The sequence below is a fragment of the Neovison vison genome, chromosome 3 (assembly GCF_020171115.1).
Source record: "Neovison vison isolate M4711 chromosome 3, ASM_NN_V1, whole genome shotgun sequence".
NCBI lineage: Eukaryota > Metazoa > Chordata > Mammalia > Carnivora > Mustelidae > Neogale > Neogale vison.
Genome location: NC_058093.1, coordinates 226,110,214 through 226,237,862, shown reverse-complemented (window position 1 = coordinate 226,237,862; position 127,649 = coordinate 226,110,214). Strand labels below are relative to the sequence as shown.

Here is a 127,649-nt window from a genome sequence, read left to right as displayed (position 1 = left end):
ACAGTCTTCTCAGCGGTAAGACATACAAAGAATTACAAACAAGATAATGTAATAGATAAAGCAGCTGTCAAATGAGGGGTCCAGACTTGAGAGGAAGAGAGCTATCACTTCTCACTCAAATGATGGGGAAGATTTCCTCATAAAGATTTCATGATGGTATTGGAACTTAAGCGCCTTGAACAACAGGTGTATTTAGACAGCAGCTGTCACCATCTGAGAATCATCAATTTTGGTTTCGAGGGGGATTTCCCTATTGGCCAGGATATGTGCCTGGTGTCCCCTGAATGAAACGGAGCATATTTCCTCTAGAAACATCGGGTGCTTTTTAAAAAATTTTTTTAAATTTTATTTGGCGGGCAGGGGGTGGGGAGTGCGCAGTAGAAGGACAGAGAACCTCAGGCTCCAAGCCCTGCGTGGAGCCCAGCATGGGACTCCGTGTCATGCCCCTGAGATCACGACCTGAGCCGAAATCAAGTCGGACACTAAACTGCGCCAGCCGGGTGCCCCCTAGAAACACTGCTTTATGTTTATTTAAACTACAGTTCAGTGGTAGGCTGTGTTCTGGGAGGCGGGTCGGTAGGTAGGTGGATAGAGGTAGGGAGAAAGGAAGAGGGAGAAAGAAACTATAAATGTACAAAGCTATAAGCCGCGGGGACCTGAGGTGGGCCTCCGTATGCGCCACCGATGGGAAGGGCTGTCCTGCTGTTCCAAACAGCCAGTTTACAGAGGAGACTGCGGTGCCACCTGTTTGCACGGAAGAAACCGTAACAGGGAAAGTTTCTGAGCAGAGGAGCAATATCAACGTCTTATTTTAGGAAAGTAGTCTGGTGCAAGCATCCACCGGAGTGGATTTCCGCTGCTGAACTTTCAAGGAGGTCACTGCTGAAGCCAGGTGTGAGGGTAACAGCAGGAGGGGACAGATGCAAAGGACAATATGCAAACCACATCCACTGGAGAAAGCAGTATTGCAAAAACACAGTCACAGAATTTACCTGGCAACTGGGTTCATTTGCGAATACAAAAAATACTCACACGCCTGCTGGGTACCAGGCACTGAAGACCTAACGTGAGCCAGACAAGGCCCATCCTCGTGGAGCTTAGAGCTTACAGTACAGTAGGGAAGGACAAGTCATTCCTTCACATTTGAGGGTTTCCCGTGTACCAGGTGGTGACAGATGGGAAGCATTAGCAGTAAATAAAAATTTTTAATCTCTACTTTCACAGAGCTGACATTCTGGCTGAGAACAGATATCGGGGCAGCTGGGTGGCTCAGTCGGTTAAACATCCGACTCTTCACCTTGGCTCAGGTCTTAATCTCAGGGTCATGAGTTCAAGGCCTGAGCTGGGCTCCATGCTTGGCATGGAGCCTACTTTAAAAATATGTGTCTAAAGAAAAGGAAAGAGTAGGGACAGCAGCATGCAGACGTTCACCGGAACGGACAGTGACAGCAGAGCGGGGTGTGCTCCCTGTTCAAGAATTTGGGCAGTGAATGAAAAGTGAAACTGGTGGTGAAGAGAACAGGGGAGCCAAGTAAAGTATTTTTCAGGATCATACAAGTGGAGGCTGAATAGCTGGTGAGGAGTAGGGTCAGGTAGTAAGGGTTGAACATGAGCTAAGGGCACTTTTTTTAAAAAAGATATATTAATTTAGAGAAAAAGTGTGGGGGGGGGGCAGGGAGAGAGGGCCAGAAAATCCCCAGCAGACTCCCTGCTGAGCAAGGAGCCCAATGTGGGACTCGAACCCGCCACCCTAAGATCATGACCTGAACCAAAATCAGGAGGTGAAAGTTTAACTGACTGAGTCACCCAGGCGCCCTTTTAGAGCTCAACTGGCAAAGGGTCGGGAAGTGTGGTATCACCAGTGGGGAGGCTGGGAGGGTCGAGGAGAGGGGACCTTGAGCCTGAGGCCTATGACAGCCAGCAGTGCCTCTAGGGGAGCAGTAGGAGAAAGAAGGTGGGCGCAGCAGGGGCCTGGAGCGAGCTGTGAAATCCAGCTCTCAGACTGGTGAGCAGTAGAATCAAGTTGCTGACACAGGCAGTGAGAGAGGCAGACATGCTGCGATCATTTAAGTAGGAAGAAGTAGGTGGCAAAGCAGAATTGAGAACGGGCAGGGGAACTGAACGCCAGGGACTTTGAATGAGGAGTCAGGATGGGACACCTCTAACACACTGGTCCAAGAGGGAGGGAATAAAGAAAGTTTTGATGGAACTGCAAACTGGCCTTGATCCCACCCCTGCATGCCTGGTGCCGTTCTGGGAGACTTGACAACCGCTTTTCCTCAGGTAGAATTGAGTGAGCATTAAGTTCCCTGCTTGCAGGGACCATCCTGGTGTTCTCTGGACAGGGCAGGCACTGGTGTCTCTGTTACATTCAAGTGAAGCCACACGGAGAACTGGCGAAATAGAAGGAACATCAGAAATAATGCAGTTGAACTCTCTCAAGTTTGCATTCCGTGGGGTGTGGGCCGAGTTTGGGGCCTGTCACCAGAACACAGGGTCAAACCCCCGCCCCCCAACCAGTCACTTCGGTAGGATTTCTCTCCCCTCTTTTAGATTAGATCTGTGGTTTTCCAAGTGTGGCCTGGGAAGCCCAGGGCTCCCCAAGACCCTTTCAAAGATCTGCAACGTGAAAACAGTTTTGTAATACTAAGATGTTACTTGCCTTTTCCACACTCGCCTGCTCACAAGTGTATAGTGAGGTTTCCAGAGAGACTACTTGACAGAACACAACAGATTGACTGCAGAAGCAGACGTGAAAATCCAGACATTAAAGAGACATAAAAAATGCCAAAGAATGCTGCTTTCCTCACTAAAATGGCTTTCATTTTGGAAAACTGAGTTCTTTTTTTTTTTTTTAAGATTTTATTTATTTATTTGATAGAGAGAGATTACAAGTAGGCAGAGAGGCAGGCAGAGAGAGAGAGAGGAGGAAGCAGGCTCCCTGCTGAGCAGAAAGCCCGATGCGGGACTCGATCCCAGGACCCTGAGATCATGACCTGAGCCGAAAGCAGCGGCTTAACCCACTGAGCCACCCAGGCGCCCCAGGAAAACTGAGTTCTATTTCCTATGGTTACTTATGGCAACATGTAATGGGCTTATTATTATTATTATTATTTTTAAAGATTTTATTTATTTATTTGACAGACAGAGATCACAAGTAGGCAGAGAGGCAGGCAGAGAGAGAGGAGGAAGCAGGCTCCCTGCCGAGCAGAGAGCCCGATGCGGGACTCGATCCCGGGACCCCGAGATCATGACCTGAGCTGAAGGCAGCGGCTTAACCCACTGAGCCACCCAGGCGCCCCTGGCTTATTATTTTTAAAAGAGCACAGCTTATACAAGTTGACCAGTTTTGATGTCTACAGTAGTATCAGTAAGAGATGTAGAAGCAAGAGGTCTTTGGGGTCCTCAATAATTTTTCAAAGTGTAAAAGGGTCCTGAGGCCAATATTTGAGAAATGCTAGATCAGATACTGCTGCACCTGGCCTCCCACCTCCCATGAGGTAAGAGTACGAATGGTAAGGAGCTAACATGGCTTCCGCCCGGCTGATGCCATCTTGACCAGAGAAACTGGTCTCAGAGAAGGTGGCGGAGCATATTCCATGTGGGGGGGACAGACAGGAGAGTCACACAGAAACCCCACTGAAGGGGTAATCCTCGGACCGGTTTTTCCAGTTTCCTGAGCTCCATCAGTACCCACACCACCCTTCCAGCCAGCCAGGCTGCGGGGGACCCTCCTGACCCAACCGGAGGACAGCTAGGAAAGTCCAGTGGAATGCCTGGGCTCCGTGTCTTAGGAAAAGTGAAACCCAGTCACTCCACAGAACCGCATGCCAACAACTGGGCTAGTTTCTCTTGTTGAATTCATCTTCCCAAATTGTTATGGAATGGCCCTTGGGCCTGGTGACCAGGGGATCAAGAAAGCGAGACTTTTCCCAGTTCCACAAGCCAACTGGCTACAAGAACTTACAGATGCTCCTTTCCATCTGTATCTCCACTTCTGTCCTCTTAAAACAAGGACCAGCCCCTTCGGGCCTCACCAGTACCACTCAGACAAGAATGGCAAAGGGTTTTCCTGCCTGGGCACAGGAAGCCCCAGCCCAGTGGGGACACTTCTCACGCCATGTCATGGGTCCAAACATAGTAATCATCACTTCTCAGGAAGAATTTGATTTTAAGTTCAGAGCTTTTTACACTTCAGACCCCCAAAAGTTAACCAGGCATCTGCAGATTCTGGGCCCAGCAGGAAGACCTCAGGACTTGGGACACACTGTCGTGCTCACGGTCCCTGTGGCTCAGGCCCTTCCCGTTGACATGGCTTGTTTTAATGCTCATTGTCCACCAAGCAAGCAGCTCCTGGGTGCCTGGCCTCATGCCCCATCCTGTCCCTCTACAGGTAAAGACACATGGGCTCCGGGGAAGGAACATGCTTGAGTCATCTGGCTTGACATCAAGCAGTGAAGTTAAGGTTCCAGCCTGCCCACCCCCGTCCAGCCGGCTCCCCAGCAGTGCATGGCCCAGAGCGAAAGCACCATCTGCATTTCCTTAAAAGCCTCTCAGGACCTAGATCTTTCAGTGTGGCTTTTCCTGTTTCTCCCTATTGTTCTAATCTAGAAAGGCTTGAAGCAATTTACAACACGTCCATACAGACTCCTACTTAGAAAAAGCTGCTCTCAGTAAAAGGAGGACGTGAAATCCCTGGCAACAGAAGACTCAGTCCCGCAGGCCCCTTGCCCGGGCTCCTAAGCCGGCATCACAGCAGGGAGCCAAAGGGAACTTCCTTGGAGGCTTCGTTCCTAGAAGGGACGTGAAGCATGTCACCTGCCCCCACAATTTAAAATACTCTTGTTGCACAGAATTCCAGAGGCTCCCAGAGTTAGGTGAAGAAGGGGTGAGAGGCTCGGTTTTGTTTTCCCTGGGTTAACTAGGGGCATATTTTGTCACTGCCTTTCAGACGCATGCAGAGCACAGCAGTCTCCGCCCTGGAGCGTCACTGGGAGTCACTGTCTTTTTAAAGTGTCCTGTGAATGGGGTGAGGTACCGATCAGCCTGCGTAGCATCCGTGTGTAACCCCAGCCAGTCCCCCAGAGCTGCTCAGACACCCACGCAGTGTGCTGCACAAGGACATGAAAGGTCTGGAGGCACCGGCTGTGAAGAACGGAAAATGCCTGGGCCTAACTAGCCAGCACGGAAGAGCAAAGCCAAGGGTATGTGCTCTGGGGACAGACTGCCATTGATGAGCCGTATGACCCCAGGCGAATGACTACACACTCTCCCAAATTCCCTCCTCTGGAAAACAGTAACCACTGAGAACCTACTTCACAGGCGGAAAGGATGAAAGAAGAAAATGCCAAATGTCATCGGTTATAATCACTATTGGAACTTTGAAAACAAGAGCGTCTCAGAGCTCCGTCCCAAATCCTTCATTTGACAGATGAACACATTGGCCTGAAGAGGACGGACGGCCTGCCCCAGGGGAAGCGGCTCCGCCGATCACTGGGGCAAAAGGCTTTGCTTTGCTTCTCCGCTGCGGAGCACGACTTCCTCTGGGGCATCCACACAGGGCTGCTGTTTCTGGGACTGCCGACAGGGTCCTCCGTGCCTGCTCCGCTGTCAGGCCTGTGACAGCCCTTCGAGGCTCACTTTCCAAGAGCCCACACCCCCCTGCGGACTGAAGGAATGCACTTCAACGTGCTCCGGGAGCCTCTGAGTCATCTCTACGAACCAGCCTCCATCCATCCGTCCTGGACGAAGAGCTCTCAGCCTCCTCCAGTTTCTGGAACTAGGACCTGGTGTTTTTCCTTTGGATCTTGCTTCCTGAGTGTCTTCCACCTCTCAGTACATCAGGTTTCCCTCCCAACTTCACACAGGGGGCTGAATGCCAGAGACAGACAGAAGCATCTGTTCTAAGATCCCGGAGGAAACACTGAAGACCGCACCTCAGAGCTCACCGCGCTTTCCCAGCCCACGGCCCCTCACACAGAAACTTCATCTGCCGCCCCATGGCTGAGTGGCAGAGGTGACCGCATGTGCAGACAGCTTGCTGGACATCTGCCCCAGGCAGCTGAGAGGCTGCTGATGACCATCTGAATCCCAGCAGCAGGGAACAGTTACCATGGCTACCGAAAGCTGTACCCATTGGCGGCTGTGGCTCTGGGGACTGACCCAGCTGACCTCTCCCGCTCCCCTGCAGCCCTGGGAGTCTACGGTTACACTGAGCAAGCTGAGCCCGTGCCTGCTACAAGAAAATAGGAAGTCCTATTTTCGGTTCGGGCATAGACAGCAAGGATTTCATCAGAAGTATCTCAGAGGTCACCTTGTCTTACTCATTCGAAGTGCTGAGTCACGGGGCTACTTTCTACCTCTGCTGCATTAAAATGCCGTGCCTTGATTGTTTTGGTAGATTTTAGACCCTCCACAAGATGAGTTCGCTACCACCACATTTAATCTTCCTTCCTTTTACAGCTCTGGCCAGTGATTTCAGTAGAGCTTTATTCCGTATTGTGATCACGGAAACAGCCCAGAAAAACTTAAACTTGCGTCACTGGGCCCAGAGGGGTGTGCTCCATCAGACAGGACATGTGGATCACGAGCCTTCTAAGAACCAGGAGGAAGGAAGTCATTCGTAAAGGAGGCAGATGCTGAGCTGCAGCTTTGCTTTTTGTCTTGCAAGTACTCTGACTCCAGGAATGTGGTTCATCCTTCCGCCACAGAGGGGACGGGCTTCTCTTTAAAACCAGCCTGCCAGGGTGCCTGGGTGGCTCAGTTGGTTGGACGACTGCTTTCGGCTCAGGTCATGATCCTGGAGTCCCGGGATCGAGTCCCACATCGGACTCCCAGCTCCATGGGGAGTCTGCTTCTCCCTCTGACCTTCTCCTTGCTCATGCTCTCTCTCACTGTCTCTCTCTCAAATAAATAAATAAAATCTTTAAAAATAAATAAATAAATAAAATAAAACCAGCCTGCCAGAAGCTGCCCACCTTTCCGAGTTAGGACAGAGCCGGCAAGTGGCTAATTTGACCCCTGCATTTTCCATACTCGGGGAGATCACAGGCCTGGCTGCGCACCTCCCGAGACCCGATCTCTGGAGAGAGAAGCGTGCAGGACCTGCCAGAGTGGGAGAAACGCCCAGAAGCCAGAGCGCTGCCGATGCTCGTGAGAAAGGCTGCAAGCCTTGCCTGACTCCTGATGCACGAAGCTTTCTGTTAGACAGCTGCTTGGGGATCTTTTTTTTTTTTAAATATTTTATTTATTTATTTGACAGAGAGAGATCACAAGTAGGCAGAGAGGCAGGCAGAGAGAGGGAGGGAAGCAGGCTCCCTGCTGAGCAGAGAGCCCGATGCGGGACTCGATCCCAGGACCCTGAGATCATGACCTGAGCCGAAGGCAGCGGCTTAACCCACTGAGCCACCCAGGTGCCCCTGCTTGGGGATTTTTTAAAAATCTGCTTATATCAAGATTAAATCAAAGCCTTTATTAAACATTCCTCCTTCAAACAACCCGCATTTGAGCCAGTACCCCTCCCCGACTTATGAACTTGCGAGGGCGCTGTGTCCCATTCCCCCGACAGGTTGCACAACACTGCAAAGCCACGCCAAGACGCAGAACCCCAGGCCAACCTCCACGGGCCGTGTCCCACTCAGGATCTAGGCAGAGGCTGGTAGCACGGGCTCCCGAAGCAGAGCTCAAGCGCAGGGGGAGAGGAACCGGAGGTCTGGCCCCACCTGTTCCAGACCCAGCCGTGCTCAGCTGGATGGTCCGCTCGTGGCTGTCACCTGGTGAGGCTCACACATGTGCTTTTTCGTCTCTTCTCCAAAGAAAAAGGTGAGAGATGGAGGAGGCAATTTTCAGTTGTGTATGGGTTTGATTTAAGGCTTTGGCTGTGGTCTTTTGAAATATTAAAATACTTTCTGGGAACGCCATCTCCTAAGCTCCCCATCGGAACAAACATATTTTCAAAAATGAAAACATTGAACAAAGAGGTGGAGCCCGGCCCGGGGTGTGGGCGGATCAGGTCAGGATGGTGTCGTCCACCTGCTCTGTGGAGTCAGCCTGGCTCGCCAGCTTCTTCAGGGACCGGCGGTTGCACTCATTCAGCACCTCCAAGCTGGCCACGTCCAGGATCTTGGAGAGGGCCTGTGGGGAGGATGGAAAGGAGGAGACGTCAGAAAACTGGACTGCAGTTTTCTCCAAGCCAATGCAAAAACAGTGTTAACCTCAGAACTAGATGTGGCGGAATCTGACAAAATAAAGGGAGTCCGACAGATCCCTGAAGTCATGTGCTGAGTAGGGGTGGGGCGGGGCAGGGAGGGTTTCTGGGGCTGGGGGCCATGTGACACTCTATGTCACAGGGAGCCGCTTGTTCGGTGGAGCATGCGACTCTTGATCTTGGGGTTGTGAGTTCAAGCCCCATGTCAGGTGTAGAGATTACATAAAAAATTAAAAATTAAAAAAAAAAAAGGTGCCTAGGGGTAGAGGAATGTGTGAGGGGGGCTCTGGGCTTCACCAGGCAGCCCCCTGGGATTGGCTTCATAGTTTGGGTGCCATGTGACACTCTATTTGGAGAAAGGGCTCTGTTGCCAAAAGAAATCTGAACGCCACAGGAACAGAGGACTGCTTTTAGGCACCAGACCAGTCACCTGACCACAATCTGCCCCTCACACTCAGCATATGGAGTAGCAAAGCAGAGCCTGATCCTCGGGAATGTCGCCCAGAAGGAGAGTCGCCCGCTGAGCGTCAGCCGCAGGTGCCCACCTGGAACAGCTCTTCGCCCTGCCGCATCTTCAGGAGGTTGACGATCGCCTGGTCGCTGTAGGCCCTCACGACGGTGTTTTTATCCTTGGTGTTGTCCAGAAGAGACTTCAGGATGGGTTTGATGGCCTGGGGGTCTAGGGGAGGCAGCGGGTCCTTGTTTGCCCACCAGATCATCTTCTCGGCCACCAGCCTGATGTCACTGGACGGGTTCTGCAGACACTGTGAAGAGGACCAAGCGCTTTTAGTCAGGCACATCCAGTCTGTTTCTCAAGGAAGCCCCTATTTCTACCCTGACACTCCCTCTTCATCTGGAAACTGACCCCAGTGCTCCCTAATGAGGTCTGCCTTCCCCCTCGTGGGTGGGTGACAGACAGGCTGTGACATCTCTGCCCCTCACGTTGTCTCGTGCCCCTCTCCCTTTTGGTCACTACTCCTGGCCCACATGGGCTTTCACTTCCTCAGACATACCTGCTCCTTCCTACCCTGGGGCCTCCACACTGGCTGGTCCCACTGCCTGGGACATGCCTGCCCCTGGTCCTTGCATGGATGGCTCCTTCTCCTCAGGTGTCTGCCCTCAAAGGTCTCTGCTGACAACCCTCCCTAAATTAGGGCCCTCCCCATCCCCACAGGCTTTCTGTGCATCTCAACTCCGCAGATCTTATCTGCCCCATGCAACTCCACGCCTGGAGGGTTTGGCCCAGCCGGGCACATGGAGGATCCTAAGTCAATACTGAGGAAGAGCCGTGTGCAAGGTGAGGCCATCACACAGGCTCAATCTAATGGGGGACCTGAGAACTTGCAGCGGGGCTCCCGGCTCTGCAAGAACCTCATCACTCAATCAAGGGCCACACACCAGCAGCATCGACATCACCCGAGAGCTGGTTACAAAGGGAGAGCCTCACACTTGGCCCCACCTCTTCGAATATAAATTCTGGTTCTGACTTGGCTGTACATTCATGTTTGAGAAGCATGCTTTAGGACATGGGTGGCAAGGGCCCACTGTCCGGCTCTTGGGTTTTCCTAATTGGAGCCCTGCAGCCACCATGATAACCATGCTAAGAGCCATGCCAGCAAAAAGGAAGCAGGGAAGAAAAGATCTACTAAGATTTGAACCCAGGTCCATCCCAAAGTTTACTAAATCCAGATGCCTAGGGGCATCTGGGTGCCTCAGTCATTAAGTGTCTGCCTTTGGCTGGGATCATGGTCCCAGGGTCCTGGGATCGTGCCCTACATCGTGCTGTTTGCTTAATGGGAAGCCTGCTTCTCCCTCTGTCTGCTGCTCCCCCTGCTTGTGTTTTCTCTCTGTCAAATAAATAAATAAATAAGATCGTTAAAAAAAAGAAAAAAGAATTAAAAAAACTAAATCCAGATGCCTAGAAAAAAAAAACGCCTAAGAGAGTGGTTCTTAAAGGTCTTATGTGCAGAATACATACCTGCCAACACTTCAATAAAGAATACAATTTTAAGAATGGCAAACGATGTCAATAAACACTCCACCAAGTGAATGCAGGGCTGGCTAATAAGCACATAAAAATTTTCTATAGGAGCATCTGGGTGGCTCAGTCAGTTAAGCCTCCCACTCTTGGTTTCAGCTTAGGTGATGATCTCAGGTTCATGAGATCGAGCCCCACATCAGACTCTGCACTCAGTGTGGAGTTGGCTTGAGATTCTCTCCTTCCCCCTTTGCCCCTCCCCTCACATACATACTCTCTCTAAAAATAAATGAAATCTAAAAAAAAAAAATTTGTTCTACATCATTACCCATAGACAAATGCAAATTAAATCATGATGTGACACCACAGCACATGTCTGAGAAAGGACAAAATTAAAACAAAGAAATGTTTTTAAAAATATATAAAAATAGTGGTTCTTAACTTGATTTGGGGTCACAGGTCTACCTGAGAATCTGACAGGAAGTCAGGCACTCTTCCAGAGAAAAAAGCACACAGAACCCCTCTGTGTTCCATTCCCACGGGTTCAGAGATCTCCCAGACAGAGCCAGCCTGACAGCATATACTTCCAGGGTTCTCTGGTCATGGGTCCTTCTTACAGGCTGCCCCCACGCACCTTAATGAACAGGCTGGACAGCTTGGCGGGCAACTGTCCTCCTCCTGTCTCGATGTGATGCTTCATCAGGAAGCCCATGCCCCGAACCCCACTCACCGCAATGGGGATCTGTGGCGAGAGGAGAGAGGTGGCTGGGGTGGCATCCTGCCCTTTCCTCAGAACAGAAGGGACAGGCTCTGCCCCATCCCCAGGAATCTCCAGGACCCCGGCCCCTCACACAAGCATCCCTCCCGCCGCCCCACATACAACTTCACACCCAAGACTCTTTGACAGCTCTCTTGCAGACAGGCTGCTCTGGCTAGGAGGCAGACAAAGCCTGTATCACAGCTTTCCAGGAGTGGGGTTCAGAGACTTCCTGACCTAGAAGGAACCTCGGGATGCTCCCACCCAAACTCCTCATTGTTTACAGGTGATGGAACTAAGGCCCAAGATCAAGTGGTGGCCCAAGGGTACTGAAAGTTACTGACGAAGGCAAAATTCAAACCCAGGCCTCGCACCGTCCAGTCTGGGGTTGAGCCATCCCCCCAACCCCACCCCCCCGGTACATCAACAAGGCTACAGCAGTGGAATTTAGACGAGAGGAGGAGGAGGATGGGTCTGGTTGCCCCTAAGCCTTACCCTGTCTGCCATGGCATTGCTGAGGATCATGTCCTGAACTTCACCGCTATACCTGCCCGCACAGAGTCTGCCGGGAGCCACATTCACAGCCACAGACAGCGCCAGGCTCCGCCCGTGCCGAACCATCCAGTCAATGCCGGACACGTCCGCTGAGTGGAAGGACACAACTGGATCAACCTGCACTTTACAGTGTGCCCCTACCACCCGTGAAGCCCCCAGGCCTCCCCCACCTGGGCCTGGAGGAAATCCCAGCCCACACTGCACCCGGCCTCCCTGCCCAATGTGGCAAGTTAAGGAGAGGTCTCTCTCAAGCTGCTTCGGACTCGCGGCTGTGTTCTCTGAGCAGAGACACAAGGCGTTACAGCACCACTGGAAACTCCATTTTGCTTCAAGAGCTCAATTCCCCAGGAGAGGCTAGCTGCCAGAAGGCCCTTCAGGGGCAGGGGTGGGCTAGGGTGGAGACAGGCCCTGCAGGAGGTCCCCGGTGCAGAGGAGACCTACCCAGCAAGCACTGCTGAAGAACAGCGTTGAGCTCCTCTTCAGTCAGAAAGGCACACAGCTCACCCAGGCAGCCGGCCGAGGAGATGCGCGTATTGTCCTGACGGGGCACAGAAGCGAGTGAAAGGCAGCGTCAGCCGCACCACCAGCTCCCAGGTCAGTGGGGCCAGCCACTCTGCCCAGGATGGAGGGCAGGGGAGGTGGCAGAACAAGGCGACTTGGGAGCTCTAAATCCCATCCTCACTCCAGGCACTCGCGCTCCTGCCGCCAGGGCGGGACCGCCACTCATGGCAGCCCCCACTGGGTGTGGAGTGAACCGCCACACGCCCAGCACTCCGCTCAATTTTAGAAAACTCCAGTGTGTGTGCATATGGTAACCACCAGCATAATAGCAATAATAACCGTGTTTACGTAGCACCTTTCTTCTTAGAAAGTCGGCATGTTTTCCATGTGTTCTCTCAAGTAGTCTCAACAGCCCTGGGAGGCAGGGAGGGGCCCAGAGGGGGCGGCAGGCCCAGAGACCCTGTCTGAGCTCCTTTCCCCACAGCACTCCTCCCCTGCCAACCCTGTATGTCCTCTTGTGTCCAGAGCGACACCCTGCTACCTCTCTACTATGCTGGTGCCCTAGAGCCACCTCAATTATTTGGGTTTGTTCTAGGAAGTCAGAATGAAGTCACTAATCAACCCAAGGAAGATAAGTGAAAGCCAAGCATTTTCTGTCAAAATGAGAGCCAGATGCGGCCTGCTCCTTGCTGCTCCCTAGCCAGCAACCTACGAGAGAGTGAGGGAGCGGATTTTCAGTTATGTGCTATGTTATTAATAAGCACCAACCTGATGTGCCTCCCCCAAAATCAACCAACCAGCCAATCAGGGCTAAGGGCCTGCTGAGAGGCCAATGCCAGGTTGGCACCCTGGGTGGCCCCCGCTGATCCAGGGGCAGCTCTGAGAAGCGGGAGAATGGTATGACCACAGTTTGGGCCTCTGAGCTCCAAGCAGAAGCCCAGGTGCCAAGCAAGACTAAAGCTGGCTCTCTCTGACGCCCACTCTCTCCAACAGGATCTATTTTAAGCTCCACTGTGGTGAAATGCAAATTGGCCTAAATACTAACTTTTGCTTACACTGGGCATGGCCCTGTAAAAATCCTGACAGACTGTGACCAAAGGAAGGCACAGTCTCCCATCTGCACCCCGAGAGAAGGCGGGGGCTCTAGTCAGAGAGCAGCAGCTGGGGATAGGGCCAGACTTCCAGAGCAGTGGTACGCCCAGCGCCGACAAGGGCACACAATGAAAACGTGTGAACCAAAGGCCTCACTCCAGAGATTAGCCTCACAAATGTAAATCAGGCTGCACAGCAGAGGGCCCACCACTGCCAGGTCAAAGAAGAAAGAGAAAATTCTTACCCACAGACCCAACCCGCTACTGGACCTGCCTCAGCGCTGGGCAGCAAATGAGTACTTAACATACGCTTTCAGACTGGGGAAGGGAGGGCTATGCGGATGGAACGAGACAGCACAGAAGTCAGAGGGCTTGGATTCTGGCTCTGGCCCCACCCCTCACTAGGGTGTGGCCCCAGGTGAGTCTCGCCCTCTCCGACAGGGCTAACACCTCCCAGCCTGTCCTGGACCCTAAAAGCCAAATTCCTTAAGGGCCGTAACCATACCTGCTTTACCTCTGCGTGAAGACCCTTTGTCTCAGCCAGTATTCCCTGAACCAATAAATGAACCTCTTCATTTGACACATGGGGAAACGAGGGGCAAAGATGGAAAGCAGCTTACTGAAGATTAGGCAGCAAGTTAATGAGAGGTCCTGCCTTTCCTTGCTGTGAAAAGCTTACCTTCCTTATCTGTGAATCAGAGCCGACACCACCCGCCCCATCTCCTTCACAACTGAATACTTGGGAAACCATACAGAGTGATGGGCACGCTGGGAATGATTATTACCACTGAGCAATTGGCAGCTATACCTAATTCTTCTAACACAAACCAGAGACGCCAACCAAAGCCAAGAGAAGGGGAACCAGCTGAGCCCACCAGCCCCGCCGCCCACCAGCAGCCGTACCTCATCGTGTCCCAGCATGCTCAGCAGGAGCGAGACAATGTTCTTCCGAATGGCCACATCCACTTTGGCCCCTGCTCCCTGAATCACAAACCTCAGGGCCTGCAGCATGGTGTCCCTACAGAACCAATGCACCCAACTTAATCCCTGGCTCTCCTTCACCACTGCTCCCACCCACACACGCCCAGTCCGGCCCCGGGAGGCTTTGACAGCTGCCGGGCCTCCTCATGGCCAAGCACTGCCCCAGCGGCCCCTCACCTGACACCCGGGTCTTCCATGACACGGATTCCATTCAGCAGCTCAGTGAAGAGGGGGTCGACCTTGATGTGGATGGAGATGAGCTTCCCCAGTGCGTCAGCAGCCTTCAGGCGCACCCCCCGGTTGGAGTCCTGTAGGGCTTTGGTAAACGTGGTCTGCAGCTGGGGCAGGAAGGGCTTCAGGGCAATCCCAACCTGTTTGAGAGACCCACGCAAGAAGCAGAGCTGCGCTGGAGGCCAAGGCCACCACGCGCTACAGGCACAAAGCAATCATAGACCACCATGGGTGGAAACAGCTCCCGCAAGCAGGCTGGGAACAGACGTTCCAAAAGACAGGAGAGCCAGCACGAACAGGTTCTGCTCAGTCCCATTTTCAGCATCTTTCACTGAACTGGGAGGAAGAGGAAGAGGACCACCAGCACAGCTCCCACCTCCTCCAAGGGAGCCACTGGTTGGCTTAAAGGGAGAGTAGTCCACATGGACAAGTGACCTGAAATCTCCACCTGCGAATACATGAGAGAGTGGGGCCGGGGCGCCTGGGCAGCTCAGTCGGTTAAGTGACTGGTTTCAGATCAGGTTGTGATCTCATGGGTCATGAGACTGAGCCCTGCATCAGGCTCTGCACCTGGCACGGAGTCTGCTTGGAACTCTCTCCCTCTAACCCTCGCCCCATCTCTCTTTAAAATAAACAAATCTTAAAAAATAAAAGAGGGGCACCCGAGTGGCTCACTCCATTAAGTGTCTACCTTCGGCTCAGGTCATGATCTCGGGGTCCTGGAATTGAGCCCTGCATCAGGCTCCCCGCTCAGGGAGGAATCTGCTTGTCCCTCTCCCTTTGCCCCTCCCCCTGCTCATGCTCTCTCTCACTTGCTCTCTCTCAAATAAATAAATAATCTTAAAAAAAAAAAAAAAAAAAAAAAGGAAAGAAGGAGCAGGACAGGATGATGGCTGTCCTATTCCAGTGCTAAGACGGGGCAATGAACTACATATAGAAGGGAAGGGCAGGTGCCGTTTTCTGAGCAGTCGATACACGGGCCGAGCACTGACATGGAGCCCTCAGGACAATCTTATGAAACAAATGATCTCAGAAAGTCACCCCTCCCAAGACTGAAGATTTTCTTACTGTTAAACGGGAAAATCAAAGCAGCTGTTTGGAGGTGTGCAAATACTGGGGTTGTGGGCTGTGGGCTGCTGGGAGGCACACTATGGAGTGAAGCCAGTAAATCAGAGGTAGGAACCATCTGGCCATGGACGACATCGACTCATGACCTGAGGGACAAAGTCTGTGAGGAAAGGGCTCCATTTGTACACAGAGTTATAAAACACAACACAAGAGAACAGCACAGGGGTGCCTGGGTGGCTCAGTTGGTTAAGCATCCGATGGTGATTTCGACTCAGGTCATGGGATCTAGCCCTGCACCAAGGCTCCGTAATGACCACGGAGCCTGCTTGAGATTCCCTCTGCCCCTCCCCCTGCTTATGAGTGTGCTCTCTCTCTTAAATAAATAAAATCTTTAAAAAAAAAAAAAAAAAGCACAGAACACAGGTGAAAATGATACTTAATTTTTTAAAAAAGACCCATCTTCTATAGAGTAAGGCTGATGCTCACAATGTCATGTTTTTTTGTGTGTTTTTTTTTTTTAAGATTTTATTTATTTATTTGACAGAGAGAAATCACAAGTAGGCAGAGAGGCAGGCAGAGAGAGAGGGAAGCAGGCTCCCTGCTGAGCAGAGAGCCCGATGCGGGACTCGATCCCAGGACCCTGAGATCATGACCTGAGCCGAAGGCAGCGGCTTAACCCACTGAGCCACCCAGGCGCCCCACAATGTCATGTTTTATCTGGAAAGTTGCTCCCCACACCTTCCCCTCAAAAGGGGTGGGGGGAGAGAAAACTACAAATTTTAAGCTTGCTTTTGTTTCCAAACCTCAAGTAAGAATTAAAAAAAAAAATTCCGGGGCACCTGGGTGGCTCACTGGGTTAATCCTCTGCCTTCGGCTCAGGTCATGGTCTTAGGGTCCTGGGGTCGAGCCCTGCATCAGGCTCTCTGCTTAGCAGAGAGCCTGCTTCCCCCCCACACCCCGGCTCTGCCTGCCTCCTCTCTGCCTACTTGTGATCTCCCTGTCAAATAAATAAATAAAATCTTTAAAATTATAGAAATAAAAATAAATTTTTTTTAAAAATCCATTTTTATAACAACAAATCTTGGCTCTGTTTCTAATTTTTTTTTACATCTAAAGGGCTTAATAATTGCCCCATGAACTATCAGAAACGGTTAATATGCTGGCTCTTTGCTTCTTATAATTTTGCCAGAGACTGAAGTTATTCCAGCTGTGCCGAACTTCCCTCTCGTTCCTCATCAGACCCTCCGCATCCCTCTTTACCAGGCAGCAACAGAGAACGGATATTTAAACAATGTGTAATCGTATTTACGCAGCCCTGGATTTCTTCCTTTGAACCAACAGTTCTTCAAAAAACAGCAAGGAGCACTAGTGCACAGCACTCAAAAGCTGCCAGGCAGCGAGCCCAGTGGCTCGTCCTCTAGGCCCCACACTACGCGGCACTGCTCGTAGCAGGCAGTGGCAGCACTCCCAGATCACAGGTAAGGAGACAGGTGAGGAGGTTCCTGGACTTTCCCAGGGTCATTCCGGCCAAGCAACTACCAAGTGGTGGACGTGGAATTGACCAGTGTGTACAGTTAGTCTAGTACCCAGCGTCTCAACTCCCTCTGCCACCCTGTTCCTCCATCATGAGCTGTCACCTTGCAGCCACAAGACACCAACTGGCAGACAGATCTGTTCTCTAAGACCCAAAGGGACTGAGAGATGAACTCATCAGTGGCTCACCTTGGCCAGCAAGAGGCTGAGTGTCTCGAGCAGGGCTGCCTTCACGTTCCAGCTGAACCGGTCCCCCAGGATGCGGATCAGAGGCCCAGTGATGCTGACCACGGAGGGCCTCAGGGCGTCAGCTGAGGTCAGGCGGATCACCAAACCTAAAGCTTTAGCTGCTTCCTCTTTCTGTTCCGGGCTGCCGGTCAGGACGCCCTCCCGCAACACTGGAAGGATGGAGGTTACCCCCTGACAAGAGAAGTGCATGCAAGAGTCAAATCTCAAAGTCACTGGGCTCAGGTGTCTCCTGTGCAAAGCATGGCCCTCCTGTCAGCCATCCTCTCTGCGACTCCACGAGAGACTTGGTTCAGGTGCCACAGTCCCAGCATGAGAGGGGCTTGGGGAAAGGCCCTGACTAGGGAATGATGAGAAGAGCAGAGCTCTGGCACACACAGGTACATGTGCTGTCACCTCTGTGACTCACGTGCTCTGACTAAGGTGACCTCCCCAGTTTAAACTGAAGGCGGCACGGATGCCGTCCTCCTACGGCCACCATGGGGAAGAAACACGCTTCTGGGAAGGAGTCGAATAGCACCCAGCATCTAGGGTGCAGGCAGAGGAAGGCCACATGCCTGCAGCCCCCCGCACGGGGCCTTGGCTCACCTTCTTCGGGAGGCAGAAGCCTGGCACATGCTCCCCTTTGCTCTCGTTCCCTATGAGGCGGATTTCTTTGTGCAGTTCTTCAATTAGTGCCAGCTGGTTGCCAGCATCGAGTTTCTGTGGGAAGGCAGGAAAGAGCAGAGAGGATGTCAGGGCTCTAAGTACAGCCCTCCCAAGACAGCTTCAGAATTACACCGCAGGGCGAGGGGCGTGGGTGGGAGTGTAAGGAAGTCTGGCCACGCATGGCCAACGCTGCGGCTGCCTAACAGGTACGTCGTGGGCTATTTTAAGGGTCTAGTCTTCCAGGCAGCTGGACTGGTCTATACTCAAAAGCCGGCTCTGCAGTCTGCAGCCCCCTCACCTTGGTGATGGCATTCAGGGCATCCCAGCTCTCCTCCAGAACCACCGGACTGGAGTCGTTGAAGAGGCGGATCAGGCCGGAGACCAGGCTCCGCAGGTGGCTGGTGTAGTCAGCCTTCGAGCGCGAACAGTAAATGTTGAGGATGATGGCAGCAGCCTGCCTCATGCCCACCTCAGGGCTTCGGGTGGCTTCCAGCAGATCCTCAATGATGATCCGGTGCCCAGTGTCATCCTCTACGGAGAGGATCACGGCCTGACAGTTGGCCATCTCCTGAAACCACAGGGGACGCCCAGGCTGAGCACAGCTCCTCTGGGGCAGGCCAGGATGGCTGGAAGAAGGCTGCCAGGGGTCAATGTGCCGCTCACCAGCTGCTCGTCTGGAGTCCCGAGCTTCTCCTTCAGGGCCAACATGACCGCCGGGAGGATCACTCCAAGGTGACGGGTCAAGGCATCGCCAGCCACAGATGAAAGGAAAGCCAGCACGCGAGTGTTGACAGGTGGAGTCGTCAGCTGCGGAACGATGAACGTCAGTTCAGTGACCACTGCACCAGGCTCCGGGAGATCCTATCGCTGCTGTTCCAAGCACAGTGTCTGCTCTGGGGCCCCCTGCTCCCACCACCAGCCTCCCCCAGCTTCCGAGCACGGAAAGGTCTCCAGAGCAGGCTGAGGAATGATCACGTGGCTGAGGTTCCTGGGCCAGAGGGGCCTGGCCACAGGCGGGATTTACCTTGGGCACGAGGTAAGGGAGCACCACACGACTCTTGATGGCCATAACCTGCTTCAGACCATCCAGGGCAAATTCTGACACTTCCTCATCATCCTGCAGGAGGGCATCGGGGGCAACGCTGAGCAGCTGGCTCCCGGCCCCACCTCAGCTGTCTAGACCAACCACCGCCAACCTGCTTCACCACTTTCCTCCCTCCCCTCCGAGTGCACCCACACTTACTGACTGTCGGAGAAGCACAGAGCCAAATCTGAGCCTGCCGCACCCACTCCCTCGGGGGCCCATACTGCGGCTGCTTTGGCAGAATGAGCCCCCCGCGTTTTGCTTCCACTAAGACAGTAAAAGCCCAACTGGTAGGTGCGTGGCAGATCCACTCACCAGCTGCTTCAGTAAAAACGGGAGAATGTCCTCCAGAGCCTGGTGGCCAATGGTGGAGTGCAGCTGTTCAAAGGTCTTGGCTGCGGCCTCTCTGACCTCCTCCAGCGGGTCACACAGAGCCTTCCTCGCCGTGGGTACGAGGGACTCGGAGAAGTACAGCACCTGCAACAGCACCCGCGCCGTGTATCTGAGGCAGCAGAAGCAGCGAAGGGGCGGAAGCCAGCAAAGTGGGGGGATGGACGAGGACCCCCGGCCCAGCCAGGCCACCACCAACCCCCTTGGCTTGACTTTTAACTTAGCGACTCTGTGAAAATGAGCAAGTATCAAACAGCAGAAAGGATATGCAGCCTACAAATGAGGAGCCTGATTTTTTAGGTGAGTTCTCCAGATACTCTCCATCTACCACAGGAGCTCCTTCCCACGGCAAGGCTCTGCACGGCGTGACGCCTCTCCCCCAATTCCCTCCGCTCATCCTCTTGGAAATCTCCAAGTGTTTCATGACTCAAAACATTCACTCCTCGGTGACATCTTAGGGGTTACCTCGGGCTAATGACAGCTCTGCTCCCTTTGGAACTAGTCCTCCCCCTGCCCACCAGAGGCAAAGCCCACTACGAATCAGGACCACTGGCAGCAAAGTCTCAGCCTTTGGGGGGACTCAGTAACTATTAAGTGAGTCACAGCTCTAGTTGGGGACTTTTGTATTTTTTGCCAAAAGCAAACGTAAACCCCCAAATGTAATACTTATACTGAGAACACACTGATACGGGGAAGTCGCCAGGAACTCAGAGGAGGATGCTCACTCAGGCTAAGCAACTGGCCATGTGCTCACAATTTTGACCAGTCAGCCACTTCCCGGCTTTTATGCCAACTGAGAGCCCTACGCCAGCTCCATCATTTCCCAGGGGTGTTCCAAGGATCACCTTCAGAAAGTAAGTTCAGGGCAAGGATTGCCAGCCCCCTGAACGTGGCTGCTGTGGGACAGTATCACTGCTGGAAATGACGCACTTCTGCCCACTGGGTACTTACACTCATCAGCTCCACTCCTCATAAGAGTGCGGGCAGCCTTCCCGCTCCTACAGCCCCAGCACAGGCGTGTGTGCACAGGATCCCTTCCTTGCCAAGGACACTATACATTTTAATTGAACTTTAGCAGTGACACAAAAGGGATTAATCAGGAGTGGCCTCAGGAGCAGTGAGAAAAAGATCATCTCCAATTTCCACAGGCCATGCAAGGCCTCCACATTGCTTCTTTCTTAGCCTGGGAAACCGACAAGGAAACTCCAGTCCAGCCCTGCTGCCAGCAACACCCTCCAGAGTGAGGCCTGCAGCATGTCCCCGAGGATGAAGGATGAAGTGTCCCTAGCTTCTCCCCTAATCTGCCCCCAGCCCTGCACGTCAGGTCACTTCTGGGGCCCTTAGAAAACACTCACAGCATCCCGGCTGGTGGACTTCATGATCTCGCTCAGCCCAATGCACACGCCCTGCCTCTCGTCGCTCTTCTGAGACCTCAGGCCTTCCTCCAGGATGGGGATGATCTCGGGCAGGATTTTCTCTCCTAACTTCCGGACGAGGTCGCCCAATGTCCTTGCTGCAATCTGTCAGCAGAGATCAAACCGGGACATCAATGCTGGGCAAACCCCAGGGTACCTGGAAGGCAGCTCCAGAGTGAGGGTCCTGGAACCTCCTGCACTTGTTCCAAGTCACTGACTGAACTTCTCCAAATGCTCTTAGCCCTTAAGAGCCGCCCAGGGGCTTGTAAAACACACAAAAATACAATTACTTCTTTGTGTCATATACACCTAGGCAATCTAAAGCAAGAGCTAGCATCTTATATATGAACAGGAAACTCAGCATAGGATGCCTGGACAGGAGCCAGTTTCCCTGAATTGATAACCAGAGCCTAGAAGTTACTTAACCGGGCACTGTTGCCCAAGGGGAGCTGAACTGGGCACAAATGCTTTTAAGGAAAAAAACCCACCTTCCCTGAGGCCTCATGCAAACCCTTCTTTAGAGCCAAATATGCAGTTTGCTTGCCAGGGATGGGAATTGGGAGTGGGCCAAAGGGGGCTGGCAGAAGCAATCATGAGTCCGGGCTGGGCCCGTCATCCCAACCATGGAACCGCCTGGCCTTCCAGACCCAGCAGCCCCCGCCCAGCCTCTACTGCTGGCTTCATCCTGCCCATGCATCTAAAGTCCTCTTTCCCTAGTGTGGAATAGGCTTTCATCACTACCTCGCCCCGTTAGTGCTGACCCATCTTCTGACCTCAATCATCATTTCTTCTGAGCAGCTTCCCCTGCCCCTCACAACTGGTCAAAGGCCCATTACCTGCATCTGTGGGGTCCATGCAGCATTTAGTACAGCTGTGTGATGGATGATCTGATAAACACCCATCTCCTCTACCAGAATGTAGCTCACGAGGATGAGGGTAAGGCTGCCTTTCCTCCCCATTATATCCCCAGTTTTAGGCCCTACTTAGCACATAGTAGATGCTTAATAAATCTTTGTTGTGGGAAAATTAATAAAAGAAAAGCTCCTTTAGAATGGAGTCAGAAGGGGTGTCAAGGTGGTGCAGTCTGTTAGGCATCTGACTCTTGGGTTTTGGTTCAGGTGCTGACCTCAGGGTCGTGAGATGGAGCCCCCAGCTGGCTCCGCACTGAGTGCAAAGTCTGCTAAAGTTTCTCTCTCCCTCTCCTTCACACACCCCCATGCGCTTGTGTGTGCGCACTCTCTCTCAAATAAATAAATAAAACTTAACCAAAAAAAAAAAAAAAAAAAAACCACAAAAAACAAAAAACAAACATATATACAGGAGGCCGGACAGGGCACTCCCACACCCTACCACTCTTCATCAACTGCAGACTCAAGAGGAAAAGATGAACCATGCAGACGGAACAAGAAGAAACATATTTTACTGGCCCAGCAGGATGAAGATAGATTTTCTCCTGCCAGCAAAGTCCAGCCAATGACAGACAATCACAACTCAGTCACTGAACAGCCACTATACTTCAAACTCCCAGGTACCTCCAACAGACTTTTTGTTTACAACAGCCCTCCTGAAGGCCCCTTTCCCTCTATAAAAGAATGTTCCACTCCATGGGACGCCTGGGTGGCTCAGTTGGTTAAGCAGCTGCCTTCGGCTCAGGTCATGATCCCAGCGTCCTGGGATGGAGTCCCACATCGGGCTCCTTGCTCAGCAGGGAGCCTGCTTCTCCCTCTGCCTCTGCCTGCCATTCTGTCTGCCTGTGCTCACTCTCTATCCCTCTCTCTCTCTCTGACAAATAAATAAATAAAATTAAAAAAAAAGAATGTTCCACTCCTTTGTTCCCCGCAGTTGCCTATAGTTTTGTCATGGCTTACGTGTCCCAGCCTGCAATTTTCTGCTATTCCTGAATAAATCCACCTTGCAGGCAAAATATCTGACTGTTTTCTTTCTAAGGATAACCACTGAATGACTATGTAAATAAATAAATATTCTTCTCTTAGACAGGGGGCCCTACGCATCCCAGCCTCTGATGCTGGGTCAGAAGCAAGGTTCAGAAACTTACGGTTCTCTTATCTGCACACGTGCTGGCCAAGAAACCCAGCAGCAGCCCAAAGAGAGTGGGCAGGATCTCACGCAAGGTGCGGGGGGTATTAGAGACCACAATCTTCCAGACATGCAAAGATGCCTGCCGCACAACCAGCTGGGTGTCTGAGCGGCCCATGTACAGCCCTGCCAACACTCGGTTCCGCCGGTCTACGCCCAGGGCAGTGATGATAGCCTGCAGCAGGGAAAGAAGGGAGAACAGGGGGTGGTGAAGCCTCCACAGCACGAGTGCCGGGGCACATGCCTCCCAGCAGCAAGGATGGGAAACCAACTCAAGGCATGTACCTTATTGGACTGCGCAGTTCCAAAGTTATCATCTTCGGAGGCAGTTTCTGTGGTCATCTTCCCAGTGACCCCGGAGATGTGGAACAGGAGATCCCCAAGCAGCTGAACAGAGCTGAACCTGAGGAGGATGCCAAAAACAGAGTCGCAAAGCCTGGGGCGGTCTCGGGGCCCAAGCGAGCACTGGGCACGAAAGACGCTGGAAGAAGTGTACCCGAGATATTCATGGTGGTTATTGTGGAATGAGTAAAGGTACAGGTGATCTTCATTTCCTCACACTGCCCCCCATTACCTTGTTCTCAAGTTTTCTATTAATGAACATGTATTATTTTAGTAATGGGAAAAATCAGCATTTAAAAAAAACCATATATGAACATTTCTATAAGTGAGGAAGAAGGAGAGAACGGAAAGAGGCATTAACAGGGAACCAAGACTGCTGACCATCAAAACTGGACACATAAAGAGAGGCGTAGAAGGACAAAATTTATTTCTCTTCAAGTGATTTCAGGTTTCTTATTTTTTTAACGACTGCAAAAATCAAAGTTCTATTCAAAGCAAAGATTCAAAAAACACAGAAAAACACAAAGAAAGTGAGTGTAAACAATCAGCCCAACTCCCAAGACCAAGGCAGCCTCCCTGATACTCTGGTGACACTCTGCACACACGGCCATCAACAGGCACACAAGCACTCCCACCCGATGTGGGAAGCCGGCCGGCATCATTCTGTCAGCCCCGGGTGAGGCATTTTCCGTGTCAGCTAATGTAGTCCCCTTGCGCCATTTTCTGTAATGGCTGAATAAAACCTCACCATAGGGACAGGCTGGCTTTTTTAAAAATCAATTTCCGATTTTTTGAATGATGACACACACTGCAACAAATATCCTCGACATGTCTTTTTAAGCGCTTGACCAAATTTGTCCTTGGAATCAATGCCCAGAAGTCGAATTTCCAGATTAAAAAGCATTCATATTTAAAATTCTAATATAAACTGAAGGACTACATACAGCAAACTTTTCAAGAGAATCAGGACAGACACTGCTACGTAAAGGTTAAGAGCATTGAGAGACTTCTTGGCCGCATTCTACTTCTCATTTCTCAGAATTCCCCAAACTCAAAGCCACTGGGTCTTTCCACCCAAGTTCTCACCTTATTCTCCAGAGATCATCAAAGAGGCCTTGCTCCAGCTGGGGCAGCAGCAGGGCGATGGCCGTCTCGGCATACATGGAGATGACCCGCTGGCCCGCACGCAGGGCAGTGTCACGCACAAACTCGTTCTCATCAGCGAGAGCCTGCGCACAGAGGCTGGGTCACCCAGGGCTGCTGGCCCCAAGGCACCAGACCCAAAGGAAATGGGATCCCCTAAACAGCAGGATGAGGATTCTTGCCACCCAGTCCCCGCTGGCAGAGAGCCCTGCCTCCAAAGACAGCACGTGCATCCTCCCCTCCACTCCCTAATGCTACCCTCAACCTGGTCTCTGGTACTTACTTTGAGGACACAGGGGATGATGGGCCCCACATAAGGAGTGAACTTGTCCCCGAAGGTGATGGGCAGGTAGTTGAACATCATAATATAGCCGTCTCGGACGTGGGGTGCAATGTCCACTTTGCTGGCTGTAGCCACGATTTCTGGCATCAGCTTCTCCAATTTCTCCACCCCCAAGCCAGCCATGACCTCGGCCAACCCTGCAACAAAAGGACAGAATGAACCCCCTGGATCAGAGGGCCCCTAGACAGCATTCCTGGTCTGGCCCCTGGGCCTGCCGGGTCCTCACCTTGTGCAGCCCCCGAGCGATCCACGGAGCTCTGCTCATAGGTCAGTGTCTCCATCAGCCACGGCAGCAAGTCCTCAAAGCACGACTCCCCCATGCCCTTCACCATGGCCCCTAGAGCCTTTGCAGACACTGTTCGCACCTGTCAGGGAACCGAGAGCCAGGATGGGAGGAGTGGCAGCATCTCAAAACTAGGTGCTCATGCGGGAGCAGGGAGAGGACCCTAGGGTCTCCTTCCCTCTCCTGGACAGACGCAAAAGCATCTTACAAGGAATTCTCAGGAACCAATCTTCTGAGGCATGTACTAAAATAATGAGTTCCTGCCCCCTTTCTCCTCCCAGGCTCACCTCAGGTACAGGGTCCAGAAGAGAGGCTTTCAGGCCAGGCGTCACGCTTGGCAGGTAAGGAGCCAAGTCCTGCAACAACACAAAAGGTGACTTGGGTGGAGACCCAGCTCCTGCTTCCTCCCGACTGGTTCTGCCATGGACCCTGACCTCACCATTCTGCTGACAAGGAGAGCTCAGCAGGGCTGCTCACAGAGCCAGCAGGGAAGGGCACCTGGCCAGGAACCCCCATGACTGGCTCCCTGGAGACCGCAGGTGACTGCTGGGAAACCTACAAGGGCCTGGAGGCCCACCCTCAACAGGTCGAAAGAACCCCCAGCTAGAGTTCAATGCTCTTCCTCCTCTTGACCTTGTCCTAGGACCAAGGCCTATCCAGCCTCTGGAATCTAGGAAATTATTTCTGGTTATTTCCTTTCAGAACAATGTTATCATCTTCCCATTCTTCCCTCTACAAGGCTTATTATGTCTCTTGGGATAGCATTCGGCTTTAAGACACAGTTTTAAATATAGAAAAAGCCTTATGTTCACTGCAACATCATTTAAAATAGCAGAAAACCTTGGACAGTACAGGACCGATAACAGGATTATATAAGTTATGGTATATAAACTTGTTGAAATATGAAAGAACTATTAAACATCAGTTTTGTGAACAGCTCACTGTAACTTAAAAATAAGCTGATGTTCAGGAACATAATTTCATAAATGCAAAAAAAACATTAGCGATAATTAACTGTTTTAATGTTGGAGGACAGTGGGTAAGATTAGCTGTTCCACCAATTGTCCCATTTCCTAAATTCTCGAGGATCGACATGGTTTGCCTGCTCTATCTTTTACGCCCAGAGCTTCAGCAAGCAAAGCATGGCTGTAGGAGACCATGAGCTCGCACATGCAAGCCCCGGGGAGTACGTAAACAAATCAAGTAAATCTCCCAAACGAGGCTAATTTCCTCTAATTTGTAGGCTTACAGAAGCAAATGCTTGTGACAAGAGAACTACAAGCAGTCAAAACAGCAGCCACATTGCCAAGACAGGGCAAGGCGGAGCCTTTCCTCCCCTCAGTCTGTGAGGGGGCCCAGGCAGGGCCTCATCAAGGGGCTGAGCTAATAGGAACTTGAACCACTGTGCTCTGCCAGATGCCCAGAAAGCCTAGATCTCTACCCTCCACCCCAAACTGGTCTTCTTCCCCTAAACATAAGCAGGGATCAAAAGCCCACAGCCATCCTGTGTCTACTGTGCGCAGGACTCTATGCCCTAAACCAGGATCTACTGGTCTGTCCTACACCAGCCCCAGGTGGGCTGCTACCTTCTGGTCTGTCAGGGAGTACATGTTGCCAATAATCTGGGCTGCCATCTTCCGCGTGTCCGTGGAACGGTCCTGGAAGGCTCTCTGAACAATGGGCATGATGAGGGCCAGGGATGGAGCATCAATGAAGTGGACAAACTTGGTATCCAGCAGGGTCTGCAAGCACTTCTGGGTCTTCCTGGAGGGGTCCGTCAGGGCATCCAGCAGGACTGGGGCAATGGCTGCATGTCCAAACAAGAAAAAGGCTAGTTCACACGAGTCTCAGGCATGGCAAAGCCTCTGGGTCCCCTTAGAACTACCAAGGGACACAAGAAAAGGGGGGTCCAGGGAGACTTTCCTCGGAGCCCACAAGTCACCGGCTATGGAAACCAGCTGCTTGCGAAGAGCAATCGTTGCTCCACAAGGAAGAAGGTGGCAGCCATCACCCCTCTGCACGGCACAGCCTGACCTGGCAGGACAACAGGGGGCGACCTTCCATGGGCACTGAGGGGCAGCCGCAGGGCTGAGCATCCATGGAAGCACTGCTTGGGCCCTGTCTGCCTCCTTATTGAAGTGATAGCCCAGGGTGGTTTTGCAAAACAACTGCCGTGAGACACCAAAGGCCACTGAGCCGGTGATGAGGCACACCATGCTGCGAGCAGTTCAGGCCCGACAGAGCAAGCTGTCCACGTCAGCTCCTTCAGCCCAGCAAGAGGACTGCCAAGAGAAACACCTGGCTTCTCTCTTCCACAAGCCCAGGGAGTTCAGCCACTCGAAAGATCCATGCTGCTCAACAATTTAAAATCAAAACAAAAAGCAAACAAAAAAAAAACCCTAATAACCCAAGTAAAAAAATGGGACAGAAGATTTTGACAGTTCTCCAAAGAAGATGTGCAAATGGCCAATAAGCCCATGAAAAGACTTTAAACATCATTAGTCATTAGGAAATGCAAACCGAAACGACAAGGAGATGCCACTTCACACCCACGGGAGGGGCTGTAACCAAAAAGACAGACAGTAACAGTGTCAGCAGCGGGAACTCTCACACTGCTGCTGGGAATGCCAAATGACCCAGCCACTTTGGCAAACAGTCTAGCAGTGCCTCAGAAAGACAGTTACCATACCATGACCCAGCAATTTCCTTTCCCAGGGATCTAACCAGGACACCTGAACACGCCTACAAAGAAAACCACCTTGTACACAAATGTGCATAGTAGCATTATTCTGAACAGCCAGTATGCAGGAACAGCCCAAACATTCATCAACAGATGACCTGGTAAACAAAATGTAGTCTAGCCATATGATGGATTATTGGGCCATAAAAACAAACAGAGCACACTGACCCATGCTACAGTATGAACCTTGAGAGCATGAAGCTAGCCACAAATGATCCCTCCCCAACAGGCAAGCCCAAAGAAACAGAAGCAGAGTAGTGGCTGTCAAGGCCCAAAAGTAGGGAAGGGAATGAAGAGTGAATGCTAACAGGTCGGGGGGGCAGGGGGGAGGAAAATGTCCTGGAACTAGACAGTGATGTTTAAGTAATTTTGTGAATATACAAAAAATAGCCCAAAAAACAAAAAATACTGAACTCTATAAATTTTTAAGTGATTTTAACATTATGCAAATCAAATCTCAATTGAAAAAAAAAAGAAAAAAGACCCACCCACACTGGATTCCCAAAAACAAAAGCACTTCCCTTCATCTGATAGAGACTGAGAATGCTCCCAGCCCTAGGAATCCCCAGGGCTGCTAGACACTGTGAAAAACAATAAAACCCAAGGATAACTGCTCTCCCCTTGAAAAACAAAAATGCACAAATAAGAAACATTGTTTTCTGAATGAAAAAAGTCTGGTAACACCCTGGCTGAACAACACTGAACAAGTACCTATGTTCCACAACAAAGCTTAACACTTAACAACTGACATGTTGGGTGGCGTGGCTGCTTGGTTTTGTTTCTAGGAATCAACCTCCTGCCATCACTCCATCAAGAACCACACTAAAGAGCACAATCAAGGGGGATAACCCTTCCCTAAGCTTTCCCTCTATCGCGTCCTCTGGAAGGAGACAGAATAATAGGAAGTTCCCAAAGAATGTATGACGCTGATGTGGGCCAGAGTGTGTCATTCAATTCTGTTGACCTTGGGGCTCTCTCAGAGTCAGGCTGCTTCTGACTCAGTTTCCCTCTCTCTGCAGTCAATGAGGACTGCTCAAACCAGTGGCAAAACTGATTGCTTCCAAACTACTTCCCGCTAATTATCCTAGAAAAAGCGCTTTCCAGAATTTAGAGATTATTTCAACGTGAATATATCTGTCCTCAGAGGGCAAAAGTCTTTGTTCCATGCACGTTCCCCGCAGTGTCCAGGGATAGGAGGAGGAGCCCGGGCCAGGGCCCTCATGGGAGAAGTGTACCCAGGATCTCCGGATTCCTGATGACGGAGCCGATCTGCCTCAGCGCCTGCTGTCCAGCCTTCTGCACTTTGACGTGGGAGTCAGTGAGCACCTCCGTAAGCTTTGGCACGATGTTGGGCAGGCAGGATGACAGCTGCTTGGGAGCACAGTATGCCATTGCCCCGAGCAGCTCCACCGACCCTGCAGACAGCAAACACGGGCCCAGCATGGAGTCACTGAGCACAGGCTGGGGAGCCACTCGTGCCGGCTGCCCGGGCAAGGGACAACCAGCCTGCCCCTCTGCAGACTGTGCTAAAGTGGTCCCCAGGAAGAGGATGGGGGTGGGGGGGCTCTAGCAGAGTAAGAACAGTACTCCTGAGGCCTGCTGAGCCATGGCATTCTGGGGGTGATGCAAGGTGGTGTGGGGAAAACAGGCAAGACCAGGATGGGGGAAGACCTGGTTGAGCCCTGGCAGTGACCCAAGGCCAATTCATTGGATTTCTCTGCCCTAGTTTCTTTATCCGTATATGAAGAAACTCGTATCTGTGATTTCCCAAACCGCAGGGTGGAACCTGAAGGACTGAGGGGGACGGAGGTCCTTCGAGGGCCCCAGGTCTTGACTCTGCTCAAACAGAACAGCTCTGCTTGAATCTGTTTTGCATATTAGGATGCCAGAGAATATTTTATTTTTAAAAAAGGGCTTAATGGGAGGGGAAAAAAGTTTTAAAGTCATAGAAGTTGCCACAAACTAACTTTAAAGCTCTGGGGCTTCCTCACTGAGGGCTATGGCTCCCGCCAGAGGCCTGTTCTTTGCACGAAAACACACAAATGACTGAAGGACTGAGCTGCCTGATGGCTCCGAAGGACTTGTCCTTGTCCGTGGGCTGGGAAGCACACACACGGGACAAGATCCCTGGATGGTTCCTGGATCCCTGCAAGAACCTCCTTCAGAAAAGGAGGCTGGGACAGACACCGAAGGGCGCAGTCTTACCAGCTTTGGTCCTCCAGGATTCCTCCTCCAGGGCAGCCAGCAAGGAGGGGAGCACCAGCTTCACCCCGTGAGCACTCAGGTTGCTCATCACAGCCTTGGCACAATCATCTGCAGCCTCAAGGGAGGAGAAAAGGTGTTCAGGGGCCTCCTTGTCCAAGCAAGGATCAAGGCCTGATGCTAGTCCTAAAGTTCTTCCTAGTGACCAACACTTACTAGAGGTCTCCTGTGTCAGACCCTGTGCCAGGGCCTACAGACACAGCTGAGGAGAGCTTCTCCTCTCAGAGAGTTGCAAATGCTTTACTGGGAATCAGAGGAGTCCGTCCCAGTACCCAGTGTCAAGGTACAGGCAGGGGGGTTCCAGCAGGGGATCCTTCAACCCCTTCAGCCCCGGGAGCCGAGATGCACAGCCAGGGGCAGCCTCAGCCGGCGGCAAGCCCACGTGCAGCCTCAGGACTTACCTCACGCACATACTGGTTCCCATCCCCAAAGCACAGCAGCAGATGGGGCAGCACGTGAACCACATACGGCTCGAAGAGCTTCCCCAGCATGGTGCAGAGCATCTCGAAGGCAAAGAGGGCTCCTGGGGGAGAAGGCGGGACAGCTGGGAAGACTGTACCCTGGAGGCTGCCACAGGATCACCTCCCTGGCATCGCCTCAGCCTCTGGAAACACTCAAGGCCATTGTGGGACTACGGTGGCTGCCCATGAGGGAGCAGCACCCTCTACCTCCCTGACAGCGTAGATATGGCTGAGCAGAAAGGAGGAGAGAACAAGGCAGTGTCTGTCACTTCCAGGCACTAACAGCTAAGTGAGGCCAATTCTCTCTCAGCTGACAGTCTCTACACTGAGTGAGAAATGAGAAAGAGCAGGCCACACCAGCAAGGACAGGATGGGATGCGTTACCCAATCTGCTCCCTCCACCGCACACACACAAACACCCGGCCTTCATCGGGGAAGGAAAGGCCTGATTCCTTCCTCTGGAAGCTCTGAGGACCGACTTCCCACCCCAGGTAGCCCCAAGTCCAGACACTCACCCTCTCGCCGGCGGAAGTTCTTCTTGTCCTGGATGGCGTCGGTCAGCGCAGCCATCATCTCCTGCTGCTTTAGCGAGAGGATGCCCAGGCCCTTCACCAGGCCTGCCAGCCCGTAGGCGGCCCCTTTGCGCTCTGCGTACTTGTCTGACTCCAGCAGCTGCTGCATCAGCCTCTGGATCATCCCCCCCGCGTCCTCTTTGATGGCTGGTACAAGAGGTGGCAAGCAGCTGGCCACGGATTCCTGGACCTGCAGGAGAGGCCTGCCTTGTCAGTGCCATGGCTCACCCACTGCCGGTTCCTGGGGGCTTGCCACAGCCATCCGCAGCACCTCACCGCCAGATGTCCCCCAGCCCCATCCCAGCCATGGCCTGTCAGATCGCACAGGGCATCAGATAAGCAAACAGTGTTACATGTCCTTGGATGACACAGGCTCTGTCAGGGTGCACACTGCATCTGTGAGGACTGGTCAGGTGAGAGAAGCGCCAGGAAGACCCACTCACATAGAAAGATCTAGAGAGAAGTGCCCAAGTAGGTGTGCCTGGGTGGCTCAGTGGGTTAAGCCTCTGCCTTCAGCTCAGGTCATGATCTCAGGGTCCTGGGATCGAGGCCTGCATCGGGCTCTCTGCTCAGTGGGGAGCCTGCTTCCCTCCCTTTCTCTCTCTGCCTGCCTCTCTGCCTACTTGTGATCTCTGTCAAATAAATAAATAAAATATTTAAAAAGAAAAAAAAATGGCCCCAGTACCTCAGTTTTCTAACCTGTCAGAGGCACAGGGAATTCAGCTTTGCCTTACAGAGCCAGGCCCAAACCGAGTAGCTCTGCCTTCTAGTCACAGCTCATGAAGACTAATGAGAGAGTACCGCAACAGCTTTCAAAATTTGATCAGTTTTGTAAACCTGCATTTGACATATTCTAGGTGATCCAAAATGCAAGTCACTTTGGGAGGGGAGAAGGGTGAAGTATGTATGTTTTTCCAAAAAGAAAACAACAATCAGGGACGCCTGGGTGGCTCAGTTGGTTAAGCAGCTGCCTTCGGCTCAGGTCATGATCCCAGGGTCCTGGGATCGAGTCCCACATCGGGCTCCTTGCTCAGCGGGGAGCCTGCTTCTCCCTCTGCCTCTGCCTGCCTCTTTGTCTGCCTGTGCTCGTTCACTCTCTCTCCCTCTGTCTCTGGCAAATAAATAAATAAAATCTTTAAAAAAAAAAAAAAAAAGAAAACAACAATCATTACACCATGGCTTGGAGACTGCAGTAAACGGAGTGTGTAAGGAATGCAAAGAGGATCAGGGGAAACTCAACAGAGGGAGCCATCTTTTTTTTTTTTTTTTTAAATCTTGATATCCCCAGTGCTGGGCTTATACTAAGTTACAAAAAGGCTATTAGTAAATGAGTAGAAAAAATGAAAATATCTAGAAAATCTATTGGAACAAAGTAACTCCCTTTCAAGGTACTCTTCACTACAAACCAGGCCAGCCCGAGAGGATGACTCCTTGCAGAGAAAGTAGGACCCTGATTCCCAGCTTGGCCCTAGCACCCCGCTGCACACCTGCAGTGCGTCCCAAACCCCGAGCTGGCTTGTAGGCCCTTGGCCAGGAGGCAGGTACCTGTTGGGAGGGGGTCGAGAGGGCGGCGATGAGCTTGGCAACAATGGGTTTCACTTTGGGGTCGCTCTTGTCCAGGTGCTTGGCCAGAGAGCCCATGAGGACCACCACACTCTGCCGCACGGCATCATAGCTGGCATCGTTGGGCGCGTTCTTCAGGAACTCCTCGAACACCGGCAGCAGCGAGTTGACATTCTCCTGGAAAGCCAAGCCCACCCAGAGCCTCACGTCAACCCTGCAGTCTGCGTCTGGACATGACCATCTTCTGCCCTGAGGACTGAGCTCGAGCCTGGCTTCAGGACCACATCCTGACAAGGCAGCCAGCAAAGCCAGCGGGTTGCCCAGTTTTCTGGCAGGAATGCAGCAAACTCAAAAGAATTTAACACCATTTGGGGGTCCTTTTGGCTCAAAAAAAAGAGAAATGAAATTTTCCATGGGTGCCAGAACCCTGCCAGATCTCCTGGCGCTCAGCCTCCCTATGTCACACGACTCAGCCCTGCCTCCTGCCCTGGCCCAGCCCGCCCCCCGCCCCCCACACTGGCTGAGACGGCTCACCTTCCCGTGGGCGTTGAGCGTCGCGAGAGCTGCATCTAACATACACTTCCGGACATCTGGGTTTCGGTCGTTGAGAGCATCAGGGACAAAAAACTGGAAGAGGGGCTTCACCTGAGAGCTGTCCAAACACTGGGAGAGCTTGTTCAGGGCCAAAGCCAAGCCACACCTGGGAAGAAGGGGGAGCGTGTCAGGGTCAAGGGCTGGTCGGGGGCCTCCTCTGCGGCTGGACTCTATCATGGCATGCCACAAGGGAAAGGAAATTGCAGCAGCTCCCTCTGGGGTGCAGAGCACAGCATGGAGCCCACTGCCTGGTGCTTACCCGGCAGTCTACACAATAGTCTCAACAACCCATTTCTCAAATGGAGACCTGCCATCTGCCCAGAGTTTACTTCCTACGGGGTGACCCTGGCCAGGGACCAGCTCTGCTTCTGTTTCCCCACGTGACTGCAATGCCTACCCTTCTACCTCCAGAGCAGGCTACAGGAGGGAAGGGGTAAAAGAATCAAATGTGAAGGTGTTTGGAAGTAAATCTACTCTAACGTGATTCTATCCTTTTCAGCTACAGAACAGTAAAAAGGTCCCCAGGGGCCTCTGAGGAAACAGAGGCTGGGAGGAAAGGAGACACCTGCCCCAAAGTCACCCAGCTAGCCCAGAAGGAGCCAACACTTGAACTCAGGTCTTTCCGACTCAGAGGGAGGTCTTTCCCTTTCCCTCCACTGTATCATGACTCCACGCTACCTCCTCTCGGCACCCAGCCCAGCCAACCTGCAGTATCTCAAAAGGTCTGAGTGGAACAAGACTGGGGCAGCCGTTATACCTGGCCTCCCACTGATCTGGAGGAGATTCGGAGATGACTCGTCCCAAGGCATCCAGCACTGGGGGTGGCCGCTGCAACAGAGAAGCTGATAAACGCGCTGCAGTGGCAAAGGCACCCCAAGCAGGGTGAGCCAGCCAGCCAACTGGGAGGTGGGATATCAGTCACAACCACCTTGGGCCACAGTGAGCTCCAAGACTCTTGTCTGGAGCAAGTCTGAGGCCGAGCGGAGTCCAACCCAGCCTCCCCTGGCCCGGCCCACAGCGGGGTGCACAGGCCACTCACATAGAGCTTCTCCTGGTAGATCTCCATGAGTCTGCCCATAACCTCTGCCGCCTGCCGCTGGTACCGAGCCACAGCTTGGGAGAGGGCTTCGGCCCCAGCCTGCCTCACAGCTGCCTCGTGATAGATGACATCGTCGATTAGCAAGGAGCAGAGGTCTGGCTGCAGATCTAGCCCCATCATCGACCAGAGCCTGTAGCAGACCAAAGGCAGGGACTAGCTGGACAAGGGTCTACAGCAACTGCCCCGCCAAACCCGAGGACCCAGCCCTACTCTTGCTGTAGGCTGAGTACTCTGGGTCCAGTTTTTTCATAAGGGGAGAGGCAAGAGAGTAGGGAAGAAAAAAAAAGAAAAAAAAAAAAACCCTCAAAACAAAACAAAAAAAAGCAAAAAACAATCTTCTGGGGGTTCTCACCTCTCAGCCAGCTTCCGGATCTCCTCCTCCTTGTCAAACTTGACCACCCAGAGCCTCCGCAGAAGGTTCAGGCCATTCTTCTCGTCGGTATCAGGCGCTGGCAATACCATGTGGAGTTCCATCAGCCCCTGAGAGGGGGTGGGATGGGACTGAGTAAGGCTTGAGTTTTCGCAAGAGCTTCTTTTTTTTTTTTTTTTTTAAAGATTTTATTTATTTATCAGAGAGAGAGGGGGGGAGAGAGAGAGCACAGGCAGACAGAATGGCAGGCAGAGGCAGAGGGAGAAGCAGGCTCCCCACTGAGCAAGGAGCCCGATGCGGGACTTGATCCCAGGACGCTGGGATCATGACCTGAGCCGAAGGCAGCTGCTTAACCAACTGAGCCACCCAGGGGTCCCTTCGCAAGAGCTTCTAACCGGCCTCTGCACCTCCCTCTAAGGCTGCACGTTCAAAGACCTAGCCACCAGCTGCATGCGGGGCTTCAGAGTTAAATCAATTAAATTGAACTCTAGGGGGCGCCTGGTTGGCTCAGTGGGTTAAGCCTCTGCCTTCGGCGCAGGTCATGGGATGGAGCCCCGCCCGCATAGGGCTCTCTGCTCGGCGGCGAGCCTGCTTCCCCTTCTCTCTCTGCCTACTTGTGATTTTTCGGTCAAATAAATAAATAAAAATCTTTTAATAAATAAATAAATTGAACTCTAGGTTCCTCAGTCACACCAGCCACATTTTAAGCGCTGGCCAGCCACACACGTTGGCTGGTAGCTCTCACACTGGACAGCACAGATATAAAATGCTCCCATCACTGCACAAAGCACCACTGGATAGCACCACCAGTGCTAGGAAGAGCCTCACGTTAGCTCAACTTGTTAGCTGCTCTGGCTCTTCGCACAGCTTTTCCTTTGGGAGATGATGGGCAAATGGGAGTGGAATCCTTTTTAACGTAAAATTTAAAACTTAACTCTCAATGGGCAGGACAAAACTTTAGAAAAGCGACATTCCCTTTGTCTGTCCTGGAGAATTTGCCACACTGCCACTGCTTCCCATATTTTGCCAAGAGCCACTGAAAACTGTCACAGATTGGTAACAAGGGGCTATAGACCGACATTCAGGAAGCCCTGTCTCAGACTCCAAGGGGATCCTTTAATTTTTGGTCCAAAAGCACTAAGAAAAGCCAAGTACAAGGTGATGGGTTGAAAAAACAAACTTACCTTCTGAATTTTATCTATCTATACAAGTACCAAGAGATCCACCTGGGTGGCTCAGCCAGTTAGCAGCTGACTCTTAATTTCAGCCCAGGTCATCATCTCAGGGTTGTGAGACTGAGCACCGCATCCCGCTCTATGCTGAGCATGGAGCCTGCTTACGATTCTCTCTCCCCCTCTCCCTCTGCCCCCCCACTCTCTCATTCTGTTTCTCTAAAATACATACATACATACATATATGCACATATATATGTATATATATGTATATTTATATATCTATAAATCAGGTGAAGGCTTCTAAAGTAAAGACAAAAAGCTAGTGACACACTGTGACAACTGATTTGTTGTTTCCCTTCCTAGAATGATCCTGACCCGCCCCGTGACTTCTTCTCTTTGTCTCCAGGACACACAGGTGCTGATGAGGTATCTCCCATCATCATTTGATGGGATCATTTAAAAGAATGTCCCTCATGCAGTTCAAACACTTGCACTGAGGGACAAGGAATACCACAGTGGCCCCGCAGGGAGTGGGCACCTACCCGGAGTGCAGTGTCCCGCACGCTGGCACAAGGGGACTGCAAGGCACAGAGCAGCACATCCACCTCCTCCTGCTCTGCAAAGGCACAGCCATCCTCGCCACTGCTGCTGGCACACAGGGTGGTCAGGGTGTCTGACGCCAGAACCTAAAGAGGATTTTGATGTGCTGGGCTCAGTTCAGCAGACTACTTACTTCTGTGGAGTCAGAGACAGTGGGCCGGGCCATGGTCTGAGGAGCCCAGAGAGGGATCTGAACTGACAATGCCCATCCTAAAGCCCTAGTGGGGAACCCCTGCTCCAGCCTAGGCCAGTGGCAGGCCCCAGGCAGAACCCCTCACTAGCTGAGAATGTTTGGGCTGGCTTTCTTAAAAGCAGCCCTTTAGCCCAAATCCAAATGAAGGCTGAGAAAGAGACCTAGGACTTGACCGCAAGCGCAGGGACCTGAACTCAGGGTCACAAACTGAGGTCTAGCAATAGCCAGCTAAAAACCAGATCACCTGTAGGCGGGGAGAGCCTGTCCCGATCACCCAAGTCAGAAGGCGCAGCATGGCCACTCGAGGCAGCAGCTCCGGGCCATTCTAAGAGAGAACAGCAGGTAAGTCAGGGTGAGGCTCTGGGGAAGGTCTATAACCGGGCCTGGCAGCACAAGCAGCAGCATCCTCTCACCCTCAGGGAAACCCTGTCAGGTTTACCACTAACTCCATGGGAGCCAACCCTCGTCAGCCAACATCCTCTGAGACTCCAAACAGATCATTCTGAAACATACTTGAGATTCACAGAACGTGAAATGCAGATGACCCCCTAAACAGAGGGATACTTAACTTCATAAAAGTAGAAGAGAAACAGATAAAAAAAGGGGATACCAGTCTTTTACCCATCGTTGGCAAAGTTAATGACGATTTGAGGCTGTGTTGGGTATGGGGGGATGGGAACTCCTGGTGAGGCTATAAGTCAGAACGTGCTGCGTGACCTAGTAACTCCACTCCCGAGAACGTGTCTCATGTGGGTGCACAGGGGGCCAGGGCACACCACAGTGCTGCTCACACGGGGAGAAGTTGGAAACAACCTTAAAATATCTATCGACAGGTAAAGAGTTAAGTGAAACATGGTACCCCCACAGCAGAGAACCCTACACAGCCCGTGAAGCCACTGGCATGGAGACCAGAGTACATGATCATATGAAAGAAGCAGGGCAATCTGTTTTGGCCTTACTGTGTGGGGCGATTATTTTTTTTGTTTGTTTGTCTCTGTGTTCTTAGAATTTTTAAACATATGCATGCATTAATCTGTCACACTTTCAGAACATAATCTGTTAAGAAGGAAACCCTTCAGTGAATAAGGTCCAATCTCACAATCACAAGCAAGTCAGAGGCAAAGTGATCAGCGTAAATCTTCTGACTTAGGAAAAAAACTTCACACAATAAATTGCTACAAAATCCTTCCATTTCTCCAGGTCAGAAACTCTCAGAAGCCCTGTAAGCTTCTTTGAGGCCGTGAGTGCTGCACTACGGAGCACACTTGGCCGCTGTTACACATTCATGTGCACACTCTATGACCCCACCAGCACTGCTGATGGGCCAGCATGGAGAGCCGCTGCCTCCCTGACCCCTCTCAAGCCAAGGGTAGAACTGAGCAATCCTGCCAACCTCGTCCACACGTCCAGGGGGGTTGCTGGGAGAGGCCCTCAGCTGGGAATGGACGGTGAGGATCTGAAGAATCTGGGCCATGCGCTCCTCCTCCTCTTCGCTGTGGTGGGGCATCTCAGTCAGCACCATCTTCAGAAACGGGAAGACTAAGGAGAAGGCTGGTGCAGACAGGGGCGCAGCATCTGTGACAGCAAAAAGCGGACACAATCTTGCAGACATCTATAGAGCTGCTGCCTCGGTTTCCATCCTCAAAGTGTGTGGGGTGGAGGTCAAGGACGATGGAGGCCTTTTCTGACGCCCAGAAGCACTGAATAGGATGACAGCTGGTAGCCCAATTCTGAATCCTGCTCCAACTCCAAACACTGCCCAGTTCCAGGAAGAGAGCGTTAAAACACACAAGCAGCTTATAGTTATGGGAAGCAAACTCCCAATGGAGGTCACAGAGACTCACAGAATACCAGGACTCAGAAATTCTCCATCTGGTCCAACCCCCCACTTTTCAGAGGAGGAAACAAAGGCCAGGAACAGAAGTGACCTGCCCAAGGCCACAGCCTCAGGAAGCCCTGCGTGGGGGGCACTGAGGCTCAAGCGCCTGCCGCACCTGCCGCACCTGCTGCACCAGCACATACGGCCCAGTGCCGACTGCCCTTCCCTGCCCTGTTCCTTACCTGGCTCACCCTTGCCCACTCTGCTGGTGATGGTGTGGCTGTGCAGCAGGGTCACCGCCCTCTTCACTGCCACGGACAGCTCTTCCTGGCACCATGACTTATCCAGGGCACACTCTGGCTTCAGCAGGCGTAGAGTCACGTGGCTCACCAAAGTGCCTGTGTCCAAGAGAAGGAACCCAAAGAGGATGACCAATACAGAGACATGGGATATGCCCAGGCACAAACCAGGGACCCCAGGCACAGATGCCTCACGCTCTTACTTAAAAGTAATCAATGCTGCTATGCCAAAATGTCCTCAACCTAATTTCTCATTTCATCTTCGCAACAGCACTGGTGGGGGGGAAGAATGCAGATAGGCAGGCAGGAGCTGTCCTTCTGACACTAAGTCACATGTGAGCTACCCAGGGTTGTTCAGCCAAGGGTAAAGCTCTGAAGCTCCCACATAATAAGCCCAGCCAGCCAATAAGTTTCAGCAGGCTCCAAAGGTGCCAATTTTCCACTCAGAACAGTTCCCAGATTCTAGCCTCACCCACAGGAACATCCCCTGTAAGCTAGAAAGTCTGTTTAACTCCCAACAGTGAAGTTACCATAATGTCCAGCCACCCTACCTGGTCTTCATAGCTCCACAGCTAACAAAAAGCTAAGGGTCACAGAGACCCCTTATCAGGGACATGGGGCTGCTCAGGAGCTCTGGGCTGCATGTCCTGACCACGTGGCACCAAACCAACCCCATTACCACTGAATTTCTGACTTCTTAGTTTTAAAACTGCTACAGAAAGACCACACTGATCAGTGGCTAAAACTTCGTACTCAAGAGTGAAGGCACAGCAGACATAAGGGGAGAGAGGAGGCGGCTCTATGTCCGTACTGAGGGTATGCAGCTTGGGCTTCCAAGGCTGCTTCCATATGGAAACAGAAGTCAGAGGCCCAGACCACCACACACCTCCCCATAAGCGCCCGGGAGCACCCCCGCCCCCCTCCCAACCTGCTCTGGGCCATGCCCGCAGCCAGCAAACAAGAACTAACCCAAAGCCTTGAGCCTCGGGGGCATGACGCAGGCAGCCAAGGACAGGAAAGGGTTCTTGATCCTGGGAGCGGCCAGGGGAGATTTCAGCAAGGGCAGGAAAGAGTCGACCAAAACAGGGATATACTGGGTCAGGCCAGAGGGGTTCTTGGCCAGGATGGTGTCCAGCAGGCCCAGCGCCGCCTCCAGTTCACCGTCCAGCTGCAAGCAGAGTTGGCCCAGGAGGCAGGTCAGCAGGGCCTGCTCCAGACAGCGAGGAGCGGGTTTGGCCTGTGGGGAAAACAGCCACTCACCTCCTGCAGCCGTCTCCGGATCTGCGCTTCCTTGTCCAGCTGGGCCTGCAGCATCTCCTTCTGCTTACTTGTCAGCTGTACCTCCTCTTTTATGCCTTTCTTCTTCTTTATCTCCTAAAATCAATGAGCAAATCGATTCCATTTCCAGGAAATGCACCTCCCTCCCTGCCACAGAGCAGGGAGAGACCAGTCCCACAGTCAGCACCATGCCAGCTCTAGTCTGTGACCTGGGCCCCCAAACCCACCATGTGGCCTCCCCAGCCTCCCACAGAGTCCACAGCCACCTGGTTTCCAGAGGATGGAGACAGCAGTGGAGAAGTAATTTCTTACTGGATTCTCTATTGACAAAGGCAAGAAGAGCCTTTTATATGTTAGAAAAACAAAAGTCCCTCAGTGTGCTGGAAAGGGTATTCTAATCATGCGGCTTCAGAATCTAAACCTTTGCCTCCCTCCTACAGACGCTCTCCCCCAGTATAAACTGCAGCCTGGAAAAGGCCAAGAAATCATTCTTTCATTCAACAAGCATTTACTGAGCACCTCCATTGGTAGGGGAACCCGGGACTGGTGGAAGGGTCAGAAGAGTGTGCACAGGCCTCAGGATGACCCCAGGGAACAGTATACACGAAGTCAGGAAAGTCACCAGGCTGAGGCCACCAGGCTTAGCAGCCACCCCACATGTGTCTCTTCCAGCACTCACCTCCTTGAGCTCCAGCTCGATGATCTGCTCCTTGAAGGAATAAGCTTTGTTCTCTCGCTTCATGTTAGCCTTCTTTATGCTGTCCTGTTGCGCACTGAAACATCAAAGTGGGTGATCAGCCAGCTTCAAAACAGCCAATAGGTCCTCCAGCCTCCCGCCAGTCGTGAAACTCCAGCTAGCCTTGAAGCTGCATGCCCCAGCAGTGTGCGGGCTACATGACACTGGGATACTCCTGTATCCCAGGCCTAAGCATGTGCCTGGAACAGAGCAGTACTTGTTCAACGAATGGATAAGCGATTTCATTTATTCCTTGAAACATTCACTCCTTAACCCTATAACAGAGGCCTCTCCCTCTTACAGGTAACAAAATCAAGGCGTGGGACAACTGAGCCCACGAGTGGGGACTCACCTCTGGATAATGGATTTGTCATACAGCTCCCCAGCAGGGGTCTGCATGATGGCAAACTCCTCCCGCGTCACCTGGCGCAGCGCAGGGTTCTGCACAGAGGCAGTGATGGTGCTGATGAGCTGCGGGAGGACCTGGTCCGGGGACAGGATGGACAGGGAGCCCATGGCATTCATGGAAGACTGTCAGACAAACACAAAGATGGTCAAGGTGTGCCAAGGCTGGCACTGCAGAGGGGTCCTGCCATGCCTAAATGTCCCCGGCTCTTTTTCTTGACCGTGCCTCCTCTTCTCTCTGAGCACTGCCCACCAGAGTAGACAGCCGCAGTGTGAGCCTGCCTTCTCGGCAAGCATTTCCCACTTGGTCTGGTACCAGTACCCTGACTGGGTGTCACATTCCCCCTCTACTCTTAGTGTCCATGGCATAGGTCGAGCTACTCCTACCTCTTCCAGAGGTGGGCATGTGACCTAGCTCAAAAAGACAGGGCCAGGACACCCAGGGCAGTGAGACCCTATGCCAGTTGAAATGACTAGAAAACACAAACTTTCCACTGGAGCTGATGGGGGATGAGCTGTACATCGGGAAGTGTATCAGCTGCCCCTCTAGGAGAGAAGGGGAGACTGCTGGAGAATGAAGCCACACCTCATGGACAGCAGAGATGAGTCAGACGGGAGAGACAGAGAGATGGAGGGCAAGAGAGCTGCCACCTACAGTGTCCTCAAGGTAACAACTAAGTCCCCATACCGAGCATCACAGTGACCAACCATACCGTGACTCAGAAGCAGGAGGATCCCTCTCATGCTTAAACCACTTTGCATTTTCTGTCACTTGCAACCCAAGGGGTCCAAGGCCACACTTCACCACACCTGCATCTATTTCACTGAAGCGTCTGACGCTCTGACCTGGAGCCAGAATTAGTCCACATGCCAATCACCTGGTTCAGGGGACTCTGCGTGGTGATCCTAGGGATGATCTGATCCAGGTGCCTGGTGATGAAGGCTTCCAGGTCAATCTTCATCCTGGCAAGAAGCGTCGGCCAGAGTCCAGCCTGCACTGCCACTGTAGGAAAGGGGAACAATTTGAGGCCTTCTGCCCGCCTGCCCTTATCCTGCCCCTCCTGTAACCGCCCCCGGCACAGACCTAAGGATGGGTGGTGCGAGATGATCAGCATCTCCTGGGCCAGCTGTTCGGTGTTAGTGATGTCACCCTCCAGTCCTGGCACCCCAGAGATCACACAAAGAGCCTCCTGCAGGACCCTCGGCGGGACGTATGCCTTGCCTGCCTCAGTCACCTCACCAGCGTCCGTCACCAGAGCCTCCAAGGGTAGCACCTACAAGGGAACAACTCATGAGCCCCCACTGCTCTGAGCCCTGGGCCAGCCTGGCACATAAGAGACAAAAGCAGCAAGGACACAGCAGCCTTTCACACATGTTGCTCTCTGGAGCTCCTGCTAGACTGAAGACTGATGCCCAGCTCCCAGAACAGGACCTGCAGGCTGGGAGATGTGCCTGGAAGGAGGAAGCACAAGTGACTTTGTAACTAAGATGCCCATGGTGGGAAAGGCAGCCACAGAAACTGGGCCAGAAGACCTAGGCAGAGACCACAAGTCTGTCACTGGCCCATATCCCTCAAGGGGGATTGCGGGGGAGGGAGGGAGGGAAAGAGGGCACAAAGAGCACTGAGAAGGGACCAGGTCTTTGGGGTCACTTCTGCCAACCACTGGCTGGAGACCCATGGCCAAGTCAGTTCAGCTCCAGAGCCCTGGACAACTCAAATAAAGTAAAGGTATTTAGCCTGTCTACCTTTTAATAGCAGTATGAAAAAAAGCAAAAGAGGGAATGGGTAGCAAATGCTCTAAAAATTATAAAGTGCTTTAAAAACAGAGTGTTTCTCCATTACTCAAGAATAAAACTACATGTCATGATACATGAGAAGAAAGAAAAGCGTCTCTGAAAAGAATTACGAATTACAAGAAACAAAGGTGTTATCAGAGCTCAAGAGCAGGGCAGAAGATTCTGGCGATACATAGTGTCTGAGAAAAACCCAGGAAGAGACCAGCCAAACTCCCTCAGCATAACCCGGAGGACCGAGCACATCAGCAAGCCCCAGTTCTGACCTCTGATGCCCTCACCTTGTGGGAACTGAGGACAGCCTTCAGCTCCTCCAGGAGCCCGAATGCCAGCTTAAAGCCCCCAAGAGAGGACAGCAGCTTCCGGACCGTGTGCTGGGCCTGCCGGCGCACGCGCCAGGTGCGGCTCAGGAGCACTGCCACCAGCGCCCGGTGGTACTGCCTGCAAGCACAGGGACACAGCACCGTGGTGGGGGTGGGCGCAGAGCTCTCCGCAGCCAGCCCCCCAACAGTGCACGCACCACCGATTCTCAAGCTCCCGCCACAGTTTGCCTCCCCCCTTGACCCAATGGGGAAAGGTAAACAAGCTTCACGTACTGAACTTTGTTGCCTGTGAGTCTGTGCGGATGGTCAAGGAAAAGCCTCTCTGTCAGATGCAACACGGTACACAGGGCTGGGAGGGGAGACAAACAGAAGTGTTTTTAAAATACAGAACACATGGGGGTCCCTGGGTGGCTCAGTGGGTTAAGCCTCTGCCTTTGGCTCAGGTCATGATCTCAGGGTCCTGGGATCGAGCCCCGCATCGGGCTCTCTGCTCAGTAGGGAGCCTGCTTCCTCCTCTCTCTCTGCCTACATGTAATGTCTGTCTGTCAAATAAATAAATGAAATATTTAAAAAAAAAAAAAAGGGGAATCTTTAAAATACAGAACACATGCACAGTGCCTGGCTGGCTCAGTCTGTTAAGCATCTGGCTCTTGGTTTTGGCTCAACTCATGATCTCAGGGTCATGAGATCGAGCCCTGCGTTGGGCTCTGCACTTAGCAGCGAGTCTGCCTGAGATTCTCTCTCTCTCTCTCCCTTTGCTCCTCCCCACCATGCACACGTGTGCGTGCTCTCTCAGATAATAAAATCTTCAAAAAGATATATAGAACACATCCAGAAAGAACTGGAAAGCCTGGAAAATGAACACTAAAATGTAAATGTGACTATCATTAATCAATGTGAAAGTACAGCTCATCTGAAGTCCTGTTTTTGCTGACAATGCACACATGTATTTTAGACTAATGAAAAATATATGCTTTATTCTACTTCATTAAAAATTACTGTGCAGGGCACCTGGGTGGCTCAGTGGGTTAAGCTTCTGCATTCGGCTCAGGTCATGATCTCAGGGTCCTGGGATCAAGGCCCGCATCGGGCTCTCTGCTCGGCAGGGAGCCTGCTTCCTCCTCTCTCTCTCTCTGCCTGCCTCTCTGCCTACTTGTGATCTCTCTCTGTCAAATAAATAAATAAAATCTGAAAAAAAAATTTACTGTGCAGTTCTAAAAAAAAAATAAACAGATAAAGACACAGGCATACTGGAGTAGAATGACTGCCAAGTCTATACAGCACAATGCATACAGCAGACATGCTATCGTTTGTGTAAAAAAGGTAAAGAACCAATCTAGAAAGGTATCTCCTGGTATAAACATAAAATACCAAGGATACAGAGAAGCTAATACAACTGATTGTATTTGATCTCTAGCCAGAGATCAAAGCAGGGGTATGACTATTAAATAGGCCCTCTTGGATCTTTTATTTTTGAATTATGTAATTGTATTTCCTATATAAGAACTGACTTTTTTTTTTTTTTTTAACATCAGGAAGTGACTAACAGTTTTAGCTCATTAATAGGATGTTGTGATTTATGAGTCAAAAGACTTTTCAAATCACCGATTAGCAGCAGACACCCCTAAGGCAACCTAGAATTTTAAACATACACTTAAAGATCAACTGTTCCTTCTCTCCCGGGAGAAAAACCAGTAGTTTTGTGTCTCCTGGTGGGGGAGTACTGCGAGCCACACTCCACCAGAGCTTCTCAGCTGTCTTGTAATACAAGAAAACCTCCAAGACAGCACCAATTACCCAATCAGCTATAATTACACCTAATATCACAGCCCCGCAACCATTAGTGCTCTGTCTCCACAAATCAACCCACTCCCCCATTCCTCAGCCTTCCATGGCCCACAGAGGTGCATTCATTCCCACAGCAGCCAACGGCACTGCGGCTGACCCCAGCACTGTGACTGAGGTTTTTGCCTGTCAAGACAACAAGCAGTCAGGGGCGGGTCCTCTCTGAAGACCCACTAAAGACACTGAGGCCCAACCTCAAGTTTAAGTAAGTTCAACTAAGTAACTCACCATCCTCTGAAGCCATGAGCAGGAATTTCTCAGAAGTGAAAATCTGCTTCTTTTCATCTACAATCAGCTGCCAGAAACCACTCAGTTTGGCCTCTGCAAGAAACCAAAGGTCACTCCACGACATAGCTCAGTCTGTCTGCCATGGCTGGTCCCCTCCTGCCTGAAGCTGCTGGGGCTGTTCTGCACTGACAGACCCTCTTCTACAGCAGGGCTGGGTCACTCCTAGGCTCACTGTCTCTCCCTCCATGTTCTGAGAACCAACCAGCCCTTTCGGTATCACTGCCTCTGTGAAAACCTTCAGTGGTTCTCTGCTGCCTACAGGAGCGCAGGCAAGCATTTTCCACCTGGAATTCCCACCTACTCCAGGTGCCAGGCTGAAATACTTGACATTCACACACGGTGCCTCCCCTGATTCAGGCTGGTTTGAACTCACACTGGGCTGTTGAAATCCTTCCAGTTGGTGAAATCTTTCTTAACCTTCAGGGCCCTAGTCCAAATGCTCCCTCCTTCATGAACCTTTCCTGATAGCCAAACACCTCAACTAAAAGTAATCCCTCCTTCAAAACTGCCTGAAAGCCACATTTTTGTCTTCAACTACAGATGTCTTTTTTCATCTCCTCTCTCCCACTACAGTGAAGCAGCTGAAAATGTGTGGAAGCATGGTCACGTTCATCTCTACCTCCCTGCCAAGGCACCCAATGAAATATGAGAAGAGCTGAACTCCACTTCTAACCACAAGAATAAGTTCACGTACATCTGCAGGCAGAGTGGGACTAAAGCAAGCATGGAATACAGAGAAAGCACTTTAGGCTGCCCCAATCTGGAATCTTTTCCAAGGGTTGTTCAGTATGTAATATGGCATTTACACAGTATGCTACCTGGTGTGTTTGGTCAATTACACACTGACTATTTCTGGACATGGCAAACTGTCCAGGGAAGGGAACTCAGTGGCTAGAAGACTGGCTGTGGGGGAGCTTTTCAAGTCACACTCTAGAAATGTATAACCAATTAAAAAATACCCCACTATACTAAACCCAGGTCAGTCTGGGCATTATATACAAACCCCCATCCCAGAGTACTAGAACAAGAGGGCAAAGGAGAGTGACAGGAGTCCCCTGACTATACTCCCACATGCCACTGTGACCCTAAGACTCATCCCTGCAGATGACAAGGATCCCTGTGGCTGACCCATTGTGGTAGTGACCAAGCTGGTCCTGTGAAATCCTCAACATCAAGTCACTCCTCCTGGGGACCCTCGATGAGGCCTCATCTGCTACCATGGGGAATTAGTCTAGACCCTTACCAGCCTGCGAGTCAGCCACAGATAGCTTTGAGAGCAGCAAGGCTGCAGCGACCCCTTCGGTGACTGTGGGGACCTGAGTGCTTTGGGAGGCTGCTTTCTCCACCGTCTGGATAAGCAAAGGCAGCAAGTCCAGGGCCTGCAATAGTGTATCACCTGTGGAGAGAGGACCAGCACCTTTTAACACATTCCGTCAAGCACGACAAGATTACTCGTGAAGAACACTGTCCACTCGGGTCCGAACTGGCTGACTAAAATGCTACAGTCACCTTGTCAGACGCTGTGAGGTAGGGGAACTAAAACCAAACTCTACAATCATAATGTTAACAGACAGCAGGATCCTCATAAATCCAATAGTCTAGCTATTCATTTGCTCGGTAAGGAAAACAGACCAAGAGAGATTAAATAAGATGCCCCGGACACTGAGCTGATTCGGGGAGAGCCAGGGCCACTGCAAACCCACCAATTTCTTTCTGGGGCTCTTCCCCGATATCATACAAGCTCCCAACTCAATTCCAAAACCAGAACCAATACGCTGACCTATGAATTAAACCCACTAAATAAATAAAGTGGAAATCTGTTAAAATTATAGCTAAATCAATGTTGTTGTTGTTTTTTAAGGTTTTATTTATTTATTTGACAGACAGAGATCACAAGTAGGCAGAGAGGCAGAGAAAGAGAGAGAGAGAGGAGGAAGCAGGCTCCCTGCTGAGCAGAGAGCCTGATGCGGGGCTCGATCCCGGGACCCCGAGATCATGACCTGAGCCAAAGGCAGCGGCTTAACCCACTCAGCCACCCAGGTGCCCCTAAATCAATGTTTTCTTAACTACTAAACATTTCATTTGGAAGACATCATGGATTTGAATTAAAAAAAAATGTTTAAAGGTTTATTTTCTATTATGTATTTTAAAAGCACCAAGTAGAAACAGCTCAAGCTGAAGAAACTAGTTCAAACCAAGTCTCTGCTATCTAGAACTCAATCTAAAATCAAGACTGAGGGATGCCTGTGTGGCTTAGTCAGTTAAGTGTCTGCCTTAAGCTCAGGTCATGATCCCAGGGTCCTGGGATTGAGTCCCACATCAGGCTCCCTAGTCAATGGGGAGTCTGCTTCTCTCTCTGCCTGCCACTCCCACTCCTTGTACTCTCTCTCTCTCACAAATAAAATCTTTTTAAAATAATAAATCAATAGGGCGCCTGGGTGGCTCAGTGGGTTAAGCCGCTGCCTTCGGCTCAGGTCATGATCTCAGGGTCCTGGGATCAAGTCCCGCATCAGGCTCTCTGCTCAGCAGGGAGCCTGCTTCCTCCTCTCTCTCTCTGCCTGCCTCTCTGCCTACTTATGATCTCTCTCTGTCAAATAAATAAATAAAATCTTTAAAAATAATAATAATAATAATAATAAATCAATAGGGCGCCTGGGTGGCTCAGTGGGTTAAGCCGCTGCCTTCGGCTCAGGTCATGATCTCAGGGTCCTGGGATCGAGTCCCGCATCGGGCTCTCTGCTCAGCGGGGAGCCTACTTCCTCCTCTCTCTCTCTGCCTGCCTCTCTGCCTACTTGTGATCTCTCTCTGTCAAATAAATAAATAAAATTAAAAATAATAATAATAATAATAAATCAATAAATCAATAAAATCAAGATTGACTGCGGTGCCTGGGTGGCTCAGTGGGTTGGGACCTCTGCCTTCGGCTGGGGTCGTGATCCCAGGGTCCTGGGATTGAGCCCCACATTGGGCTCTCTGTTCAGTCGGGAGCCTGCTTCCCTTCCTTTCTCTCTGCCTGCCTCTCTGCCTACTTGTGATCTCTGTCAAATAAATAAATAAAATCTTTAAAAAAAGAAAAAATCAAGATTGATCAATGCAGCAGAACTGCAAACTGACAGAGGAGTATGGGCACTCCTCCACGCAATCAGAGAAGGGACACCCTTCCATGCAATCAGCAGCTCTGGAATCTCCTAGATGTTTCTTTAAACACAGTTCATCAGGAGCACCTGGGTGGCTTAGTTGTTAAGTGTCTGCCTTCAGCTCAGGTCATGATCCCAAGGTCTTGGGATCGAGTCCCACATCGGGCTCCCTGCTTGGTGGGAAGCCTGCTTCTCCTTCTCCCACTCCCCTTGTTTGTGTTCCCCTCTCGCTGTGTTTCTCTCTGTCAAATAAATAAATACAATCTTTTTTAAAAATAAAAATAAATAAAAAATTCACACAGTTCATCAGAACTGTACACTTTTTTTAAAGGAAATACCAGCCAATCTCAGAGGTGGTGATTTTTACTGTGGAGATCTAGTTCCTATGCAGACTGGAACATTTCCTCTAGCTTTACTTAGGAAAGAGATGGATACCCACGCCTAAGATTTGTCAGCACCACAGAAAAGGCAGTGATTGGTTTTTAGTAAGTCCAACAAAACGTTTCTATGAAGCTGGAGTTTTTGAATCAGGCCTCTCACGATCACTTCCACATGACTTCAGATAATACAGTGACAGGTTCTAGACCCAGGGCCTCTCTGAATAAAGCTTCATAACTTGGAGATCTGATAAAGGGGAGAAGCCAAAATCTGTTGTGAAGACTGGGCACTAATTCGAGGCTTTGTGGATGACTAAGCCCGATGCTCCCAGAGGCTTAAAAAGAAGTGATGCCGAGTAAGCTGGACAGCAAGGGAAAGCCGGGGACGGTGAGGATGCCCAGAAGACTCAGTCACCCCTGCAGGAGAGGCATCTCACCTCGGAAGCAGGCCAACATGCACTGCAGATAGGCATGCCTCACTGCAGAGGTGGAAGTCTTAAGGCTGAAGGCTTTCTTGAACCATTCGGTGAGCTTCTTGGGCACTTCTGTGGTGAACCGGTTACACCAGAGAGCCAAGACAGAGACCGCATGCACCAAGGTGCCTTCGTGAACTAGGACAAGAAGCAGAAGTCCGGTCAGTTCAGTGTCTTAGGCCCACGTCCAACCGCCAGCAGCAGCACCCCAAAGCAAGTAGGAGCACAAGGGGGAGGAAGCAGTAATGCTTTAGGGGAGGTCTGCCTTGAGAAGGCGTTCATGGCAGCTGTGAAAGTGAAAACCAGAATCAGCTCAAGTCCAGACTGCTTCCTCCCCATGCTGTAGTTACCTTCTTGCTGGAGGAACGGGATGAACAGCTCAGCCACGGTCCCATTCAGGACTTGACTAGAAGGCCCAGACACCACGTGATGACTGACACTCCCGATCCCTGGAAGGCAGGGGATTTCCTGCTCAGCATAAAACCACAAACACGAGATTCTTCTTGCCGCTGCCCACTTCCCTAGCAGCCAAGTCTCTCCTCTGGCCATCACTGCCCTTCCCTCAATCCCCCCCTACAGATGATCTCTCCTTCCACAGAAGCCAGGCCTCCCGCTAGACTCAAACAAGTCCCGCTGGCCCCACAGGCAGGCAGCAGAGTCCTGGAAGCCAGGCTGGGATGTCCAGGACTGTCAGAGGAGTCAAGATCCAATAGAGGACCTGCCTTACCCAACCAGTTACATTACACCTCATCTACTATTACGCTTACCACTACCCCAGGAGAGATTCTGTACCTGAGAGGACGCTAATTTTCTGGGCTATGATAGTCAGTTTTCCCTCAGAGCCTGAGAGGAGAGAAAGCAAAGATTCAAAATTCACATCTGTCACATTTCCCCAGAGGGTGAATGTGGTCATGTGTGTGACACCAAGATATAGTTTCTGATTCCTGAAGCAGCCTTTGTTTGTGAAGCTGCCTTTAAAATAACATTCACTAGATTTTTTTTTTTCCTGACTAAAACAGTAGTATGTTCTCACAGAAAACTTGAGAAACAAAAAGTATGAAGGAAAACATTTAGGGATGCCTGGGTGGCTCAGTTGGTTAAGCATTTGCCTTTGGTTCAGGTCATGATCCCAGGGTCCTGGGATCGAGTCCCACATCAGGCTCTTTACTCATTGGGGAGTTTACTTCTCTCTCTGCCTGCCACTCCCCCTGCTTGTGTGCTCTCTCTCTGACAAATAAATAAATAAAATCTTTAGAAATAAATAAAGTGAAACTCATGTTTATAAAGAAAATAAAAACATTTTAAAATCACCCATGTGTCCACTACCCAAAGACATTATGAACATTTTGATGTGTTTCCCTCTAGTTTTTCCCTTTATGCATACAATAATGTCTACACTTAAAAAAAAAAACAAAACTGAGATTACCCCCATCTACCACACAGCCTTGACACAAGCAGACTCAGGAGATGCACTTCCCCAGCAGGTCCCAGCACCCACACCTCAGCCATCCCCCCACCCCCACCCCCCAGCCAGGAAGCCTTGCTCACCGCCAAGGATCGCGAACAGGTGCCTGGTCAAGGCTTCTGTCGCCGCAGAGTCGCTGCACTGGCGGGCCAGGTTCTGCAGCGCCAGTACAGCTTCGTCCATCAGGCGGGGACTGTTGGACTTGAGCTGACCTGGACACAGACAGCCGCAACTCAGAAGCCACCGAGAGCCGAGCCATCTGGGACTTCAGCTCAGTCTTTTCCACATTCCCAACTCTCCCACCCCAGCGAGGTACTCTCCTAAAGGAGCTCAAGAAACTATGCAAATGTAGTTTCTTTTTTAAACTGAGCTGTCCCCTGCCCTTTCTCCTAAAGCAACTGGGAAAATGGCAACCGAAACCCAAGGTGCCATCCTAGGGGTCAGAGAGGGGTCATGATACTCACTGGCCAGTCCTTTCACGATGTCCAGGGCATATTGGCTGAGATCAAGAGTCACCGATGCCAGCAGACTGGAGATAGCTAAGGGGGACAGAAAGTACGCAGCAAGTCTGTTTCGGGTATAAATGCCCATTTCTGCTGTACACCCCAGCCAATGCCGTCAGACCTGCTGTCCAGCTGCAAAGAACCCTGACCACTCTTCATCTTCATACGGTCCCAAGAGCAGTCACTCCTTTGTCGCTACTTTCAAGTGCCACCAAGTTCATACTGTCTAGAGCAGAGGTACCTTTTTTTTCCCCCTAAAGATTTTATTTATTTGACAGAGACACAGTGAAAGAGGGAACACAAGCAGGGGGAGCGGGACAGGGAGAAGCAGGCTTCCCGCTAAGCGGGAGCCTGACGCGGGGCTTGATCCCAGGACCCTGGGATCATGACCTGAGCCGAAGGCAGGCACTTAATGACTGAGCCACGCAGGTGCCCCTAGAACAGAGGTTTCTAACCTGAATGGTTTTCCAAAAGGTTCTCAGACCTCTAAAATTGTTCGCAATATTCTAAGCAGATATACTTTCGTGCATCCTGTTAGCAAAAGGCCCATGACTTTCAACATATTTTCAAAAGGGTCCCTGATCTCTCTCTCAAGGTCCCAACAAGGTAAACAGGGAATATACACTTCACTCCACCCCCACCGCTTCTGCTGCCAAGGATCAGAAACGCAGCATACCATGAAACCCACCCCCCTCCCACCATCCTGTCTGGTGGTGACCTACTTTCAATAACATTCTCTGGACTCCTAAGTAAGGACTTCTGTATGGTGGGCAGTATCAGATCCTTAAATTCCGCGTGGGACATGTACCGGAGCAGAGGGGCACAGTTATCCTAGAAAGAGAAAGGGGTCAGACACCCAGACCTCGTGGGAACAGACGAAGAATAAAGAACAGCGTGGAATCAGAATTTAAACTGGATTTAGCGCGTCCAACTAAGGTCCACTTCTCACTCACCAACAGATACTTCTGAGGCTTCACTTTGCTCATCAGTATGTTCTTCATATAAAAATCCAGCAGGGCACTCTGGAGAATACAAAGCCTGTTTAGACCAACATTCTGAGTATGTCACCACTGACCTAAAAGATCCCTTTTGTGGGAGATTACAAACAATTTGTAACTGTAACAATTACAAATCAGTAAAAAACGAAATCTAATACATACATACGTACATAAACAAATAAAATACAAATCAGCCCAAATTTCAGTGTCACGCAGTTTGCCCACTGATCACGACACTCATTATTTTAAAACCTTCAACAGCTTTCCAGAGCTACTGGGATTCAGTCCAAAGTCCTTGGCCGGGCTGCCAAGCTGCCTGCTAGCCTATGCTGCCTCTCACACCTCTCCAGCCCCCCTCGCCTCCCCGCCTGGTTTCTCGTGGGCTGCTTTCTCTGCCCAAAATACCCCTCTTCACCTCCTGACCTTGCTAATACCTGCTCACCCTTGAAGTTCCTTCATCAGAGCTGTGTCCCCTGGTCCGTGGCTTCGGTCAGGTCCCCTGCTACAGGGTATTACCACTTCCTGCCCTTCTCCTTTGCAGTTCTTATCACAGACAGAATTAGATGCCTCTCTGCCTGATGGCAGACTCCTCAGACTCAGTTCCCCGAGGGCAGGAATCCCTGGCTCACTGCTGTAACCCAAACAGCTGGCACGGTGCCTGGCACATGGCAGCCGCTCAGCTGTGGGAATAAATCACTGCACCCACAGGCAAATTACCATCCCAACGACTGCCAGGATTCTCCCCAAGCCAGAGTTGGAGGGAAAACTTTCCAGCTCCTCCAACTTCATTAATAATGGAAAAAGGCCAGGCCCCCTTATGAGAAAATCAACGAGCGTCAGATGCAGCCAGAGCTGAGGCGCCCAGGGCAAAAGGAAACCCCTCCCCCTCGCCTCCAGCAAGTCCACCTGCCTTGTGCTGGTTGACCACGTCCAGCTCCTTGTGGGTCGTGCAGAACTGCACCAGCAGCCCCAGCATGCCTGCGTAGTTCTGGTTGGGTTCGAGGCTGAGAATGGCTGACAAGTACTGTTCCACCAGTCCGGGGTTCTGAAGAGGAAGGCACGAAGCTGGCGTGTCACACAACCATGGGGTGGGGGAGCACAAAGGCTGCGATGTCCACCACCCCCTCTGCCCCCGGGCACCTCTTTCCACAGCTTGCTGAGCTTCTTCACAGCGCCATCCACGGCGTGCCTGTGGGAGCCACCCAGCACCTCCAGCAGGAGCAGGCACTGCACCTCCACCTGTCAGGGCGTGAAACGTGAGTGGAGGCGCCGTGGCCCTCACAGCCGGCCCAAGACCTGCATCGGCCCACTCAAGTCTGTCCAGATCCTCCTCCCTCCACCGCCGACACGTGGCCCCGTCCCAGCATTACATCTGTTCGCTCCAGCATTTCATTAATAAATATATGCTGAGCACCTATGAGTCAGACGGAGAAAACACATGGAGAAGGGGACATACGTGGGCCCTGCTTTCATGCACCTCATAGTTCAGAGGGAGAAAAAGATACTACAAGACAAACATAGAGATGAATATGTAATTCCAGTGAAGTAAGGGCTATTGCAGGAAAAAGATAAGCATCCTATCTCATACCTGCCTTGACTTTCCCTTCATTCATTCCACAAACACCTGCTGAAAACTGACTAAATGGCAGGCACCACACTGGGCACTTTAGTCATGAAAGTCAAGACTGATCGGATGATCCCGGCCTGTGTGGAGCTCCCCATCCAACCCAGAGAGAAACACATCATAGATGCTCAACTGAAAAATCTCAGAGACTTTATACACCACAAACACCCATGGCTACTGGGGAACAGTGCAAATGGCCACCCTAAGAAAAAGGGGATGCTTATCAAGAAGTCTGCTGCACTCCATCTGCACGTGTACAAAATGACAGGTGAACATTTTTTTTTTACAGTAAAAGATTGCGAACAACATATGGCCATCAACAGGGGCCTAGTTATATATACTACAGGACATCCACTCATGATCAGTAAACAGTCATCAAGAATGAGAAACTCTTGGGCGCCTGGGTGGCTCAGTTGGTTGGGCAACTGCCTTTGGCTAAGGTCATGATCCTGGAATCTCAGGATGGAGTCCCGCATCAGGCTCCCTGCTCAGCAGGGAGTCTGCTTCTCCCGCTGACCTCTTTCCTCTCATGCGCTCTCTCTTAAATAAATAAATAAAATCTTAAAAAAAAGAAAAAAAAAAGGAATGAGAAACTCTTTTTTGCACTACTCTGGAACAAATTCTAAATCTGGTTAAAGAAAAAAAAGGGGGGCAACCTGGGTGGCTCGGTCGGTTAAGCAGCCGACTCCTGACTCAGGCTCTGGTTATGATCTCAGGGTTGAGATCAAGTCCTGCATCAGGCTCTGCGCTTAGTGTAGAGTCTGCTTGTCCCTCTCCCGTCCCCTCTGCTCATTCCCAATAGCGCTATCTCTAAAATAAATAAATCTTCATTTAGAAAAGAAAAAGGAAGCAAGGTGAAAGAAAAAAGTACTTTCAATACACTAGTGTTTATGTAAGAAACCCTGTTCAGTCGTATATACAGAGCATTTACCTATCCATATAAGGAATCAGTAACAGAGGAACCAGACGGCTAGAGAGGGAAACAGGTATAGCATTCTGTGCTTATTGAAACCACATTCAAAACTACACTGCTGTTCTCTCTTCCTAGAATGTTCTAACCCCTGATCTGGACACAGTTTGTTCATATCCTTCAGCCCTCTGCTCAAACGATGCCTCCTCTGAGGCCTCCTCCCACAATCACCCTGTACTGAACTCTCTCCATCTTCCTACCTGCCTTTCTGCTATGTGACCTTCATCTCACCACTTATTAGCAGACCTGTGTGTCGTCTACCTTCACCACCAGAGTGTAAGCTCCAGTGGCGCCTGGGTGCCATAGTTGGTTAAGGACCCAACTCATGGTTCGACCTCGGTCATCATCTCAGGGTCTTGAGATCAAGCCTCACAATGGGCTCCACGCTCATCACAGAGTTGACTTGTCCCTCTCCCTCCCCCTCTACTCCTCCCTGTGTACATGCATTCTCTCTCTCTCAAATACATACATCTTTAAAAATAAAATTTCTTGGGCGCCTAGCTGGCTCATTTTGTTAAGTGACTGCCTTCAGCTCATTTCATGATCCTGGAGTCCCAGGATCAAGTCCTGCATCAGGTTCCCTGCTCAGCAGGGATTCTGCTTCTCCTTCTGACCCTCCCCTTCTTGTGCTCTCTCTCTCTTTCTCACTCTCTCAAATAAATAAATCTTTTTTTCCTTAAAAAAAGAGGTGTAAGCTCCAAGAGGGCAGTGTGCCCTTTCTTGTTCCCAGCTTTTGGCCCAGCTCCTAGAACAGTGCCCAGCACGTAGAGACCCTCAACAGATACTTGAGCAACTGAATGCATTCTGACGCACATGTACAGTTGACATTGGCAACAAGTAAAAACCCAGATTCAAGACACAGGAAAAACAAGCACGGTCTCACGCTCCTAGAAACACATCAAGATGTGGGACCACCCCTGCCACTCACTAACCCAGAAGCACACTTACCTAGGGTCACTGGAGATAAGCCAATGAGGGAGCCATGATAAAGCATCTTATAACGAGGCCTAGGTAGCAATGAAACCCATAATCTAAAGGGAGTTCAGTTCCGCTATCCATTACCTGCCAGGTTTCAGTGTTCTTATCCTTCAGTTAATCACTTATGGCCGCTCCATGGTCACCCCTAGTGGCGTGTTGGAGAAGCTCCCAGGAATGGGAACATCACTGTGTCTTACTAGCAGGCTGCTTCGCCAGAGGAGCTACAGTTTTCTAGCGCCACTCCTCACTTAGCTGCCCAGCCCTCTGTACGTTTCCACAGCCCTCTCACACCCCATCCTGAGCCCCGCTTCACAACAACTCGTGGAGCGGGGTGGGGTAGGTGGCACTTCTTCCCATTTTGCAGAAACGGGCAACAGGCTCAGAAGATACTACATGGCCAAATATCATGGCCAAGAACCAGAGCCATACCTCCAGCTCCTTTTCAACGAATCATAAGACCATTCCTCTTGTTCTCCACTAAGCATACCTAGATATTCAAATGAACCTCCCAATCTGGCCTTTTGGGCTATCTCTGGTGAGCAGACATGTTGAAAGGCAAGCTAGGGAATGTGGAAGAAGCCAGCACAGAATGGGAGGAGGGAATTAAAGGATGGAAACAAAAACGCAAGAATTCCATTCCATCAGCCAGTTCAACAATGAAATCCAAACATAGGGGAAGGAATGATTAGCCAGGAAAAAAAACCAAAATGATTTACATTATTGCATTTTCTGATTTACTTTCTCTCTCTCTGTTTTCTCCGCCCTGGCCTGGTAAGTCTTCCACATATGCCATGAAGGCAGGAACTGTCTTTCTCTGGCTCATCAGTGTACTCCCAGAGCCTAGCACCATGCCTGACAGAGAAGCTCCAACATATGTGATATGCAGATGAATGGCATTAGGCTGCCCTCATGACCATTCATCAAAATCACGTGTCAGGACAATTCAAAGCGCTCGGCGACCCAGCACCAAGAAGAGCACTTTCCGGAGAAGGTGCTTAAACACGTCCCAACTCTGTGCAGAGAGGTGACCTTCACTGCTCCAAAGACCCAGGGAACCTACCAGTTTGTTCCAGATGTCTCCTTGCCGCTTGGCTCTCGAGGGAAACACAATGCGCACCAGTAAGCAGGTCCAGGACAGGGCCAGCAAGGCAGCAGAGCCGCTACTCTTACTGCAGAGGGAGGGGTGAGGAGGCAAAGGGTAAGTGCAGAGAAGTAGCCTCCATCTTCAGGACAAATGCTCAATGCAAGACCCTGCCTGGTATATAGGACCCACGTTTGACCCACGACTGGGCAGAACCAGAAACTGGTTCCTCATAGATCATCTGTAACCACTCAGGACAAGAAATGCAGGCCTTGTCAGCCAAATTCCCTCCTCTTAGCACTCACAACTAAAGAAGCGCAAAAAAAAGATTTCCCAGCCAAAAAAAAAAAAAAAAGGTTTCCCCTATTTAGTGTCCACTGGCCATTTGCTTCCACTGGTTTCCCAACCCTGTTCCTCAGGAAAGTGGTTTGTCCACTGCACCTGACATCCTGGCTCCTCCCTTCACTGCAGCAGGCAGACTGCTGGCGCCACTCAGAGTTTCAGAGAGGAAAGCGAGACATGCTCACACCTGCTCAGTGCAGGTCATCTACAACAGCTTCTGCAAACAGGACTCCAGCAAGCCCCGGTAGGCCATACCTTTCTCTCTTACCTGGGGACACCAGCTTTGGAGCCAATGCCTGAAGACTGCAGAGAGTGCAGAAGGTTCTTAGCAGTGGCTTCTGGCTGGGCCTCAGCCAACTGTTGAATGGCTGCCTGCAGGGCCCTGCGGGAAGCTGCATCTCTACGGGTTGGAATGAAGGGGAAAGGTGATCACTGGGGGTAGGGACAATACAGCTTAGGCCAAGCGCTCATCTTTCTCTGGAAAACTGGATTATACTACATTCCAATGGTTCACAGATGATGGGATTAGGAAATAACTAGAGAAATCTCCTTCCTCCTAGGGTTCTAGAAGCAGCGAGTAAGGGTAAATGAGCCATCAAGGCTGTGAGGGCAACACTGGCATTTATGGAACACTAACTACGGGCCTCAAACTAGGCCAAGTCCTTCCACCCACAGGACTGTTGACAGTGTACAGACTCATGAAGTGGCAGGCACTGTTCTGGGAGCTCTACACTTACTAACCACCACCTAAGCGGCAGATAATAGCACCATCCCCATTCTGCAGATAGGGAAAACAGAGGCACAGGGAGATTAAGTAACTTGGCCAGGATCCAACAGCTGGGATGGGACACAGCTCCAAAGCCTGGGCTCTAACCGCTCTCCTGTACCACCTCTCTTGCAAAGGGGCTGCAGGCACAGGGCCTTCCACTGGGACTCACCTATATCGGTGCAGCGTCAAGCAGAATAATCTGCAGAGCCCTTTCACTGCTCCCTCTGGCAGATCTGAAACCAAACGTCATGCAGAGATTAGTCAATAAAAACTACTTCGTGAGCACCTGCTTGAGCCAGGACTCTGCCAGACATGATCTGTACCATGGGACACTTCCTGCAGGTTAGAGGTGGAATTCCCTGGAGGAAAAACCCACAGAAAAATCGGACTCCAGGAAAACAGCTGGTACAGAAAGGTTCTCCGGTGGATATGTGTTAAATGAACAAAAGTAAGACGATGCGGTGGCCTCAAAGTCTAACACGCTGGCAAGTGCTGCTTCTGGGGCGCTGGGGCAATTCTGCTTCTTAGGCCTGGGTGCTGGTTCCACAGGTGTGTCTAGTTTGTGGACATTAAGTGGGCTGTTTGCCTAAGGTACGTGAACTCTTTATGTTTCTTCTAAAAAATGGTTGTTTTATAATTTTTTTTTTTTTAAGATTTTGTTTATTTATTTGACAGACAGAGATCTCAAGTAGGCAGAGAGGCAGGCAGAGACAAAGAGAGGGGGAAGCAGGCTCCCAGCTGAGGAGAGCCCGATGTGGCGCTCGACCCCCAGGACCCTGGGATCATGACCCGAGCCGAAGGCAGAGGCTTCAACCCACTGAGCCACCCAGGCGCCCCTAAAAAATGGTTTTTAAAAAGAGGACAAAATTGGGACACCTGGGTGGCTCAGTCAGTTAAGTGTCTGTCTTTGGCTGAGGTCATGATCTCAGGCTCCCGGGGTTGAGTCCCGTGTTGGGCTCCTTGCTCAGGGAGGAGCTTACTTCTCCCTCTGTCTGCCGTTCCCACTGTCTGTGCTCTCTTGTTCTCTAATAAGTAAATAACATCTTTTTAAAAATAAATAAATAATAAAAACAGGACAAAATTAATGTACTCTGAGGGATCAGAGAAGGGCAGAGCACCTCTAACTGGAGTGGCTTCCGAAGGTTCTAAGGACACACAGCTTGGCCTAACAGATCCGTAGGCCATGGAAAAGTACAGAGAGAGATGTACAGTGTGCTGTTAACCACAGGAGCACAAGCGCAGGTGTGGGAATGCATAATGCCCCACAGGACGCATGAGGAGGACTTAATTAGCACTCGCAAGGTGCCAGGCCCTGCCCTAAGCACTGACACATGGTTCCTCATTTAATCCCTGTAAGGTGGGTATGTGACTCGGGCCACTTTCAGATGAAGAAACATAACCCCAAGAAACTGAGCAGGCCAGTCGCGTGAAAGAGGCTGTTAACAACAGGGGTCAGTAATGGCAAACCAAGCTGTGGCCGGCTCTGCCTGCCGGACTGAAGGACACAGATGAAAGGGAGAGGCTGTGATGGGGGAACGTAAGCTGCAAAGTAGAGCAGACTCCCACGGGAGGCGCTGAGAGCCAAGGGCTCGCACAGCACCTCCCACCTCAGGTACCCCAATGGTGGGGACAAATGAACGAGGGGCAGGAACCTCGTCCCTCCAGGGCCCTGAACACTATACTGGTCCCCTGGACTGGGGGCTATTTCAGTGACCAAGGAAGAGTGACTGGGGCCAGCAAACAGGTTGTGGCTGAGAGTTAACATACACTGGGTACTCAGCAGAAGCAGGCACAGTGTTAGGCACTGTCCAAACATATTCTCATTTACTCTTCACACTAACCCTCTGAAGGAGACACTATTGCTGTCTCCACGTTCAAAGCAAAGAGACAGGCTCAGACAAGTTAAGTAACTTGAACCAGTTAACACAGCCTGAACGTGGCAGGGCGATGGCCAGAACACAGAGCCTGTCTGACCCAAGTCGAGCCCTTCATCAGTGACACCTACACTAGAGGCTGATGACTAGAAAGAGAAGGCACAGTAAACACTCCATCAGTGAGCCTCAGGGTTCAAGTACATGAAGGCAGGACTGAGGAGGGCCTCGAGGGAACTCAGAGCCTCAGAGGCAACTCAGGGCCTCATGGGCTGGCCCATACTGACCATCTGTATCCAGGGCTAGGCAGCTTTGAGAAAGTCTTCAGCTCCCAACCCACCAGAAAATACCTCTCCCCACCTTTGCTTACCTCACTTGGTTATCTACAACCCTAACAAAGGAGAGGCCAGAATGATTATTGCTACCCAGTTCCTTAGACTCAGAAAATTAGAAAATCGAGAATTTTTAAGATTTTATTGATTTTATTTATTTACTTGAGAGAGACAGAAAGAGCACAGAAGGAGAGGGAGAAACAGACTCTCTGCTGAGGAGGGAGCCTGATGTGGGACTCGATCCCAGAACCCTGGGATCATGATCTGAGCCAAAGGCAGATACCTAACCGACTAAGCCACCTAGGAGCCCCAAGAACTAAAGATTTCATGCGAGTAGTTAACTTCCCACCACCAACTTGCCCATCAAAGATGACTACACGTCTTACAAATATTATTCACCCTGAGTGGCAGAACTTCAGGGTGGCTAAAGAGAAAAGTCACTCTGAAAAGGTCTTGAGTAGTTCATAAACTTCACACACATGTTAAACGCCTTCCTCCATAAAATGGGAAAGTGCAGTATTCAGCAGTTCCGTCGCAGGAGAGCCACCCCCTGTGGCTCGGAAGGTGCGTACAGATAGTACTTGGTCACACGGCAGCCTTTTCTAACTACAACCCTGTTATGAAAAGTGACCAGAGAGACTTCTGAAGCTGCCATAAAACTCATGCACTGAAGCGTTAACACAGAGAATCTCTTAGAAGCTGACAAACAGGAACGGACGGAATTTACATGCAACGTTAAAAGGCTTGGGTATGTAACCAGGCGGTGGTGGATCAGAAGCAGCAAATGAGCACTTGGGTGAAGCAGGCTTTTACTCACAGGAAGTGAAAGCTGAGGGGCAGGGAGACCCAACTCTACACAGCCATGATTCTCAGACTCCAGCAAACGCAGCAATCACCTAGAGGGCTTGCTGAAACCCAGATACTGGGCTGCAGCCCCATGGTTTCTGAATTGGGAGTTTCTGGGATGGAGCTGAGAATCTATATCACAAACACGTTCTGACATGATGCTGATGCTGCTGGCCCAGGGACCACACTTTGAGAACCAATGCTATTCAGTAAAAACATACCAAAAGATAACTCAAAAGCTAATTAGGATTTATTGGATGAAAGCAAACTAGTCCAAGGGGCATCTGGGTGGCTCAATTAGTTAAGCATCTGCCCTCGGCTCAGGTCACGATCCCAGGATCCTGGGATCCAGCCCTGTGCTGGGTTTCCAGCTCAGCAGGGGAGTCTGCTTCTCTCTCTCTCTGCCCCTACTCGTGTGCTCTCTTCTTTCGCTCTCCCTTTCTCTCTCTCAAATAAATAAAACCTTAAAAAAAGAAAAACAAAGCAAACTAGTCCTTTTTTCCCCCCCAGTTCCAATATAGTTAATATACAATGTTATATGAAGGCAAATGAGTCTTACACACCCCAATGGGTTGCAGGGACAGCCCTCAGTGCGGTACAGAATCAGGATAACTACACGTGCTCAATATTTCTCAAAATGTGTTCCCCAGATCCTAAACAGAAGGTTAAAGGAAAACACTGGATTTGAAGCTTAATCAAGTTAGAACCTTAGAAAGTTAGAACTAAAGAAAGCTTCATAAAGTTAGAACACCTTCCTGGAATATGCTGTGAATCTCCCAGAGGGAAGTAGAAAGTATGACATCTTCCAAACTTAATTTGACCTTGGAATCTTCACTGGTCAAATCACCTATTACCATCTTGCTGAATTCCATCGAACAAACTGGGAAAAATGGGATCCCAAATCATGAAGAAAATGTTTTTTGCATTTAATAAATTACTTAAGACTTTTGGTATCTTTTAGAAATATTTCCAATCAGGTACCTGGGTGGCTCAGTTGGTTAAGCAACTGCCTTTGGCTCAGGTCATGATTCTGGAGTCCCAGGATGGAGTCCTGCATCGGGCTCCCTGCTCAGCAAGAAGTCTGCTTCTCCCTCTGACCCTCCCCGCTCTCGTGCTCTCTCTCTCTCTCTCATTCTCTCTTTCAAATAAAATCTTTATTTTTTTTTAAAAAAAGGGAATATTTCCAATCAAAATGGTTAAAACTGTAAAAAACCTCTGGTACCTAAGTGGATCAGCTCTCTGCTAACCCAACTGTTTCAGTGCACAGTACAACAAACAAATACAGCAAGGGAAGGCAGAAGGTGCTTTGAGGGGTAGAAGCAGCCATGGCTCTAAACAGAGAGCACAATTTACTCTGAAATGGAATCGTCTCTCAGCCACATAGACGTAAAATAAATACCTTTTCCAGCAACACATTTCCCCAGTTCATTGAGGATTTCTCTCCGTTCCTTCACACTGGCTGTTGTCACCTTCCCAGCAAAACGTTTCAGTGTCTCGGAAACCTGTGAAGACCAAATCCACAGCAGAAATTTCAGCAAACTACAAAACAATGAGTGTATGTGTGTGTGTGAGCACGCGCGTGTTCATGCACTGGGGAAGGAGGTACAGAGTTCAGTGCAGTTCCCTCTAACCCAAAGTTTCTCGACCTCCACATTGCAGACATTTAGGGCTGGGTAACTCTTGCTGTGAAGCCATCTTCTTACGTTGTAGGATTTTTTTTTTTTTAAGATTTCATTTATCCATTTGACAGACAGAGATCACAAGTGGGCAGAGAGGCAGGCAGAGAGAGAGGAAGGGAAGAAGACTCCCCACTAAGCAGAGAGCCCGAAGCGGGGCTCAATCCCAGGACCCTGGGATCATGACCTGAGCCGAAGGCAGAGGCTTTAACCCACTAAGCCACCCAGGCACCCCACGTTGTAGGATTCTGAATGGCATTCCTGGCTTCTAACCCCTCAACGCCAGTAACAACATTCCCCTCCTCCTGCCTATCTACACTGTCTCCAGACATTGTGAAAAGTCTCTTGGTGGGCCAAATCACCCCGGGGTGACATGTATTTCTTTAACCCAGTCAAGCAGTCAATATACCTTACTTCAAAGTTTAGACAAGAAGAGGCAAAGCAAAAGGCCAAAACCTTAGGACAGAAAATGCCCTTTCAGGATTATGTAAAATCCAGTGAGGGCACAGTGGCTGAAGGGTAGAAAGTCAAGAGACGTAACCCCAGCTCTGCCTCTTACCAGCTGTGGAAATTCAGTCAAATTATGTCATCTCCTTGGACCCCCTGGGTGGCTCAGTCAGTTAAGTGTCAAACTCGACTTCGGCTCAGGTCATGATCTCAGGGTCATGGGACTGAGCCCTGCACTGGGCTCCGTGCTCAGTGGGGAGTCTGCTTAAGATTCTCTCTCTCCCTCTGCCCCTCTCCCCTGCACACTCTCTCCCCCTCTCTTTCTCTAATAAATAAATAAACCTTAAAAAAAAAAAAAAAGATTAGGTCATCCCCTTGACCACCAGTTCCCCGTGTATACCATGCAGGTAACAGCACCCACCTCGCAGGACGGTTAGAGGCTAAGGGAGAGAGCCTGTGTAGAGCATTTACTCTTCTCTCTCAGCACGAGGTCAGCCACTACCACCAACAAGCCTTTGCGGTAGGCATCAGTCCCCCCACTTTACACGTGATGAAAAGAGCAGACTCCCAGAGGGATACCATTGCTCAGACTGGGCCTGAGAGCCATAGCAGCTGCATTTCTGAAACTAAGCCTGAAACTGAGAGGTCTATAAACCACTGCCAACCAACCCTTAGCTTTCAACCGCCATCCACGTTAGCACAGCTGCATCCCCTGCACTGAGGGGAACTATTTCAGAGGCAGGTCTTATTAGCAAAGTAAGATTCAAGGGTGGATAGAGAAACAAAATTATGCTAAGTTTTTCTTACATTTAAATCCCTGATATAATTCTACTGGCAATGAGTAAACTCATGCCAAAACGGTCTTCCACGTGAGTGATTGTTTTAATACTGTCTTTTGTTTTTATAATTATACATGCAGATAATTAAAAGAGTCAATGTCATGTCAACTATACTTCAAAAAAAAAGCTGAAGAGTTCTGGGACATCTGCTAGAAAAACCTGTCTCTGCCTTCACTCCCCAAGGGCACCCTCTCACCAATTCTGGCTCATGATTTTGGGAGTTACCCCCATTCTCTAAATAACTTGTCTGTGCCACTACTACTTGATTTTTCAGTTTTGTTACCTTTTTTTTTTAAGATTTTATTTATTCATTTGACAGAGAGCGATCACAAGTAGACAGAGAGGCAAGCAGAGAGAGAGAGGGGAAAGCAGGCTCCCCACCAAGCAAAGGGCCCAGTGTGGGACTGGATGCCAGGACCCTGAGATCACAACCCGAGCTGAAGGCAGAGGCCCAACCCACTGAGCCACCCAGGCGCCCCCGTTTTGTTACCTTTTATAGTAGCTCTCTTTCTCCAACCTCATCTCATACCCTCTCCTTTTCCCCAACATAATTCCTCAGTTTCATAATATGGGCTAGCTCAGTAGTCGGTGTTTACATTGCATATATATGGTAAGCATTCAACCTCTAATTAATTTTTTTAAGATTTTATTTATTTATTTACTTATTTTTTGAGAGAGAGCATGTGCACACATACCCGAGCAACCAGAAGGAGGAGCAGAGCGAAACAGAACCTAAAGCAGGCTCCCAGCTGAGTGTGGAGACCAACCCCACGACCCCGAGGTCATGACTGGAGCCAAAATCAAGAGCTGAATGCCCACACGAGCCACCAAGGCGCCCCACTCAACCTCCATTTAAAGATTTTAGGTATTTGTCAGAGAGACAGAGAGAGAGAAAGACAGGCAGACAGAGAGAGATGCAGGCTCCCTGCTGAGCAAGGAGCCTGCGGCAGGACTCAATCCCAGAACCCTGGGATCATGACCTGAACCAAAGGCAGACACTTAACTGACTGCGCCACTCAGGCGTCCTTCAACCTCCATTTAATACACTATGCTACTATCCTACACAGCTTTATTTACCCTGGAGTTAATAAATGACCTTTCCCACCCTGCCTCAGTATGCCTTGTTTTATGTGGTCTAATTTGCATTTCGATCCCAAACTTTTTGCCACTTGTCTAAATCTCAGTATATTTGGGCAGAATTCCACCTTCCTGAAGAAGTCTCTCCCAGAACTTGATGACCTGCCCCAATTTGGCAGGTGATCCTCTACAGATAGGACACAGTGTATCACCTGAAAATGTACTCTCTCTTATGTTTAGATGGAGCATATCCTCCATTTTGTGAAGTCCTTGCAAATCTGAAAATATTCTAGCTTCACAGCTGACTTAAGTTTGTTTGGATACAGAATACTATGTTGAAATCATTTTCCCTCAGACTACCAAAGACATTTCTCACTGAACTCCAGCTTTCAGTGTTGTTACCAAGTCCAGTGTCATTCTGATTTTTGATCCTTTGTACAAGACCTGACTTTTCCCCCTGCAAACTTCTAGGATCTTCTCTTTATGTCCTAGGTTCTAAAGTTTTGCACTAATGTGCTTTGTTGCGAGTCTATTTTCATCTATTGTGCTGAGCATTTTTGGTCTGGAAACACACCCTCCAGCTGGGGGCAAGTTTCTTGAATTACTCTGCAGATGACCTCCTTGGATATTGGGCCTCCTACACTAGTCCTCACAGCGATCCTGCTTTACACACTCCTGAGAAAAAAAAGTCCAGGCTTTTGCCACGGTGGAGAAAGACAGCTGGGGATCTGACTGCATCTTAAAAGGGCTTTCACCCAATCCTCCTAACTGACCCCTCCTACTCACCCTCATTTCCAGAGGTTAGCTGATACCCCCAGCTCTCATCTGTCAGAGATTCTGCCATGTGAATCAGGTTGCTTCTCAGCTTTCCCAACTGTTGGCATAGGAGTCATTGTCCTTGGGTCTGCTAAATCCTTGCCATTCATCACTTTGTAGTTTCTAAAAGTTTGCTAGTGTTGTCTGCTTCCCATTCTCCCAATCCTTGTGGGATTAATTTAAAAAAAAAAAAAAAAACCTTTTACTAGTTTTAATGAGGGCTGAGGAGACATCGAAAATAGATGCATGAATACAACCCACTCTCTACCTAGAATTCCCACATAGCTGTCTTTCTAGGATAATATTAGATTCTTGGCTACAGTTTCTCTCACAAAGTTGAAAGAACTTTTTAGGTTTAAGGCTCTTCTTTCTCTTAATGAGAAAATGAAGTGAGGCCCCATCAGAAAACTGAAGAAATGCACACCAAGATCTTTTAGAGAAGTCTTTTGTTGGTGTGACCAGATGCAAACAGCTTTAGAGATCAGAGGTTTCTCTCTAGAGTGGCACTGTCCAAAAGAACCTTGTGATAATGGAAATTGTTCTTCTGCACTGTCCAGTACAGTGGCCAGCAGCCACACGAAGCTATCCACACACTGAAATGTGGCTAGAGCAATTGAAGAACTAAAATTTTCATTTCATTTACTTTTAACTAACTTAACTTGCGATTAAATACCCACATGAGGGCGCCTGGGTGGCTCAGTGGGTTAAGCCGCTGCCTTCAGCTCAGGTCATGATCTCCGGGTCCTGGGATCGAGTCCCGCATCAGGCTCTCTGCTCAGCAGGGAGCCTGCTTCCTCCTCTCTCTCTCTGCCTGCCTCTCTGCCTACTTGTGATCTCTCTCTGTCAAATAAATAAATAAAATCTTTTTAATAAATAAATAAATAAATACCCACATGGCTACCATAATGAACACCACAGCTCTTGAGAGATGTTTCTCCACTTGAGTATTAATGTTAAACATTCAGTGTGTGTCCCCTAACCCCTTTCAAGTTACCCAAGAGAGTAAGCTTTTCTTTCCAGGATTCAATATAACACACTTGAAACAAATTACCAGCCCCCTGCACAGAAAATTCTCAAAACACAACTCCCAAATGTTCCCGAAGTGCTCACTCTCTGGTCTCAGGGCCTCCCTATCAAAATCAATTAGTCTCCTCTCCCCGGAGTAAGACTTGGCAAGTAAGCCAAGCTGTCCCTTAGACACGGGATTCTTTTTCCCATATTATTGTCTTTTCACTCTAAAACACTCGTGACTACAATCGAGGCTAAGGTGGAGAAAAAAGTTATTCCCAAGTCCTTCCCGAACTAGGAGGTATTACACTCAAGGATGGTAAGGCTCTTCCAAAGTAGTAATAACGGTCCTTTTACTTCCAACCCTGGTCCTAAGAACCATCAACGTATAAAGTGCCCTACTTTATCTCACTGAATCCTCACAAGCCTCTACCGTAGGTACTACCTTAGCCCCATTTTATAGACGAAAAGACCGACACTTGGCGGAGCTAGGTAAGTTGCCGGGGATCTCACGGAAATCAGCGAGCTGGGACTCAAACTGTATAAATGCAAAGCCTGTGCTCTAAGTCCCTACACACCGTGGGTGCTCGAGAAACGTTTGCTGAACGTGAAGTTTAAGGACGAGCCGGCGTTGGCCGGGGCTCACTGCCCGAGAGCTCGGAGAAATGCAGCAAAGACTCGTAAAGGTGAACTTCTGCAACTCCAGGGTCAGGGAGAGCCCCGCCGGGCGCCAGCAGCTGAAGCCCAGGCCGGAGCCCCTGACTTCTCCAGTCCGGGATCAGTGTGCGCCGCGCGGGCCGGGCCGGACCAAGAGCCGCGAGGGGTCGGCCGGAGACCGCCCCGGGGCCAAGCCCTCCGCAACCACTGCCCCCCAATACCCCTCGGCCAGCGGCAAGAGCGGTCTGGCTCGACGGCCGCCGTCCACACCCAGTCACTGGCCGCGCTGGCCCCGCAGCCACCCGCCTCACCTGCGTGTCCGCCGCCATCCTGCCGGCGCTGACTCCGGAACCGCTTCCGGAGCGCTTCCGGGTCATAGCGCGGGCCCACGCGGCAGGGCGAGGCCAGGAGCCCGCCGGGCCCGGGCCTGGCGCCCCCGGGCGGGACGGCGGCCGCAACAGCCCGGGCTAGGAGGCGGGCAGCGGGATGGAGTGCCTGAACCGGCGCCGGGGACAGTGGAGGCCAACCCCCAGGGCCTGCTCTTCAACCCCGGGGCCCTTCTCAGCCCGGCCTCGTGAGAGACAAAGGTCTTTGAGGATTTATAATGTACCACCCCGTAGTCTTCGACCCGCTTGCGTTCGCAGGTCTGGCCCCACATGGCCTGTGCCAAGAGAAGGCCACATTCTTTAAGGAAATGAGATTCTTAAATGGCAGAACTGACCTAGTAAAAGGGAGACAGTGACTAGCATCTTCTCCTGAGCTTGTAACCAGCGGCAGACAATGTAGAGTTAGAAAACAAAGGGGAACTCTGGCTACCAGGGAAATATTGTGGAGCTGAGAGGGGGCTGCACAGGACAAAATGTTCCAGATTGGGACGTAGGCAAGGCCACAGGGTGGGAGCCTGAGGTCAGTAAAGGACCTCACGGTCCAAGGGACATGGTCTTAATTTTCAGTGTGCAGACGGGTCAACTCTACAGACTACGGTCTCAAGAAAGCGGTCTGTGTAGCTTAGCTGTTGGCCCTCTTAGCAATGGCCTTCAAACTGTAGTCAACCTAGTTACAACACTTTTCCATCAGGACCCAGTACAGATTTGTAACAACCTCAAGGAAACACCTACCCTTGCAGCAATCACGTTTTATCTTGGTCACCACCTACTCAAAATATCTGAGGGACCCAGGCTAGTGGCCAGATGGCCATGGAAATAAGAATTCTGGTGTAACAGAAATTCAGTTAGGGGCACCAGCTGGCAGTCCGTGGCGCACTCTCAATTTCTGAGTTGTGAGTTCAAGCCCAGAGTTGGGTAGAGATTACTTAAAAAAAAAAAAAAAAAAGCTAAAGCTGGGTGGTATTAGGGGGACATGGGTGACTCAGTTAAGCATCAGCCTTCAGCTCAGGTCATGATCCCAGCTGCTGGGAAAGCAGCACCTCAATTACAAAAACACTGGAAAGGAAAAAAAAAATAAAGGACACTGAAATGTCAACTTCAAATAAAGCTCTACTGTTCCACCATGGCTCTAGTTTCTAGTACAAAGCACTATGAACCTCAAAATGCACAAAATGAAGAGTCCAGAGACACTCAAGAGAAGTAAGCCTTTATTTCCTTGTTTCACAAATAAACTTGGCTGAATTTGTTGCTTTTTGCTGATTAGTCGAAGAGACCAAATCCCATATCCTCATCCGACTCCTCCGACTCTTCCTTTGCTTCAACTTTGGCTGGGGCTGCAGCAGCAGCAGGTGCAGCAGTGGTGGCAGCGGCCACAGGGGCAGCAGCCACAAATGCAGATGGATCAGCCAAGAAGGCCTTGACCTGAAGCAAGAAGAAAAGTTCATGATCAAAATGGTCATTCACAATCTCTGCTACCTACAACCCCTCAGCTCTAGTTCAATGGCCAACAACTTCTCAGCCACTGAAGCCTTCCCTGGAGCCTTTCTTGGAGATGATCAGGCAAGACAGCTTGGGTATGGCCTGGTAAGCTTAGACCCAGCTCTTACAATCAACTAACCCCTCTTCTGGTCTCTTGTCATTTCTAAAAAGTCAAGGACACACCTCCCCTGTCCCCCAACTTCTTAAGGAAACTCTTAAAAACATATCTACTTTATACAATATGATCATTAAATGCAACTAAGCATGCTACCATCGATTTATCCCATCAGAGCCACTGTGGTCCTAATGGGATTTTTACCTTTTCAGCAAGTGGAAAGGTGTAATCAGTCTCCACAGACAAAGCCAGGACCCGCTTGTATCCATTGATGATAGAATGGGGCACTGATGCCACAGTTGGGTAACCTATCTGCAGACATACGCTGGCAACATTGCGGACACCCTGAGGGGAGGAAAAAAATTCCATGTCAAGTGAGCTAGGTAACTTACAGTCAAGACCGTGAAGTCCAAGCGAAGCTCAACAACAGGCAAGACTGACTTGCTATGTCTCACAGAGGGCACTTACCTCACACCAAATGCTTCCGGCAGGGTAATTCAGACACAGTAATTTATAAACGCTTTTTGCCCCTATTCCCAACATGATTATTTCCTATACCATAATGATGGCACTTACTTCAAAAGTCACCATTTTGTGAAAATGTAAACTAAGCTAACCATTCAGCTCTGTGAGAACAACAAAAAAGGTTAAGCTAATTCCAGATGTAAATTTCATCCACTACTGAGATTTCCAAATAATTAAAACTATATATATTAAACACAATTTTTCATTTGTCCAAGAAAACAAAAAGATATATCTTCTATCTCCTTATTCATCAATTAAAAGATATTTTAACGGCAAAAACTAAGCCAGCTAGTCTCAGGAAAAGTCAATTCTCCCCAAACAGGGTACCTGACAACATTTACTTATACACGGTCCTCATTTTTCTCATTTCTCCTCAGACTCAGGACACACTACTCAAAATCTCAGGTTTTACTGCAGGTCCTAGAGTAACAATTGCCCTATTTGCCCAGTGCTGTTAGAAGGCTTTATACTGACTAATTCATTAAATCCCTCAACAACGTTGTATTATTACTGCTGTTTTACAGATGAGGAAACCTGAAGTAAACAGATTAAATCATTGTCCTTGGTTATGTGGCTAATTTCAGATGTGTAGCCAGGATGCAGTCTGAAACTGGCCAGGCTCTCAACCATTAACCAAGGGCCTGAAATGGACAGCTTTTACCTCCAGGAAGCGAGAATGCAGAGTTTCCTCTGTGATGTCAAGCACTTCAGGGTTGTAGATGCTGCCATTGTCAAACACCTGCTGGATGATCAGCCCAAAGGAGAAGGGGGAGATGTTCAGCATGTTCAGCAGTGTGGCTTCACTGGCTCCCACTTTGTCTCCGGTCTTAATCAGCTGCACATCACTCTGAAGAACAAGGTAACGGTTGACAGTCAACACCAGGACAGCCTGCAAGCCCACAGAAACCAAGTCCCCACCACTTGCCTGGCTAGCACTGGCAAGCCAAGTCCACTCACCAGGATTTCAATGGTTCCTCTGGAGATTTTAGTGGTGATGCCTAAAGCCTGGAAGAAGGAGGTCTTCTCGGGCCCCAGACCAGTGTTCTGGGCTGGCACAGTGACCTCACATGGGGCTATGGCACCAGCACGGGCGGCAGCTGGCACCTACACGGAAACAACAGTGAGAAGTCTTCTCTCCACAAACACAAATTCAAAATGCTTTTAAGGAGCCAAAATTAGCAATAAGATCTCGTTAGCCATTCGCTGTCCTGATTCTCTCCTTACCTTATTGGCCAGCAGCATGTCCCTGATCTCAGTGAGGTCCTCCTTGGTGAACACAAAGCCCACATTCCCCCGGATATGAGGTAACAGTCTGCAAAGAGAAGTTGACAGGAGACAGTCACCATTCAGCACCATTCTTCTCCAGGAAAGGGGAGAAGGGCTCTGAGAAGGGAGGAGAAAGATGTCCAAAAGAATTAACTGACTTTTCCAGAGCTGGGTTGTTCTCCAGATGCCCTCGGATGGCCTTGCGCATCATGGTGTTCTTGCCCATCAGCACGACAGCCTTCCCACGGAGGGACATGCGGATCTGCTGCATCTGCTTTGAACCCACATTGTCTGCTCCCACAATGAAGCATTTTGGATAATCATCCAAAAGTTGCTACAAAAACAAGCCAGAAACAATGGTTAACAGCAGAAAGAAAGAAAATATCAAAAGAAACCAAATCCCATCATCACTGGCTTCCATCTCACTCCCTTTCTTCTAGGCTTTTGAAGTGATTCAAAAATTGGGACAATTCCTCCCACTGGGAGCCACCTGAGTTGCAAAATTGACAGACTGTATAGATTTGTACCCTTGGGTGCCTGGGTGGCTCCGTGGGTTGAGCCTCTGCCTTTGGCTCAGGTCATGGTCCCAGGGTCCTGGGATCAAGCCCGCATCAGGCTCTCTGCTCAGTGGGGAGCCTGCTTCCCCCCTCTCTCTCTGCCTTCCTCTGCCTACTTGTGACCTCTCTCTGTCAAATAAATAAGATCTTTAAAAAAACAAAACAAAAGATTTGTACCCTGAGTATGAATGGTGAAAATTAAATATCTCCGTTCAACCCCTTTTTTTTATTGTAAGATTTTTAATTTTTCCCAATTATAAGACATGTTTCTGATTCATTAAAGAGCTGCATCAACAGAAAAAATGACTATTCCAAACAAGGTTACAGCATTTTAAGCACGACGTAAAACAAATACAACAAAACGTTACTTGCAGAATCTAAACTGTGGGTATGACTGGACAATCCTTTTAAGTTCTCTGTGTATCTGAAAACGTTCGTGATCAACAGGGGAGAACGGACTAAGCGCCACAAGGCACAGGGTCTCCTTTCCGCGCAGGGAAGACCCCCCCCCAACCCCGCCACGGAGACCAACCAAGAGAGCACATTCACAGGGTATTTGGTATCTTGAGGGGACCTAAATATGCAACAAGTTGCCACTTCCTAGTGAGTCACTCATGGGCCTTCCCAAAATGGGAGACAGAAGAGCAGAAGGATGATGAGTGCCCTCTGGAAACCAGACAGACCAGAGTATGAATGGTGTCATCTCGGAAGCCATTTAAACTGCCTGAACCCATTTACCTGCAACAAGGATTGGGGGGATGGGGGGCAGATCTCCGCTGACTGTGAAAACTAAACGAGATTTGCCTGAAACGGTCGTTCAGGACGTGCTCAACACAGGACAGTTCATGATTCCTATCAGTGCCCAGGCCCCAAGCAGCATAATGGGCGATGGCGACCCATCCCCGCACTTACGATAATCTTAAGGAAGTAGTTGGACTTCCAGGTCGCCCTGTCTTCCCTGGGCATCACGGCGGTGCGTCAGGGATTGCCACGCAGGGTTTAAAGACGATGTCACTGCGCAGAGGAAAGGAACTCAGACACCCCCCTACACCCGTCACCACGGCCCCATCGGGCTCCAAGGCCGAGACCTATGCAAGGTAGGCCACGCGTGGACGCCCCCCAGCCCGACTTGGGGCTGCCGCCGTCGCCGCCACTCCAGGCCCCAGGCCGGACAGGGCCAAACCCGCCCCTTCCCAAGATCCCACAAAGAAACCCCCACAACCCATCTCTCCCGCCGCCGGGTCCCCGTGCGGCCGCAGCAGCTACACGAACCTCTCACGAGGACGCCTGGAGAGAGGAAGGCCGCGCGCCGGCGCACACTTTTTATATGTGAATGAAACAGCCAATCAGAAGACGAGAACAGTGTCCCCACTTATTGGCTGGCGACGACGCCTATCTAGTGACGCTAAATTGGTGTAGACAGCCATTGGGTAATATTGCTGCCACTCCAGCCAACGGGAAGCCGTCTTTAAAGAACGCGGTTAAAGAAGGCGCCGCTTCATGTTGGAGTAGCTGTCTCAAAGCTGCTGCCCTCTGCTGGCCTGGAGCCGCTCGCTTTCAGGGGCTTGAGCTTGGGCGCTGAGCGTTCAAGTTTTCTCCTGCCACCTTGTCAAATCGCAAACAGAAGAGTACGATGTGGAGCTGAGGCATAATTGCACACGCGTTAGAAACAGCATGGTCTCTTGTCTACTCTATAGTTTGTTCTTCCCCCTACCAAGGCAGAGGAACCCTCTAACACCTAAGTCAGATCCTTATCTCATCTGCTCAGAATTCCTCAAAAGTTTCGAATTTGCTCAGAGAAAAAGCTTAAAACTTAAACTGCCTATGAGATCCTACAGGATCTGCTCTAGACCTCCCCCCTATAATCTTATTCTTTTCCTACTGACGCTCCCTTCGAGCCAGACGATGCTCTTTGGTGTTTTTCCAAAACACACTCCCACTTGAGGGGTCGTGCGATAAATAGCTAGTCCCTCTCCCGGAAGACTCCTTGCTGATATCCACGGAATTAACTTCGAGTCTTGGTTCAAATATCATGTGCTCAAGGAGGCCTACCTGATCGCCTTATTTAAAATTACCCAAAAATCCACTACTACTTCCCCTTTATTCTATTTTTTCGTTAGCACTTCCACCTTTTTCTTTCTTTTCTTTTTTTATTTTTTAGCACTTCTACCTTCTAACACACTATATAACTTACTATATTGTTGGTTGTCTGTCTCTCCCTGCAAGAAAGCAAGCCCCACAAAGCAGAGACCTTTGTCTTGAGCCTGGCACATAGCAGGCACATAATAAGTATTTGTTGACTGAATGAATGCAAGGTTTGCAGTGGGAAGACCTGGATCCAAAAAAAAAGAAGAAGAAGAAGAAGACCTGGATCCATATCCTTCTTCTACCACTTGCTGTTATCTTAGGAAGTGATTTCACCTTGCTGATCCTGTTTCCTTTTCCTTAACTATAAAATAGGGATAATGAAGTATGCACATTCTAGAGTTGCTATGAGGATTAAATGAGATACATGTCTTTTTTTTTTTTTTAAGATTTTATTTATTTATTTATTTGACAGAGATCACAAGTAGGCAGAGAGACAGGCAGGGGGTGGGGGGAAGCAGGCTCCCCACTGAGCAGAGAGCTAATGCAGGGCTCGATCCCAGGACCCTGGGATCATGACCCAAGCCAATCGCAAAGGCGTTAACCCACTGAGCCACCGAGGCACCCCCACGTGTTAAGTCTTAACACAGTCCCTGAAATGTAGGAGGATTTCTAGTTTTTTATTATGCATTCATTCAACACTTATTTGAACACTTGTGTTAGATCAATAATTTTTTCTTTCTGGTAGTGACTGAGGTAGAGCCTAGGGCAGAAGGGGTGTTTCTATCTTCACCCTTTCAAGTTAGAGGTTTCTGTATTTTTGTTTCAAAGCCGCCTAGGGCCTCTGATGACCAGCTGTTTAGAGAACTGTTGGAGTCAGTTACTGCTAAGATCTTTTTAATGACAGTGTATTACTGCGTGCTCAGCATTGTGCTAAGTACTTTCCCTGAGGAGGTACAGTATTAGCATTTCCGTTTATCAATGAGAAAATTCACAGGTTAAACAGCTTGCTCAAGCCCTAATAATCAATGGTTTGGGAACTGAAATCTAGAAGCAAGTACAAAGCCCCTGAGTCTCACGATGCTATACAGCTCCTTCTAAACCTTGAGGCTGTCTCTCCCCAGATGCACTTTTCCAAGTATATACACACTCAATGGTACCTTTCCGAGGACATCCTGGCTCTGATGATATAAATACCATCTCTAATTGTAGTACATCAATATAATGGAATATCATGAAGCCATTAGAAAATGATGCAGATGTATATTTATTGACACGGGAAAATACAAAGTACAGCTGAATGAAAAAGCAAACTACAGTGAAATGTGCCATATCCATTTCTATAAATAAAATAAATTCGACATGGTCAGGAAGGATAAACCGTCATCACCTTTGGGTGAGGGTCGAAGGTAATTTCCATTTGAGCTCACTGTGAAATGGCCAAGATTCCAACTAGAATTCAACATGCTGCTTTTGGAAAACCATTCCAGAGAACAGGGAAATTGTGAAGCATCTCAAAGGGGAACAGTGCTATCCAGGAGGGACCCCCACTGGAGTTCTGGCTCAGGCAAGTAGGAAGCATGCAAATATGGACATGACCACTTGGAGGGCAGTAGAGACCCATCCTCCACTCTAAGTTCGCCAACTTCCACTGGGCAGGTTCCACACCTAAGGTGTGGTGCCAATACATTGAGGGGGTGGTGTCTGGTCAAAGCAGGAACACAGGCAGAGGCAAGCTCTGGGTTCACATCCTGCCTTTGAGCTCACTAAGAGGACTGTGTTGTGCATGTCCGTTCTCTTCTCCAAACCTCCTTCCGGTTCTGTAAGTGTGAGGCCACCCACAGGCCCACATGAGGATGCCCTCCCTCAGCGAAGTGACACCCAAGCACTAGGGCAGGGCGTGACCCATAACACGGGGCCCAACACTGCTCCCCCTGCTTCTCCTCACCAACTGCTGAGGGAAGAGCAAAGCTCAGGCAGGGATCCCATCCCCAGGGGGGCTTTCTGCCTCAATTAAAGGAACATCACTGAGTTACCTTCAATATGGTCCCCATGAGTCTGGGAAAGGTTTGGTCTCTCTTCTGGTACTAAGTTGTTACCTCAGACCGCCAAGAAAAGGAACTAGGCATGGGTGAAAATAATGGCAAACTTTATTGGCATAAATCACAGGAACTGACATGGGGAAAAGCCAGGTTAGAAGTTTACAGAGAAAAAAATAAAATAAAATCATCAAATAACCATTGACCCAGAGGGTAGACCCCAGAAACCCCGTCCCCCTAGGGGAGGGGCCTGGGGCAGGTCCCTGTAAACGGAGCAATAAGGCCTATGGGTGGAAGTGGAGACATCAGACCTTTGGAGGGGCCTGGCTGACCTCCTCAGACCAGGGCTGCTCCCAGTCCTGCCTCAAAGGAGGGGACCCTCTTCTGAGACCCCTGCACGCTCAGCCTCTGCTGTGAGGCTAGTGGAGTGGTCTGGATCTTCCTCACTTTAGACCCCACGGGGGCCCCTTTCTGCTGACCCAGAACCCCAGGCTTGCCTGCTCCTGTTTCATCTGTGAGGGCCAGAACTCTGGGGGACATGTCCCACTACTTTAGCAGGATCCTATCCCACTGCCCCGAATCCTATCAGGCCCCCCTGGCAACCACCTGGGCCCTTTTCCCCAAACCTCCAGTCTTCAGGGAGGGCAGGAAATTTGGGGAAATGATGGCGCCAGTGGAATCAACCAGACCAGATACCAGCTTTCCTGAGGAGGCAGAAGAGCCACAGAGAAGCGGTGAGGAGGCCAAGATGTTTGCTGGGTTCTCTTTGTTGCCAAAAAGTTCACAGGGGAGCAAATGTTCCTGATGGCCTACTTTGACAGGAATCAGCACCCCCAAAGTGTACTTTCCCCTTCTCTTCCCTCAGGAACAGGACGGATGAGGTTCGGAATTCTAGGCCCCCAAGGGCAAGACACCCTGAAGCCAGTTTCAGTTAAGAGCTTGCTGGCCCAGGTAGTATCCAGGAAGGGGTTTTAAAATACAGCAGTTTATAAAACAGTCCTGGTGAGCTGTGAAGTTAAGGAAGGGGAGTCACAGAGCTGCTCCCAGTTCACCTGCTTGTGCTAAGAAAAAATAAAATACAAATTGCTTTCCCACCCCAAGCCCTCAGTACAAGGCAAACCCCACACCACAGCCATTGATGCCAACAGGACCAGTGGCCATGGATGAGGAGAGTACAAAAGGGGACATCTTTAAAATCTCTTCAAAATCATGTTGTATAGAGAAGTAAAAGCAACTCAGACGATATGAATTCAAACATCAGTGTAGAAATCTATCAAAGTCGGTACAGTGTCCAGGCACAGGGGGAAACTCCCCACCTCACGCCGTCCCAGAGGCGGAGGAAGTGACTATAAAACATTATTGCTAGAGAGGCCTTTCTCAGTAGAACCAGAGCAGTTATGGGTGGAGGGGGGAGGGGCCTAGGCCTGGGGACACTGGAAGGGCAGGAGGAACACAAGAAACCTTCCGTGGCCCCTCGAACATTTCCACCCTTGGACAGATGGATTTATGCTGGCATTGTCTGAAGAGAGCCGGAATCCCCCAATACTCTCAGGACAAGGATAATGAGGTCGGGATGGGGGGGGAGAAGGATAAAAAAAGACCCCATCTGACCCTGCCTGCCCTTTCCCCTTGCTCCTCTGCCAAAGTATGAGTAAGAGACGGCTCCAGTGTGGGGCGCTGGCCAGGCCAGGTGGGGTCGTGGGGACACACACGGTGCAGGGCGGGGCCCTCCAGCCTCCACCTCTCGGGGAGCATGAAGAGCTGACGGCCTGGGGAGGGTTGCAGGAGGAAGAATGCCATGGCTCTGGCAGGGGGGAAAGAAGAGCAGGCCCTCTTGCCATCCTGCACCAGCCGAGGACGCGCATTCCAGTTTCAGTCGGCTTTGCCCCGTGACCTCTGGGCAAGGCCTCTGGGTCACAGTAGCAGTTGGGGAGGCTGGGCTGGGGCAGAGGGGCCAAGAAAGGCGCCTAGCAGAAGAGCTTGAGGAAACAGTTCTGACAGTAAGGCTTGTCGTTCTGCTCCTTGAAGGTGCCCTTGTTGAGCTGCTTGAGGCAGAAGGCACAGACGAAGTGCTCAGGGTGGAACTTCTTAGCCATGGCGGTGATGCAGCGGCCCGTGATGGGCTTCTGGCAGCCGGAGCAGAGTGAGCCTCGCCGCTCATGGTAGTGCACCTCACAGTAGGGCTGCCCGTCGTGCTCAAAGAAGCTGCCGTTGACGAAGGGCGTGAAACACTCCTGCCAGGCAGAAGAGGGGGCAGGGCGGAGGGTGGGGGGCTCAGGCTGGGGCTTGGGGCTGGGACAGCCGCCACTGGGATGGGCAGCACACAGTCACGCTCATGATTCCCACTGGCTGCGCACTTCCTATGTGCCCAGTGCTGCACTAAACACTTACCGCATTCTCCCAACAGTGGCAACTGAGGCTTAGAAGTTCAGTGACTTGCCTGAGGTCACGCAGCTATTCAGCTGCACAGCCTGGATTCAGACAGAGGTCTGACTCCTAAGCAGGTGGCTGGAACATGTGCCCAAAAACCAGTCTGCATACTTGGGTATAAAAGGCACTGAGAAGTCCTGCAGTGAGCAGTTTCCCAAACGTATGTGGTCTGAGAGCCTTGTTGGATCCCTAACTTCTATGGACTCCCGTTACCACCAGACTAGTGGAGTCCACTAGTGGAGACCACTGCCTGTTTCCACTGAAGCTAGTACGAGATTATCTCATTTCATTCTCACACTCCCTTCTGCTGAATATGACCAGTCCCAGGGCCATCGCACAGGGCAAGGCTGGAGGACACTGTCTCCCTTCCTCTTGGTTTCTCCCAACCTCACTGTGAGCCCCAGCCCAAGACCCTCTGAACTTGAAGAACTGCACCCCTACCTGCTCACCCCTTTGATAACCCCTGTGTTAGATCCAGAGAGCACATGGGGGTGGGGGGCGTGGACCTTCTCTCCCAGCTGCCCACTCCAGATGAGGGGGGCTCCTTACCCGGCACACAAAGCATTCAGGATGCCAGAGAGTGTTGAGGGCCGAGATGTAGTTCTCCAGGATGGCCCGGGCACAGCCGCCACACTTGGGCGCGAACATGTCAAAGTAATCCTTCCGGCAGTAGGCCTTGCCGTCTTTCTCATGGAACCCTGAGAAACAGGGGTTTGGGGGGGCCGAGTGAGGGCCTCTAGAGATGGAATCATCCTGACTCTAATGGCAGCAAAGTCTCCTGCCCCTGCCTCCCAAGAACTGGGGGGTAAGGGGGAAGGGAGGGGGAGGAGACCATCCAGCAAGGTGATCTTCCTGCTGGTCATACCTTCTGGCCCAAAGAAGGCTCCACACTGGGCACAGAAGAAGTGCTCGGGGTGCCACGTCCGGTCAAGGGCTGTCACCACTTTCTGTGAGAGCAAAGTGTGGGATCAGAGCCCAGGTGCCGACTCACTGGACAGATCCCACAGCAGAGACCCACAGGCAGGACTGTCCTTCTCACCCCCCAACCCCCACCCCCACCCCCACCCAGAGATCAAGTCTGTGCTCCATGCGCTCTGATTACCACTGGGAATTCCAGTTTATGGAGGGATCTGACATGACAGACATACTCTCTCGACATACTCTCTCCTAAATTTTGCCATGTGGTTAAGGTCATAGGTTCTTTCATTTATTTTTTTTTTTAAGATTTTACTTATTTATTTGACAGAGAGACACAGCAAGAGAGAGGGAACACAAGCAGGGGGCGTGGGAGAAGCAGGCTTCCCGCTGAACAGGAAGCCTGATGTGGGGCTCGAACCCAGGACCCTGGCTGGGATCACGTCCTGAGCCGAGGCAGACGCTTAATGACTGAGCCACCCAGGCACCCCAAGGTCATGGGTTCTATTCAGACCCCCATCTTGTAAGTGGAGAAACAGGCTCCAAGGGGCTGTGCGCGTCTCTCCAGATCACGCAGCAGGAGAGGGAGGGAACCGGGATTCTACTCTATTTATCAGGCCATGGCTCCTGAGCCCTGGAGTGTATGCAGCAGGGAATCTAGGATGGGAGGTGGAAGGGAGTAGAAGGGCCCTGAATCTAGCCTGGGTTTGAATCCCAACCCCACCATTTCCTAGCTGTGTGAGCTCAAACATGAGTGACCTCTCTTAGCATCAGATGGCAGCAGCAACAGGAAAGAACTGGGCAGTACGCCTGCCCACCCGCCAGGCCGCCGGGACTCACATCCAGGATGGGACCATTGCAGTAGTAGCAGCGCGGAGAAAAGAGGTTATGATAGTCCTTTTCACAGTAGGGCTGTCCATCCCGCTCAAAAAAGTTCCGGGATCCGATCTCCTCTTGGCAATGGGTGCAGACGAAGTGCTCTGGGTGCCACGTCTTTCCCATGGCGGTCACGACCTGGGGAAGGAGGCAGAACGAGGCTCAGGGCCCTGGCCTGCCACAGAGCACACCCCCCTGGGGGGGGGCCCAGGGGAACCAATTTCCAGCCACCTGCGGCTCCCTCCCCTGCTCCCCTTCCCCCTCTATCACCTGTCCAGCGATGGGCTTCTTGCAGGCCCCGCAGACCCCTTTGGCAACCGTGGCGACCCCCAGTTTGTTCAGGTCAGACTGCAGGCTCCCCAGCATACTATCCAGCTGGCTCCCAGGCTTCGGGGGGCCCCCAGGGGGAGAGCTGCTCCCCGTCTTCCCCTGGGCCATAAACTGCAAAGACAGGGAGAGAGGCGGTCAGGACTTCAGGCTTGGGGAAGAGGCCTCGCAGCACCGCGGCACCGGGGGCTTTTCTCCCTCCTGGACAGAGGGGCTGTCGGAGGCAAGCAGTACAACGTCGTCCAGGGCCCCCAGAGCCCTGAGCCCCGAGGTGGGAGTGACATCCACGAGATATCCTGGGAATCAGAGGGGCTTGCAGCACCCCACTGGCCTACCAAGGCTCAGAAAACAGGCAAGCAGGACCCTAGGCCCCCCTGCCTCGGCACTGACCCCTCCCTCGTCCTGCCCTTCGGGACTGCTCTGCCTGTCGCTCGGAGGCCAGCCGGCCGCCCACGCTTCTCCATCTGCCATTTGTTCCAGGCCCTGGATCTTGGATAGGGGAGGAAACGAGGACAAGAAAATTGTTTTTAATTAAGGAAAGAAAGAAAAGGAGACCTCGTTAGGGAACATTTCACAAAAGGGAATCTGGGATGAAATAAGAAGACCCCACACCACCCCCACCCCCACCCCCGGCAGTACCAGAACGAGGAGTCAAAGTCTAAAGAAAAATGACCCAGAGAGAGAGGCCCGGGGAGAGATGAAGGAGGGGCAGAAAGTGAGCCAACTAAAGGCACGGACACCGGAAAGGAAGGTAACCAGCGGCCTTCCAGGTACTGGCCTGGGGGCTGGAGCGGGAGGAGCAGGTTTGGTTTTCCTTCTGGGAATGGCTTCCTCAGAGGAGCCTGAGGCAGGACCAAGGGACATGGGGAAGGGGCAGGCAGAGAGAAGCCCCACTGGGAAGCAAGAGGACAGCTGACATCAAGGGGCTAGGAGTGCCGCAGCAGGCTGAGAGGGCCCAGGGTCAAGGCAAGCTCTGAGGAAGGACTGTGATACTGTCCTGACTCATGGACAGAGGGCCAGAGAGGGAGTGTGTGTGTGTCCCCAAGTGTGCAGTGAGGGAACACAGCCCAGGCAGCGGGACGGAGACAGGGAGGCCTGCCTGCATCGGGGGGAAGAGCGGGTCCTCGTCGGTCTGGCAGCCCACGGACCTCCAAGTGTGGGGTGCAGGAGGGGGCGGGGTGGGGCCCTGCACACCCTCTTCCCGAAGCCCTGCCGCAGCACTTGGGACCCCAGGGGAACCTCGGGCAAGAGCGGAGGGCCCCAGGGAAGAGGGGGCGGGCAGGCTGGGCGAGGGACAAGGGCTGCTGGCTGAGGCGTCTTTCTGTGGCTGGAGCAAAGAGACAGGAGGAGGAGGAGAAGCCAGAAGAGGAAAGGTTCTTCTTAGGGGAACGGGGGAGCCAGGAGGGAAGACGACCTGGGAAGAAGAAAGGAAGGAGAGAAATGAAGCAGAGCGTAAGAGCAGGGAGCATGCCATCCCCAGGCTCCCCCTGGGCCTTCCCACCCTGGCACCAGGAATGAGGCCAGCCTCACACGGCCACAGGCTGCAAGACCCTCCCCCCACCCTCCTTTCCACACCACATCTTCCCTCCAGCCATCCTGGGCAAGAATCAGGACGCCTACTGGCCTGGCCCTGGCCCAGCCCCAGGCACCTCCTCGCTACCTTCTCTACAAGCTGCCCCCCAGCCCGCCTCCCACGAGGCTGCACAGTGATGATGACGCCCTCGGTCAGCCAGTCCTCGGCAGAGACCCCTGCTGCCCCCGCTGCCTCCTCTGCCTCCGGCTGGATGCCCAGCCGACCCTGCAGCTCTGCGATGAGCCGCTCCTGGGAAGGGGTCCTGCTCAAGGTGGCGGGGTCCAGCCGGCGGCGAGGGGAGGGCTCCCGGGACATGGGGTGTGCGTGGCCCGTCTCCCGGCTCCTCCTGATCACAGAGCGGATCTGAGGGGGGAGGGGGAAGCTGTCACTGTCCCACTCTGGGCTCAGCCAAGGCTGCTCAGTCCACACTCAGGTGCCGCGGGCAGGAGAGGGCAGAACACAACTGCCAGAGAGGAGCTAAGCAGAGGTGAGGCGGAGGCAGGGGCAGAGGGTGAGGCGGAGGCAGGGGCAGAGCGGACTCCCTCCACCTGGTACTTCATCTCCAAGTCAGCAATGACCTTGGGCAAGACTTCACTTCCAGGGGTCTCAGCGTCTCCATCCTTGAAATGGGGTTAGAGTATTTTCTCAGCTGCCTTGTAGGGTTATTCCAAGACTATTTGAAAGGATAGGGATATAAGTGGTAGGCATTCCTGAAAAGGCATAAGACTCTTTCTTTTTTTGATCTATAATAGAAAAATGTGATCTTTCCTGCCAGTACATCTTTTAATTAGTTTTTTTCCTGGTGTATATTATAACCTCACTTGTAGTTGTTTGGGTTTTTTTGTTGTTGCTCTAGTCTGTTTTTGGAAAGGCCATAAAATTTTCATTAAGCAAGAAGCCAGTAAGAACAGTAACATCAGCCACGGCTTATAGGGGACCACGTGCTATGTTCTCAGCATTTTACAGACATTGCCTCATTTAGTCCTTGGACAACGGTGGGGGGGAAATGGTCTATTATAACCATTTTCTTTTTTCTTTCTTTCTTTCTTTTTTTTTTTAAAGCAGGCTCCACACCCAACATGGGGCCCAAACTCACGGCCCTGAGATCGCGTCGCGTGCTCTACTGACTGAGCCAGTGAGGCCCCCTTATTGTTACCCCCATTTTAAAGACGAGAAAGCTGAGGCTGGTGGGGGTTTGCCCAAGGTCACACAGGGTAGCAAGTACCAGAAGCGTGGTTTGTATTCAGGACTATCTGGTTCCAAAGCCCATGCTTTTAACCATTTCGCACACATCATGTCAAGAGATGAGGGGTAGCCCATCTAGAGGAAAGAGCCTTCAAACAAGCAAGAAGAAGGTTGTCCTAAGAGAATTTCCAGGGCCTGGAGGCTCCACTGGCCCCACAGAACCCACTCCTGGTCATCAGGGTCTGAGGCTGCGCGCTCTTGGGATCTGCTGCCCAAGCAGACATGCACGGAGTGGGAGGCCGCATGCGGTTAGCCAGGAGCGGCCCACACTTGGGCCAGCTGAGGGCCATGCCTAGCAGCCGTGCGAGCTTGTGCCTGCCTGGCCGGAGGCGGAAATCCTCTCAGTGGTGTTGGGCGTGTCCGTGACCACGGCAGGTGGAGGCTCCGGCTGTTCCCTCTGGGCCTGGGCGGCAGCTTCGGTGGTGCCTTCCCGCCGCCTGAGGGTCTCGGGTCCCAGGGTTGGCCTGACCAGGCTTCCCCTCATGGGTGTCTGTCCACCTAACTGCTTCTCATCAACTGGGGCCGGGCGGCTGCTTTCCGGCTCCCCTGGCTCTGGCTTTGCCCTCTGCTTCGGCTGTCCACGTTCCTTTGTGAGACTCCAGGTATCTGGGAAAATAGCCTGACGGTCCACAGCCACGACAGCTGGCTCAGTTACTTCCGGGCAGCTGGGTGTGGCTCCGTGGGGGATCTCACACGCCTCCAAAGCCCACGGATGCTCCCGAGCAGCAGCCATGGCTTCCTCTGGGTACAAAGGGTTGGCCAACAGCCCGTGGGGGTCTCCAGGCTCCTCGGGACCTGCGCGCCCAGCCTGGCGGGGTGGTGTGTGGCAAGGGGGCGCCCTGGAAACCTCACTTGTGAGGCTTGGTACGTCTCTCCAAACCTGAGCCTTTTTCTCTGCACCAAACGGCCCCAGAGGGCCCTCCACAGCGGGAGACCTTGCGTTGGGAGTGTCAGATGTCACCTGGAGGGCAGCCACAGGAGGTCGAAGGCCCTGCCCATTACTGGGGTGCTCCAAGCAGAGGACCTCCTGGGAGGAAGGGGGACCTCCAGAGGCAAGCTTAGGAATGGATGGTAAGAACAGAGAGGGCCCAGGAGGAGAAGGGGAAGGTATGTGGCGTGGGGCTGGAGCTGGTTTGGGCAGCAGCCCCAGGGAGCTCAAGGCCACAGCAGAGGAGCTGGTCTGGAATAGGAGAAAGACAAAAGGCAGAAAGGAGAGGAAAGAGAGATGGGAGAGGTGAGGAGAGGTGCTCTCTGCAAGGGGTGGGCTTGGCCTGAGGGTACTGAGAGCCACCAACTACACTGACCAACACCAGACCAAGGGGGCTGAGAAGCTGAAGCACGAGGGTCGGCCTGAGAAAGACTCAGACCCCAAAGAGGTCTTCCTGGGCTCCACGTCCCTGGCCCCCATCAAACCCAGGCAGCAGAGAGCCACCACTGAGCCAGGCCTGCGGGGCCACCCTAGTCAGAGTAGGGACAAGGGAGAAAAGGCTCCAGAGAGTGGACCATGGAGACCGGTGACCAGGAAGGTCAGCCCAAGCCCAATCGAGGGAGAGTCAGCCATAGGCAGCGGTTGTGCTTCCTCCAAACCTGGCTCAACCTGGCTGTCTCCCCCAGACAATCCTAGCCTTCCTGCATCCCCCAAGACCTTCATCTCAGAGCACAGCTAGAACCAGTGCAGCTGCTTGTGGGCACCTCGACGCTGGCTGGCTGGCTCAGAAAGTAGAAACTGGGGCACCTGGGTGGCTCAGTCGGTTAAGCATCCAACTCCTGATTTCGGATCGGGTCATGATCTCAGGGTCCTGGGATCGAGCCCCACATCAGGCTCCCGCTCAGCAAAATGTCTACTTGAAAAATGTCTTTCTCTCTCACTCTGCCCTTCCCCCTGCTCATACTCACCCCCCCTCAAATAATCTTAGGGAAAAAAAAAGTAAAAAACAATTTAAAGGGTGGTAGTGCAGGGCTCCCCAAGACTAACACCAAAGTCCAAGGGACTTGTTTCTGATGGTGGCCACTCACCACTCACAACCAATGGCACTTGAGGGTCATAAGCCCAGGCAGCTCCCATCCCCCACCAAGAATCCCCCAGCTGGAGGGACTCTTTGTACCCCCTCAGGGCCAAGAGCACTCAGGAGGCTTGCTCCCCTTCTCAGATTCCCTACTTCATGCCCCAAAGGTCCCAGGCAGACCCACGTGGAAGGGTGAAGTCAGCAAGTGCAGGAGATCAGGCAGTATAAATCCCCACCGAGACACTGACACTGAAACATCCCGGGTCTGGCAGGCCTGAGAGGCCCAGGACGGGAGGGGAAAGGATGCCTCCTGCAGGACTGGCCCAAGAGCCTGAAGGGTTTAGGTCTCCCACAGATAGAACCTGTGGGGACTCGGGCCTGTGGAGGGTATGGGGAAGGATGGAGGGAGGCTGGCAAAGGAGACCTGTGCATTTGGAGCCAGAGGCAGAAGAAAGAGGGACCTGTTGAGGACAGCCAGCCAGCGTGGGAGATGGAGCCCCGGGACAAATGACCTCTCAGGCACAGGATCCCAGTCCCACATGGCCCAGCGGAGAATGCCCTCCCCCACCAGGAGCAACCATCAACACAGAACCCTTTGTCTCAGCCTCCGGATCCCCTCGCCTGGGTGGCTGGGAGCTGGGAGCAACCCAGGAAGAAGGAATTTCCTTGCTAAGTGCTTCTCTGCCTTCATCAGCTGTGAGTGAAGCCTGGTGTGACCCTCCCTCCCCAGCACCCTGGTGAGGTCAGAGCACCGCAGGGTCCCTGGCTCAGGGCGAGGCACCCAAACACTGAGGGCCCGGGCTCCAACTACTCACACCGAGGTAGAGGGGAAGAAGAATGAGGGGGCAGGGAATAAGAGGGGTCTCAGGGCACCTTGAAATCCGAAAGGGAGGCCATCAGCTCGTCCAGCTCCCTGGTGGCAGAGGAGGCTGAGATGCGTGTCTGCTGCTGGCTGGAGGTGACTCGCTGAGGGCTGCTCATCTCGCCCTGGTTCACAGTGATGGCAGGGCTGCGGGGCGGGCACGGGGTCAGCGGGGACCTCAGAGGCCAGCTCCGTGTCCCCCCAGAGCGGCCCTCTCCTCTCCAGGGTCTCAACATCTCAGCTCTCACACTGGGGTCCTCCCACCCGACTCCGGAGAAACCCGCCAGCTCCCAGTCTCAGCCGCGGGGACAAAGCTGAGATGAGCTGCTCGCTTGAGACAAGAGGGCAGCTCAACCGGCCCCTTTCTCAGGAGGACATCTGTGCTCCTCCGCACCTGAGCTCAAGCTCGCCTGTTAAACGAGCCCAAGCACCGGTGTACCCCCACAACAACACCGTACAGACCTGTGAGACTGCCCCAACAACACACCGACACCTAGCTGGGCTGACATTTAGTAACGAGCCATGTGCGCCACATGCTCTGAGCTAGAAACTACTCCAGACACTTTACGTGGATTACTGGGTCTCATCCCATCAAGGCAAGTGGTCTTACTCGCCATTATCCTATATCCCTTCATCCCATTTTACAAACAGGGACACGAAGGCTTGAGCGACAACACTTAGTGAGGACAGACCCGAGACCCGAGCCCTAACACTGTGGCTCCAAAGCCCATGCGGACAGCCACTAAGCTAGTGGCTCCCCCAGGGCCCGGTCCAGGGTCCGGCAAAAACAGGCTCTCGCAGAAGGAACGGGGGACAACTGGGCCAAGCGGATGGACACCAGAGCACAGCGCTGGCTGGGCGAGACCACCCCCGCCCAGGAGAGTCCACCGATACTCACACGGGGCTGGGCACAGAGCTCTCGAGTTCATCCAAGAGACTCTCCACACTGGGCCTCACATCCTCCAGGCCGCGGCCCCCATTCCGCTTGGGCTTCTCTTTCGTCAGGGGTCCAGCTTTGCCCCCCAGTGGGCTGTTATTCTCCGGGATGCCATAGTGGGGGCTCAGAGCCCCAGGCAGCGGCGGGCTTGAGTTGGCCTCATCTTGGAAGAGCAAGAGGGAAAGGCTGCTCAGCCCTGACCCCTCTGGGGATCCAAAGGCCAGCAGGTGGCCCCCCGGGGGCCCAGGGAACCAGTCCTACCTGCAGGGAAGCCCGGGGGATTATGCTGCACCGCATTCAGTTCCAGCAGCAGACGGTCAAGTTCAGAAAGGTTGCTGCCCAGGGAGGAGCTCATCACAGTGGGTGAAGGCTCGGCCGACTTCTGCTTGTTGGGGAAACTGAGAGGCAGAGGAGAGGCCACTATGAGAGGCGCCCCCAGCTTTGGCGGCCTCAAGACCTCCAGGAGAAGAAGGTGGAGTGGGTGTGAAGTCTCCCCCAGCAAGAGATGGGGCAGTGGGGTGTGGTGAGAAGACGGGAGGAAGGAAGTCTTGCCTCAGTTCCTCAGTTCCTCAACGACACAGTTGACATGACAACCCAACCCTGCTACTGTGTGGCAGTAGCAGCGCGAAGGCCACCGGGCCAGCCCAAGGCAGTACGAGCTGGCCAGGAGCCTCGGGACCTTGTGCGGGCTGCTGCCAGGCCTGATCCCTGGCCCCAGACCTCCCAGGCAGGAGGGGAAGAGGCGCACGGAGGGCTGCGCCGGTACCTGTAGACGTGCTCTTCCTCACCGGCTCGGGAACACGGTGGGCCGGCGCCGTCCTGGGGCACGGAGGAGCTGGAAGTTTTGGCACTGGAGCCACACACAGGTGACGGGGACTGAGGCTGCAGGGAACAGAATGCTCAGAGCCTCCCCCGAGGCAGTGGAAAAGGAACAACCCGAGTCACCCCCAGGAGGCTCCTGCTCACAGACAGTCTCACCAGGGAATTTCCACACTCCGGCCAGGGGACAGGTGATTAACACTTGGTCACTTGCCCCCTCACGTGGCCTCTGGGAGACCCAGCCATTTCCTGGCCCCTCTCCTTATATGCCCCCATTCCTCCCCGGGCTCCCCAAGCTGCTGCCAGGCAAGCTCCTACTGCCCCAAAGCCTCAGGCTGTCTTCCCAGCCCCCAGCCCCACCTTACCTGCTGGTGGATGAATCGGGAGGCACTGGGCTCCCACTGGTCTAAGGGGTCAAGGATGGTGCCATTGAGGGCCTCACTGGATGGGGGTGGCGGGACAGGGGGCGGCACGGTAATCTCCTGGTATGTGTGGTTTCCAGTTGGGTACGAGTAGGGGGTCTCCTCTGACAAGAACATGGGCCGTTTGGAGATGTGGGAGGTGGTGGACTCCAAGTCGGCCAGCAGGGCGTCTGCAGAGAGAACACGCCGAGAGCTGTTAGGAACCAGGGATCCTGGCAACACGCTGTCCAGTGGCAGTGCCCTCCCTGCCCGCTGCACCCAAGAGCTAATGACTTCTAAGGGCACCTGCCCCACCCCTGGGAGAAATAACCAGCCTCAGGGCAGGAAGCCAGTAGCCCAGACCAGCCTGGCAAAGAACCAGCTTCTGAAACTGACCTCTTCTTCCCAGCCCAAGGCTGAAGGTGCTTGGAGGCTCCTGGGCTACCCCTGGGGCTCTCCTACCTCTGGCGCCTGGGCACCTGCGTTCCCTGCCGACAGGGCTGTGCGGCTGACTGGCTGGACGTCAGAAATGCCTGCCTGGAACTCAGCACTCTGACTCCACAGGGCAAGGCGGGGAGAATGGGCGGGAGGGGCCCCACGTCACGGGGAGGGACCCAGGCAGTGCCAGGTCCCACTGAAATTCCAGGAGCTTGGGCTTTCTCAGCAATGCACCCGCTCCACCTGGAGTGCTCTCCAGGGTATGGTACCTGCCCTCTGCCAAGGCAGAAGCAAAACCTCAGGCTGCCTACTCCTACGAGACCCTGGGCTATAGGCGGAGGTTCGGAGGTTCGGAGGTTGGAGGTTGGTGGGGAGGTGGGGGCTGGGTGGAGGCTGGCGCAGGGTTCCCCACCCCCTCAGCTAAGCAGGGGGCAGGACTGCTCTGTAGGCTGTTTCTGCGGAAGCCTGGCAAGCCGCCTGGCCCCAGAGGCTCCAGGGCCCCGCTACTCTGCTTATAACAGCAGAAGAGAGCCAAATCAAGTGTAAGCTTCCATTACCCTGGCACCAGGCGCCCAACTGGGGGCCATGGTTCTCCCCTAGCAGGAGGGGCAGGCGTAGGAACTGCTGATAACCCCTCAACTTCAATCCCCCCTCCTGAGACACTCAACAGCCCCCAGCCCAGAGGGCCTGGCCCCAACACCACACCCTCATTCCTACCATATTCAAGGACTTGTTCACCCTCACTCTCCTGCTGACCCGCTGGGGGCCAGGAAGGGTCAGTCCCCCACCCTTAGGATACTATGTATCAGATATGGCTGGATCTACTGCCAATCATTAGTAACGAACCCCATGCTAGGCACTGCGTGGTATGGGGTCTCTCTGTGAACCCTAATACTGGATAAAGCTGGAATTCTGATCCTACATTTACAGGCAGGGAAAGGAGCTTCAAGAGGTAGTGGAAGCTGCCCAGATAACAAAGCCAGTGAAAGAAAGGACTGTGTGGCTCTTCGGTAGCCCCAAGCCCCCAAAATCTGGCCTGGAACAGTCTGCTGAGATCACGACATGATGCCGTATTTCAATGGTACAACTTCTTGAGTGCTGGTGCCCAGGACGATCCTTCCTTATGGCCCTGTCCTCAACCCTACCCCAGCTTGGTAGAGGGAACCAAGGGGGTCCCACACCTCCCAGCTCCTGCCCTGCCCTCCTACCCCCAAGGGTGGCCACACCTACCCCCAGCTCTTACCCAGCTGGTTAGAGGGGGAGCTTGTGACAAGGCCCAGGACCCTGGAGCCAGCAGCTCGGCACAAGGGTCTCCTGACTCCCGAGGAAAGTCAGTTCCTGCAGTCCCCCACCCCTTGCGAGATCCCCTAGATAAGTCTGGCTTCCTGTCTCCAGCAAAGCAGAACTAGAGGCAGTCAGTGTGTGCCTAGGTAATGACAGAAAAGGAACTGGGGTCCGGGGCCGAACTCAGTGGCCTCTGAACAGCCGCCACCTGCTGTCGTGGCTTCACACAGCATCCCCACTTGCCCTGGGCCCAGTTCTGCAGGGGCAGGGTCTTCCCTTTTCCATCAAAGGCAGAGCCAGCCGGAAAACCCTACAGGGCTCCCCAAAGCAGGCACCACATGCAGCCCCAGTGGGAATAACAGGAGCTTCACGCCGTGTTCCTTCCCTTCCTCCTCACAGCAACACCAGCATGGAGGGTAAAAGTGAGGCGCAGGCAGGCAGAGTCACACGCCCATGCTGCCGAAACCCGGCTGAGAGGACACAGTGAGGATGTGAACTCGGGTCCCTCAGGCAAAGGGATAACCTATCCCATCAGACCCCCCAAGTGAGGGCCTCCACTGCCTTCTGCCTCAAATCCCCCTTTCTCCCCCTGACTCTAAGTCTAGCTTACAATTTCACTGGGGTCTTTTAAACACCAATACATCTGTTGGTCATAAGGAGGAGTCCTAGGGGGACAGAAACAAAAGATTCCAGGAGTTCGAGTCCTAGCTCCTCCATCTACTCTCTGCGGCCATCCCTGAGCCTTGGCTGCCCCGACAAGCTGGGGTTCATCATTCCTACCTCATGGTGTTGGTGGGAGCTCTACCTGGGGCAGTGGCAGCTACAGTCCCTGGAAAGCTACAAACATCAGATCTTCTTTGTTTTGTGACATTCTGAAAAACACCTTCCTCCAAGGAGGTCAGGGTAGGATGCACCGTACTGACCACTCCCACATCTTCTATGGTCAGAATCTGGATTAGACGTGCCAAGGGAAAGCCTCATGAGAAAAGAAGTAATAAAGCACCAGTCGGAGGGAGACAGGTGTGGACGCCGGCAGGAAAGCGATCAAATGTGTGTCTGCCCGAGTGGGAGAGAGCACATGCTGGAGCCAGGGGTCCTCTGGAAGAGCTTGCTTCCCTCTCCGCACCCTTGGACATTACTCAGTGACTGCACAGTGTCACTCTCTCCCCAAAGCCCCCCACAAACGCCTCAGGGAAGGAAGCCAGGAATACAGGAGGCAGCCAAGGAGGCCTCTGGGCTCTGCTTTGGACTCCTATGGGTGTAGAAGGCTGCTATGGCCTGAAAGCCCACAAAATGGTTCCGGGCCAAAGTCTCCTTGCAAACTCAGCGAACTCCTCCCCTGCTTGAGTCAACAGAGGCCGAAGAGGCAAGACTGCTCAAGGCAGTTCACTTGCAAGCAGCACCCCATGGGCGGGTCCTCCAGGTCTCAGCTGCACCTACTGCCTGGTACCTAGCTCTAAACACCAGGCAGCCAGGCTCAGAGTCCAGAGTCCTTCCACCCAGACCCAAAGAAGATGTTTGTAGGATATGCTCCAGACACACAGAGGCAGGACCGGAAGCGGTGGGGGGCACCTTTCTCCAGGCTAAGGAAGGCTCCGAACGTCCTCAGCAATTCTCCACTAAGTTTCTGGGTCCAAGCCTGAAACCTTCAGGACAAGTCAGAGCCACCGGAACCACCCAAGCCACCCTGTGGAAGGAAGCCCTCCCTGGGGCTTCCCATCCCTTTTCTGGAAGAAACCACCCTAAATGCTGCAGGCTTTTTGCCTCTCCGGGCCAGCTGATGCATGTCCTGGCACTTCCACCCACACAAGAGGGGAAGTGGAAGTCTCCGGGTGAGACCATCCGGTGTGCGTGTGCCAGGGGGAGGGGTTCTCCTCTCCAGGTAGGTGGGGGAGGGGATGGCCGGCTGGGTGCAAAGTCTCCAGCCCACCCGGGGCAAAGAACACCCAGCTCCGCCCCGGCGAGGAAGGGATGCGGTCCTTCCGCTGCTACCCGCCAGAGGGCGCTATTGGCCCGTCGGCTCCCGCGGCGGGCGCAGCCCCCAGCCACGGGCTCCCCGGGGAAGTTTCAATCCCGAGAAAGTTCGGTGAGCTGGAGGGACGGAGCAGCTACGGGAGGCGCACGAGGAGTTGCCAAACCTGCCACCGGTGCTTGGGGCACACGAACATTTGAAGGCACGACCAATGAGTAACGCAGCCTGCGGAGTTCCGGAGACCCATAGGGACTCGCGCCCCCTCCGCAGACGCAGCGCCCACGGGCGCCCCGTCCCCACCCCGCGGCAGGGCCTGGGCCCAAGCAGCCGCTCAGATCAGGGGCGCCTTCGTACCCGCAGGCCGCCCGGGGGTAGGCTGCCTGGGCGAGCACGGAGCACGCTGCCAGGCCGAGATGAAGACGCCCTTTCCCGGGCCCCAGCGACCTGCCAAACGTAATCCCGCGGACCCGACGAGCGAAGCGGGTAGGGAGCGGGAGCCTGGGGTCTGTAGCCCCAAGGGTTTGAGGGGGTTAAGACGCTGGCTGCCCAGGGAGGGAGAAGAGAGAGGGGCCGGTCTGCCTGCATTCCAGGATGCAAACCGCAGCTGTGCCCCTCACATTCCCAAACCAGGCGGAGGATGCAGGACAGGGGCAGCCCGGGCCCTCCTCACGTGCCCCAGACGACGGCCCTGGGGACCTAGGCTGATCCACTGACACATGACACCCTATAAGTTAAAGACACGCAACGAACCCTTTCCACCTCCGCCCCCAATGAAGTGTAAAAACAAGTTAGACCCTTTCACAAAACTGGCTTCCTCCTACCTAAGTCCTGGCCTCTCCTGAGTGTGTAATAAAGGCTGTCACGCCCAGAGCTGGGCAGATGCCAGAAGATAAAGGTCTATCCACCAGGATCCCTCAAATGGGGTGGGGGGGTGGGGGAGGGCCCAGGACTATTCCATTCTCTCCTCCCAGACTCTAAAGACACCAGATGTGAGAACTTACACAGGGAGATTGAGTCACACAGACTGCTCAGTGGCCAAACTGCTTGTGCCTCAGTTTCCTTGTCTGTCTGACCGGAATTCTACCATGTTACTCACAGGAGCAAGGAATATCATGAAAAAATGGATACACGGAGCTGGCTTAGCACTGTCCTGGAAGAGAGCTGGGAGCTGGCTCCCAGAGAGAAAGGTAGCCCTGGAGGGGCATGAGAAAGCACCTCCACTTCCTGTCCCAGTCCGGAGGCAGAGGATGCTGCAATCCCGGAGAAGCAGTTAGGGGCACCAATCTGGGGAACAGAAAACCACCTGGAGAAGCCTCCCCACCAGGTTTCCGACCTGGTCTCCTCCTCCACTCCCAGCACCGGGCTCCACTAGAAGAGGTGGGCTCCTTTAAGCCTTCGGGAAGACCCCACCTCAAAATGCCTTGCATTCTTGAGGCCCAGGAGAGCCCACAGTTAGAATTCAAATCTTTTCCAGACTCCACTCACCCACCTTCTTCCCGCAGGCCTTAACTCAGCTTTCATCACCCAGGGCAGGGGCTGGCACAGTGTCCTTAGGAGCTGACAAGCAGAAGGAAGGAGCGGCCAGCACCGCCCTGAGAGCTCCAACACGGGAGGCAAGGGGCTGCCATAGCACAAGGGCCTTCCCGGCAGTCCGCGGCCAGCTGTCTGTCCATCCCTGCCATTTAACACGAGATCGGACTCTCAAAGAGACAGCGGAGGGTCCGCAAGTCCCTTTCCCACAACCCTAGAGAGGCCCAGTCTTAGGCCTGTCTACCCTGCTAGGTTCAGAACTCTGGGCAAGAGAAGTTTCAGCCTGCCCTGCTGACCACCTGCTGGGGGACGGGGCGGGGCCTCAACCGTCAGAGGAGAAGCTGCCCAAGCTCAGGGATCCAAGCAGTGAGCAGGCTCTGGCCTTCCTAAGGAAGGAGTTATATAAACAGCAGGACCAGCTCCTCCAGGATGGTCTCATCTCAGCCCCTTTGCTGGGACTCTTCCAGATTAGGAAGGAAGCAGGACAAGAAGGTGGGTCCCCCCCTTCCCCCAGCCCTGAGCATCTGAGCAATGAGAGCAGAGGTAATCTAATCCACAGCGGGGTAGTTTTACTGGGTGAGTAACTCCCCAGGAATGGGGAGCTGGGTATATTTATCCTGATAACTGTCCTGGGAGGAAAGGCAGATCTGTGACCAGTAAGGGCCAATTAGGCCAGCTCCGCTCTGCCCCACACAGGGCCAAGGGACCCAGGGTCTGGACACTGACGAGGAGGTCCATCTCCTGGAGGGGACTTCCCTGCCAGTTTGGGTCCTTGTCCACCAACTGTCTCCACTCCAAGAATTAAGCCCTGGAGAGCACTTGTCCATCTTGCTTGATGCCTCTCTCCCCAGAAGCTGGAATGCCAGGGACTGTGATGAAGAGGAAGACAGGGAGGGAGCAGGGAGCAGAGAAAGCTAGTGCGGAGGAGCCAGGATGCAAGGCTTCCAGGCCCCGCCTGCTGAGTGCCTGGCAGCAGGTCAAACCACCCACGTGGGTCACCCTCTCTCTTCCCTGTCTGTAAAATGGGTAGAACCCAATTCCTGGGAGCAAGCTCCGGAGAGGAGAGAATACAATTTCAGGTAAGACTTATACAGCATCTCTGGGCTTTCTGGAGTTTGCCTAAATCCAAGGCATTGCTATTATCGGAATCCCAGACAGGAACTGCTCTCCCTAAGGGGATGATGAGAAACAATCAATACTTTAGTGTCATTTAAATATTTCATAGCCATGCCTGGAGGTTATGAAGATTTAGCCACCATTCTCCCTCGCTGACTCATCCCTCGCTCAACAGGAACTGCCATTTTACTGTCTCAGCCCCAGAGGAAGTGTGGGCTGGGGGTGACACACGGGAAACCGGGGGGGGGGGGGGGGGGGGGGGGGGGGTAGGCCGGAGTCCTCCAATCTGCTGCTGGGAAAGCTGGGAGGTGCCCTCTGGGTGAGGCAGTTCTACCCTGGGCTTCCTACACGCCAGAGGAGGGTGGTTTCCTGTCTGCTGAAGAGTCTTTCCTCACAGGGGCTGATACAACATGAGTATGCCAGCTGGGTCACCTTTACTGGGTCCTGGCTGGTGCCCAAGGTCACAGAGCACAGGTAACCGGAGACTCGAGAGAATGAAGGCAGAAAGGCAATTCCAGAAGTCACCCTTCTCCTCCAGGAGAAGCCCAACGGCACCAGGCACCCACACAGCCCCCACCCCACCCCCCATCAGGCCCCTGGCTGCTACTAAGGCTTCCCCAGGCAGTGGCAAACGGGAGGAGTTGCCCAGATCTCCCCTGCACACCTCCCTGCCGGCCCAGGAGCAGGGCCCAGCTGGCCAGACGCCAGGCTCTTTTCTGCTGTCGGTAACTCATCCCTTGGTCGGGGATCAGTAGGCCCCGCCCTCCCCCAGAGGGCCCAGAACCACCGTGGACGCATTCCATTGGTCAGATTTCATTCACCTCTCTGGGTCATCCAGAAACTGTTCTTTTTTTTTTTTTTTTTTAAAGATTTTATTTATTTATTTGAGAGAGAGAGAGACAGTGAGAGAGAGCATGAGCGAGGAGAAGGTCAGAGAGCGAAGCAGACTCCCCATGGAGCTGGGAGCCTGATGTGGGACTCGATCCCGGGACTCCAGGATCACGCCCTGAGCCGAAGGCAGTCGTCCAACCAACTGAGCCACCCAGGCGTCCCCAGAAACTGTTCTTTTTAAGGTCAAGCTAGGACCCAACTCCGGGCTCATCCCACATTTCCTTCAACACGGATTTACATACAAAAACAGGAGGCTCAGGTGCTGGGAGTTTTCCCAGCTCTTCCGCACCAGCTCCCAACCACTCCCGCAATCAGGCTCTGGAGGCCAGCCGGCCTGTTTCTGTCGCAGGGCAGGGCGGCTCCTTGGGCCTCTCAATCCTGCTAATCACCACCAGAGGTTAGGAGGGGCTCAGAAGTGAGTCATCTGCCCTGCAGAGACCCGAACAGAAAGTTCAAAAGTTTGCCTGTTGCAGGGATAAGCCACAGTCTTCTCTTCGCAATGTTTGTGGATTTCACAGCCCAAGTTACCCACTCTTTGCCAGTCAAGTTCTGATGAATGAACACAGCCTGAGGCGGCCACAGATCAGGCCAGAGCTTCCTGATCTCAGGCAATTGGGCCATTTCCCAAATTCAGCTCTCTCCCTCCTGCCCTTCAGGTTACCTGACAGCAACCCTAACAACTGCGACCCTAGCTCCAAAACTTCACTGGCAAATTAATTCTTCCTTCCCGGGTGCATCTCCATTATTGGCTTCCTTTCTTTTCATCAACAGGTTAGACCAGCATCCAGGTCCAGGCTCAGCCCCTTTCTCAGCCTTGCCTGCAGCCCCCTGCCCAGGTTCCCCAACTCTGACCCTTTCAGCAAACACCAGCAATATGTACTTCTTGGAACCCCCTTTTTGGTGTGTGTCGCATTGCCCACTAGACCATACACCCTGTGTTCCTGGGGCAGGAACTCCCTTCCCTCCTGCTAGATCCACAGCACAAATACCCTCATGAGCCTTTCCTACTGGGAGGGGGGCTTGCCAGGCAAGGCCGAGTCACACTGCTCAGCCACGGATGGCTCCCTCTGCCTGAAGGATAAAATCAGAGGCCCAGGGGCTGGCATTCGGGGCTAGAGCTTCTCAGAATACAGCCCCGAAACATGCGTTTACCTCCTCCTGGAGCATACTCACTGCAACCTGCCTCTCTAGACAGACTGGGCCCTCTCTTCCCTTTCCCCAGCTGTATGCCAATATTCACAATACTAAACATGCCTCCCCCCCATCTTCTACCAGGACAGCCACACACCCCAGGGAACACATGGAGGCCAAGGGCACAGGAACCTCAGGATAAATATATTCTAAGGATCAAACTGACTCAGGAGAAAGAAATTTAAACCATTGCCTAAAACAAGCAAGACTACCTTATGAAGCCAAAGGCAAAAATGCAAATGAATTGTAAGATAAAAAGTGAGGCTTCAAGGAGACTCTCTTTGCACATGCACTTGGGGACTCTGGAGAAACCACAAAGCCACCACTGTCCACACATAAAGCCACCCCTGTCCATACCACAAATTTGGCTGCTCTAGTGGCACTGGGAGTGGGGACAGTCACATAGCTCTTTGTACACCCTCTGGCATCCCAACGCCGGGCAGTGTGGCAGAGGGGAAAGAAGAGGCCCCCGCCGAGTCTCCACCACTCACCAGCCTGGGTGGCAGTTTAACTAGATCATTCTGGGCTTCAGCGAATCAGAGAACTCAGAGAACACATGGTGAGGGATCCATGACAAAGCATGCAAAAGCCACTGTGGTGGCTGGGGAGGCCCTCCTCTGCCCTCCCACTGTGACACAGAGGGGACGCTCAGTAGATAAACCCACATCACTGGTTTTCATCTCCCAGTGGATGGGAGGGGCAGAGGTGGAGTCAGGGACAGTGGCCAGGAATCCTGGGAGCTATGACGGCCCGTCCCTAACTCAGGCCTCCTTGCTGAGCAAACCACTGACCTCACCCCTCCGTGCCTGGGGTTTCTTCCAAGTCCTCCTCAGAGTACATCAGCTGAGCCCAGAAGCCTCCAACTCACTCCCAAGCAAGGACAGAGGCAAGAGAGAAACTGCAGGGCTCCAGCACCCCCCCACACACACACACATACAACGCCAGCTCTCCTGCCTGCCGGGAAGTCACAGCTTTCTGAGAGCCTTGTGGCTTTGAACCTGGAATGGCGACAACAGAAGGAGCTGCCTGAACTCCACAGAAGCTCTCAGCCTCTTAACTCCCAGAGGAGCAAACCCAGGACACAGCAGCCTCTGCTCCTAACACCGAGGCTCCAAACCCAGCATAGTGCCACAAAGGAACCCAAAGACAGGGCCACAGGGACAGGAAGATGCTCAGACAGGGGGAGGGGGAGAGAAGTAATCCTTACTGGCCTCACAACCCCATCTTACAGATAAGGACAAAGAGGCTCAGAGATGTCTAGTGAGTGTGCTCCACAGGCAAGTGGAGTCCATGGTGAGGGCAGCTCTGCCTGACTCCAGGAACTCATTTCCCGTTCATTCCATGACACCCCAGCAGGAGAGGAGTGATCGCTTCCCGTAGCCATCCCTTGTTCCGCCTGTCACCACTGTTTTGTTTCCAGAGCAGTCTCTGGAGCCCCTCTTGCAATCCAGAAAGGCTGGCCATGGGGTGCTGCTCTACCGCTGCCCCCTCACGGGTCCCTTGCTCTTGGTCTCCCTGTTCTCTTCCCCCCCACATTTCCCCACCTCCTCCTCAGTCGCAGGCAGGGTCCTGAGCCACTGCTGAGCCCCACGTGGAGGCCCTCAGAGCTCAAGAACTCAGAGAAGGCGGCAGGGCCATGGTCTAGGCTAACCTGCTTATGGGCTGACCTGCCTGAGTGTTTTCTAAGTGACATGATACAAGACAGGGCTGGCCCAAGCACTGACCTCTGACCTCATTGCCAGGCAGCCTTCCTACCTGGATGAGAGGGAGATGCCTGGACCATTTGGGGGACACACACAGGTCAGTGGCTCCTCAGCCCCCACCAGAAACAGGCAAAGGCAGCACGAGGATCATCAGGAGATAGCTGCTCAGGGCTCCACTGAACTCGCTAAACAGCCAACGAAGGGACAGACAGACATCTGGGCTAAACTCTGCAACCCAAAGTCAACCTAGGTCTTCCTTTAAGATTTTATTTATTTGAGGGGCGCCTGGGTAGCTCACTCAGTGAAGCGTCTGCCTTCGGCTCAGGTCATGATCTCAGGGTCCTGGGATGGAGTCCTGCCATCAGGCATCCCCACTCAGCAGGGAGTCTGCTTCTCCCTCTGCCCCTCCCCCGCCCAGGCTCACTCGCGCTCTCTCTCTCTTTCAAATAAATAAATAAAATCTTTAAAATAAATAAATAAATGACAATTTTATTTATTTGAAAGGAAGAGAAAGAGTGTGCGCAAGTGGGGGGAGGGGCAAAGGGAGAGGGAGAGAATCTCAAGCGGACTGTGATGACGCTGAGCCTCATGCAGGGCCCGATCCTACCACCCAGAGATCACAATCTGAGCAGAAACCAAGAGTTGGACACCTAATCGACTGAGCCACCCAGGCGCACCTAGGTCTTCCTTTTACAGACAGGCACACGTCTCACCCGAGCCTAAATCCTCCCAGCAAAAAAGTGGCAGGCCCCAGCTTCCTCCCTCTGTAAATGCTGTTCCCATCTCCCACTAGGGGAAGAGGGGCAGAATGCACTAACACACCAGGGAAACACAAGCCCAAGTTGGGAGCCGGCTTCACGCTGGTTCTCACGCTGGCTCTTAGCTGTCAAGGGTTGCCACTGGCCGGCTAACCCTCACAAACTACCGATATTCACAAATGATTTGCTTGTAATTTTAGAAAATAAACTGAAGTGGGTTCAAGACTACTCCATGACTATCAGTCCACCCACATATGCTCGATCTACTTTCTTTATTTTTTTTTAAGATTTTATTTTTTTATTTGACAAAAAGAAAGTGAGCACAAGCAGGGGGAGCGGCAGGCAGAGAGAGAAGGAGAAGCAGCCTCCCTGCTGGGCAGGGAACCAGATGCTGGCCTCCATCCCAGGACCCCGAGATCATCAGAGCCAAAGGCAGACGCTTCACCAACTGAGCCAACCCAGCGTCCCTCAATCTGCTTTCTTTTTTTTTTTTTTTTTTTAATATTTTATTTATTTATTTGACAAGAGAGATCACAAGTAGACAGAGAGGCAGGCAGAGAGAGAGAGAGAGGGAAGCAGGCTCCCTGCCGAGCAGAGAGCTCGATGTGGGACTCGATCCCAGGACCCTGAGATCACGACCTGAGCCGAAGGCAGCGGCTTAACCCACTGAGCCACCCAGGCGTCCCCTCAATCTGCTTTCTTAAGAGAAAGAGCTGGGCAGTGCACAGAGCTCCAGGCATGGCCTCAGGAAGGACAGGCAGCAGGTGATTCTCATCTGCCCTACGGTCACCTGTCGTGTTTGTCCTGGTGGAACAAAAGTTGGGACCATTCTCTGAGATGGTCAAGAGCTCTGAGAGGAAGGTGAAGATGAGAAAAAGACGGGACCAGCTGCCTCCATGCTCCCCAGCTGACCCCCAATGGCACTTTCACTTCTCTAGAGGGATCATGCTATCCAGCCCTATTCTTCATGGTCTTACAAATTTTGGAAGCCAACCGCTTCATTCTGGGCAAGACAAAACTCTCCAGAGGCCACTTGGCAGCTGGTGTCACAACTGATGGATGGCACGTCCCAAGTAAGAGGACAGATGGTCTAGAGAGGGCCCATCACACCTACAGAAGCCCTAAGCCCCTCCAGAGCTCCCCACACTCGCAGGTGGCTTGCCTTGGTGGGATGGTGTCACTCATCTTCAGAGGAAGGACGCCTCCAGCCATTGCCCTGAGGAGGGCAGGACAAACTTCTCTGGAAGCCCAGATCCTTGCCAACTCTCCACATCAGAAAATCCGCCTCATCCTGGACAGGGAGGGAGCAAATGCAGGCCACAGTCCTCCCAGCTTTGGCTAACCAGAGTCACACTGGAAAACCACAATAGAAAAGGCGACAGGAAAGACGGACTTCCCAGAAACTAAACGCGTCCAGGGAGACCTCCGGGCTGTCGGCCTCACTGGCAGAGCTCACATGCAAGGCCAGAAGGTGCAGAGGAGTAGGACAGGGCAGGAAAGAACCAAAGTAAGACCCTGTAGTCTGCGGGCAAGAAGCCCACCAACCCCAGAGCTGAGATGATGACCAGCAGACACCAAGACTCCGTGGCCCGGGGCTCAGGCGGCAGAGGGTCCCAGCGCTCCAGCTCGACTCGGTGTAGCTGGCCTCCCTCCACCAGGCCCCGCTGGTTACACCAGAAGATTGATGGGGAGGAGGGGGAAGTATCCACCTCACTGCTCATTTGGATTTTATTGCAGGAGACACTCTGAGGCCCTGGGAATCCAACCCAGCAGAGCCAGGACAGATGGCAACAGCAGTGCCGGGCCATGATGCCCAGTTTGCTTGCAAGTTGGATTTGAACCACATGGAAGGTCTTCTAACAGAAACAACGCTCTGACGACCATATCTGGGTAACCGCGCAGGGAGACATTTATATCCTTCACTCCCCTGGACGCCAGGCTCTCCAGTGTTGGCAGGGAACGCCTGCTCACTCTGTGGGGTCACCGGGAAGGCCCTCCTGGGGCGGGGGGGGGGCAGGCCCGCATGACCCAGGAGCATCGAACCCCACCGCTCCTCACTCGCCGTGCCCGCTCTGCGCCTGGCAGTGGGCTGTGCCCTGGACACCCCTCGTCTAAACTTCCCAAGGATAAGCCTGGTGAGAAATCCCATGCTTCTGCACACGTGTCTGGAAAATTCACGGATGACCTGGCAACCTCTGATCGGAACAAGCCTGCCAGTGAAGGCTGCTGCCTCTCCTGTCTCCGTCTACAACAGAAAGGAAGTGGTCACCAAGCAAGTTAGCAGGCGATGCAACACCACCCTCACTGCCCTCTCTCACCCCACTGTTCTTCCTTTTCAAAAGTGGAAGCTCCGGTCTCCACCTACCCTGCCCTGTTGTTCCCCAGACTGTCTTCCTCCATGGGCACTGTCCCTTGGTTGGGGGAGGTTACCTGGAAGCTAAGGGGATGTCTGGCTCTCTCATGTTCTTACTCCAAACTGAGTTGAGGTAGGAAGAGAGTTGAGATGGGTCAAATCTCACAGACTATGAATAATAACTCCAGCTTCCATGTGACAGGGACAAATCTTGAAAACCCAGGCACAAAGAACAGCCACAGCACTCTCCCCTGGTGTCCAGGTCCTCTGAGGGAAGGTCTCGGGGGCCCAAGCCACCCTTGGAGCCATGCAGCTCAGTGTGGAAGAACAGACAAGTGCCACTGGCCTCTAGAGGAGGGAACAGGCACCCGAACTGCTCTGGCCCATGAGAATGGGTTCTCGAGGGCAGATTTCACAGCTCCTACCTTTCCACACCTCCCTATCTTTCTGGTAAAACAGGCATCATAAACGGCTAAGGACTGGCCCAGATAAATCTTCCAGGATCTCTTTCAGCAATGAACTCGGATTCTCCTCCTTCTGAGATGAGGGGGATGGGGAGCTCAGGGAAACAACACAGAATACAGCAAAGGCCACCAGCCCAGGGCCGGCAGGCTGCACCCTGCTCCCCGATGAATGTGGTTATGCTTCTTACGAAATCGATTTTGTCCTTAAGAAATCGAGAGACTTCACTTGGGAGCCAGGATTTCTGGCTTTCTGGGAGCAGTGAGAAGAGCAAGCAACACTGGTCTGCTCCTGCGGGGCCCCCACTGGCTGCAGCAAGAAATCCCGCTTTCTCCTTTGGCCCACTTCCTCCGTGCACAGCACCTGCCTGGCCTCAGCAGGCAGGTGAGTCTGCAACACAGTATAGTGTGGGGCTTGCTGCTGAACTTCGGTTCAAGTCCCAGCTCTGCCCTTGCTAGCACGGAACCTCTCTGAGCCAGTTCCCTTTTCTACAGAACAGGCGGAAAAACAGCCCCTTACATCATACGGACTGTGGAATCCCCAAGCCTCACCAGAGCCATTTGGAGGAATAACTCCAAGAATGAACAGAAAGCACATCTGGCGCATCACAAGCACACAGTCCGTACATACCCTTCGTGTCTACCTCGCAGGTGACAGCAGATGACAGATGGGGGCCGAGTGGCTGTCCCGCCCACAAAGCTGACACCCCTGACTGCCCCACCCGAGCAGGTGCGAGAGGCACCCAGCACTACAAGCCACAAGTGATCACAGGAAGGTGCTCTGAAAGGTGTCCGGCGGGCAGCCCAACTCCCCCACACAGCCCCCCACCCCAGATCCGGCTGTTAATACACCAGGACTGATCACTGCTCTCTGCCAACAAGATCTTGGCTACAAAGCTGACGGGCTTATGCAGGCCCCAACCAGAACTGTGGTCTCTCTCCCTGGCTTCAGAGTCATCCCCGAGTTCAAGGACTTGCCAAGAGGGAGCATCTGGAGTGCCCTGTGCTCAGGGTATGGGGAGCTCAGTGCACAAAGCCAACAGGAGGAAGGCTACTCACTGCTGGTCTACTCGGGAGTCTGGTCCAAAGTCCGAGCTTCCACCCCACGGTGCCATCTGCTCCCAACAATCCAAGCTCTGAGGAAGGAGGCCCGGTATGGGCCAAGGTGGTTCCTGTTGCACACGGCCATCTCAGGGCTCTAACCTCTAACTCGGCCAGAGAGCTCAGCCTTTAGAGCAGCACTGACACAAGCCTGCCCCGGACTTACTCCAGGGGCTCTGCGTGTCAGGCATGACAAGTGCTTACCTGCTCTGTGTGGCCTGCACCTCGCCCCACACCCCCACCCCCGCTGACTCCGTTTAGCGCCCCACCTGTGGGGCAAAAGGAGTCCTAGGTCCCCTTGAAGGGCGAGAGAGGCGGAGAGCCCCCACAGCAGAGGAGCTTAACCTGACCCCAGACGCTTAGAGGAGAACCCTCTAAGGGATGCGCAGACCCCATGAAATTACACATGGGAAGCCTTGTTTTTTTTGTTTGTTTTTGTTTTTGTTTTTAAAGATTTTATTTATTCATTTGACAGACAGAGATCACAAGCAGGCAGAGAGGCAGGCAGAGAGAGAGGAAGGGAAGCAGGCTCCCCGCCAAGCAGAAAGCCGGACGCAGGGCTCGATCCCAGGACCCTGGGATCATGACCTGAGCCAAAGGCAGAGGCTTCAACCCACTGAGCCACCCAGGCGCCCCACATGGGACGTCTTGTGCATGTCCCCATGGCATTACTCCTGGGAGACAGTTCATAATATTCACGGTCCAAAGGGGTGGGGTGAAGGTGAAGCCACTGTGGGAAACAAGGGCCGACAGTGGCCTCTCTGCCCCTGCAACTCACAGGTCCCTGGAAGACACGTCTGGTTACCCAGGCCTCATCTCTCCTTCAATCCTAAGGGACCGAAATTTCTTCCGGAAGGGGACTGGGCAGGAGAGGCCCCACTTGGGTATCCAAGACTAACCTTGAAAATGGGTGAGTTCTACATACCTGTCCCACCTGCCTCCTCCAGTCCCTCCATCCTCCCCCCAGGGGCCACCTCATCTTTACCAGTGGTGGCCCCTACGATGTCCATGAACAGGTACTATTCACAGGTGCACGCTGGGGAGACAAAGACCCAGTGTCTGTCCCCAGGCAGCGCTAACTAGCGGGAGACCATCAGCATTGGGGCAGGAGAAGGAAGGAAGAGCATCTTCCAAGCAGATGGAGGAGCAGAGGCAGAGGTGAGAAACAGCCTGGCAGACAGAGGGGGCCGGAGCTCAGAGTACAAGTCTCGGCTTGGTGGAAGAGAAGTCAAGGACCCAGGGCCTGTTGCAGAGTCTTGACTTAGAAGGGCAAGCCACGCCCAAGGCTGTGGGCAGGGAACAGGGAAGGCAGGACCAGGCTTGTGTTTTGGATCACTCCGACAGTGAGTGCAGGAGAGAAGGGAGGGAGGGGGCCTCAACTGGAGGAATGTTCTAGATAAAACTGGGTAAAATCAACGAGACCTGGCAATTGAGCAGCTATGGAGAAAGAGGGAGGAAAAGAGGCGGCCCACATTTGCTTCCTGTGGGAGGATGGAACATGCAACAGATGAGATTGTAGGACGGGAGGGGGAGCAGGAGCAGGGCGAGGGCAAGAAGGAGCACGGAAGGGTCAGCAGCTGAGGACAGGCAGGACACAGGGCCACGGAGCCAGGCTGAGGGACTTTCTTTTCCCTTGGCCACGTCACCTGTGAATCTTGTAGGGGCCCAGAAGGTAGCTATTTAGGAAATGATACAGTATTGCCTCTCCAGCTTGTTCTTCCTTCAAAAACAAGGAGTTCTCCCTGCCGGGCCTTGCGGGAGCCGTAAACTACAGGCAGTCTGCTCGGGGTTCCTCAGAGTGCCCAGGATACTGTGGGCTCCCACTCTTCTGGTGAAGTCTGCCCTGGTATCCAAATACAAAGGTAGCTGCATCCCCCGACAGCCTCCCTCCGGAAGAGGGACCAAGCCAAGAGCATTATCACAGGAACCAGGTCCTTCCTGCCCTTTGAGCACGTGGGCCAGTGGGCCCAGGATTAAATCTCAGGCCCCAAACTCTCAGGGAAATGCCCTTCCGAACTGGACCCCAGCACAGTCAGAGCGCAACATCTGCCAAAGGATAGAAGAAGCCCCAGAAATGGCCCGGCTCATCGCACTGAGGAAGCAAAGGACAAAAAGCTCATCCCACTGAGGAAGCAAAGGACAGTAACTGTCCTGCGCCTTGTAGCTCAGGCTATTCAATTAGTTTGTAAGATCAGCTGGGAGCACACAGGGTACCAAATCATAGCCCCCCACCCCCCCACACACACAAGCCTCCTCCCTCCAGCCCTCTGCACGGGCTGTTCCCTGAGCCTTGACCACCGTCCTGTCTTCTTCACCACGCTACATCCTTTCGTATCCCTTGAGACTCATCACACTTCAGTCTCCTCTTCTACAACATGAGGATAAAAAAGATCTGCTTTGCCTACCTAAAAAAACGGAATGTGTGGTTTTTTATGATGGGGCCCTCTTCTGTAAGACATTCCCAAATCTTTTATGGAATGGTATCTACTTAAAGGATGAAGGTTTGGGCCCTTTATAAATGTCAACATTCCAGGGCGCCTGGGTGGCTCAGTGGGTTAAAGCCTCTGCTTTCGGCTGAGGTCATGATCCCAGGGTCCTGGGATCGAGTCCTGCATCGGGCTCTCTGCTCAGCGGGGAGCCTGCTTCCTCCTCTCTCTCTGCCTGCCTCTCTGCCTACTTGTGATCTCTGTCTGTCAAATAAATAAATAAACAAAATCTTTAAAAAAATAAAAAAATAAATGTCAACATTCCAGTTAAAATAAACACACAACAAAGAGTGAGCTTAGGGCACCATTTCCTCCAGGAAGCCCTCCTCGACCATATTCTCTGCACAGGGTTCAAGGCCCTTCTCCTCTGAGTTCCCAAAGCACCACGAAATTCCCCTATGAAAGCATGTATCCAACTGGTAAGAACCATCTGCCTGAGTGTCTGTGTCCCACCAGCCTGTGACAGCTCAGTGAGGACAAGAAGTGTGTCTTTATTACCCATCTTCACTGCCTCCCATTGAGCAGAGCCTAGAACATAAGAAGAGCTCCGTGGACAGGTGCTAAACCAATGAATGCCTCTGCCAAGCCCATGTGCAGCAGAGATGTGCCCCCCCCACTCCAGTCTGTGCAGCTTCTAGGCCCTCCGGGAGCACTCACTACATGCAAATCATGGGAAGGGTGGGCGACGCGTGTGCACAGGGCCCAAGCCGCTCTATTCCTCTAACCAAAGAAATGTCCCTCTACAGGGATCTAACTGCCACCACCTCCCCAACACAGCACCATGCTCACCCTTAAAAAAAAAAAAAAAAAAAAAGAAGAAGAAAGGAAAAGGAACACTCCACAAGATTTTGTGGCCAGGACGCCTGGGTGGCTCAGTGGGTTAAGCCGCTGCCTTCGGCTCAGGTCATGATCTCAGGGTCCTGGGATCGAGGCCCGCATCGGGCTCTCTGCTCAGCAGGGAGCCTGCTTCCTCCCCTCTCTCTCTGCCTGCTTGTGATCTCTCTCTGTCAAATAAATAAATAAAATCTTTAAAAAAAAAAAAAAAAAAAAAGATTTTGTGGCCAGAGCACAGCAGCCTTCTGTGGGTACATAAGGTTTAAACTCACTGTGTGGCCTGTCTAGCTGCCTCTAGGGGGGAGGTGAGGGGGGCGAGTCGGTGAGGTGGGCTGGCTCCCAGGAGGGAGGCACCTGGAGGGGTCTGTGTAACCCAGGCAGAGTCAGGTCCTGGGACTAGGTGGCCCTTTCACTTGGTGCTGGAGGAAGAGGAGGAGGGGCGAGCCTGGAGGAAGAGGAGGAGGGGCAAGCAAGCGACAGGTCAAGAAAGAAAAGGGAGATCCCATCTTGTCACACCTCTTCCCGTGGGGCAGGCGAGGCAGGAGACATAAGCTGGAATGTGAGGATTTCTGAAACGGGCGGCACTGGAACATGTTAGCAACACCAGCCGTGGGCTCTGGAGCCCAGAGGGCTGATAGCATCATTGATTCTCATGACCCAGCCGCAGAGAAGCCGAACCACAAAGCAGAGCCCAAAAATAGTGACACTAAGGGAAGCTCCACAGGCAGGGAAACTAGCCAGAGAAAGACAAGTTTTTGAAAAGGGAGAGGAAGGGAAGAAAAGATATGTTCTGCAATCATTTTTTTAATTAATTTCCTTCGATTTTAAAAGGCCCTTTCTACAAAGGAACAGAGAGTACCAGGACATAAATTTGCCTAACAACATAGCGTGAGCTTTCACATATAAAATATAGATGTAGATGTATGTGTAGAATACAGAATATGTGTAGAAATAAAACTTAGGGCAACTGTAACACAAAGGACAAGAAAGGGAGGAAATGGAAATATACCGTTGTCAGGTCTTACACTGTATGTGAAAGGGTGTCACGTGACCTGACGGCAGACTGTGATGAGTTCCACCTGTAAACCAGAGAGCAACCACTAGAAAGCGTAAACCAATGAAGTATGGACAAAGAGGCCAATGATGGAGAGCCAATGGAATCCTAAAAAATACTCAGCAAGGGGTGCCTGGATGGCTCAGTCGGTTAAGCGTTTGCCTTCAGCTCAGGTCATGATCCCAGGGTCCTGGGACTGAGTCCCATATCAGGCTCCCTGCTCAGTGGAGCCTGCTTCTCTCTCTGCCTGCCGCTCCCCCTGCTTGTGCTCTCTCTCTGACAAATAAATAGATAAAATCTTAAAAAAAAAAAAAAATACTCAATGAATCCAAAAGAAGGCAGGAAAAGAAGAATAAAGAACAGATGGTATAGAGGCACCTGGCTGGCTCAGTAGGTAGAGTATGTGACTGTTGATCTTGGGGTTGTGAGTTCAAGCCCCAGGTTGGGCACAGAGCTTACACGAAATAAATTAACAAACAAACAGATATATAAATAGAAAACATGGCAAAATGGTAGATTTAAACCTAATCATATGGCGTAACCCCTTCAGGAGCTTTGTACTATCACTTTGCTACTGCTCAATAAACTTGCTTTGCTGCCCACCAGAAAAAAAAAAAAAAAAAAAAACACCAATAAACCCAATCATATTGATAATTATTGCAAATGTCAGAAAAATCTATATAATTATATCAATTAAAAGGTAGAGATTATATGACTGGATAAAAATGCAAGATTCCACTTATGCTATCTATGTGAAACACTTTAGGTACAAAGACACAGATAAATAGTTCTTACTAGTTTGTGAGGCATGAAATAATGGATAAAAATATAACACACTAATACCAAGAAAGTTGGATTGGTTCTGTTACTATCAGATAAGGTAGACTTCCAAGCAATAATATCACCAGAGACTTAAAAAAAAAAGACATTTCATAATGATAAAACATTAATGCATCATGAACATTTAACAGTCCTAAGTGCATACACATCTGATAACAGCTTCAAACTAGATGAAAGAAAAATGGACAGAACAGAAAGGAAAAAGGGGATGTCTGGGTGGCTCAGTGGTCAAGCATCTGCTTTCATAACAGATCATGATCCCAGAGTCCTGGGATCGAGTACCACATGGGGGGGAGGGTCCTGGCTCAGCAGTTCCCTCTGTCTGCCTGCCACGCCCCCGCTTGTGTATGGTCAGTCTCTCTCTCTAAAAATACATACATCACACATACATAAAATCTTAAAAAAAAGAAGAAGAAGAAGAACTGAAAGGAAAAAGAGACAAATCCACAATCGTGCGTGGAGATTTTAACTCTATAATTGAGAAAGACCAGTCCTTGAGAAATAGCCCTTCAAAAGGAAGCCAGAAGAAGACATAAGAGGACATAAGCCAGAAGACATCAGACAATAATCCAAGAGCTGATTTTTAGTATATGTGCTGCCGAAGCGAGCACAATAATCCAAGAGCTGAAAAGCAACAAGACCTAGAGCCAACAGAGTGCTGGTCTGAGGAGGAGACCCCAGGCCTTTGCTCTCCGCAGCAAAGGAGCAGAGAGGTGGCCACAGAGCAGGAAAGGCTCCTGTCCTTTTGCTGGGTCCACAAGCCTACCCAGAGGGAGGGAGGCACTTCAGCTCACACCACACTCCCCAGTGGCTTTCGACAAATCTCACGGGGGTCGGTGTTAACAAACACCCCCCCATGCCACTGGTTGATCACTTTCTCAAGTTACCACACTCCCAAGCACACAGCGATCCACATACACAGGATACACACACATGCACACCAGCCTGACTCCCTTCCTCCTTCCCCTCTAGCGGCCCTCAGTGGCATCACTGAGTGGGAATCAAATGGAGTCCAGGGGTGCAGGGGGGCTCAGTCAGTTAAGCCTCCAACTCTCGGTTTAGGCTCTGGTTGTGATCTCATGATTGGGACATCCATCCCCAGGTCAGGCTCAGTCCCAGGTCTGGCTCTGTGCCCAGCGTGGACTCTGCTCGAGAGTCTCTCTCCCTCCCCCTGTGCCCCTCCTGCTCATTGCTCTCTCTCTCTCAAATAAATAAATCTTGGGGAAAAAAGAAAGAAAGGAAGGAAGGAAGATCGGTCTAATCAAAGGGGCTGGATGGGACACAGTGGGCTAAAGCCACCTCCAGATTCCAACCCTGACTCCTCTACCAGGTACCAAGAGTTCCCCTCAGGCAAATCCCTTACCCTCACTATGCTTTAGCTTTGGCATCTACAAGATTATCTACTTCAGGGGCGCCTGGGTGGCTCAGTGGGTTAAGCCTCTGCCTTTGGTTCAGGTCATGATCTCAGGGTCCTGGGATCAAGCCCCGAGTCAGGCTCTCTGCTCAGTGGGGAGCCTGCTTCCCCTTCTCTCTCTGCCTGCTCTGCCTACTTGTGATCTCTCTCTCTCTTCAAATAAATAAATAAAATCTTAAAAAGAAAAAAAGGAATATCTACTTCATAGGGTTGTTATGAAGGAAAAAAATAATTTAAGTAAGGCACTTAGAACAATGTCTAGCATAGGGTAAATGTTACAGTAATGATGGCATAATGGTGGAAATTATTAAATTATGTAAATATATATGCACTGAGATTTTACAAAAATGCACTAAAATATTAACTGTGGTTCTCTGATTATATCTGTGAGTTTTCACCATTTCCTTCTTCGTGCATCTCTGTAGCTTTTTTTTTTTTTTTTTTTTTTTTTAAAGTAGGTTCCACACCCAACCTGGGGCTCAAACTCACAACCCTGAGATCAAGGGTCACATGCTTTATTGACTGAGCCATCCAGGCAACCCTGTAGTTTTCAAAATTTTCTACAATGAACACGTATAACATTGATAATCAAGAAAAAGACAGCTCAATATTAAAAGTAAAAATGGGGGGGGGGGCGCCTGGGTGGCTCAGTGGGTTAAGCTGCTGCCTTCAGCTCAGGTCATGATCTCAGGGTCCTGGGATCGAGTCCCGCATCGGGCTCTCTGCTCAGCAGGGAGCCTGCTTCCTCCTCTCTCTCTGCCTGCCTCTCTGCCTGCTTGTGATCTCTCTCTGTCAAATAAATAAATAAAATCTTTAATAAATAAATAAATAATAAAAGTAAAAATGGGGCACCCGGGGGTCTCCGTTGGTTAAGAAGCTAACTCTTGATTTCCTCTCAGGTCTTGAGCTCAGGGCTGTACGACTGAGCCTATGTGGGAACTCTGCCCTGGGTGTGGACCCTGTTAAAATTCTCTCTCTCCCTCTGCCCTTCCCCCACCCCGCTTACACACTCTTGCTCAAAAATATAAGTTGTCTCCCTCTTTCTTCTCTCAAAAAAAAAAAGGTAACATGAATATGATTATAGTCCTTTTATTAGGCTTTTACAACAATAGAGAAAAATAAACTTTAAAAGCAATGAACAGACATAAGCCAAAAAGAACTGAAAACGGGTATGCAAATAAAAATCTGAACACACACGGTCATAGCAGGACTAGTCACAACAGCCAAAATACAGAAACCACCCAAACGTCCATCCATTGACAAATGAATAAACAAAATTCGGTATATCCATACTATGTACTATTCAGTCATAAAAAGGAATGAAGTGGGCGCCTGGGTGGCTCAGTGGGTTAAAGCCTCTGCCTTCAGCTCAGGTCATGATCTCAGGGTCCTGGGATCAAGCCCCGCATCGGGCTCTCTGCTCAGCGGGGAGCCTGCTTCCCCCTCTCTCTCTGCCTGCCTCTCTGCCTACTTGTGATCTCTGTCAAACAAATAAATAAAATCTTAAAAAAAAAAAAAAAACTTTTTACAAAACTAACAGTAAAAATGACAGGAGAAAGGTCCCTAGAGAAAAGCAAGCTTGAGGTTACACTGTGGCAGGTACGTAGTTCTAGAAATGAAGAAAACCAGGACCCTACATATTCAAAAAGCATAAGAAAGAGGGAAAAGCACAGTTCTGCTCTGCTAATAAGTGTTCTGGGCAAGTGCCTTCTCCTCAGAGGGCCTTGGTTTGTCCTATAACATGCGTGGATTGAACCCTGTGATTTTCAAATGTTTTTACACTGTTTTTTCGGTATTTTAAAAAGCCTCAAAACTGGGGCGCCTGGGTGGCTCAGTTGTTAAGCATCTGCCTTCGGCTCAGGTCATGTTCCCAGGGTCCTGGGATCGAGCCCCACATCGGGTTCCCTGCTCAGCGGAAAGTCTGCTTCTCCCTCTCCCACCCCCCCCACCCCACTTGTGTTCCCTCTCTGTGTGTGTCTATCAACTAAACAAATAAAATCTTAAAAAAAGAAAAGAAAGTCTCAAAACTTGTGCAACTGCCATCTTTGATAAAAGTCCAATATATAAATTGATAAAAAGCGCATTACTCTGACTGAGGAAGGTGGTAGGCGGGAGAGCCTCCACCCACACCCGTAGGGGATATCCTGAGACTTCTTCCAGCTCTGTCAGTGTAGGGAGCCATCCAACGAAGACTGGATGGGTCCAGAACCACAGAGAGGGGAGTGCTGACTCATCACACCCAAGAGAACATTCTGAGGACAAATCGCACAGGCAGGAGAAGCAGGGGAGAAGAGGAAAGGCATAGCAGAGATGACGTCCAAGCCAGAGATGGCAAAGGGGTGCTACAAGCAACACCATCAAGAGTGACCAGCAAACCCGGGGTCCTGGTGGACAGATGGACGGTGACACCCCTGGCCCCCATGCCTCTGAATGAAGTCAGGCAGACAACAGCTGTCTCTAGGTCAGTGTTCCTGCTGCTCTAGAGGCGCAAACAGGATGTTTGGAAGCAAATGACCACAAGTGACCACAGGAAGCTGTGACAACCGCCTCCAGGTGACACTTCTCTTCTTTCCCCAGCTTGTTTCCGGTGTGGCTGCCTCAGGCAGGCAAAATGACTTCAAGTACTGACTTCCAAAGAGAGAAAAGGGGCAGAAATTCTTGGAAAGTTCAGGCTATCTGAGAGAAGAGGCTATCTGAGCTGATGAGGCAGGGTGGAAATATGGCCAACCCACTACCCAGCAGCTCGCCCGAAGGGTGCACCTAGGCTGACTCTACTGAGGAAGGCAGAAGAAGCCACAGTCTACTCATGGGACCAAGACAGCCAACGTGTGACCAAGCAAGCCCAGCTGGGTAGCCACATCGGGTCTCTGAGGCACGGCCTCTCCTTCAAGCCCACCCCAGAAGAACCACCATGACCTGGCTGTCCTGGAGTTCAGCAGTGATAAAAAACCACCCTAGTGGGGTAGCCAGGCCAGGAGTCTAGGGGCGGGGAATGGCAAATCCAGAGGAAACCAAGTGCAGACTAAAAGACGCTCCCATTCCACCTAAGGAAGAGGAATGTTCCCGGAAACAGAGAACAAGGAAAAGCCTGGCCAGGACTCTCTGAGCCACTTCTACCTCCCCAAGGGGTTCAGGGCTGACTTAACACTTGATCTTAGCCAAAAGGCCGAGAAGCAATCAGGGCTGACCTAACAGATCCACTGCCCAGAAAAACGCCCAGAGGCAAGCAGGGCAGCCCAGCCACTGGACCAGCTTCTTGCTATTAGCTGGACTCACTCAATGGACAAAAACCTCAGTTTATGATCCATAAAACCAAAGCCTCCCCTTTCTTTACTGCTACTAGGAACCTTGGTGGCCTAGACCCATCCCATGAGGCTTTAGAGATGTCACAGGCATCCTTCATGGCCTTCCTTGACCGCTGAAAGGCCTCTTAGTTCTGGGAGAAGTCCAGTGCTAGACCAGAAATGGATCCCAGGACCACTCTCTGTGGCAGCTCTCAAATATAGTGTTAAATGAGCAATCAGTATAAACCAAGCCACGGAATGACCTCCTTAACCAGCCACTTCCTTATCAAAGCCACCAAAAAAGCTCTGGGGCAATATAAGGTCTTATAACCAAAACCCAATTTCACACCACCAGCACAAGGGAACAACCATTTCACCTGCAGAGCTGCGCCCCCAAACCCTCTTTAGCCACTGTCCTCTTTACCTACTACTATTCAACGCTGGAAAAAAAAATTTTTAAATAACAATTAAAATTTAAAAATAAACAAATGTTTGCCACCAAGGCCGCAACAAACACAGGCAGCAGACTGGTGAAGTGGAGAGATGACAGAGAAGGCCAAGGCCATCGCTTCTTGGCCTTTTGGCCAAGATCAACTGTAAAGAAGGCCAAGGCCCCAAGCAAAGTCTAAATTATTCCAAGGAAGAATGATAATAACAACCGTCACCACTTACTAAGTACTTTTTTTTTTTTTTTAAGATGGACTTATTTATTTGAGAGTGAGAGAGAGTCAGGGAAAATCTCAAACAGATTCCCCGCTGAGCATGGAGCCTGACGCAGGCCTCAATCCCATGACCCCCGAGATCACGACCTGAGCCAAAAGCAAAAGCCAGATACTTGACGGAGCCACCCGGGCACCCTGGCCCCCTTGTTGAGTACTTTTAAGCACTTCAAGAAGTGTGCCTCTTTCACCGAGGCTAAGGGTGTAAAGTGACCTGCCGAGGTCACACGTTAAAGCAAGTGGCAGCAACGATACAGACCCGGGAGGGCTGAGGTCAGAGGCTATGCTCCATCCGAGGGACTATGCGGTCTCCCCATCAACCTAGAACGCGGCAGTCTCTTGCTCGGATTCTCCAGCAGAGAAAGAGCTTTGCTGGAGGTCTGGCATCACAGTGGGTGTCTGCAGTTCATATCCATTTAATCATCAACCACCATCAAATATTTATTAAGCAACTGCAGAGAACCGAGGTGAACTTGGCACTGAGAGATGCTTGAAAGGCAGATAAGATCCCTGTCTTCAAGGGGCCTACAAGGCAGAGGGGAGACAAAAGGAAAGAAGCCCAATTTACCTTAGATCTGCGAAGTTATCCAGAAGCGAGAGGGTGAAGAGCTTGGCTGGTTTGAACCAGAAAGAAACCTGCTCAAGGTAGGAGCTGCACAGATCTTAAAGGAGGAGGGGGAGGGGAGACAGGTATGGAGGCCATTTTCCGCAACTTGGACAAAGATCCAGACTCTAGGCGAAACTAAGTGCTTGGAGTGGTCAGAAATCATATCTAACGCAGAGAATGAAACTTGGGAAAGCCCCTAGATGGGACACCAGGCTGGCTCAGTCAGTGGAGTATGCAATACCTGGCTCGCAGGGTTGGGAGTTTGAGCCTCACATTGGGTGTAAAGATTACCTCTTTTTTTTTTAAAGATTTTATTTATTTTTTTGACAGAGAGAGATCACAAGTAGGCAGAGAGGCAAGCAGAGAGAGAGAGGGGGAAGCAGGCTCCCCGCTGAGCAGAGAGCCTGATGCGGGACTCGATCCCATGACGCTGGGATCATGACCTGAGCCGAAAGCAGAGGTCTTAACCCACTGAGTCACCCAGGCGCCCCCCCCTTTTTTTTAAGATTTTATTTATTTATTTGACACAGAGAGAAAGAGAGAGAGAAAGAGATCACAAGTAGACAGAGAGGCAGGCAGAGAGAGGAGGAAGCAGGCTCCCTGCTGAGCAGAGAGCCTATTGTGGGGCTCGATCACAGGACCGCAAGATCATGACCTAAGCCAAAGGCAGAGGCTTAACCCACTGAGTCACCCAGGTGCCTCTACTTTTTTATAAATAAATAAATAAATAAATAAGTAAAATCTTTAAAATCTTAAAAGAAAAGAAGCCCCCTAGATTTAGCAAGTGTGTATTTGCCATAAACATGGGGCAGAAAGAGAGCATTCTAAGAACCTCCCCAAGCAAGCTCACTGCAGGCAAAGAAGAAGACCAGTGAGAGGGCTGGAGCTGCTGAGGCCAAGCCGGTGGTGCCTTGAAGGACAGGCATCTGGTGCAGCCAGATGAGATTCCTTCAAAGAGACAACATACGGATTTTTATGTGTAACTCTTAAATGTTTTCAATGTTGGCAACCATAGTCAATTAAGGGCACCAACTCCCTGAGAAGTAGAAAATCTACATATAACTTCTTTTTTTTTAATAATGTCAACATTTTAATAAGTGGCTTGTGTCAGTCAGTTATGAAAATCCACATACAACTTGAGTCTCCCAAAATGTAGCGTCTAATAGCTTGCTGCTGACCAGAAGCCTTACTGATAATAGAAGTAGTCGATGAAAACATATTTTGCATATATTTACAATTTGTACACTCATTTTATATACTACATACTATACTCTTACAAAAGAGTGAACTAAAGAAAATAAAATGTTAGGGAAATCATAAGAAGGAGAAAGTGCATTGATAGAACTATTCTATATTTATTTAAAAAAAAACACGCATTTAAGTGGACCCACATAGTTCAAATCATGTTGTTTGAGGATCCCATGGTAATCTGGAATATTTTTAAATACTATGAAGGCGAAGCGACACGGGTCTTCAGGCCAAATCCAACCTGTGGTTCCAGTATGAAGAACCAAAAAAAGAATGGGTTTGGTGCCAGGGGACTAAGGTGACCTCTCAGGTCAAGCTCTTGCATCAGGGTCTGGGTGACACTGGGTGTGTCCCTAAGCCCCTGGAGCTGCAGTTTAGCTTCCTCATCTGCAAAATGGGGAAAACTAGCACCCACCCCCCAAAGGACTGTGGTCAGAACCCTATCAACAATGATGAAGCACACGAAAATGTTGCCTAAATCTCGAAGTGTTGAGCAAAGGCCCATGATGTCACACATGGCAAGAGAAGACAGGGGACAATCACAGAGAAAGCAGACAATGCCTGAGGCCGCAAAGAGAGAGTGAAGAGGAAATGAGCTGGGTCTTTGCTGGCGTGCAGGCCGGAAGAATCTGGACAATAGAATCCACGTCAGGGGTGGAAATATAAATTTAGGAGTTGCCAGCACACGAGTGAAAAAAGAGGTCACGCAAGTAGAAAAACTGACCTAGGCACCTAGAAGCAAAACAGGGAGCCAGCAGAGATCTTTAGAAAAACACAGAGGTGGGCCTCCACAAAGGGATTCGAGAAGGAAGTGGGGAAGGAAGTGGGGAGGGGGGTGTCTATAGAAGCAGATCTCAAGGGAGGGAGGGGGAAATATGTCCGCTAAAGAGCGCATTCTTAGCAAAAAAGAGAACATGAAAGAAGGGCCCAGGCTGTGTTAACAACAGAAAAGACGAAGAAGTTAGGAGGGACCGATGGGTAAAGAGAGCGAGCCAAAAGATAAAGGGACAGATGGCCACGTCAGGTGTACGACGATGGGGTATGTGGGGAGGAAGGGTACAGGGGCTCACAGAAGGTGATGAGGGGAAGAGACACGTGGGGTGAGGGGGACAGCTGCGGGGGGTCTCTCTGCTGGTGCCGGGCGCTCCCACAGCCCTCGTCTCCTGCAGGTCCCGAGGACACCAGAGGCAGGTTGCAGGTCATCCATGCTTTCAACAGGATTCTTCTCTCGTAAGCTCATGCTTACACCCTGCTTTCAACAGGACTGTTCTCTTATCCAGAGCAAGGCCCTGGTCTCCATGGCTTATTCAAAGTGATACACGGACTGCTGTCCAGAGGCGTCTCAGCAGCCTGAGGATCCATGAGCAAACCAGAGAAGAGCTCCCCAGAGCCTTCCACCCACCTCCACGCTCACCCAGGGCTCTACTATTCAAAACAGCTGCAAATGTGCGCCCTGCTCTCCCCAACAAGAAAACAGAACAGAACATGGCTGTCTCTGCCAAGTGAGTTCTGAATAAGCTGCATTCCATTTCATTAAAACAATTACCTGAGTCCCAGCCAAGAATTACATACAGCTTCCTCACAGCACCGCCCCTTCCCCCCCTTAAAACACACATCGTGCTGGTTTCCAACAGGCAGAGAAAGGCCATGACACACCACTCTGAGCCCCCACTAGGAAGATCCCCTGGGCTAGAGCAAGTGGCCAGCCTCTGCGTCCATGCATGCCGACAGACATGCATGGGTCTCAAAGGAGACCTTCGAGTGAAGGGCTCCCCTTACAAGAGCCTGACGGCTGCCCCAAATGTTCCTGGTAGGCACTGGGACCTCCAAGCCAAGGGGGCGACTGGTGCCAGAATCCAGCCATTTCTCCCAAACAGACGGGAGGGCCAAGTGGCCCAAGCTTTGAGTCAGCACAAAATAAGAGAAGAGGGACCCAGGAGTGGGGATTCCAGGAGAGGGGTCCTGAAGGCTGGAGAACTGAACAGCCAGACCCTGGGCCGCCAGCAAGAGCCTAGGGGCCACTGTGGCCCACGCTGCCCACAGGCTAGTGGTGTTCTTTTGGCCACAGATAAGAGGTTTGTGATGTGAGGCAAATGGCATTTCATCCCCTCCCCCAGGCTCCAGCTGCCCAGAGGCTAGTCTTTTGTAAAACCTTGCTCCGCATCCCACCCAAGCAACCCTCTCCAAACTCTGACCAGAGCCCAGCGTCTCCCTTGCCCCGTCTGGAGTCTGATTAATGTCACCACACCCAAAATAACCCCGGGGGCTGCCTTCACGCTGTGGAAACTCTCTGTCTCTGGCTGGCCCTGTCCTGTTTAATGCATGGGTCACTGGGGTTGTGTGCCCCCGCCCCCCAACTGACAGCGACCAGTCCTGATCATCCCAGGTCTGCTTGGCTCCTGTCGCCCCCCCCCACCCTGGTCTTTCCTCCAGGGCCGCAGTGTCCCAGCAGGCCGAGGGGCACAGACAGACACTTAAGTTCACTCCCGGCTGAATAAGACTGAGCCCACTATGGAATAAACCATGATCTACTTTTTTTCCAACTTTTGATCATGAAAGTGTCTAAACAGACAGAGGAGTTGAAAGACCATTTCAATGAGCACACACATACCCTCTGCCTAGACTGAGTCATTAACATTTTGCCATTTTGTATAAACAGACACATGTGCTTGAAGGCTTTCTCTCTATATATATATATACATATGTGTGTGTATACATATATATATATATATACCTTTTTTTTTACTGTATCATTTCAAACCAAGATGCAGACATCACGACATTTTACTCCGAAATACTTCTAACATGCACCTAACAATGACAATGTTCACCCGTAAGACCACAATACCACAATCACACAAGAAATAAGCATTAAAAGGCCATCTTTAAGAGAAAACTTGGCCACTGGGGGCTCTGCTGGGCCTGGCCAACCATATGTTCTGCCTGCCACTGGCCCAGCGTCCAAGGTCTCCCTGGAGAGGCCAGCCCTGAGTCTCATGGGTTAGGCAATCAATTCCTTAGCTGGAAGACTTTATCAGGACGTGAATGCACGCTTCAGGCCAGATGTGAGACTCCCAACAGGCCCCCAAATGAAAAGGCAAAGTAGACCTGGGGGCTGGGGAGGCTCTGGGCCTATCGGGGGGAGGAGACAATTCCTGGAACACCCTTTTTATCAGGAGCTTTGTCAAGGTTTTTGGGACTACTCAGCTCCCTCCAATTCTCTCTCTCTCTCTCTCTCCCTCACAGAGGACACTCTCAATTCTCCACCTCAAAGTTTTCATCCACTTCCTCCTCTGGAAATGGGCCGGCTCCAACTGGCGGCGAGTCCAAACACCTGAATGAAGACAGGAGCACGTCTGTGTGGGTCAGGGGCACAGAGGGCGTGATGCCAACCAGGCCTAGAAGAGGGACCTCGGGGGCGCCTGGGTGGCTCAGTGGGTTAAAGCCTCTGCCTTCGGCTCAGGTCATGATCCCAGGGTTCTGGGATTGAACCTGGTGTCGGTGTCGGGCTCTCTGCTCAGCAGGGGGCCTGCTTCCTCCTCTCTCTCTGCCTACTTGTGATCTCTGTCAAATAAATAAACAAAATCTTAAAAAAAAAAAAAAAGAAAAAGAAGAAGAAGAAGAAGACGAGGGACCTCAGAGGACTACCCTCTGTCCCAAGGGGAACAGGTGACTGGAGAGGAGGTGACAGGGGATGGGAGAGCACTGAGCAGGAGACCCTGTCACAAGTGTCCAGCAGCCCATCCCAAGGAAGATTGAAGGAAAGGGAAGAAGCCCAGAGAACAGGATAAAGATGGATGGGGGAGATCAAACAGAGATTAGAGGCTGTGGAGAGGGGACAGGAGAGATTTTTATCATCCTAGAAATGGAAAACAATCAAACCAACAGGCAAGCAAGATCCGATCCAGTATCATGAACAGAGATATAAGGACAGTCACAAGCCGGACTCTCATTTAAACCCCAACCCTACCACTCACTGGTAAACAGAATTTGGGTCAGGGGGCTAATCCTCTCTGTGCCTCAGTTTCACCATCTGTAAAATGGACAGCAGTAATAATAACAGAACCTGTGCCTCCTATGGCCATTACAGGTCAGTGAAACAATGCATGTAAAGTGCCCGGCACAGTGCCCGTACACAGTAAGTGCTCAATAAACACTCTGGGCAAGAGTTCTACAGCTGTTTGTTATTATTACTGAAAGGACTGACACTAGGACAACCCAGGAAGAGCTGCAATGAGGTGAAGGTGGGAGGAGTTTTTCAACTCTCTCCCCCTGGAACAAGGCAAAGGCCCAAGGAAGCCTTGGAGGGTCAGCACACTCCATGCAAGATGAGTTATATGGGGGAGGCACTGCTCGGTACCCCGGCGGTAACTCTGACCTTCTGAGGGCCCCTCCAGCCAACGACCCACCCAGCCTTCCAGGGCATGGCCATTGCTGGGGAAGCTGGAGGGAATACCGTGAGGCTCCCTTGGAAGACCTCCAATCCACAGCGGCAGGAATATGGCCCCAGCAACCCGAACCTCTCCACCCTGGCTGGGACTGCCCAGGCAGCAGACAGCTTGGCACAACGGCAAGCGCACCTGCTTAAGAATCAAACACCCCAGGGTTTGGAGCCCAGCTCTGGACCTCACTAGTGCACAGCCCAGGAGGAGACCCGGCCCTGCCGCAGAACAAGCATCACTCCCTGGGGCTGCCTCTGCTGCGGGCCGGGCAGCTGGGTGCCCTGACCCCAGCCCAACACACAGAGGCACCACAGACAGGCATGCCCAAAGTCCAGACTTTCCATGGAAACAGGGTGGCTCCATAGCCCGGAATGCCCCAGGCAACTCCCCTGCCCCCCTAGTACTCCCCCTAAGGACAATGAGGCACTGTATTTCAGAGGGTCAAGACTGCTGAGAAGCTGAAAGAAGACATGTCCAGATTCTAGCAGCAACTGGGCATTGCCAACAGCTGGCTGTTCCCTCTGCAAGAGAAGGGAAGGCAAAGCCATCAAGGTCTGAACTGCACCCGCCCTTTGCCGTAGAGGCCATTTATTCAGGATGGGCCCCAGGGCCCAAATTTTGAAGGTGACTAGCAATCAGTCAGCAGGCCCGGGGCTCACCACCCCTCCCAGTTAGTTACCTCACCCAGCACTTAACCTTGTTCTGGTTTAGATGGCCAGATCTGGAATGGGATCAGTCTGGGTTCCAATCCCAGCTTGCCCCAGTGAACTCCCAGAGGCTCGTTTCCCCATCCGTAAAGCGGAGATAAAAACCACCCTCTCTCCAAAGTGTCAGTGATCATAGCCTGAAGTGCTGAGTCCGATGCCTGTCTCCCACCAAGCACACGTGACCATCACTGGGCCGCAGCTGTGGTCACAGCCCCCCAGAAGCACTAGAACACGAACAAGAGGAGAGCGAGGAGTTGGGTCCGAAACCGTAATGAGACTGCATCTCAGTGTTGTGGGAACTCTGTCCAGGAAACTCCAGCCAGAACTCAACAGAGCGAACTCCGGGCCAAACCAGCATCTAAACAGTAATGGGAAAAGCCACCAGCAGCCACCCCGTAGCACAAAGAGAAGAGAACACACAGGGAAGGGCAGTGTTTATGTTTTTCTGCCCAAAGAGCTATAAATTTGTAACTTATTAAACAGCACATGGTGTGTCTGTCACTAGCCGCTATGGGGAGGGAAGAGTTCCCCAACGTTCAAGACCAAAAAAAACAAAGTCACAGCAGAGACTCTGCCCCCTCTAGCCTTGCCACAGGACACACCATAAACTCTCCCCTGTTCCAGGGACCAGGAGGCTCACAGCTGAGAGCACTCTCAGGAGAAAAATAAAAACAAGAGGCCTGGCCTTTGTGTCCACCCTAACTAAGGAAAACAGCTGACGGGCGGTGCGTGGAAGCAGCCATCCAGACAGCTGATGAGGCCCGAGCACAGAGGCAAATTCCTCTCCCCTTCCTGCTCACCCCACCGCTCCCACCCCAGGGGCTCCGGGGCAGCCAGGCGTGGCTGGCCTCCTGGGAGCTTAGGCGGAGGAAGCCAGGCAGCCTGGAACAACTGGGGAGTGTGTGCTGAAAGGTGACAGAAGTTACAGGTGGCAGCCGCCACTCCCTGCGACCCCTCCTTCATGCGCTGCTCACCCCCTCCTCAGGAAGAAAGGCCTCTTGGTACCCAGGAACTGCAGATCTAAGAGCCAAAGACTGCGATTCTAGTCATGATTCTAGTCATGATTTGGTCATTCCATGGCAGTGCAACCTGGGGCAAGTCAATCAACCTCTCTCAGTCTGTTTTCTCTATTTGTAAAAAGCAAACAGGAATGACAGCCAGGGCCCTAAGTAAGGGGCTCTTACAAAGGGCTGCTGTGAGGGAGGACGGGGACAAGCTGAGGTATAGCAAGCACTCTGTAAACAGCAGATTTTTGTTCCTGCAGGCCCCTCTGCCAGTATACACTTTCCCCAAGACTCACCAGGTTTCCTGGCCCTAAATGGAAGACTGTCAGAGGACAGGAATTCTGGACTCCAAGAGTACACTCTACAAAACTCTCTCAGACCTTCAAACAGTACTGTGTGCAAGGGATGTTGAAGAGCAACAGAAACACATCAGCGTTTTAGAAACTGTAACTCTGCTCCCTGGTTCCTGCTGGGAAAGCATCTAGACTTTCAGGTACTGATTCAAAAAATAATCCCCCAGTCTCCTTTCAGCTTATTTTTTTATGTGAACAAAATACCTGCCTGGAGGCCATGCCAACCTCGAATGTGTTGGAAAAATGGGTGCCAAGCCTGACCCAAAGGCAGAACTATGCTTGGCAGCCATCGCACCCTGCAAAACGGGCAGGACTATGCACCCTTCCCAGCACCAGGATCTCTCGGCGGCGCCCTGATCTTTTTCAAAAGGAAGCTGGGGGTCCTCTTCCCTGTCTCTTTGGAAGTCCAGCGCCTACAGATAGCCAGTCTTAACTTAGTGCCCTGTGTGGTTGGGGGCGGCCCCTCAGGGCCGTCTGATGAATCTACTCCTCAGAGGCTGGGACAGAGAAAGCATCAGTGGTCACACAAGCCACCCACAGTACAGAGGAAGACAAGGCTCCTACAGAGAAGAAACTTTCCCCCGATTACCTCCCCAGCTCAAAGGCCCTCTGGCTACAGGCATGAAGGGAAGGGAGGGAGAGTGAAGAGTGAATCCTCTCACTCCCCAGTTCAGGCCACTCAAGGCATTCCTAGAACCCTGGCATCAACCCCCTTGGGTTTAGTGTCAGGTTCCAGGCGATTCTTTTCCCCATCCTAACGCCAGATCAAGGCTGGACTGAAAAGAGTAGTTTGGGAGCTCTGATAACATGAAAACAGTAAAACTCTGTTCTGGGCATCCTGTCCTCCTTACCTGTGTGGCCTCCAGCAAGGTTGGATGGTGCCGGGTGGGAGGAACCCTTCCAGCCCAGACAAGCCCAGAGATGGCCATACCCTGGGGCCCACTTCCCACCTCATTCCCCTGGCACTGCACCAGACTCTGGAAGTGGAGGGGGGGGGATCATATCTCCTCCACTTACTCTTCTAGGATTAGGCTGATCTGTGATAGGAAAGGGAAGGGTCTGGTCCACAGCATGGACAGAGCAGCCGGGAAACGGAATGACCAGTCCATAAAATAGGGTGCCCAGACCTGGATTGGGGGGCGGGTAGTGGGGACAGATGAAAAACTTGTCTTTGTGGGGGTGTGGTCACTGGAGGCTCATCTCTAACTTGTGAAATGAAAGGGGTGGTCTTGGAGGGGCTATCCTTGGAAAGGGGGTCCTTAAAGGGGTGGTAACAGGTTCTGGAAATGAGGGACCAACAGAGTTTCGAGTTTCCGCAGCTGTTGTTCCCCGAGTTGGGCCGCCGATCAGTGAAGTGGGGGTGGGGGAGCCGTGTGTGAAGGGAGGGTCCCACAGCGGGGGAGGCAACGTGGTGCAGGCAGTGGGGGGTCCGTCCCTGGGGCGGACGGGGCGGGTCCCTGAGGTGCAAGCAGGCCCCTACGGCTGGTCTGGGAGATGGCCCGACGTCCGGGGTCCGGAGGTGGGGCCGTCTCCGAGGCGGGGGCTGGTAGCTGTGAGGACGGCAGCAAGGCCGGCCTGGCCCAGGACTCAGGCCCAGCCGGGGATCCCGGCCCGGCGGAAGCCTGGCACTCAGGAGCAGAGCCGGGACCCCGGCCGCGGGGGGCGGGATCCCGCGGCCCCCGCCGCTCGCTCGCGCCCGCCCGGCCCGGGGCCGCGCGGCCCTCGCAGCCGCCTCCCTCGGCCTCCCGCTCACTCACCGAGGTCGTCCATGGCGGGACCGCGGGCGCCGGGAGCCGGCTCGGCGTCCCGCTCTCTGCCCTTCCCGGGGCCGCTCCTCTCCGCCCCACAACTTTTCCGCCGCGAGCCTCGGCCGGGAACGGAACGCGCCGCCGCCGCGCGCGCCCGCGCCCGCCGCGCGCCCCGCCCCCGCGAGCACGCGCGCCCCGCCCCCGCCCACGGTCGCCCCCAGGAGCAAGCTGGCCCCGCCCAGTGCTCACGCTAACCCCGCCCCGCCGCCGGCCCGCGAGCGCGCGCCCGGCCGGCAGAGGGCTACGCCGGGCGAGCGGCAGCGCCCCCTCGCGGCCGGGCCGGCAGGTGGGAGACTCTGGCCTTCAGGCTCTGTGGTCAGTCTCTTCAAGTCCTGTGGTCAGTCTCTGTCCGTCTCAAAGTCACCTCCTATGTTGACATCTCAGTCTGACCTGCGTCTGTCCATCCATCAATCACTCATTCATCATATGTCCATCCGCTGGAGAGTTAGATTTGTCCACCATTCTATCTGCCTGTCTCCCAGTAGGTCACCTCCCAGGAGGACCCTAAGTCAGTACAGGCAAAGCACGGAACCTTTGGAGGACCTTTTTTTGGGGTCGCCCTCTGGACCAATGGCAGTGCAGCTCTCAATCCGGACTTTGGGGCCAGATTCAATACTTTCGAAGTTATATATCCCTTAATCTTCCACATGTCCACCCTCCCTAGAGGGAAACTTTCCCAAAACATGGAGCAGAGGGGATGCCACCTTAGACATTAAAGGAAAAAGTTCAAGGGCTTTACACCCAGGTCCAGGCACAGTTTCCTGAAACACCCTCAGCCACCCCAAAGCCCAGAGGAGATGTGTAGAAATCAGGTAATAGTAACAGCTGCCATTCACAGAGTGCCAGATACCAGGTAGCTACTATGGAAGTTAATTCTCATAGAGGCTTCTATGACTATCAGCCATTCCCCCCAACTTTGCAAAGGGCAAGGGTAGTTTGTCAATTCTATATAAAAATGCCCTGTAGGCACAACTTTGAGTTCCCCTGCCCACCAGAACCCAGCCCCCAAGACCCTCTGGGTCAGGTCAGGTTCTCCAGGAAGCAAAAGTTGAGATGGGGTTGGGGGCGGGGCAGGTAACGTTTGTGAAAGAGAAAGGGGAAGAAACAGGATCCGGCAAGGACTCAAATCTGAGAAAGAAAAATAAGCTAAAACTCCTTGGAGGAGCCTCACTGGGCAGAAGTGTTCAGGCCCCAGACCCCACCCCCACCCCCGGCATGTTCAGCCACTGGCTGGGGGTGCCCTAGAGGAAGAGTTCAGCCTTGCCCCCAAAACCCTGCCTGTGGAAGCTGTCATTCCTCGATCTCGGCGCCAAGCTCTTTTTTGTTTTTAAAAGATTTTATTTATTTATTTATTTATCTGAGGGAGAGAGAGCATGAGAGGGGAGAGGGTCAGAGGGAGAAGCAGACTCCCCGCTGAGCAGGGAGCCTGATGCGGGACTCCATCCGAAGACTCCAGGATCATGAGCTGAACTGAACACAGTCGCTTAACCAACTGAGCCACCCAGGCGCCCATCAAGCTATTTTTTTTTTAAGATTTTATTTATTTATTTGACAGACAGAGATCACAAGCAGGGAGAGAGAGAGGAGGAAGCAGGCTCCCCGCTGAGCAGAGAGCCGGATGTGGGGCTCCATCCCTGGACCCTGAGACCAGGACCCGAGCTGAAGGCAGAGGCTTTAACTCACTGAGCCACCATCATCAAGCTCTTTTTTAGAAGGCAGAACCAGGAGCCTCACCTTTGGCTACCACAACCTCCTCTATTAAAACTCAAGACCCAAGGCTGCTCCACAGCCAGGCAAGTCATGCTATCTCCTGCCCTTCCAACACCTTTAATGAACCTCTGTTTTGTAGACACTTCTCACTCCTGCAATTTACATGTAGTGGTTAGATTATTTGATAAATGTCCCTCATCCTCTTAGAGGAAAAGCACGTGAGGGCAGGAACCATGTCCATTACTACGTGTGCAGCATGTAGGAGGGGCCGCTCCATATATATTTGCTGAATGACTGGTGGGCATTATGCCTGGCACTTGAACGAAGCAAACCACAATCCCTTTCCTCAGAAAGTTCCTGGTTTAATTGAAGATTCAGAAAATAATTAGTGAAGTCACTCATCAATTCACTCAGAGGTGAGATATTTAACAGTGCCTGCACTGGACCAAGAGCTGTGCTCAGGCTGGAGATACAGTGATAAATAAAACTAATACGGTGTCTGCCTTCTCCGGGGATACAGTCCAAAAGGGCAGACAGAAGAGCAAATAAGCCTGTATGAAGAATGATAGCCTCACAGCATTCCCAGCTGCCTGGAACAGCATATGCAAAGGCTTATGGTTAAGACAAAGGCCATGGTGCATTGGAAGGACTGGAAGGAATTTGCAGCATGAAATATGAGATGGAGAGTGAAAATGGGGAGACAAAAGGGTGAGCAAAGCCACACTTTTTTATATTGATTATAGGTTGATACAGTAACATTTAGAATATATTGGAGTAGATAAAACAATTTTACTTGTTTCTTTTTACCTTTTTTATTTTTTTACTTAAAAAAATAAATAGGCGGGGGGGTGCCTGGGTGGCTCAGTGGTTTAATGCCTCTGCCTTCGGCTCCAGTCATGATCCAGGGGTCCTGGGATCGAGCCCCGCATCGGGCTCTCTGCATAGTGGGGAGCCTGCTTCCCCCTCTCTCTCTGCCTGCCTCTCTGCCTCTGTGATCTCTGTCTATTGAACAGATAGATAAAAATCTTTTAATAAATAAATAAATAGGGGTACCTGGGTGGCTCAGTGTTTTGGGCCTCTGCCTTCAGCTCAGGTCATGATCTCAGGGTCCTGGGATTGAGCCTCCCATGGGGCTCTCTGTTTGGCAGAGGGCCTGCTTCTACCCCTCTTTGCCTGCCTCTCTGCCTACTTGTGATCTCTGTCTGTCAAGTAAATAAAATCTTTAAAAAATATATTTTAAAGGATTTTATTTATTTGACAGAGAGAGAGAGATCACAAATAGGCAGGCAGAGAGAGAGAGAGAAGCAGGTTCCCTGCTAAGCAGAAAGCCTGATTCGGGGCTTGATCCCAGGACCCTGAGATCATGACCTGAGCCGAAGGTAGAGGCTTAACCCACTGAGCGACCCAGGTTCCCAAAAATAAATACATTTTTTTAAGATTATTTATTTATTTATTTGACAGAGAGAGATCACAAGTAGGCAGAGAGGCAGGCAGAGAGAGAGAGGAGGAAGCAGGCTCCTTCATGACTTGAGCCGAAGGCAGAGGCTTTAACCCTCTGAGCCACCCAGGCATCCCAATAAATATTATTTATTTATTTATTTGACGAGAGAGAGAGAGAGAGAGAGAGAGAACACAAGCAGGGGGAGCAGCAGAGGTAGAGGGAAAAGTGGGTCTCAATCCCAGGACCCTGGGATCATGACCTGAGCTTGAAGGCAGACTCCCAATCGACTGAGCCACCCAGGCACCCCTCTTTTTACTTTTTTAAAAATTACTAGAAAATTGTAAATTACATACATGGCTTGCCTTTTGTTTCTAGTGCTAGGTTAGAGAGTGCTTAGTGGACCGTTATGAGTATGCTTTCTAAAGATTAACTTGCATTGACAAGGCAGACAGACAGCCCTGCT

General features: G+C 51.8%; 3 protein-coding genes and 1 long non-coding RNA gene across 10 annotated transcripts; 1 reads left to right on the top strand and 3 right to left on the bottom strand.

Annotated features, from left to right (window-relative positions):
- Window positions 1-7,450: 7,450 nt before the first annotated feature.
- GCN1 (GCN1 activator of EIF2AK4) lies at window positions 7,451-67,932 on the bottom strand. 2 transcript variants are annotated; one of them, XM_044244166.1, is made up of 58 exons: window positions 67,906-67,932; window positions 62,474-62,576; window positions 58,195-58,258; window positions 57,525-57,656; window positions 56,894-57,002; window positions 53,402-53,500; window positions 53,172-53,306; window positions 52,217-52,285; window positions 51,986-52,094; window positions 51,225-51,299; window positions 50,844-50,972; window positions 50,088-50,138; window positions 49,646-49,744; window positions 49,260-49,433; window positions 46,552-46,704; window positions 45,249-45,341; window positions 43,449-43,524; window positions 43,134-43,293; window positions 42,143-42,332; window positions 41,937-42,061; window positions 41,006-41,184; window positions 40,597-40,690; window positions 39,900-40,013; window positions 39,609-39,807; window positions 38,583-38,738; window positions 37,915-38,096; window positions 36,766-36,846; window positions 36,271-36,414; window positions 34,536-34,663; window positions 34,124-34,313; window positions 33,842-33,912; window positions 33,025-33,190; window positions 32,473-32,667; window positions 30,871-31,117; window positions 30,296-30,417; window positions 29,838-29,952; window positions 28,868-29,047; window positions 26,479-26,699; window positions 25,180-25,248; window positions 24,836-24,974; window positions 24,550-24,746; window positions 24,210-24,352; window positions 23,067-23,184; window positions 22,741-22,956; window positions 20,625-20,789; window positions 19,195-19,356; window positions 18,820-18,912; window positions 18,459-18,602; window positions 18,094-18,363; window positions 17,736-17,849; window positions 17,091-17,321; window positions 14,247-14,440; window positions 13,992-14,106; window positions 11,938-12,034; window positions 11,437-11,585; window positions 10,819-10,926; window positions 8,752-8,970; window positions 7,451-8,133 (listed from the first exon to the last, which is right to left on the bottom strand). In XM_044244166.1, the coding sequence occupies exons 1-58, from the start codon at window positions 67,921-67,923 to the stop codon at window positions 8,008-8,010; spliced, it is 8,016 nt and encodes a 2,671-aa protein (XP_044100101.1). In that variant the 5' UTR covers window positions 67,924-67,932; the 3' UTR covers window positions 7,451-8,007. The 2 variants fall into 2 exon arrangements, with proteins under 2 accessions (XP_044100101.1, XP_044100102.1); XM_044244167.1 differs by lacking the exons at window positions 7,451-8,133; window positions 8,752-8,970; window positions 10,819-10,926; ... (2 more) ...; window positions 13,992-14,106; window positions 14,247-14,440 and adding an exon at window positions 15,162-15,514.
- Window positions 67,933-69,171: 1,239 nt separating this feature from the next.
- On the bottom strand, window positions 69,172-73,235 carry RPLP0 (ribosomal protein lateral stalk subunit P0). The gene is made up of 8 exons (XM_044244165.1): window positions 73,195-73,235; window positions 72,835-72,936; window positions 71,524-71,699; window positions 71,324-71,411; window positions 71,057-71,203; window positions 70,761-70,946; window positions 69,779-69,919; window positions 69,172-69,402 (listed from the first exon to the last, which is right to left on the bottom strand). Exons 2-8 carry the CDS (start codon window positions 72,886-72,888, stop codon window positions 69,241-69,243), a joined length of 954 nt encoding a protein of 317 aa, XP_044100100.1. The 5' UTR covers window positions 72,889-72,936; window positions 73,195-73,235; the 3' UTR covers window positions 69,172-69,240.
- A 4,563-nt stretch (window positions 73,236-77,798) lies between these two features.
- PXN (paxillin) lies at window positions 77,799-124,104 on the bottom strand. Of its 6 annotated transcripts, XM_044244164.1 has the most exons (14): window positions 123,985-124,104; window positions 88,402-88,628; window positions 87,984-88,099; window positions 87,479-87,615; window positions 87,179-87,380; window positions 86,292-86,427; window positions 83,732-84,592; window positions 81,694-82,530; window positions 80,985-81,083; window positions 80,538-80,708; window positions 80,232-80,405; window positions 79,342-79,423; window positions 79,026-79,174; window positions 77,799-78,280 (listed from the first exon to the last, which is right to left on the bottom strand). In XM_044244164.1, the coding sequence occupies exons 1-14, from the start codon at window positions 123,995-123,997 to the stop codon at window positions 78,014-78,016; spliced, it is 3,471 nt and encodes a 1,156-aa protein (XP_044100099.1). In that variant the 5' UTR covers window positions 123,998-124,104; the 3' UTR covers window positions 77,799-78,013. The 6 variants fall into 6 exon arrangements, with proteins under 6 accessions (XP_044100099.1, XP_044100093.1, XP_044100094.1 ...); XM_044244158.1 differs by lacking the exons at window positions 81,694-82,530; window positions 83,732-84,592; XM_044244159.1 differs by lacking the exons at window positions 81,694-82,530; window positions 83,732-84,592; window positions 123,985-124,104 and adding an exon at window positions 93,621-93,921.
- Window positions 114,302-119,201, top strand: LOC122903364. Its single transcript, XR_006383958.1, has 3 exons — window positions 114,302-114,511; window positions 116,984-117,223; window positions 118,968-119,201. It is a non-coding gene; the product is annotated as an uncharacterized LOC122903364 (long non-coding RNA).
- Window positions 124,105-127,649: the final 3,545 nt, after the last annotated feature.

Coding starts and splice junctions, on each gene's coding strand:
- GCN1 (XM_044244166.1), bottom strand. Junction 33,191..33,841: donor CCAGATCAGTGGGAGGCCAG/GTATAACGGCTG, acceptor CCTTCTTCCCAG/GTGTGGCTTGGCTTTGGCCC. Junction 18,364..18,458: donor GGACTCCAGACGAGCAGCTG/GTGAGCGGCACA, acceptor CTGTGGTTTCAG/GAGATGGCCAACTGTCAGGC.
- RPLP0 (XM_044244165.1), bottom strand. CDS start 72,888: ATGCCCAGGGAAGACAGGGCGACCTGGAAGTCCAACTACTTCCTTAAG. Junction 71,700..72,834: donor ACTACTTCCTTAAGATTATC/GTAAGTGCGGGG, acceptor TTGTTTTTGTAG/CAACTTTTGGATGATTATCC. Junction 69,403..69,778: donor CCTTTCCACTTGCTGAAAAG/GTAAAAATCCCA, acceptor TTCTTGCTTCAG/GTCAAGGCCTTCTTGGCTGA.
- PXN (XM_044244164.1), bottom strand. Junction 87,381..87,478: donor TCCCCCGGGCTTCCCTGCAG/GTAGGACTGGTT, acceptor TGCTCTTCCAAG/ATGAGGCCAACTCAAGCCCG. Junction 82,531..83,731: donor GGATTTCCGCCTCCGGCCAG/GCAGGCACAAGC, acceptor CTCCCCCCTCAG/ATCCGCTCTGTGATCAGGAG.